The sequence below is a fragment of the Cynocephalus volans genome, chromosome X (assembly GCF_027409185.1).
Source record: "Cynocephalus volans isolate mCynVol1 chromosome X, mCynVol1.pri, whole genome shotgun sequence".
Classification (NCBI taxonomy): Eukaryota; Metazoa; Chordata; class Mammalia; order Dermoptera; family Cynocephalidae; genus Cynocephalus; species Cynocephalus volans.
In genome coordinates this window covers 158,488,689-158,632,867 of record NC_084478.1, presented here as the reverse complement: position 1 = coordinate 158,632,867, position 144,179 = coordinate 158,488,689, and positions in this window count along the sequence as shown.

Here is a 144,179-nt window from a genome sequence, read left to right as displayed (position 1 = left end):
ATTCCACTTCACATCAGGGAAGCCAGCTGAGCAAGAGGATATCAATGTTCTGGTAAACCTAATCAAGGCAGAAGTCCTTACTTAAAAAGAAACGGAATGGGCTCATTCTTTAATTGTTCTTTTTTTCTGTGGTCATTTACTTCAAATTTTATTTTGTCACAGATAATAATCGTTTTTTGTTTCTTACTTAAAAGTCACTGAAATTTTCAGTATCTGTATTTACACAAGAGCAATCAATGTTCTATAAAGTCTATCTGTGCAGTTTAAAATGACATGTGCCCATCTTCACTGATTAATGATGAGTTAAAATGTTAAGGCCATTTAGATTAAATGACAATGAAACTATAGCAGTATTCCCTCCATTTATTAGGTGATAGTTTAATGCATATTTATATTCACAGATGGAAAGGGGAGTCTCAGTCCAAATGCACCCACTACGATAGACTTTTGATTTTACATAAATATATCTATATGCGTAAATACATATATATACATATATAATCTAATATTGCAAAGTATGGGGTAACACAAGACATTTTTTCCTGGGCTGATAGCTGTGCAAAGCATTTAACAGGCAGTTTTCCAAGCCTTCCATCATGAAAAACCACTCAGAATATTTCCTGATACTTCATTTGTTTGATTATATGGACTAAGTTCTTACAAGGGATAATTTTTCAGACACACTGGTTGAAATATTGCTCCACCTACAGAAAGAACTTAATGTGTGAGTGTGCTTGTGTGTGAGAGAGTGAGTAAGAGGACAAAAAGACACTAGAGGAAAGGACAGTATTTTAAATATTCCGTCAATGCCTCTTCCTCTAAAAGAAACAATAAAACAAAACATAACTATATATGAGAAAATTACCAATGATTCATCCACAATCCAGAATATAGTGCTGTGAATATTACAGCATCTGTGTGTGCATGTATGTGTGTGTGTACATGTGTGTACGTGTGTGTAGCTCACAGTTGTACAAGGAATGCAACAACTATATTGCTTTCTGTTAAAATATTACAAATATAAATAATATCCTGTCTAAATTAATACCCTGTTCATCCCCTTTCTGATTTTCTTTCGTTCCCACTCCCCATAAAGTTAAGCGCTAGTATGAATTTAAAAGGCATCTTTCCAATCTTGATTTTTTACATAAATAGTCATAGAAAAGATACAATACTGTTTTTCCTTCTTAAAATTTTTATATGAATAGCATGAATTACAAATGCTTCTTCGACTAACTTTTTAAACTTCTTAATATTGTTTAAATATTTAAACAATATTTATTAATTATGCAACAATTTATTCACCTAGTTTCATATTGATGGGCATTCAGTCTATGCTGTGGATTGAATAGCTCCTCAAAACTCAATGATGCTTGATCTGAATTGTAACGGTGTTAAGAGGGTGGGAAATCAGAGCACGGCAGTGTTGAAAGGGGGTTCTTGAAGAAGTGATTGGATCATGACGACTATGCCATTCATGGATTAATCCATTCGTGGAGAGGTGGGTTGATGGTTTAGTTGGAGTGGCACTGATGGCTTTGTAAGGAATGAAAGTGAGCACATTAAAGTCTCTTGACATTTTCTCACCATGTGATACCCTGTGTCGCCACGGGACTCTGTACAGCATCCCCGCCAGGAAGGCCCTCACCAGATGTGTTCCCTGGACCTTGGACTTTCCAGCTTCCAAAACTGTAAGAAATAAATTTAATTTATAAATTACCCAGTTTCAGGTATTCTGTTACAAGCGACAGAAAATGGACTAATATAATCTATTACCATTTTTTAACTATGAGAAACAATTGTAAAATAAATAGTGCTGTCTACATTTCCCTACCTATGTGGTAGAGGTTCCCTAATAAGGAATTTCTGAATTATGTGGTGTGAACATTTTCAATGCTTCAAAATATCGATGGCTAAATTGCTCTCCAGACTGGTATACCAACTTATAGTTCAATCAACTGCATATGAGAATACCATTTCCCCACACCCTTACCAAATTGGACACTATCATATATTTTATTGTTATTTTGGACACTTCTTTATTATTTGACTTATTATAATAATCATTTAAGGGATTAGAATTCACATGTTTCAAATAAAATTTATTAAGGGTGAAAAAATGCTCTTACCACTTGACTCAGTAATTTCATTCCTAAGAACCCATCTTAAGAGAATACTGAACAGTCAAAAGGTTCAGGTTGAAATGTGGGAGTTATGTATATAATAAAAATAACACTGGAAGGGAGAGAGAAGAAGAAAGATACAGAAAAGAGCAAAAATATAAATTAAAAAAGGATTTAGATAAGGGATTTCTAGTGGGTCTTGTTCTGACATCTTGGGTGGCAGCTGACTGTCTCATGGTGCCATCTATTTGGTCCTAAGTTCTTGAGAAATCTATCTACTTTAGAACATTGTTTACCTCTGGGGGCTCTTGAGAGAGCCTTAGTCTCAAATCTCCAGTTGAGATGGACTTACATTCAAAGTGTCTCTTGTACCTCTTGAGTTGAAAGACAAACCCAGGGTTGGAATTCCTGGAATTTGGCAAAAATGTTGGTGGTAAGGAGGATAAAGTAAGGGCCCTTTAGATAGGGTTCAAGATTAGCCTTTGGAGAAGTTTCCTCAGAGAACTGCATCTCTAATGTCTAAGTTGTAGAGTGGTTTGGATGGAAAAACTAGAGGAGAAGCAGCCTTAACTTGTGGTTGACAAATATGGGTATAATTCATAATTCACTTGCAGTATTTTAGAATGTCTGAATCTACCAGTTTAGATTTGTTGTGAACCCCGGGAGAGTAGGTAATGCTCTTTCCTTTCCTTGCAGTACAATTTTTCAGTGCGGCCAAACATAACACGTTTATTAACAGACACCACTATATATTGTTTATCTGTACCATATAAAATAAGAAAAAAATATTTAAATAAATATGCTGAGTAATTACTGTTTCATTATTTTATCTTACTTAGAAATAATCTGGGTATTTTAATATGTATTTTTCATTCAGCTTAATTTCGTATAAATTTAAAATTTTAAGTTACTAAAAAAGATATTGGAAAACTGTTTTTAAGCTGACATATTATTAAACACAATTACTGCTGAAATAGTTTGTCAGAATAATGACTCAATTTTCTTAAACACAAATTTACATTTTTCATAATCATAAATATGTATTAAATATAATACTAATTTGTTTGATCAGTAAGCCATAATTTTAGGAAGAACATGCCAAATCTAATAAAAATGTATGCTTGTGTTATATTTAATGTTGATAACTCAGAAGACATAGCTGTTTTTGTTAAACCAAAAATATTAGACTACTCCAGTTTGCCAGTGATTTAGCTAAATTATGTGAACTTTAATTTTTAAAACTAAGTTAGTTTATATAAGAATACTCTTTTTTTACATGGAAGTATTAGAAGCTCAGTTTCATTAATTTCTTGGAATTTTAAGAATACTTATGTTATATGTCTCATTTATCTTTAAACCAATTAAAATAAAATTATTTTAAGGGCTTTTATAAATTCCTTTTTTAATACAATTTGGAGGTAGAATCATATTTTCTATATATAACATATAGATAGATATGGACATATAGATATGTGCTTGTGTGTATGTATACACACACATATACAGACAGACATAAATAGAAATTTTACAGGTTTAATTCTAAAACTTGAGCTATGTGTCAGGCATTAACTGAGAAATACAAAACTCACTTGTTTATGTTGACGTTCTGGCTCTCATATTTACTTGGACTGTGTTTCTGGCAGAAGGGACAAGTTGAGGTCATCTGCTCAATATGAAGACTAACATGTTTCTACCAATATTTCTGAGGAATACTAAGATTCTTTTCCCCGATATGTAATCTTAAAGAGGATGCAGACTAAATTTTGGGTGAGGGAACACTAAGCCTATGTGTAGGTGCCTCTGAAGCTCATATGAGAGGATAAAATGTCCAATCTGTTCTAGTTAGCTTTTCAGCCTTATGTGGTTGCTTTCCTTTTTGGGTCTCTGAGGCCCTCAAGAGCCCCCAGTAGGGGAAGGAAGACCTAAAGCTCTAGTGACTATACAGAATAGAGGGGCTGGAATAGGAAAGGAAAGATATGGCAGGAGTAGATAGAGGAGTAAGTAAGGCAGGAATATTAAAGAGAGATATGTCTAAGAATTTGAGGGAACTGAAGGGAAGGTGGAAAGTTGTGAATAAGAGGAAGGAGGATCAATGAAAGAAAGGAATAGGGGCGATGAGACGGGACAGGTCTTAGATGAGCCAGTTTGGAGAGATCCCAAGTTTCTCAAGGAGGCAACAAATGTTCTAAATTGTCCTTTGTGAAATTTTGCTATTTTTGGAAATATTGAACCAAATGTGTGCCAAAATGGCAGAGCACAGGTAGGTGTACGTGGGGTGCCCAATGAAGTGAGAATTACCCAAGAAGGACACAAAGAGTCTGAGAAGCTGGAATAAATAACTGGATAAAGAGAGCAGAGCCCAAGTCATGACCCTAGAAAATTGTCAAATAAAAACAATTTTGTATTTAGAGAAGGAGAGACTTAATTCAAAATAGCTATTGTAATAGGGAGAATGCTCCAATCTCAGAAATCTGAAAGTATCTCAAAATCAAACACAGAAAAGTGTATCTTTTGTAGGAGAAAGGTTTATCTTTTTTAAAGTTTATCTTTTATAGGTAAGCAGTAACTAAGGAGAACTCAGGAAAATGAGGGAGAGTGAGCAGACTGCACTTTTAGTACAATTTGACACACAAAAAAAATGTATCTTGCTTTGGTCAGATGATTTTTCAGGATAAGCTGATAAGGGGCTGTGTTGTGCATTTTAATGCTTGCTCAGGATTGGGAGTGAGCCAAAGTTCAGGGGCCTGTGGACAGGAGAAAAGCCTGACTACAAAGAAATAATCAAGTATGAACACTAGATCAATAATAAATTTGTGTTGTTTTGAACCACTATGCTTGTGGTAATTTTCTACAACACTAACCAGAAGATAATGCATGCATATGTGGGGCGGGGGCGAGGCTGAAAATAAAATATCTAAGTATCCATCAAAAGCAGTTAGGCAAATAGCAGAAAATTCAATCCACTGAAAGTAGAAATTAAATAATAATTATAAAGCAATAAATATAGAATATTCAGAATAAGACAAATATATGAATTTGGTGCCAATACTTTTGAAAATTTGGATAAAGTGGACAAAAAACGGAATAAAACTTTCACAAAACTTGTTGAGCCAGACACAAGAAGAAATAGGAAATCTGAATTTCTATAAAAACGTTGGATTTGTTATTAAAAATATTTTCACAAATGAAAGCTCAATCTCATATGGCTTCATTTGTGAATTATTTTAAATGCTTAGAGAAGAAATATAAAACTATGTTGCACGAAAGTTCTAGAGGATATAGGCAAAGGAAATATTTACCAATTCTTTTTATAAGTCCTGAATAACTTTTATACCAACATCTGTCAAGGATATTACCAGAATATAAATTAAATGTCATTATATTTTATGAATATTGATTCAAATATCTTAAAGAAAATATTTGCAGATTATTCATTGTGATAAATAAGATAATATATAGTGACCTGTGGTTTTTATTCCATAAATATAAGTATTATTAACCTTTGCAAAATCTATCAGTTTAATTTGCCATATTAACAGAATAAAAAGAGAAAAAAATTCTTCATAGATGAAGAAATAATATTTGATAAGACAAAATAATTCATTACAAAAATTCTTACAAAACTAGTAATAGAAGGGAATTTCCTCAATGTGAAAAGAATGTCTACAAAAAAAAAAAACACACATACACAAGCTTCATACTTACTTACTGTGTAAAGCTTTCATCATGATATTTGGACTAATGCAAAAGGGTAATTATTATCAGTTCTAACATTTTACTGAAGGTCTTCACCAATGCAGAAAGCAAGGAAAAGAAAAAAGCATCATAACCACTGAAAAGGAAGAAATGAAGCTCTCATTTTTTGCAGATGATATGATTATGTATATAGAAAATCCAGTAGAATTTTATTTTCATTCGAATTCTTAAAATTAATAAGAAAATCTGGAAATGATTCTAGCTACAAGGTCAATAGTTACACTAAAGCAATTGTACTTCCATACGTTAGTGTCAAATAATTAGAAAAATAATTTTATTTTTTTATTTTTTATTTTATTTATTTATTTATTTATTTGCATTCAGGAGATTTATTGTATAACATGATACATAGTTAACAACAGTGTACTGTGTACTGAAAAATTGCTTAAAGATTAGATTTTAAATGTTCTCACCACAAACAAAAAAAAACAATAAGTATGTGAGGTGATATATATGTTAATTAACTTGATTTAGCCATTCCACAATGTATGCATGTATCAAAACATCATGCTGCACCATGAAGTATGTACTTTTTATCTGTCAACTAAAAAGAAACCTTTAATTGCTTCATTCTTCTTTCCATTACTTTGTTTTTTTTGTTGTTGTTATTGTTTTTTTATATTTATTTATTTTTTATTTTGTCGATATACATTGTGGCTGATTATTGTTGCCCATCACCAAAACCTCCCCCCCTCCCCCCACCGATGTCCCCTCTGTTTGCTTGTCGTATCAACTTCAAGTAATTGTGGTTGTTATGGAACTCTCATACATTGTTGGTGGGACTGCAAAATGGTGCAGCCTCTATGGAAAATGGTATGGAGGTTCCTCAAACAATTGCAGATAGATCTACCATACGACCCAGCTATCCCACTGCTGGGAATATACCCAGAGGAATGGAAATCATCAAGTCGAAGGTATACCTGTTCCCCAATGTTCATCGCAGCCCTCTTTACAATAGCCAAGAGTTGGAGCCAGCCCAAATGTCCATCATCGGATGAGTGGATACGGAAAATGTGGTACATCTACACAATGGAATACTACTCAGCTATAAAAATGAATGAAATACTGCCATTTGCAACAACATGGATGGACCTTGAGAGAATTATATGAAGTGAAACAAGTCAGGCACAGAAAGAGAAATACCACATGTTCTCACTTATTGGTGGGAGCTAAAAATTAATATATAAATTCACACACACACACACACACACACAAAAAATAAAAACCGGGGGGGGGAGAAGAAAAATAATTTTAAATAGCAATGTTATTAAGGATAAAATTTAAAATTAAATATCTACTGATGAATTTAATGAAAATATGCAAGTATTTAAACTGCAAACTACAAAATACTGTTGAGATAAATTGACAAAGACCAAATAAATTGAAGGATATACCATTTCTCATAGATTAAAACATTCAATGTTGTAAGTTCTCCCAAACTTTAATAAAATTTCAATAAAAATCCTCACAAGTTTGTGTGTGTGTGTGTGTGTGTGTGTGTGTGTGTGTGTGTGTGTGTGTGTGTTTGCGTGCATGTGATAATACTGCAACATATATGGAAATGCAGTGGGGCAAGATTACTCAAGAATATCAAAATATCATGAAGAAAGTTAAACATGGAATATACATATATATATATATATATCCACAATAATTTGGATAGTGAGGTATTTGTGCAATGATAGAAAAATAACCCAATAAAAGCTTACAATTTGACCAATGCATATACTTGTATGTTAACTTGATTTATGACAATGATGCCAGTACAGTATAGTAGGAAAAGGTTGGTGTTCTCAGTAAATGGTGCTGGGCCATTTATGAATCTGTGTATAAAAAGTACCTCATTTGATATGAAAAATAAATTTGAAGTCTATCATAAGTCTAAAAGTGAAAGTTAAAACAATAAAGCCTTTGAGAGAAAGTATAAGAGAATATCTTTGTGATCTGTAGTAGGTAAAGATTTCTTCCACAGAACACACAAAAAACATTTTCCATACAGAAGAAAATATTGATACAATGTACCTTACTAAAATTAAGAACTTCTGTACTACAAAATTCATGTATAAAAGAGTGAAAATGCAATATAATTTGAAGTTGGATAGTGTTATGCCTCTGGATTTATTTATTTATTTTGCTCAGGATTGCTTTGGCTATTCAGGGTCTTTTGTTGTTCCATATGAATGCTTGGATTGCTTTTTCTATTTCTGTTAAGAATGTCATTGGTTTGATGGGGATTGCACTGAATCTGTAGATTGCTTTGGGTAGAATGGACATTTTCACGTTAATTCTTCCCATCCAGGATCATGATATGTCTTTCCACCTTTTTGTGTCCTCTTTAGTTAGTTTCAGTAGTGAATTGTAGTTCTTGTTGTAGAGATCTTTCACCTTCTTGCTTAAATTGGCACCTAAGTACTTTAGTAGTGGTGACTGTTGTAAATAGGCTTGCTATCTTGATTTCATTTTCTGCTTGTTTGTTACTGGAGTATAAAAACATTATTGATTTTGGGTGTTGATTTTGTATCCTGAAACAATACTGAAATTGTTAATCTGTTCTAAGAGTTTTTTGGTAAAGTCTATAGGTTTTTCTCTATATAAGATCATGTAGTCTGCAAACAAAGACAGCTTGACTTCGTCCTCTCCAATCTGAATGTCCTTTATTTCTGTGTCTTGCCAGATTGCTCTGGCTGGTACTTCCAAAATTATCTTAAGTAGGATTGGTGAGAGTAGGCATCCTTGTCTTGTTCCTTTCAGCTTTTCCCCATTAAGGATGAGATGTATTGTAACCAAAACAGCATGGTACTGGCATAAAAACAGACTCTCAGATCGATGGAACAGAATAGAAACCCCGGGAATCAACCCACATACTTACAGCCAACTGCTCTTTGACAAAGGAAGCAAGAACATACATTGGTGAAAAGACTGCCTCTTCAATAAATGGTACTGTGATAATCGGACATCCATGTGCAGAAAAATGAAACTGGACCTGTACCTCTCACTATATACCAAAATCAACTGAAAATAGATTAAAGACAAATATAAGTCCCAAAACCATAAAATTACAAAAGGAAAACACGGGGGAAACATTCTAGGTAGTAGGAATGAGCAAAGCCTTTATGAATAAGACCCCAAAAAGCACAAGCAACAAAAGAAAAAGTAAATAAATGGGATTATATCAAGCTAAAAAGCTTCTGCACAGCAAAGGAAATAATCAACAGAGTGGAAAGACAACCTACAGAATGGGAGAAAATATTTGCAAGCTATTTATATGAGAAGGGATTAATATCCAAAATATACAAAAACTCAAACAACTATACAGTTAAAAAACCCAAATAATCCCAATAAAAAAATGGGCAAAGGAGATGAACAGACATTTTTCAAAGACATACAAATGGACAACAAGTACAAGAAAAAATGCTCAGTATCACTAGTCATCAGAGAAATGCAAATCAAAACCACATTGAGATATCATCTCATCCCAGTTCGACTGCCCATTAAGAAAAAGGCCAAGAATAACAAATGCTGGTGAGAACGTGGGGAAAGGGGAACTCTTCTGAACTGTTGGTGGGACTGTAAATTAGCACAGCCATTATGGAAAACAGCATGGAGTTTCCTCAAGCAACTAAAGATAGAACTACCATATGATCCAGCAATCCCACTACTGGGAATATATCGAAAGAAATAGAAATCATCATGTTGAAGGGATACCTGCACTCCCACGTTCATCGCACCTCTATTTACAATAGCCAAAATATGGAACCAACCTGAGTGTCCATAAACAGATGACTGGATAAAGAAAATGTTGTACATATACACAGTGGAATACTAGTCAGCCATAAAAAGAATGAAATTCTGCCATTTGCAGCAACATGGATGAGTCTAGAGAAAATTAAGTTAAGTGAAATAAGCCAGATAAAGAAACAAAAATACCACATGTTTTCAATCATAACTGGCTGCTAGGAAGGAAGGGAAAGAGGGAGGGAGGGAGGAAGGAAGGAATGAAAGAAAGAAAGAAAGATAGAAAAGACCACAATAAATAATACGTTGAACTTTCAGAAGGAGAGAACAAACCTAAGGGTACTAAGAGATGGGGGGAGGCTGGGAGGGGGTTTGGGAATTGATAAGTAGGGTAAAGGGTATTAAAAGGAAAAACCCACGATTCATGAGAATGAATATGCTAATAATAAATCAAAAAAAATAAATAAATAAGAGTGAAAAAGCAAACTACAAAGTGGATAAAGTATTTGCAGCATACATATCCAACAAAGGACCTGAATCCAAAATATACAAAATACTACAAATAATAAAATGCAGATAATCAAATTTAAAAATGAATAAAAAATGAACCAAATAGAAAAATGAATTAAACAGGTATGACACAAAAGAGGATATCCAGGTGGACAATAAACATCAGGCTTTAACATGATGCCTAACTATTACTCAGAGACATGTATATAAGAACCTCACTATGATACCAGTATAAATCAGAGTGGCTAAAATTAAACACAAAACAAAACAAAACAAGAAACAGGCAATTTCAAGTAGGGGTGAGGAGAAAATAGCAGCAGATATTCTCATGCATTGCTGGCAAAAGTGGAAATTGGTACAATCACTCCGAAACATTGATTTGAGACTATATACTAAGGCAGCATATATGAAAATTCTGCGATCTAGCAATACCGCTCCTAGGTGTATACCCAAAAGAAAAGAGTGTGCATTTTCACCAAAAGACATGTGCAAGCATGTCTGTAGCAGCATTCTTTGTAAGAGCCCAAATTCTGATACTTTCCAAATGCACATCAGTACAATATGTAAATAAATTATAGTATAATGACAAAATGGAATAGTATACAGCAATGGAAATGAAGAAACCACAGAAACATGTAACAGCGTGTTGAGCAATGGAAGCCGTACGAAAAAGATAAATACTTTATATTTCCATATGGTGCCCACTGATATCCAGAGACCACTACTGGGTTAACCAAAAGCGCTGAATATCAGAGGATGTCAAGTAGCCTCCTGAAGATGTTATGAACCTCTCCACATTTATTAGCTCCCTGCTTCCTGCACTTGAACTACACTGCTTTTCTTTTTCTGAAAGTTGTGAAGTTCCAAGTCCTTCACACATGCTATTCTTTTGCCTGGAACACTTTTTTCCCTGCTTGCCTTCTACCTATCCTTCATATCTTAACACATCTCATTTCTTAAAGAAAGTCCTCAAGAACTCTCAATCTAAATCAGGTAAGCCCTGCTATTCTCTCCTGACATCTTCCGGTGTTTCTTTGTAGCACTTATCTTAGTTTTTAATTTTTAATTTTTATAATTATTTGTGTAATTTCTGTCACCTCCACCAGACTGTGAGTATCATCAGGGAAGGACCACTTATGTCCTATATACTTTTCTTCCTCAGAGCTTATCTTAGTGTCTGATGCATAGTGGATTCTAAATATATTTTTTAAATGAATGCTAGACTTACTGAAAGGATACAAGAGGGAAGGTATTAAAGTGTAGAGGCTTTGGCACCACAAAGGGCAAGGTTAAAATATTTTCTCCATTTACTAGCTGTGTAACTTTGTGCAAATTCTTTTAACTCTGAACTTCTATTTCCTCATTTACACAATAGGGAAAATTGACTTTTTTTAGTAGTCTACGCAATTCCTATGCTGCATTCCATGTCCGGCTTAAGTTCCAGTCCATCTGGAATCTTTACCTTTATCATTCATCTTTGATATTTATTCATCTTTAACTTTTATGACCACCTGAAGCACTGCAGTTTGTACCAAATAATCCAGAATGTAATTTTACATTGGCTTTGCCATAACATAGTCTAAAATCAACAAGAGTACAAACTATACCTTCCAAATATTTAAAGATGCCAAGCCCTGCACTAAGCATCCACTTATTTGCAGTAAATACACTGTAACACTGCTTATTGGAAGGTTATTTACAGAAACCACAGAATCTCTTAATTTGAGAAAAGGAAACGATTTTAGCATCTATTTCACTTTCTCATTACACAGATGAGGCAACTGGGTATTAGAAAGGGAACAGGACTCGCCCTGCGTTTTACCACTAGTCAGCCACAGAGCAAATACTTCCAGACTACTTTAACATACTGCCTCTGAGTCGCTTCAACACCTCTGGACTAAACCAGCATCCATCACCAAATTAATCACTAATCAGTAAAAGAAAAAAGAGAAATCCTGCACATAATGTAAATGCCATTTTCGAAAGTAGTAGCAAGATCACTTTGGCAACATCATAGAAGGTTCAACTTACATTGTGCCTTTGAGGACAGGTGTTCAACAGGGACCAGATGTAGTTTCCAGAGGGACCAAAAGAATGATAATTTTACATTTCATTAGGAATTGGACAGCATTAATTTCATCAAAAAGAAACTATGAACTTATTAAAAGTAACCATTTACACATTTTTGTTATGTATATATTAGTATTGATGTGAAATTCATATAACATAAATTCATAAATTAACCACTTTCAATTTAACAATTGAATACAATTTAGTACATTCATAACTTTGTGCAACCACCATCTCTATGTAGTTTCAAAACATTTTCATCATTCCAAAAGGAAACTTCGTATCTACTAAGCAGTTACTCCTCACACACATTTTAATGTAGTAATTTCAAATATGTGATTGGTGCTTATACTATATATTTAGGAGGAGTTAAAATTATTGACATTTTTGAAATGGTCGCAACAGTATCTCTTTTAATGTTTCCGTTAACTACAGACTTTTTAAAGAACTATTTTATACCCATATTTAGAGTTCAGTTTCAATTGAACATGATAACTAATCAATGAGTAACTAAATAAAAGAGTTGCCCATTTAACATTTAGTTTCTCATAATTAAAGCATGATAAATTCAAATATTTTTTGAGTTTTCCAGTCTAAAGTGCTTTAGAAAACAATCAGAGTATATAACACCCTCCCCCTTACACTCACCCTCTCCCTTACACACACCCTCCCAACCCCTAGGTGGGTAGCTTTCATTTTTCTGTGGAGCTAGGAGGTTTGGTTGGAAAAAGAAGGCTCAATTGGCTTTAGCTGGCGAAGTGTCTCCTTTCCTCAACTGGGAAGGCTTTTGATCTGGCAGCTCTAAAAATTCCATCAGGGGAGGGCTTTGCACTGAACTAGCTTATTAATTGGTATGCTGCATCTCAGTTTTCCAAAAGTGATAGTGTCCTCTGGTGTTGTATGAATAGCAACAGAATTCCTTACTTACTCCAGAAGGGATACAGTGCAAAGTGAAAAATACAGTCCCATTTATTTACGTTTACCCCCTCTCTACTAATCTAATCAGCCTGTGGAATAATACCACCACATGGCCAGATTCTGTTCTAGTAGAGACTAACAGAAGCAGTGCAGATTGTTAATTCTTCATTCCTCCCCTCACTTCTTCTTGCTGATTTCTATTTCCATTTAATTTCTTCCAGCTAGTCTCTCTCTAAACTGCTTCAGTTTTTGAGCAAATGCATATTTACTGTGGGGTGTATTTGGTGCACCAAATCAATGTCTTATGTTTTAAAGCCTTACAGAAATGTAGCTAAATTTAATCTCCTTTCTCTGGGAGTAGGGCACAGAGAGTGGGGGACCTGAGAATGTATTTATATCTGGTGTAATTTAGATTTACCTTTACTCTTGGAACTTAGTTGCTTAATGTATATTACTTCTAAAGGATCTCAGGAACTGCATAATAAATGAGATTTAATGCATGTCTGAATATTTGTCAAGCTAAAGAGAAATCATTTCATAGAATCATAGAATCTTAGCACTGGTAGAGATCTTTGGATGTATTAAATACAATCCTTTCATTTTATTTTTGAAGAAACTGTAAAGCCTAGTATGGAAGGGAATCAGTCAAGGTCGTACAGCAAGTTAGTGTCAGAACTGAACAAACATTCTCTCTTTTGGAAAATTAGAATTGTCTAGAGAGCCTGAGTTATCTATAGGGAGCATAACTGACATAATGATGGTATAAAATACTTGTGAAGCACTTACTATGGGTCAGGCACTCTTTTAAGCATTTTACATAAATTAACATACTTTCTCTTCACCACAAACCAATAAAAAGAAGGTACATCACCTCCATTTTACAAATGAGGAAATGAAGCATATAAAATTTAAGTGACTTGACTGAAGCCACACAGATAGGAATAGAAGATTCAGGATTTCAACCCAGGTGTTCTGAACTCCATAGACCTGACTGTTAGCTACTGAGGAAAACTCCCTAGAAACTTGAGCAGGCTTGTGGTGGCCCACATACAAACAGGCAAATCAGTCTGTAGAGAGAAAAGAAGGCTGATATGGAGAGAAGAACAGAGAATAGATGTCATGTGGCCTCAAAGTAAAGGAACATGGTGAGAAGACAGAGAGAGGAGGAATAGACAGGAAAAGAAAAGGAGAGAAATGGCTTGGTCATTTTCTATTTTCTGTGAATTCTAGCTTTGTTTCCTGCAATTATTTCTGTGTGATTCCCCCATGTTCTTTGTGTTCTTATAATAAATCTGCTTTTTCTTTGATCTTCCATACTAGTTCTTTCCAAATGAAGGATCTTTGAGACAGATAGAAATTGAAGTCTGCTGTTTCACACTAAGGACAATTTTCATATATCTTTAAGAGGACTGAGAGCAAAAATGATGCCAGTTACATTCTTTTGCTCCATTCTATCCTTTCCACCTTTCACTCTCAGGCCTCTTGTACTACTGCTTTGAGACCACTCCTCATGAATCCAAAACCTTATGTTTGTCGTAGCACTCCTCTTCCAGACTTCACCATAACTCCCTCTCAACACCATTTTTTATCTTCTCACCTTCATTGTGTGTTAGGTTAATCTTTGTTCCTTCCTTCTCTTATGTCTTATCTCATTGTTAAGTCCTTCAAATGAAACTAACAAAATAACTACTGAAGAAGAAAAATACTTCCTATATGCATATACCAGATTCAATGCCATATATTTTTTTGTAAAAGGCCTGCTGTAGACTGAATGCTTGTATAACCACAAAACTTGTATGTTTAAATCCCAACTCCCAATTTGATGTTTTTTTGGAGATGAGGACATTGGGAGTTGATTATATCTTAGGGTCATAGCCCTCATGAGTAGGATTAGTGCCCCTACAGAAAAATCCCCCAAGAGCTCCCTCTCCCCTTCTGCCACAAAGGAACATATTGAGAATTACCCCTTCCACCATGTAAGAAGACAGTCATCTGTGAACCAGGAAGGGGTCCTCACCAGATATCACCCATGCCAGCACTTTGATCTTGTACTTCCCAGCCTCCAGAAATATGAGAAATAAATTTATGTTGTTGACAAGTCTATGGTAGTTTAATATAGCATCCCAAACAGACTAAGATAAGGTCTTATGTTCATATGCGGATAGCAACTCAGACTTCATAAAGCAGTTTCACATAAGCTATTTCATTAGATACTCACAATAGATTAAGAAGGTAAGTAGGGGAGGTAGAATTCTTTCATTTTAAAGTTGGAACATTTTTAATTTTATCCACTTAATTGCAAGCACTTTTTGAGAAGAGAACTACTTTTTACCCATTCTATCTAATTTTTCTAATCCCCAAAGTGACTAGAACTTAGTGAGCACTTTGCATATAAAAAATAAAGTGGAAGTAAATGAATGAACAAATGAGTAATGGAAGAACAAAGGAATGACATTATTAAGTGATTTATTCACATTTTGTTGATATTACAGAGCAAAACCAATTTTAGAACCATGGTGTCTGAGTCCTCGTATAGGTCTTTTTTTCCGTTATACCAATGTACCAACGCTCAGCATGAATCTTACTTATGCGCCTCTAAAAAATAGGAACTTCCAATACTATCTTAGCTTCACTAATTGCAAGGGACTATCTCCATCCTAATATTTCAAAGACATTTTCCCCAACACTACATTTATTTTAATGCAAATGTGCAGATAAGCATAACAAAGATATATGAAAGCATAGAGGAGGTATAAATAAAAATAACTGGACATTTAAAAAAAAAAAACAGAATTTATATATCTAAATGAGTGCTATGGTTACAAGTAGTGTCCCTGGGAGAATGCACACACAATCCAATGATGGTGCCATTGCTCAAAATGCCTTTGGAACTCTTCTATGGAAAATGACTTCTGAGCCAGATTGAAGAAATCACACAAGAAATTATATTTTATAAGTTTATATCCACAGTTGATAGAAAAACAAGTCCCTTTAAGACATAGCACCCTAAGGAATATCAGGTATTATTCCAATTATACATACTTATTAAAAACCCACCATACCTTTTCTCTTAATAGTAAAACATATGCTGAAAACTTAATTAATATCTTCCATAGGTGGAAATCATTGTCAGAGCTACCAAATGTTATCTAAATTAGGAATGGCTATTTCAGACACAAACTAAATAATTTTTATCATTTTCAACTTATTGTAGTTCTTGTAAGCATATCAGCTATTTCACAAAACACCAGGACACCAGTTTGAGAGTCACAGGCCTTTAAGTTGACCACCTAGAAATTAAAAGGTTCTGCTGTGCTCTTCCAATCTATTGTGAATAGTTGCTGTAGTTCTAAGATGAAATATCCGAGGAAAGCATCAAGAATTTTGATTTTGATCACATTTTCTGAAATGAATTTTAGTAACATCTATATTGAAAGGAGACTTGGTGGCATATTCCTCTATATATTTTATTTAATATTTCTTTCAGTTCTTTAATTTATTTGAGATTAATTCAAACACTTTGTAAGACTTCAAGAATCTATACCATTACAAAATACAAACAGTGACGATTTGCACATAAAATGTGGGAACAACCAATTGACATGCGAGTACTCAGGGGTAGCTGTAGTATACTGTAAGGAGTGCATTTAAAACTGGAAATCTTGATGAAATGGATAAATTTCTTGACGCATACAAAATTACCAAGAATGAACTAAGAAGACATAGAAAACCTGAACAGAACAATAACAAGCAATGATATTGAAGCAGTAATCAGCAGTCTCCCAACAAAGAAAAGCCCAGGAACAGAGGGTTTCACTGCTAAATTCTACCCAACCTTTAAAGAAGAATTAATACCAATCCTTGTCAAATTATTTCAGAAAATTGAAACAGAGGTCTTTCCCCCAAACTCATTCTACAAACAAAGCATCAAATTAATACCAAAATCAGAAAAAGACACAATTTGGATGCCTTTTGTTTCTTTCTCTTTCCTGATTGCTCTGGCAACTACATCCGACACTATGTTGAACAGGAGTGGTGAGAGTGGGCATCCTTGCCTTATTCTTGTTCATACCAGAAAAGCTTTCAGCACTGGCTGTGTCATATATGGCTTTTATTGTGTTGAGATACATTCTTTCTACACCTAATTAGTTGAGGGTCTTTATCATGAAGGGAAGTTGAGTTTTGCCAAATGCTTTTTCTGTGTCTGTTGAGACAATCATATGGCTTTTGTCCTTGCTTTTGTTGATGTGGTGTATCACATTTATTGATTTGCATATGTTGAACAATCCTCACATCCCTGGGATGAATTCCACTTGATCATGGTGTTTAATCCTTTTGATGTGCTGTTGTATTCTGTTTGCTAATATTGTGTTCAGGATTTTCTGTCTATGTTCATCAAGCATATTAGCCTGTAGCTTTCTTTCCTTGTTGTGTCTTTCTCCAGTTTTGGTATAAGGGTGATGGTTGCCTCATAGAATGAAATTGGGAGAATGGTCTCTGTTTCAATTTTTTGGAATTATTTGAGAAAGATTGGTGATAATTTCTCTTTAAAGGTTTGGTAGAATTCAGTACAAAAATCCTCAACAAGATATTAGCAAACATAATACAGAAGCACATTAAAAAGACTATACACTATGATCAAGGGGGATTCATCCCAGGGATGCAAGGATGGTTCAACATATGCAACTCAATAAATACAATGCATGACATCAAGAAAATCAAGGACAAAACAATATGATTATCTCAATAGATGCAGAAAAAGCATATGATAAAATTCAACTTAGCTTCATGATAAGGACTCTCAACAAATTGCATATAGAAGGAATATATCTCAACAGAATAAAAACCATATATGACAAACTGCCACCAATATCATCTTCTATGGGGAAGCTTTCCCATTAAGAGCAGGAATAAGGCAAGGTTGCCCACTATCACCACTCCTATTTAACATAGTGTTAGAAGTGCTAGCAAGAGCTATTAGGCAAGAGAAAGAAATAAAGTGCATCCAAATTGAAAAAGAGTAAATAAAATTGTCACTCTTTACAGAAGACATCAACCTATATAGAAAACATAAAAACTATCCTAAGTTAATTCAACAAAGTTGCAGGATACAATATCAATACACAAAAATCAGTAACATTTTCATACAACATTAACTAGCAGAAAAAGAAAACAAGAAAGCAAGCTCATTCATCATAGTCATCAGAAGAATAAAATACCTAGGACTATATTAACCAAAGAGGTGAAAAATCTCTAAAATGAGAACTACAAAACACTGTTGAAAGAAATTAAAAAGGAAATCAAAAGATTGAAAGACATTCCATGTTCATGGATTAGAAGAATTAACACTGTGAAAATATCAATACGACCCAAAGAGATCTACATATTCAATGTGATCCCTGTCAATATACCAATGACATTCTTCACAGAAATAGAAAAGAACAATCCTAACATTCATATGGAATAACAAATGACTCCAAACAGCCAAAGCATTTTCTTGGCAAAAGAAAGATAGATAGATAGATAGATAGATAGATAGATAGATAGATAGATAGATAGATAGATAGATAGACAGACAGATAGATAAAATGAAAGCATTACACTACCTGACTTCAAATTAAACTATAAAGGTATAATAACCAAAACAACATGGTATTGGCATAAAAATACACACATAGACAAATGAAACAAAATAGAGAACCCAGAAATCATCCCACGTACTTAACAGCCATCTGATCTTTGACAAAGGCACCAAGAAGATACATTGAGGAATAGACTGCCTCTTCAGTAAGTGGTGCTTGGAAAATTGGGCATCCATGTGTAGAACAATGAAACTTGACCCATGTTTCTAGCCATATACCAAAACTAACTAAAAATGGATTAAAGACTTAAATGTAAAACCTGCATCTATACAACTGTATATCCTGAAGAAAACATAAGGGAAACACTTCAGGATGTAGGACTGGGCAACGACATTACAATTAGCACATCAAAAGCACAAGCAACGAAAGAAAAAATGAACTAATGGGATGATATCAAACTAAAAGCTTCTGCACATCAGAGGAAACAGTACACGGAGTGAAAAGAAAATGTAAAAAATGGGCAAAAATATTTGTAAACTATATATCCAACAAGACATTAATATCTAAAATATCCAAGGAACTCAAACCACTTAAAAGTTAAAAGAAATAATAATCTGATTTAAATATGGGCAAAGGAGCTGAACAGACATTTCTCAAAAGAAGACACACAAATGGCCAACAGACACGTGACAAAATGCTCAACATCACTTAGCATCGCGGAAATGCTAATCAAAACCACATTGAGATATCATCTCACTCCAATTAAACTGGCTATTTTCAAGAAGACAGAAACTAACAAATGCTGGCCAGGATGAGGAGAAAGAGGAACACTTCTACACTGTTGGTGGGACTCTGATTAGTATAACCATTATGGAAAATAATACGGAGTTTCTCAAACAAGTACAGATAGAACTACCGTATGATCCAACATTCTCATTAGTGGGTGTATACCCAAAGCAATGAAAATCATCAGGCCAAAGGAATACCTGCATTCCCATGTTTATCACAGCTCTGTTTATAACAGCCCAAGACATGAAAACAACCTAAATGTCCATTATCAGATGGCTGGATAAGGAAAATGTATTATACATACACAATGGAATACTACTCAGCAAAAAAAAAAAAAAAAAAAAAAAGTGAAATTCTGCCATTTGCAGCAACATGCCTGAGCTTGGAGAAAATTATGTTAAGTGGAATAAGCAAGGCATATGAAGAGAAATACTTCATGTCCTCACTCATAAGTGCGAGCTAAAATAATGAAAGAAAGCAAAGAAAGTAAAATAAAAAGAAAGGAAAGAAGGAAGGGAGAGAGAGAGAGAGAAACAAACAAACAACAATCACAATAATAAGTTGAACTTTCAAAGAAGAGAAGAGAATTGTGGTTACTAGTGGTGGGAAAGGGGAAGAAGGGGAGGTTAATGAGAAATTGGTTGAAGGACACAAAGAATGATTAAGTTTTGTAATGATGAATGTGCCAATTATCCTGAATTGAACATCATATATTGTACACAGGTATTGATAGTCAACTCTGTATCCAACAAATGTGTATAATCAATTATATTGCAATACAAAGAAATAAAATAAAATGAAACCATTCAGGTGGACTATGACATGCTTAATAACTATAAGAACATGGGGCAATCCCTTTCTTTCTCTGAGTCTTTTTTCTAATTTACAAAAAGAGAATTGTAATATTTACCTTGCAGATTTTGTTTGAGAGCACAGCATGATATACCTTTTGTAAAGTGCTTACCACAATGCCTAGCACATATTATGTGGTCTACAAACAGTAGCTACTGCTGTTAACATTATTATTATTTAAAGGTACTGTTTTATCCAGGATATGCTGAAGTAAAAGACAGCCCCTCAAATCTCAGTTGCTCAATATGGATGCATTTTTCATGCTTCGGTCCAATGATCAGCTCCAATAAGTGACTTAGAGATCTAGGTTATGACCATTTTGCACTATTGCCATCATAATGTGCTTTGTTTCCACGTTCCTAGAGTCCTGAGAGAGACATCCTAGAGAAAAGACATTTACTCTCACCTGCATTACAGTAGAAATATCATGTCACTTCTGCTCACATTTCCACTATCCAGAACTCAGTCACATGCCCACCCAACTACATGGGAGAATGAACAATATGCTCTTCCTATACAACCAGAAAGAGGCAATGGAGGGCTTGCAATATAGCATGTTCTTTGCCACAGATACTTTCTTTATATCAATAATGAAACAGATGTCGTTACTATAGCAACAACAGTTGTTTGGTATGTGATTCCCATTGACAAGCTTACCTGATTTTCCTTCTCCATTGGATCGAGTGATAGTTTTGTCATCTTGGAGACAGCACTCAGTTGGTTTCACAGCTATATTTCCCTTGTGAATATTCTTACTACCTGTTGAGCTGATTTTGTCTAAAAATAAAATAATCTTGCTGTATAGGGTATCTCTAATAATACCTTTCCAATCAGCAGCTCAACATGGCTGAATGAGGCTTCACGAACTGAATATTCATTTTGGTGCTGCAGTTGCCCAGTGTGGATAGAGCCTAGGGGTGGATGAGTCTGCCCATTGCACAGTCAGACTTGTGCTGCTAGGGCTCCAAAGCTCAAATCAGTGCACATGACAGGTTCATCTGGGCTTCTTTGTGTTCCAATTAAGTCTTCCACTTCCAAGACAAAGTTCTAAAAGATATCCTTAGCATTTCTAACCAGAAATAATTAATAGAAGGTCAGTTTGTTGTAATGAGAAAAAATAAGTGTCATGGTGCTGCTTCACTTGCTATGGCAACAGCTGATACCAGGGAAGAATAATTCACTGTAAAATTAATTAGGACCATTTCCATTCAAAGAAACAATTTATCAAGAACTCCCACCAAATAGTGAATCCTGACAAATTAGCAATCACTATAAAAAGCACTCCACTCAGATGGAACTGAAGCTCACTTTGAATTTGACTACATATATAGAAAACATAGAGAATGACTGACTAACTCTATTCAAGTATAATTGCAATGTTCAAAAGGACTATCCCAATTCATATACTCTTTTAAGCATCACTGTTTTAAAAGCACTGGTTGCTCACCACGGTGTGTAAATAAATATATTGATCATATAAACCTACAATTTACTTAGCTGTACCATTTACTCAGGAAAACCATTCAGGTTTGCCCTTCTAATAAGTCAGCTAATCAGCAAATGATATGTTCATTTTGGTGTGATACTACCAGTATATATCAAGGGACATAAGAAATACAGCAGTATAAGTGTTAAGTTATGTTAACTCATGTTTTATTTCCTAAATATCTCTTATTTCTGGTCACTCCTCTCAATCTCTATAGCCACTGTCCTAGCTATTATCGTATTTTATGTGGGCAACAGCAATAGCTGCATGGTCAGATTTATATAGCCCCCTTTAGTCCATTGTGATCAGAGCATAAAAATAATTTGGGGTATGTTGCTCCTCGTCTTAAAATCCACCAATAATTGTCCTTATATTTAGAATATATCAAGATTTCCTATCATGACCTTAAAAGACCTGTTGGGTCTGGCCCCATCTGATTTTCCCAGCATCACCTACTACTTGAACAAAACCACCAAGGTGAAATATATTTTGACTATAAAGGAATATGATCAATTGCTTAACAATCCTATCAGAATGTATCCATCCAAGTGTGTTCTCTCCTTCTGAGCATGCCCCTGGGAAAGCTTTGCACTCATTTAATCTATATAGCTTTTGACCAAAACATTTTTGGAGTGTCCCTTTGGAAAGTTCTATCAGAGCTAATTCTCTAGCCATATAAGAAGTTTCATTACATTATAGTATCACATCATTTTGGGTCCTAAAGTATTATTATCTGGCTTAGCTGACAATTTAATTCATTGAACACAGGCTCCAAGTGTATTTCGGCTGCTGCAAATAATCTAATTCCCAGTTAAGAATGACATATGTCTGGCATGGAGAATATTCAATAGAATGTAAGTTAATATCCAAAAGGTATTCCAGAAATGGTCTAGGCACTGCCAATACCGGTGAAAGAAGTCTGAACATTCAAGGGAACTACCTTTTGAAGAGGAAATGGGTCACTTGGGCACATAATTTCTCATCTTTTCTACAAGCACTCAGTTATTACTTTATTGCAAGGCCTTCTATGTCACCTTCATTTTGACTCCCTCCAGAGTTTAGGAACAAAATCATAAAGGGAGTTGAGGTAACAGGTACTCCTCCCAAATATCACCCTGTAGTCATCTCTCAGCATTGGCTAGTGCAATGACTTTCCAACTCCAATCCTGAAGAATACAAATAAATATAGAAAATCTGGGTTTCTATGTTATCATCAAAACTGGTGCCCATGCTCCATCTCTCCAGTGAAGAAACAGTGTGCAGCGAAGACCTTTGAGTGCAAAGACTTTCTACTAAGCACTTTTCAGATCACAGATAAAACACAGCTCCTGCTCAGTAAGTTCTAGCAGAATATTTGTATAGTATTAAAGTAGGTAACTCTTAGAGGGCCTGGGCTGCTTATCAAGGACTCCCCAAGAGTATTATTAAGTGGATCATTCACAGCAGCAATAATGTCACACAAGCAAGATGGTATGCACAGTTACCAATGTGTCTTTGACAGCTCCTAGACATTCTTCACAGCATCCTCTGTGTGACTTCTGAGCTGTTAACAAGCTCTACTGCTACATTCATGTACGTAGCTTTTAGCTCTGCTCGTTTCTCAGTCAGAGTCAGCAGACACACATGTGCCTTTCCTGCTCATTATGTCACCTCCAAAAAATAACATGATCCTAGAAAAGAAAGATACATTAGGCAGGCAGCAGTTTAAGGGTGATTTCATTGACTAAGAATACATTCTACTGCGTCAGAACAAGTAATGCTGATCTCTGAAGTAACGTCTTCAGGTTTTTCACACTGGGTTTAGAAGTTCCCCTCAAAAGCCTGGGCAAAATTAGGTAGTCAGAAACCATTAGTATTAATTGAGTGACTCAGCAAATAAATAAGACCAGTAAGTGCTGCCTTGAAGAGAATTTATAGTCTCCAGGAAGCAGCTGAGTAAAAATATTTATAAAAGATCAAAGATCAACATTAATATTAAAGGAGAACAGCTAGTTTTCCTTTGGGGAATGTCTGCCTTAGTCTGCTCCAGCAGCCATAACAAAATACCATGAACTATACTGCTTCAACAACAACAATTTATTTTATCACAGTTATGGGAGGCTGAAGGTCTAAGATCAGGATGTCATCAGGGTTAGTTTCTGCTAAAGCGTCTCTTCCCATCTTGTACATGGCTGCCTTCTCCCTGTGTCTTTGTATAGCCTTCGAGTGGTTGATGTGATGCCAAAAAGAGAAAGAGAGTGTGAAAGAGGTCTCCTTTGTCTTGTATACACTAATCCTCTTGGGTCAGGACCCCACCTTTATGGCCTTATTTAACCTTAATCACTTCCTTACTGGTCCTATTTCCAAATACAGTCATATTGAAGGTTAGGGCTTCAACATATAAATTTGAGTGGGGAGGGGCAAGTCAGTCCATAGCAGGTTCTTTGAAATGTCCTGGGTAAGTTGGTCTAGGTTACTGTTTTTGAACATCAAATTCAGTAGGCTCGATTATCTCAGTAAGAGTAACCTCATTGGCTTCAACTATTAATGTAAGAGATAAAGAGGAAGTCAAACAAAAAGCAAGAGAAAGAAGTTCATAAATCTTAGGCTGAATGATGAGAGTCTACTTTTATGTATTAATCTATTCATTTGTAAAGAGAGGCAAAGGCCATTGGACTCCCACTTCAGTTTCAACCAAGGCCATTCTGATTTTTTTGAACAAAGGATTCTATTACCTAAATAAAAATAGTTTGAAATCTATGGGTCCGTACTAGGAGTTAGAAAAATGCAGCGTGTACTGCCAACTGTCTCTGTAATTAAAATTTTACTGGCAAAGACCTGCACTCATTAGTTTATGCATCATCTATGACTGCTTTTGTTACAAAGGCAGATAGGGTAATTGTGACAAAAACTATTTGTGACCTACAAGCTTAAAATATTTAGTATTTGGCTCTTGACAGGGAAAAAAATGCTGATTCCTAGTTCAGATGATCTACTCTAGAAATACACACACACTCTCCCACTAACTTCAGGTGTTTAAGTCCGTTTTGTGTTGCTATAACAGAAATACCTGAGACTGGTTGATTTCTAAAGAAAAGAGGTTTATTTGGCTTACGATTCTTGGACACCTGCATTTGGCACGGGCCTCAGGCTGCTTCTGATCATGGCAGAAAGTGGCAGGCAGCTGGCAGGTACAAGCAGATCACATGGCAAGAGGAAGCAGAGAGAGAGAAAGAGAGAGAGAGAGAGAGAGGAGGTGCCAGGGTCCCATATACAACAAGCTCTCACGGGAACTAATAGAGCGAGAACTCACTCATTATTCTCCCCTCCCCCAGGGAGAGCATAAATCCATCCATTAGTGATCTGCCCCCATGACTCAATCAGTTTCCAGCACTGCCACACTGGGGATAAAATTTTCACATGAGTTTTCGAGGGGACAACACATCCAAACTCCATCATTCCGCCCTTGGCCCCCCAAAACTCATGTTCCTCTCACATAAAAAATACTATCATTCCATCCCAACAGTCCCCAAAGTCTTAGCTTGCTCCAGCACCAACTTAAAAGTCCAAAGTCCAAAGTCTCATCTGAGACCAAAAGCAAAAGTCCTTCCAGCTGTGAACCTGAAAAGCAAAACCAAATTTATCTACTGCCAAGAAACAACGATGGAACATTCCCATTCCAAAGAGAGGAATAGGCCAGAAGAAAGCAAAAACAGGCCCCCAAACAGGTCCAAAACCTAGCAGGGCAGACATTATGTCTTTAAGCTCCAAAATAATTTTCTCTGACTCCAAGTCCTGCATTCTGGGCATAAATGGGCATCTGGACCCCCAAAGCATCAGGCAGCCTTGTTCCCACAGCTCTGTCAGGCACAACCCATTGGGCTGCAACAGGGCCTGTAGCTTTTCCAGGCCAGTGTTGCATGTTACCAGTGGCTTTGCAGTTCCAGGGTCCTGGAGGAAGCCCCACTGACTTGGCTCTACTAGACATTTCCCTGGTGGTGGCTCTCTGGGGGCTCCGACCCTACTTTTCTGCTTGGCATTGCTCTAGTAGATGGCCTCTGTATGGCTCCACTCCTGTGGCAGGTCTCTGCCTGGCCTTCCAGGTTTTTCCATACATCCTCTGAAATCTGGGTGGAGGCTGCCTAGCCTCCACTGCTCTCATGTCCTGCCAGCCAGTAGACTTAACACAACATGGATGCCACCGAAGTTTCAGGCCTCTACTCTCCAGGGCTGCTGCACAAACCAGACTTGGGGCTGCTCCAGCCAGAGCAGCTGGGATGCAGGGAGCAGGTTCCCAAGGGCAGCTGTGCCGCATGTCTGTCATCCAGGATAATTCAGTCCTTCTAGGCCTCAGGGTCTGATATGGGTGGGGCACCCTCCCAGACTTCTCAAATGCCTGCAGGGCTTTTCTATCATTGTCTCTGCTATTAGCATCTGGCTGCTTCAACAGCCAAGATAATGTCTGTAGCAACCAGTTTATCTGCTTCACCCTTACATTGTTCTCTGCCTCTCTGCTTCTTTAAGTCATGGCCAGGCTGCAAAGTTTCCAAATCTGTATGCTCTGCTTACCTTTTAAATTCTGGCTTTACAGCAGGCCTTTGCCTCCATAACTCAGAGTAGGCTGTTAGAAGTAGCCATGCAGCATCTTTAATGCTTTGCTGCTTAGAAATTTCTTTGGCCAAATGCTCTGGTTCACAACTCTTAAGTTCCAACTTCCACAAAGTCCAAGGGCATGGACACAATGCAGCCAGGTTCCTTGCTATGGTGTAGCAAGGGTTAGCTTTTGTCCAAATCCCAATAAGTCCCTCATTTCTATCTGAGACCTCATCATTTGCATGGCCTTTACTGTCCACATTTCTATCAGCATTCTGCTCACCACCACATAAGTCTCTAAGACATTCCAAACTTTCCCTCGTCTTTTTCTCTTCTTCTAAGTCCTCCAAACCCCTCCAACCTTTGCCCATTACCCAGTTCCAAAGCTGCATCCACATTTTCAGGTATCTGTTTAGCAACACCCCACTCCTCAGTACCAATTTTCTTTTTTAGTCTGTTTTGTGTTGCTCTAACAGAAATACCTGAGACTGGGTGATTTATAAAGAAAAGAGTTTTATTTGGCTTATAATTTTGGGACAGCTGCATCTGGCATGGGCCTCAGGCTGCTTCTACTCATGGTGGAAAGTGGCAGGCAGCTGGCAGGTACAAGCAGATCACATGGCAAAAGTAAGCAAGAGAGAGAGAGAAGGTGCTAGGGTCCTATAAACAATAAGCTCTCACGGGATCTAATACAGCGAGAACTCACTCACTAATCCCCCCTCCCCCAGGAAGAGCATTAATCCATTCATGAGGGATCTGCCCCCATGACTCAATCAGTTTCCAACACTGCCACATTGGAGATCAAATTTCCACATGAGTTTTGGCAGGGACAATACATCCAAACTCCATCATCAGGTCTCATTTCTTCAGGTCTCAGAACTGTTCTTTGACCCCACAGGATAGATCAGATTGTCCTCTAATATGCCTCTACAGTTATTTGTGCTTACTCCTACCTTATTTCCTTAATGCATTATATTGTAAATGCCCTTTTTAAAAACATACTTTTCACATATAAATATAAGTGGCTTGAGTGAAGTGACAATATCAGCCTTGTTCTTCATTATATTCCCAGTACCTAGCATAGTGCCTGAAACTTAAGTGCTTAACAAGTATTTGCTGAGTGAGAAATGTATTGAAGATTAAGGGAAACCAATATTTATTAAGTATTTATGTGCCAGAAGATTTTGAAGCCGTGAGGATACAGTAGTGAACAAAAGAGACAGTAAGCATTGCTCTCATGGAGTTTACAATGTACTGGAGAAATCAAACTACAAACAGGAATAAATAAAATAAAAATAATATAAAGGGACTTTAAAATGTTCATGGAAAAATGGAATTAAAAGATATAAGTGAAAAAGATAAAATTTATTCCTAACATAATCTCCATCAAGTTCAGGACACTTTTGCAAGCAAAGATAACAGTGATTTACTCCATCTTTAAGGAACTTGGAGCCAATATTTATCAAAATTCCAATGGGAGTTTTTTTTTTTTCACAGAAATACATATAAAAGCATAAAATTCACATGGAACCACAAAAAAAATCTCAAATAGACAAAGTAAGTTTGAACAAGAAGAAAAAAGCTGGGGGCACCACACTATATGATTTTAAAATACAAAGGGACTTCAAAACATTTGTGGAAAAATGGAGTTAAAAGATTAAAAATATTCCTACATATTTTATTCTTTTGGTATCTATCATAAATGGTCTTGCTTTCTTGATTTCCTTTTCTGCTTATTCATTGTTGGTGTATAAGAACGCTACTGATTTTTTTGTGTTGATTTTGTATCTTTCAACTTCGCTGAATTTCTTTGAGAAGGCTAGGAGTTTTTTGGTAGAGGTTACAAGTTTTTCCATATTTACGATCACGTCATCTCCAAACAGTGACAATTTAACTTTGTCTTTTCCAAGTTGGATGCCTTTTATTTCTTTCACTTTCCTGATTGCTCTGGCTAATACTTCCAATACTATGTTGAACAGGAGTAGTAAGAGTGGGCATCCTTGATTTTTCCTGTTCTTAAAGGAAATACTTTTTTTCCCCCCATTCAGGATGATGTTGGTGGTGGATTTGTTATATGGCTTTTATTGTGTTGAGATACCTTCATTCTATACCTAATTTAATGAAGATCTTCATCATGAAAGGATGCTGAATTTTGTCAAATGCTTTTTCCGTGTCTATTGAGATAATCATATGGATTTTGTCCTTGCTTTTGTTGATGTGGTGTATCACATTTATTGATTTGCATATGTCAAACCATCCTTGCATGCTGGGATGGGTACCACTTGATCATGGTGTATAATCTTTTTGATGTGCTGTTTTATTTTGTTTACTAACATCTTGCTGTGGATTTTTGTGTCTATGTTCATCAAGTATATTGGCCTTTAGCATTCTCTTTTTGGTGTGTCTTTGTCTGAATTTCATATCAGGATGATGCTGTACTCATAGGGTGAATTTGGGAGAATGGCTTCAGTTTCAGTTTTTTGGAATAGTTTGAAAAGATTTGGTAGGATTCAGCCGTGAAGCCATCTGGTACTGTTCTTTTCTTTATTTGCTGGAGACCAGCTCCAGTTGAGTTTGGGGGTCCTTGAAAGAGGGAGAGGGAGTCGGCGAAAATAACAAACACAGACAGAGACCTCAGTGCATCAGTATTCATATTCTCTCTCTATGGGCTGTCAGCGTTTTGCCACTGGAGCCCAGTAGAGCATGAGACAATGCCTTTTATTTAGATTTTTCTCTGCAGGGGGATTTTGGGGTACTATTTTTATTGTATCAGCAACCTTAAATCAATAGTCCAAAAAGCAAGGAGAAACTTTTTTAGAGATCAGTACGTCTTCGGTGATCAACTCATGCTTCTATTTCCTGGAATCAGGTTATCAGATCGGCCATCCCTTCATTGTCTTGAAGTTATCTTGTGACCTTTTTCTGTTAGCAAGCTGTGGTTAATATCCACCCTGTTAACAGGGTGGGAGCCAAATGTAAAAAGAACAGTGGATATTTGAGCAGCATTATCATGCACATTTTAAGGTTATACATTTGCCGTGGCCCTGTAATCTTGATCTAAATGTCAAAGTGTCATCGCGCACAGCACCATTCCTCACAAAACCAGTTACCTTTACCTCTTAGGTCTAATTTTGCAGGTTTAATAATTTTACACCATATATTTTTATCCCAATACCTAATTTTTAATGATTTATTTAAAACTGGACACCACCAAGTAAAGGGAATTTCTACAGATTAATTCCAAAATACTTAATTTATCCCAATCATATAATTTCCCATTAATACCAGCCATTCTCTTACCATTAATATAATCTCCAGTAAATGATGTTTGCCAAATTACATTAGGCTGCAGCTCATATTTAGTCATGAGTGGTGCTTTTGGAACATATGCTGGTGTGGTCAATTTATCATAAGGGGATAATTTTAAATTGTCCAATTTACTCGGATCCTCTGTGGGAACGTTTAATTCAATGACCGCATAATTATTTGTGTTATATTTATAATCTTTTGGGAATTCAGAGAACTGCCACGCTAACCAAAATATCAAAAGAGAGGGCAAAAGCCACGAAGCTGAGGCAGGAACCCTTACAGTTGTAGCAAGTGCTCGTAACTGCGGTCCTGTCATCAGCTCTCCCTCCGGTGGCCTTACCAACTCGGAGAGGGCAGCCCAAGCTGACTCCTTTAGGATCCTGCCATGGCGTGGACCACACCATTTGTTATGAGACTGCTGATCACTGGTTCAATCTTGTTGCTTGTTATTGGTCTCTTCAGGTTTTATATTTCTTTTTGGTTCAGTCCTGGTAGTTTGTGTGTGTCCAGAAATTTATCCATTTCCTCCAGGTTTTAAATTTGCTGGCTTATACTTTTTCATAAAAAATATATAATGATTCTTTGTATTTCTGTTGTACAAGTTGTACTATCTCCTTTTTCATTTCTGATTTTTGATATTTGTGGCTTCTCTCTTATTGATTTTAGACTGGACAATGGCTTGTCTAATTGTTTATCCTCTGAAAACAACAACTTTCAGTTTCAATTATTTTTTGTATTATACTTTTGGTCTCTATTCATTTAGTTCCACTCTGATCTTAATTATTTCTTTCTGTCTACTAAACTTGGGAATAGATTGTTCTTGTTTTTCTAGTTCTTTGAGATTTATGTTGGCCTGTTTATTTGAAGTCTTTCTGTTCTTTCAATGTGAGCACCTATTGCAATGAACTTCCCTCTTAGTTCTTCTTTTCCAGTATCCCATAGGTTTTGGTAAGTTGTGCTTGTATTTGCATTCATTTCAAGGAATTTTTTATTTCCTGCTTTATTTCTTCTTTGGTCCACTGGTCATTCAGGAGCATGTTGTTTAATTTTAATGAATGTGTATAATGTCCATAGTTTTGTCTAAACTTAAACAATGAGGTGGAAGATGTTTGCAATGAAAAGTATGAAACAGTGTTAAGAGAAATTATAAAGGACTCCAAAAGATGGGAAGGCATTCCATGTTCATGGATTGGAAGAATTAGCACTGTGAAAATGTCCATACTACTCAAAGTGATCTAAAGATTTAATGCAGTCCCCATCAATATACCAATGACATTCTTCACAGAAATAATAGAAAAAAAAAATCCTAACATTCATATGTAACAACAAAAGACCCCAAAGCCCCAAAGCAATACTGAGCAAAAAGCATAAAACCGTAGGCAATACACTAATCAACTTCAAACTAAACTACAAAGCTATAGAAACCAAAAGATCATGGTACGAGCATAGAACCAGACACAAGGACAAATGGAACAGAATAGAGGACCCAGAGATCAACCCACATTCTTACAGCCAACTTATCTTTGACAAAGGCACAAAGAACATGTGTTGGGGAAAGCACAACCTCTTCAGTAAATTGTGCTGGAAAAATTGGATATCCATATATAGAAGAATGAAACTAGACCCATATCTCTTGCCATATACCAAAATCAACTCAAAATAGACTAAATACTTTAGTATAAGACCTGAAACTATAAAATTCTTAGAAGAAAACATAGGATAAACATGTCAGAATGTGGCTTTAGGCAAAGAAATTATGAATAAGACCCCAAAAGCACAATGAACAACAACAACAAAAATGGACAAATGGGATTATATCAAACTAAAAAGCTTCTGCCCATCAACGAAAACAATTAACAGAGCAAAAAGACAGCCTACAGAATAGGAGAAAATATTTGCAAAATATACATCCAACCAGTGATTAATATACTGAATATACAAGGAACACAAACAACTTCACAAACAAAGAATCCAATTTAAAAATTGGCAAAGGGTATAAGTATGTAGTTTGATTCCCTAGTTTTCTATTTTGTTCCATTGATTTGTGCATCTGTTTTTATGCCAGGGCCATGCTGGTCTAGTTACAATAGGGTTACAGTAGTTTTGTAATATAATTTGAAGTCAGGTAATGTTATGTCACCAGCTTTTTTATTTTTTTTGCTCAGGATTGCTTGGCTATTTGGGGTCATTTGTTGTTCCATATAAATTTTCTATTTCTTTGAAGAATGTCATTGGTATTTTAATGGTGATTGCATTGAATCTGTAGATCGCTTTAGGTAGAATGGACATTTCATGATGTTAGTTTTTCCCATCCATGAGCATGGTATGTCTTCCCACCTCTTTGTGTCCTCTTTAACTTATTTCAGCAGTGTTTTGTAGTTCTCATTGTAGAGATCTTTCATCTCCTTGGTTAAATTGATTCCTACGTAAGTTTTGTTGTTGTTGTTGTTGTTGTTTTCTTCTTGGTGATATTGTAAATGGGCTTGCTTCTTGGTTATTTTTCAGCAAGTTTGTTACTGGAGTATAAAAAAACTACTGATCTGGGGGTGTTGATTTTGTATCCTACAACATTACTGAAGTTGCTAATCAGCTCTAAGAGTTTTTTGGTAAAGTATTTAGGTTTTCCTATGTATAAAATTATGTCATCTACAAATAGAGACAGTTTGAGCTTGTCCCTTCCAATTTAAATGCCCTTTTTTTCTCTCTCTTCCTGATTTCTCTGGCTACTACGTCCAATACTATGTTAAATAGGAGTGGTGAGAGTGGGCATCCTTGTCTTATTCCTGTCCTTAATGTCAGGATGATATTGGCAATTGGCTCTTATAAGTATACCTGTCACCATGTACCAAATCAAATCATAACAGATTAAAGACTTAAGTATAAGACCTGAACTATAGAACTTCCAGAAAAAATACAGGGGAAACAACCCAGGAATTAGGACTGGGCAAAGACTTTATGAATAAGACCCCAAAAGCACAAGCAACAAAAGAAAAAATAAACAAATATGATTATGTCAAACTAAAAAGCTTTTGCATAGCAAAGGAAATAATCAACTAAGCAGAAAGACAACCTACAGAATGGGAGAAAATATTTGCAAAATATGCATCCAACAAGAAAGTAATATTGAGAATATATAAAAAACTCAAACAAATATATAGTAAAAACAATAAACAAACAAACAAAAACAAATAAACCAATAAAAAAATGGGCAAAATAGTTGAATACACATTTTTCAAAGGAAAGCATACAGATGGCCAAAAGGTATATGAAAAAATGGACAGCATCACTAGTCATCAGTGAAATGTGAATCAAAACCACATGGCGATATCATCTCACCTCAGTTAGACTGGCCATTATGAAAAAGAACAAGAATAATAAATGCTGGTGAGGATGTGGGGAAAGGGGAATTCTTCTGCCTGTTAGTGGTACTGTAAATTAGCACATCCATTATGGAAAACAGTATGGAGGTTCCTCAAACAACTACAGGTAGAACTACTATAGGATGCAGTAATCCAACTACTGGAATCATTGTGTTGAAGGGATACCTGCACTCCCATGTTCACTGCAGCTATATTTACAATAGCTAATATATTTAACCAACCTAAATGTCCATCAACAGATGACTGGATAAGGAAAATGTGGCATATATACACAATAGAATACTACTCAGTCATAAAAAAGAATGAGATTCTGTCCTTTGCCACAACATGGATGAGTCTGGAGAAAATTTTGTTGAGTGATATAAGCCAGGCACACACATGTTCTAACTCACAACTGGGTGCTAAAAAAAAGGAAATAAAGAAAGGAAGACAGTTAAACAGAAGGAAAAGGAAGGAAGGAAGGAAGGAAGGAAGGAAGGAAGGAAGGAAGGAAGGAAGGAAGGAAGGAAGGAAGGAAGAAAAGACCACAACAATTCATTTAACTTTCAGAAGGAGAGAACAAATATAAGGACACCAGAGATGAGAGGTAGTGATGAAGAGGATGGGGAGTTATAGGTTGGGTAAAAGGCATAAAAAATTATGATTTGTATTAATGAATATGATAATAATAAAAATAAATAAATAAGATTTTAAAAAATTGCAAAGGGGCTGAAAAAACATTTTTCAAAGGAAGATATACAAATTGCCAACAGGTACATGAAAACATGCTCAACATCTCTAATCATGAGGGAAATGCAAATCAAAACCACATGGATATATCATCTCACCCCAGTTTGAGTATTACCCAAAAGAGAGAGAACAACAAATGCTGGTGAGAATATGGAGAAAGAGGAGCTCTTTTCCACTGTTGGCAGGATGGAAAATTAGTACAGCCATTATGGGAAAAGATGGAGGTTTCTCAAAAAACTGCAGATAAAACTACCATATGACCTAGCAATCCCAGGTCTGGGTATATACCCAAAGGAATGGAAATCATCATGTTGAAGGGATATCTGCACTCTCATGTTCATCGCAGATCTATTTTCAGTAGCCTAGATATGGAACCAACCTATGTGTACATCAACAGATGACTGGATAAGGAAAATGTTGTATATATTCACAATGGAATACTAGTCAGCCATTAAAAAGAATGAAATTTTGCCTTTCACAGCAACATGGATGATCTTGGAGACAATTATGTTAAGTGAAAGAAACCAGGTATAGAAAGAAAAATACTGCATATTCTCATTCATAAATGGGAGCTATGGGAAAGACAGATGAAAGAAAGAAAGAAAGAAAGAAAGAAAGAAAGAAAGAAAGAAAGAGAGAAAGAAAGAGAGAAAGAGAGAAAGAAAGAGAGGGGGGAGGGAGGAAGGGAGGGGGAAGGAAGGAAGGAAGGAAGGAAGGAAGAAAAGAAAGAAAGAAAGAAAGAAAGAAACAAACAAACAAACAAACAAACAAACAAACAAACAAAGAAACAAAGAAACAAAGAGAAAGAAACAAAGAAAGAAAGAGAGAAAGAGAGAGAAAGAAAGAAAGGCCACAATAAGATGTTGAACTTTCAGAAGGAGAGAACAGACCTATAGTTTCAAGACATGGGAAAAGGGTACAGGGAGCAGAGTGTGGAAGCAACTGGGTAAGGGAAACAAAGAATAACTAAGATCTGTAATGATGAGCATGGTAATAATTAAATTGATTTGATCATCACATACTGTACACAAATGAATATCAGTATGTATAATCAATTATATTTCAATTCAAAAAAGTTTTTAAATTAAAAAAATAAAATTTAAAATATTTTTAAAAGATAATAATAAAAAATGTAGGGCTGGCCAGTTAGCTAGGTTGGATAAAGCATGGTGCTAATAACCTCAAGGTCCAGGATTCTATCCCTGTACATGCCATCCACCAAAGAAAAAAATGAATAAATAAAAGTAAACTTTATTTCTCAACATAAGCTCCATCAAGTTAAAGAAACTTTTTAAGGTAATTACATCGGCTACTTACTACATCCGTAGATAGCTGAGGGTCCTGGGAATTTAACCATGTCAACAGTCTTTTTTACATCATTAAGAAAGATGGGTGCCCTTTAAAGATTTTTTAAGATCATGAAACAAACAAACAAACAAAAAGTCAAATGTAGCCACATCAGAACTGGAGGGTGGATGCCTCATAATTTCCCATCAAGACTCTTGCAAAATTGCTCTTGTTTAATGAGAGGAATGAATGAGCAGGAATACTGTCACGGTGGAGAAGGACTCTCTGGTAAAGATTTCCCAGGCATTTTTCTGCTAAAACTTTGGCTAACTTTCTCCAAACACTCTCATTAATAAGAAGATGTTATGGTTCTTTGTCCCTCCAGAAAGTCAACAAGAAAAATACCTTGAGCATCTCACAAAACTGTTGCCATGACCTTTGCTCTTTACTGGTCCAGTTTTGCTTTGACTTGAGCACTTCCACCTCTTGGTAGACATTGCTTTGATCATACTTTGTCTTCACAGTTGTACTGGTAAAGCCATGTTGCATCTCCTGTTACAATTCTTTGAAGAAATGCTTCAGGATCTTGATCCCACTTGTTTAAAATTTCCGTTGAGATCTCTGCTCCTGTCTGCAGCTGATCTGGGTACAGCAGTTTGGACATTCATCAAGCAGAAAGTTTGATTAGCTGTAATTTTTCAGTCAAAATTGAGTAATCTGAGACATCTATGGTGTTTGCTATTGTTTCTGCTGTTAGTCATTGGTCTTCTTCAATTAGGGCACAGAGAAGATAATTTTTTTTCCCCACAGATTGATGTGAATGGTCTGCTGCTGCAGGTTTTGTCTTCAATATTGACTCTTCTTAAAAGAGGTTATTCTTGGTGGGGGGGGGAAGAAGATATAACAACCACAATACTTGAAGTTGATACGACAAGCAATCAGAAAGGACATTGTTGGGGGGGTAGGGAGGAGTGGGAGGAGGGAGGGAGGTTTTGGTGATGGGCAACAATAATCAACCACAATGTATATGGACAAAATAAAAGTAAAAAAAAAAAAAAAAAAGAAGAAGTTATTCTTCTGTAATCCATTGATTTCCTTGGGACACGTCCCCTGAAACTTCATCAGGCATCAGTGATTTCACCATGCTTCCACCCAAGTTTCACCATAAATAGATGTTTGCTCTTGCTTCAATTTCAGCAGAATTCATGTTCCTCCACTAGGGCCTTTTATCAAATTGATATCCTATCCTTCTTAGTGCCTCAAACTCGATTCTGTTCACATATGTTATAACAAGTTAGTGTGAGTTTATTTTGGTGCAAAAAAGTTTTGCAATCCATGCATAGTTTTTTTCATAATGTACATTTTCCAAGAATTCTTTGAAGACCCTCTTTTATGTTTGAGAATGGTAATTACTCAGGAGTAAACAATAAAGCCGGCAGGCTACATGTGAAATGTTGGTTATAGAGCCAGGGGATTAAACTAAACTTTATATAATGCGTCCCCAAAAGATATCAACTGGGAAGGTAAGTATGAAATAAAAACCTGAATTTAGTGATTAACATAGCAAATAATATTTTAAATAGGAATTGGCCCTCTGAGTATGAGAGAGAAGAGAATTTCTGGCAAAAAGAAATAACTGGGAAACATCCTCCAGGTGAAAGAGACCTTGGCACATATACAGGACTGAAAGGCACCCAGAAAGGAAGGAGTTATATGATGCTATAACTCTTTAAAAAAGAAGAGGAATAAAAAGACTCAAATCTTTCTAGTGCAACTTCTTTCAAAGAAAAAGAAAATGGATCACAGAGAAAATAGTAACAGCATCAAGGGAAGACCTGAGTACTAGCACTCAACATCTGGATCAGCTGGGTTTCAGCATAAGTTGAACTGTTTTTCAAAGACTGTTGCTTATCATTTTCTTCTGTTTAAGATTTTATAAATTCTGTAGAAAAGAGAGCATTAGAAAATGGGGAGAAATTGATAAACAGCAGTTTCTACTTATAGATTATCAACACTCACTTTCCCATACTAACTCCCTTAAGGCAGCTCAGCAGTATGGTTTGAGAGCCTAATAGAGTGTTGGGGAGAGAAAATGAAGTATTCATTACTGTATTCTTGATTTGTATAATTTACGTGTTACAGAGAAGGTTCAGAAAAGAATTCTCCCTCAAGAAGTTTCTCCTCTAAGAAAAGAGAGAACAGTCCCTAGGTTTTATTTTTTATAGAAAGAAAGTAACAAACAAAGAAACAAACAGCAATCACCATAATACATTGAACTTTTAGAAGGAGAGAACAGAACTATGGTTCCTAGAAGTGGGAAAGGTGGGATGGAGGGGAGCTAACAAGAAATTGGTTAATGGACACAAAGAATGACTATGTTTTGTAATGATGAATATGTTAATTATCCTGATTTGAACATCACACATTGTAAACAAGTATTGATAGTCAACTCTATACACCAAAAATATATATAATAAGTTGTGATTCAATAAAAATAAATAAATAAAAAGGGAGAAGATGTGTACACAGATAATGAAAGAACATGCTCTGATTGGAAGAGGTGATGTGATCAACTGTGAAGTATGTGGACTCTATAATCAGTGCCTGGTTTCAAATCTTGAATGCTGACACTTTTTGTATGACTTTGTCATTTACATATCCAGTGTTTACTTCAGTTTTTCAAATGTAAAATGGGAAAAATGGTATATTCTTCATTAATTTACATATGGTCTTAGAAGAGTACCTGGCATGTGGTGAGCACAATATTAGTGTTTTCTCTTAAATTATCATTGACTATATTAATTTGGAAATGTTTATTAAATACCCAGATAGAGACAAAAATTAGACAGTTGGCACTCCAGGGAAAGGTGTAGGGTGGAGATATAATTTTGGTTGTCATATGCAAATTGATGTCATTTAAAGCAATGGGAATGAGTACACATGGATAAAAGGACACATCTAAGGACTGAAATCTAGAGCATTCTAGTATTTATAGGTCTTAAAAATGAAGAGAAATCAGCAAAGAAGATTGAGTAAAAAGGTTCCCTGTTATAGGCTGTATTGTGTCTGGTCAACATTTATAAGTTGAAGCCCTAACCACCAGTACCTGAGAATTATACTGTATTTGGAGATACAGTCTTTAAAGAGGTAAGGAAGGTAAAAATGAGGTCACATGGGTGGGCCCTTGATACAGTTTGGATTTTATTGTTCCCCGCAAAACTCACGTGGAAATCTGTTCCCCAATGTGGCAGTGTTGGGAACTATATAGATCATGGGGGTGGATCCCCCATGAATGGATTAAGCCTCTTCCTGCCTCTTCCTGGGTGGGGGGGGAATTAATGAGTGAGTTCTCAGTCTATTAGTTCCCATGAGAGCTGGTTGTTTAAAAAACCCTGGCACCTTCTCTCTCTCTCTCTCTCTCTCTCTCTCTCTCTCTCTCTCTCTCTTGCTTCCTATTGCCATGTTGCCATGTGATCTGCTTGTACCCGCTGGCTGTCTGCTGCTTTCTGCCATGAGTAGAAGCAGCCTGAGGCCTGTGCCAGATGCAGCTGTCCCAGAATTGTAAGCCAAATAAACCTCTTTTCCTTATAAATTACCCAGTCTCGGGTATTTCTGTTATAGCAACACAAAACAGACTAATACAGCCCCAAATCGATCTAACTGACATCTTTAAAAGAGGAAGAATTTGAACAAACACAAACAACAGGGATGCACGTGTACAGAGGCAAGGTCATATGAGGCCACAACAAGAAGGTAGCAATTTGCAAGTCAAGGGGGAAGGCATTAGAAGGGATCAGACCTAGCAAACTAATACAATTCCATATAGCAAATAAAAAACAAGACATGTTTAGAGTCTCAAAAGCCAAAAGAAAGGAGCTTTAGGAATAGTATGATCAGCTAAGTGATGTATTTCTGATAGGTTTGAGTAACTTAGAGAAAGAAATGTTGGGATATGGCAATGTGGAAGTTATCACTTAGAATTCCAATTAGAATCTTTTAAGGAAAATAGCAGAAGTGAAGATTTTGTGGCAATGACAATAGACAACCCATGTTAAGTTTTGCTATGACAGGTAGTCAAGAAGTGGAATTGTAACTGGAGATGGATGTGAAACCATGGGAGGGATTTTACATTAGGTAGCAGGCATGAGAGCACTTGTGCATGTGCATACCGAAAGGAGGGGTTAGATGTTGCAAGGAAAATACAGTAGTTTATTCAGGCCCCCTAGCCTCAGGTCCAGTTGGGTGTGGTGCAGCACATTCTTTGTAAACAAGTTGTGTGGGGGTGGAATTAGTTCACATGTGCACCCATGTACCTTTTGGTTTGTTGCTATTTTTAGTGTGTTCTTCAGTGTGTGAAGCAGTGGCTCAGCAGAGCTCATATCTAAAATAGAGCATGTTTACTTTGCTGGCAGCTGTTCAGTTTTTCTTTGGACTGCTTAGCTCTGAGATGTGTGTGTTCTGAATAAAGACTATTCTTTCTTTACCAAGGTTCTAAGGACATTTTCCTGTTACCTAGCTCATAGACCTGCATGTGAATGAATTGTGAATGGGCTTGAGGGATCTGCGAGCTCCAGACCTTAGGCCTAGCTCTACAATTGGCATAATCGGCAGGATTCTGAGCAGGTACGGGAGCCAAAAGTCCTTGGGAGAAGGAGGAAATGTGGCTACTTTTGAACAGGTTGTGCCCTGTGGCCACTTTCCACTTGATCAAGATCAGGTTGCTGCTCACTATACTGCAAGGCAGCATAGACCAGGCACTACAGTGGAAAACCCCTTGGGAGGGGGGAGGAAATGTGGCTATCCTTGGGCATGTGATGCCCAGTGGTCACTTTTCTGCTGACCGGACCCTGGCTACTGCTCACTATGCTGCAAACTGATCGAGATCTGAAGAAGAAAGCAGAGTTGTTGGAAGCATGGATAATTGTCCTGGAGGATGATGTGCAACAATGGGCCATCTCTGCTTCTCACAACAGGGAAGATGACGAATCCTGTGCTGATCGAGATTTGTGGCAGAAAGCAGAGTTATTGGAAGCATGGATAAATGTCCTGGAGGATGACATGCAGCAACTGGCCACTCCTGCTTCTCACACTGGGGAGGATGACAAACCCACTGGTGAGCTGGGAGAAACCGTGTGTCTCCAGGCACTACATGCCATACATCAGAAAGTGAAACACGAGTAGCCTATGGGACCAGGTGGACAACAAGTGGGCAATCCACAGGTGACCCAATTCACCACCTATGTCCTGTATACCCAGGTTGAATTGGTTGACTTGGGGAGACAGTTCCAGCAGAAACAGAGGGAGCCCCTGGATGCTTGGCTGCTATGGTTATGGGACCTAGGGGTGGATAGTGTGGTATACTCTGGTGAGGAGATGGAAAAATTGGCCTCCATTACTATACACCCGTCCCTGAGGCAGCAGATACAGAATAGCCACAGGTAAGAGCAAGGGCCAGGTAATCACTCCTTAATGGAATGGGTGAATGCAGCTGCCAGAACCATGTGGGCAAATACTGGAGAACTGCCCAAGATTGTTAGTAAATGGAAAACGTATGCTGAGTTAGTTCAAATAATTCGAGAGCTGGGATGTGGTAGTCCATGTTTAATGTGAACACTTGTGGCCCAGGCGATGAAAATTTTACTGGCAAAATGAGAGACATAGTGCTGCAAAATGCCTCATCGATGACCTTTGGGTCACTGATGGCCATACTGGCCCCATACATTGCTTGTCTTATACATGAGGTAACAACCATGATAGACAGCTCAGGTGAGGTAGAGGATAGGAGACAAACAGAAGGGGTCCAAAAGGTGGCTTAGACCAAACCCCCAAGAAATACACAGGATTTTATCCCAAAGGGATCAAGCAAGACTAGCCATAAACAGATGTGGCTCAACTTGCAGCAGGGGTTGATAGCAAGAAAATTGACCAACCCCCAATGCAGTCCTGTTTGCCCTGTGGCAGCAATTGTGTCCTGAACAGTGTTTCACTAAATGTCCGGAAACAGGTAGCAAGGTACGCTCAGTGTATTTAAAGGATTTTTTGGTTGCTCCTGAGGAGGCAGATGAACTGTTCCATACTGATTAGGGAGCAGGCCAAGGTGCTCGTCTTTTGGGGGCAGGTGAGGACCACAGGCCTCATGTTGAATTGGCAATATATTGGTCAAGGATGAATGTGCAGCATGTTTTGGCATTGGTGGATACAGGTGCAGAATGTAGCCTGATATATGGCGATCCAGATAAGTTTCCAGGGGCCACAGTTTGTATAGATGGCTATGGAGGAAGATTATTGAAGTCAGAGCTGTGTCCTTGTCATTGGGCATAGGAAGATTACCTCCTCATGTGTCTACTATTGTGTATACATATCTCCCGTAAATGAATACATCTTGGGTATGGATGTACCTTATGGTTTGTTTGCACCTGCAACAACAGTTGAAGAGTTTTGGCTGTGAATTCACAGTAAAGGCTGTGTTATGAGGATATACTGAATATGATCCACAGGTGTTACCCAAGCCAAGATGTGTAGTTAATGTAAAGCATTATCGCCTACCAGGAGGATGTGCAAAGATAGGAGCCACTATATTGGAGTTAGAGAAATTTGGCATTATTCATCTGGCTTATAGCCCATTTAATACTCTGGTATGGCCAGTGAGAAAACCTGATGGTACCTGAAGAATGACTGTAGACGATCAAGAACTAAACAAAGTAGTTCCTCCTTTGCATGCAGCTGTGCCTTCAGTTCACAACTTAATGGATCAGCTGATGACTCAGCTGAGAATTTATCATTATGTATTGGACCTTGCAAATGCTTTATTCTCTGTTCCAATCTCAGCTGATAGCCAAGATCAGTTTGCCTTCAGCTGGGAAGGAAAGCGGTGGACCTTTCAAGTATTGACCCAAGGTTATCTGCATAGCCCAACCATCTGTCATGGTTTGGTGGCTGGGGACCTAACAAAGTGGGCTAGGCCCAGCACGGTTACAATGTTTCACTACATTGATGACGTGTTACTAACCTTCGATTCTCTTGCAGGTTTACCCTAGGCAGCTCCAATGCTGCTAAGTCATTTGGAACAATGTGGGTGGGCCGTGAACACAGGCAAAGTGCAAGGACCTGGGCTGCCAGTCAAATTCGTTGGAGTGGTCCAGTCGGGTAAGACGAGAGTCATCCCAGATGCTATTACAGACAAGATACAGGAATACCCTTGACCCACAACTATAGTTCAGCCACAGACATATTTGGGACTTCTGGGGTATTGGAGAGTTTTATACCCCATATGGCCCAAATGGCATGCCCACTGTATGCATTAACAAAGAAAGGAGCACTCTGAGATTGGACTGAGGAAGTAGAACAGTCTTACTGAGCTACAAAAAGGGCAATACAGCATGTACAGGCTTTACAAGTGGCTGATCCCACTAAGCCTTTTGAATTAGATGTACATATAACCCAAGAGGGGTTAGGATGGGGTTTGAGGCAGAGTTAAGACCGATTCTGAACAACTGTAGGATTCTGGTCTCAGCTCCGGAAGGGCACTGAAGTGAATTATACTCTAGTACAAAAGCAGTGAGCAGTTGTATATTCTGCTTTGATGGCCACTGAAGCTATCACAGGAACTTCCAAAGTTCTAGTAAGGATGACATACCCCATAATAGGTTGGCTGCACATGTGGACAACCAACCCTAAAATGGGTGCAGCTCAGACTCCCACTCAGTCTAAATGGGAAGCACATACAGAACAGAGAAGTACTGTGTCAATGAATCCTCTGTCCAAAGATTTTCAAACTGTGCTAGGCCCAGTAGAGGTTGTGGAGGAAACTTTGACACAACCCTTACCCATGGAGGCGGAGGCTACAACTCTCCATGAGGGACAGGAACCTACCACAGAGCAAGCATGTTATATAGATGGCTCTAGCATGAGACCCTCAGCATCATGGACAGCTGTTGCTATCCAGCCCTTAACGATACCATGTGATATGAAAACGGCACAAGGCAAAGCAGTCAATGGGCTGAACTGAGAGCAGGATGGATAGTGACAAAAAAATAAGCCTGGGCCATTAACCATCTGTACTGACAGCTGGGCTGTGTACAAAGGTTTAATCCTTTGGATCTCTACTTGGAAATATCAATGGTGGATGGTAGGCCACCGACCCCTGTGGCGACAAGCCATGTGGCAAGAGTTATGGGAATTGGGACGTGAGAAAGAAGTAACTCTTTTCCATGTCACAGGACACTTCCCCTTAGCCAGTCCAGGAAATGATGAAGCCGATGCCTTGGCTAATGTAAGATAGCTGGAGAGAGCCCCAGCCACTGATATAGCCCACTGGTTACATTGATGAATTCAATATGCTGGCAACAAAACCATGTGGATGGCAGCTCAAAGATGGGCTTTGCCTATAAAATGGGAAGATGTGGTGAATGCACGTCATGTTTGTCCAGTTTGTGCTCAAGAGAGTCCACACCTCCTGCAGGAACCCCATACAGATGGACAAATAACTTGAGGAAGGGTGCCCTTGACTCAATGGCAAGTTGACTTTGTCAGACCCCTGCCAAGGTCAGAGAATTTCAGATACATATTCACAGCTGTTGCTACAGCTACTGGTCTTTTGTGTGTATGGCCTTGTAAGGCCCCAGACCAGGTAAACACTGTGAAGGCATTGAATAGCCTTATGGCCATGTATGGCTGGCCTGTAGTCATAGAGGATGATAATGGAACCCACTTTACTGGGCATGGGGTTCAGAGGTGGGCCTCCCAGTTGTCTATTCAGTGGAAGTTACATGTGCCATATCATCCCCAGGCAGCGGGAATGATTGAATAATACAATGGTCTTTTTAAAAAGGGACTAAGACTATCTGCTCAACCCCCATCCCTGAAGGGGTGGACACAGTGGTTATGGCTGACAGGATTCTAAATGAGAGACCCCCCATGGGCAGACCCTCTCCAGTGGAAGCTCTGTTGCATAGGGCTGCAGCACCTATACACCTGCACGTCACTACTAAAGATAAGATTTTGAAGCCAGGATATGGCCAGAATAGAAATACTCTCTTACCAGCCCCAACCTGTTCACAACAGGGACAGACAGTACAATGGGAATGGCCTTGGAGAATAGAAGTCCCCCATATATGCTGGGTAGATTTAATAGGGCCTTGGGGGAAAGGATTAGAGGAAGACTTGCAAGTTTCACCTTGGGTGACAAGTACTTGGCCTCCTTGAGTAAAGGTAACATGGCCTGGAACAGATAAGCACTCTATTCCAAAGGGTACATTTTTATTATCATTATGGCCAATTATGAGTTCCCCTATACCGTTACATGTAGAATCTACAGATCCAACAGTGTTAGCAGATAAGGTATGGTATCATAAACCAGTTAAGATAACTATCCCTGCAACCATCCTTTCTCAGGATGGCAAACTGGCATGTAACTTACCAGAGGGGTGAGAATTTCCCCTGTTGGTACCAATAACTCTTCTGTCTTTTTGCACATAGTGTTCTGGCTGTAGGCACAACACCAGAGTTGACTGGGTACATATATACATTGGTGTGATCACCTACTGAATATGCATTGAACTTCTTATCAGTATGACTGCAGGATTCCCATAGAAAATCATACCAATGATGACTAACTGAACATGAGCAGCTAATAGGTGAAAGGACAAAACTACAGGACAAGCCTTACGGACAAGCCTTAAGGCATACTGAACAGACAATAGGTTATATAAATGTAAGGGTTATTTATCCTTGCTACAGGAACATCGTGGAAGATTCTGAATGCATAGATTGTACAATGAGGAACCCTGACAGGGTGGAGTATGACGAAAATAGAGTAGTTTAGTCAGGCCCCTCACCTCAGGTCTGTTGGGGTTGGTGCAGCACATTCTTTGTAAACAAGTTGTATGGGAGTGGAGTTAGTGTGCATGCATGCTCACGCATCTTTTGGCTTATTCCTATTTTTAATGTGTTCTTCAGTGTGGAAGCAGCAGCTGGGCAGAGCTCGCACCTAAAAATAGAGCATGTTTACTTTGCTGGCAGCTGCTCAGTTTCTCTTTGGACTGCCTAGTTCTTAGATGTGTGTGTGTGCTGAATAAAGACTATTCTTTCTTCACCAAGGCTCCAAGGAATTTTTCCCACCTGAATATGAATCGTTTGTGAATGGGCTCGAGCGGTCTGTGAACTCCAGACCCTAGCCCTAGTTCTAGAGATGTGCAGAATGAGGATTAAGGCAGCAGTAAGTTGGTTTCTGGCTTGAGCCAACAAATACATAGATGGTTATGACAGATATTGAGATAGGGCACATTGGATTAGGAACACGTTTGTGAATTAGGTGGTCACAGCTCCTTCCGTGGCTTTTAAAAATACTCACCATTAAGCTGTACTCTACTTATGTGTCTTTTAAGTGAAAGAGAGGTAGGAATAAGGCAAAGATTGCTTTTTCATGTTAATATATGTCCATGAATGATTGAAGCCAGGAAATATGGGACAAATTATAATGAAATGCAAAACTCTTTAAGGACTGTTTTGGAGATTAGACACCAGTGCAGCAAATGTCCGTAATTTATTGATTTATTTATTTATTTTTATGTAAAAATGGGTATACCATAAAGATGACATCCTGTGCACAGGTAAGAAATTTTAAGACCTCTTCCAGTACTCATCCTTCATAAGTACAAGAAACTTAAGCCTCCCATATTTGCACACACAGTGGTGTGTCTTTATGAAAAGAGCTTGGAACAGGGTAAGTAAAGAACCAGTAATATTTGCCTTCTTCATCTTTATTCCTGAATTACACCATCACACTAACTAATGCCCATGTCCTGCTTTTTCCCACCATGGTTTGGGGACAAGTCCCCTGGTGTCTAGACAGGACTCTGTCCTAAAACCTAGTTTAAAAAAGGTGAAGAAAATTTAAAATGTGAATATAGTTTTATCTTGTAATTCCACTTGTAAGAATCTACACCAATAGTCATTTAAAATGTATAAATTTGCCTACAATATATTTATAAATATAATCTCCATTATATTAAAACATTAAGAATTCAATTTTTTCATCAAGATAGAAAAGATTAAATAAATAAGGGAATAGTATATATCTACTAAAATGGTGGCGTTAAAGATTTCATGGACCTGAAAATAATCTTACAAATAAATTTATAACGTTAAGTAAAACACTGCAGAACACAGAAGTTAAAAAATCAAAATCATCTGTACAGCAGAAATCCAAATCTATTTCTTTATATATAATTTTATTGGCATATAATTATATGTGTGTGTAAACACATGTATATTTATGCACATATAGTGGAAATGAGTAAACACAAATATCAAAAGTGGTTAACTCTGCACAGTAAGATGTCTTTAAGTTTTAATTTTCTTCTGTTTATCTTGCCACCGTGAAAATGTTTCATTTATATTCTAAATATAAAAAATAAACAGCAAATAAAAATGATGGCCATCTTAAAGGATGCTAGTAAATGAGGAAGAGCTATTATTTAGTAATTGGAAAACACTGACACTTTGATTAGACATCTGAGTTAAATAGCCCCCTCCAGACTTTCCCAGCGCTCTACTATTTCATAATAGAAAGTTATGTTAGTAAATAAACTTGGCCAGATGGTTATTTCTCTGATTCACAAAGAAATCCCTAGAGGAGAAGCCCAGAGGGAAAATTGTCCTCCTAATCCAGATGGTTGGTAGCATCACTGTAGATCCCAGTATTCATATCTTCTGAAATAATTACAGTATTGGACAGATGAGTAAGACATCTGAAATTCAAGTGTTTTCCAAATTAGAGTCAGTTATATAAACAATCTATAGGCATGCAGATTATAGAAATATTCCGAGCTTGTGTCATATTAGGAAAAATAAGTTTTCACACATATTAAGTAAAACACCTTTACAACTAAATATGGTAGTATATTTTAAATGCCTAGCACAGATCCTGTCCAAAGCAGGCACCAGATAAATATTACTTTTCTTGACACTCTGTCTCCTCACTTCCTGTATGTGACAGAAGGATCAGAAATCACCCCAATTGACATAAAGCGCTGTTAGTAATGGTGTATCTCCCAAGTTCCTATAACACAAAATATTGTGTCTATAGTTAATAATACTGTATTATAAACTTAAAATTTTAGGTGAGTAAGATCTAATGTTAAGTGTTATTACCACAATTAAAAACAGCAAAAACCCAAAAAACAATACACAAATGAAAAGACAATAAAAACCTTGAAGATACATGTATTCATTTTGTAAACTACCAAATTCCAAAAGAAACAGAAAATCAGGGTCTTGGAATTTCTATCTCCATCATGTCAAATTCCAAAGGAACATTTCTTTGTTATTAAGCTGCATTCATAAGAGCCCATCGTTAGACAAAAACATGTAGATCTAGTCCATAGCTATTCGTTAAGGAACACCAACAGGAAAGGGCAGGCCTATTTACCAGATCTGAGCTACAGTATGGATGGCCAGTGTTATATAGTGAGAGAGAGCTATTGCATACAAAAGTTATGGACTTTGCTCCAAAATAATTTCCAGATGGATGAAGGAAGCAATGTAATATATAACAGCGATGTGCAAAAAAACCTGAATTATTCCTAATATTAAACTCAGGCAGAATGGGAATGTTTTCTTATATTGAGTCTTTCTACTCAGGAAAATAGTTAGGTTTCTAACTTCAAGTCTGGCCTTATTTATACCTAAGTGTTATTATTTTGGGAGGGGAAGACTGGTCTCTGTACACTTCTATTTAAAGTAAATCTTCTTAGATGTTTGGAACTTTTTTGTTATTATAAATGAGAGCTCAATGGTAACCCTCTATAAACAACAAAACCACTAATTTTTGAGCTGTTGTAACTAGCTGCTTACCAGATTTTCACTAACTCCAACAGTTTTTCAGATCCTCTCAGGTATTACAAGTAGAGCAATATTAACTGAAAAATATGATCATACAGTGAATTTTCCCCATATATATATGAATATGTATATATGCATATTTCCCCAAATATATATATATATTTTTTTTATTACAATGAGAGTTTCCAAAATAACAATGAGCATGATAACAGCACTTTCTTATCTTTGACTTTAAGAGGAATGCCTCTGATAAGCTGTAAAATACTATATCAGTTATTGATTTCAGGCAGATAAGTGCTATAAAAAAGAATCAGCTTGTATTACTAGTATATAGAGAAGAGTAAAGAATGAATTTTCATTTTATAAAATGTTTACTATAATGATATGCTTTTTCTCTGTTGGCAAAGAAATGTGTAAGAAATGACGCAAAAAGATGCTGTATCTTGCTCAGTTACATCATATCAGAGCATACATGATATCAATATGTCTCATTATTGGTGATGTTTGCCTTGATTACATGGTTAAAGTGTTGCCTGCTAGGTTTTTACACTTTACTTGCTATTTTTTTCCTTGTAGTTAATAAATATCTTGCAGGTAGATACATTGAGACTATGCAAATACTATCCTATTTTCCATCATATTTCCATTTACTAATTTTAGTATTCATCGCTGATTCTCGCATGCAACAATTACTGCTACGGTGCTATGCTAATTTTTGACAATGTATTTTAAAAGCTTCATATATAATTCTTAATTCGGAACAGTCACAGTATAGTGTCAGTATACTTTCACTATTTTTGAAATTAATTAATTAATGCAGCCATTCCATAATAACTATTTAGTGCCACTTATATGCCAGGCACTATGCTAGATATTGGTGATTTAGCTGTGAAGAAAACATATAATATCTTTGCCATCAATGACCATTCAGAATAGCAGGAAAAATAAGTAGATTCAAGTGCAATTGAATGTTGGAATAAAAATAGCAATAAAACTTTTGGAGAAAAATCACCAACCATTTGTGAAAGCAAAGTTTTTTTTTTTTTAATTTTTTTCACGATCACTTGTCTATTTAGGTTCTCTACTTCTTCCTCGGTTTTGTTAACGTATATTTTCCTAGAACAGTTTTAATTTTGTTAGTCTTTTCAAATGTACTAGCATAGAATTGTGCGGAGTATTTTCACAGAGTTAATACATGAGTATGGTTGCAAAAATAGACTCGGGAGCCAGCCTGCCTGGATTTGAATACCAGTGATGCCATTTACTTGTTTTATGATTTACTTGTAAAACTGGGAATTGTAATAGAATCTTTTACATAAATTCCCTGTAAGAATAATGCAATTAACTACATGTAAAGCATCTGACACATATTACTCAATAACCCTTATTCTTCATATTTGTGTTCTTACTACTATTTGCCTTTTATCATTTCTAGTTTTTTGTATTATGGTTTTCCTCTTGCCAGATTCATTTATATTATTTTATCTTCAAAGAATCAGCATTCAAATACAATTAAATAGGCTAGTTAGCTCAGTTGGTTAGAGTGTCTCCTTGTAATAGCAAGGTCAAGGGTTCGGATCCCAGTGCTAGCCAGCTGCCAAAAAAATTTTAAAAATAAAAATAAAAAAAGAACAAAAACAAATTCAATTATTCTTCATTATTTGTATGTTAATTTATTAATTTAAATTTTATTTTATTTTTAGATAAAAAGTAAAATTTACCTGTGTGAAAATTACAGATGTTAAGGTACAATTTCATTAAATTTGCAAAATTTATACATCCAAGCAATAGTCACCTTAATCAGGATATATCCACATCACCAGAAATTTTCCTCTTGTTCCCTTCTGGTAAATCTTACAGGCAACCACTCCTTTAATTTATTTTATTATTTCTTCATTCTGTTTTATCCTGGAACTTCATTTGGATTGAATAATGCAGCATCTATTTTTTTCTTTGCATGTGTGCTTCAGGTTTCTTTTGCATAACATTCATTCTTTTTTTGAGGTTTACCAGTGTTGGCTTGTATAGCTGTAGTTTATTTATTTTAATTGTTTAATGATATTTTATTGTATGGATATACCACAATTTGTTTTTGCATTCTCCTGCTGTTTACAATTTGGGGCTCTTGTAAATAAAATGCTATCAAGTCTTATGTATAAGTCTTTTGATGACCATATACTTTCATTTCCTAGTGGAAAGAGAAATTGCTGGGTCACCTAGTTGGTGTATTTTTTGGGGGGGGGGCATATACTTAAGGGTTTATTTGTTTATATTTTAAATTTATTTTTAATTAAAAAAATACAAACTGTATATATTCCCACTATATACCATGATCTTTTGATATGTGTGTATATTGTGGAATGAGTAAATCAATCGAATAAACATATCCATCACCTCACATACTTATTTTTTACAGTGAGGACATTTAAAATCTCTTCTCTTAGCAATTTTCAAGTATGCAGCACATTATTATTAACTGTAGTCACCATGCTGTACAATAGCTTTCCTTAACTAATTCCTCCTGTCTAACTGAGACTCTGCACCCTTTGACCAACATCTTCCCAATCCACCTCCCTCAGCTCCTAGTAACCACTACTTTAGTGTCTGCTTCTATGAGTTCAACTTTTTTAGATTCCATGTATAAGTGAGATAATATAGTATTTGGCTTTCTGTTCCTGGCTTATTTGAACTTCACATTATGTCTTCCAGGTTCATTCATTCATTCATGTTGTCACAAATGATAGGATTTCCTTTCTTTTTAAATCTGAGTAGTATTCTGCTGTGTATACCACATTTTCTTTATCCATTCATTAGTTCATGGGTATTTAGGTTAATTCCACATTTTTGGCTACTGTGAATAATGCTGCAATGATCATTGGAGTGCAGATATCTCTTGGGCATAGTGATGTAATTTCCTTTGGATATATACCCAGAAGTGGAATTGCTGGATCATATGGTAGTTTTATTTTCAATTTGGGGGGAAGCTTTCATAGTCTTTTCAATGTTTGCAGGAATTTGTTTCCACCAACAGTGAACAAGGGTTTCTTTTTCTCCACATCCTTGTCAACGCATGTTATCTTTTGTCTTTTTTATGATAACCATTGTAACAAGTGTTAGGTGATATTTCATTTTGGTTTTACTTTGCATTTTAGTGATGATTAGTGATGTTGAGCATTTTTTCATCTACCTGTTCACCATTTTTATGTCTTCTTTTGAGAAATGTCTATTCGAGTCCTTTGCCCATTTTTAAAACGGCTTGTTTCATTCTTTGCTATTGACTCATTTGAATTTCTTATATATTTTGGACATTAACTCTTTATCAGACGTATGGTTTACAAATATTTTCTCCTACTTTGTAGGTTGTCTCATCACTCTGCTTATTGTTTCCTTTGTTATGAAGAACCTTTTTAGTTTGATTTAATTCCATTTGTCTGTTTTTGGTTTTGTTACATGTGCTTATGACATACTATCCAAAAAATCTTTGCCAGGACCAATGTCAAAAGGTTTTCTTCTATACTTTCTTCTAGTTAAAACAATCTGAAAAAGACATCAAGAAAGTATTTTATTTACAGTAGCATCAAAAATACTTGTGAATAAACTTAACTAAGATGGTGAAAGATCTACTCATTAAAAACTACAAAATATTGGTGAAATACACTGAAGGAGACATAAATAAATTGAAATACATCTTGTGCTTATGTATTGGAATAATTAACATTGTGAAAATGTCCTTATTACCCAAAGCAACCTACAGACTCAACGTAATCCTTATCAAAATTCCAATGACACTTTTTGTAGAAGTAGAGAAAAATAATCTTAAAATTCAAATAATATCACAGAAGACCCCAAATGGCCAAAGCAATCTTGAGCAAAAACAACAAAGCTAGAAGCATAATACCTAATCTCAAAATCAAATACAAAGTTATACAAATAAAAACAGCATGGTACTGGCACAAAGACAGATGTACAAGAGTATTTTAACAAGTTCATGGAAAGATTTGTGTTATCTTATAAATCTATTTTTCCACTAACTTTTGAAGTACCCTTGTATATAGACCAGTGGAACAGAATAGACAGCCTGGAAATCACTCCATGCATTTATGGTCAACCAGTCTTTGACAAAGTCGCCAAGAGCACACAATGGGGAAAAGATAGTCTCTTCAACAAATAGTTTGAGAAAGCTGGATATTCACATGAAGAAGAAGGAAATTGGATCTTTATCTCTTCCCATATACCAAAATCAACTCAAAATGGTTTAACAGCTTAAACTTAAGACCTAAAACTGTAAAACTACATTGGCTTGGCATATGTTTAATTTTATACAAACTTATGTAAAATTTTGCCAAAATTATTGTACTGTGTTATACTCCCACCAGCAATGCATGAGTTTCAGTTTCTACATATTCTTGGTAATATTTGGAATTCACAGTCTTTTGTTTTAAATTTTAGACTTGATAATGTGTGTAAAATGGCATCATTTTAAATTTAATTTGTTTTCCCTAATGAATAATGATTTTGAGCATCTTTTTGTGTTCTTATTGTTTGTTCTTTATGTATTTCCTCAAATATTTTGCCAAATATTTGAGTTGTTTTTCTTTTATTTTGGGTTTTTTTTTCCTTTTACAAATTTGAGGTACATGTTATTTTTCATAAATATATGTTTATGTACAAGTATATATGTATATGTAGATAGAAAGATCCATTGATAGATATAGTATCTGTACCTCTCTCTAAATATATACTATATAGAGAGATATAGAAAAGCAACAAACCTTCCCTCCCTCTCTCTTTACAGAAGGGTACTTCAAAAAGTTCATGGAAAGATTTGTATTATCTTTTAAATCTATTTTCCCAGAACTTTTTGAAGTACCCTCCTATATAGTAACATACTGTATATCTTCCAATTTTTGATCATGTTGGATATTTCCACTTATGGATGTCTACTTTAATTTTTACAGCAGTGCTTTGAAGTTTTCTGTTTAGAGGTCTTTCTCATCATTTGTTAAATCTTTTCCTAGTTGTTTTTTTTTTTTAATGCTATTATGATTTGGGTTTTAAAATTTTTACTTTCCAGTTGTTCGAGGCTAGTATAGACAAATACAATTGATTTTTTTTCTATATTAACCTTGTATCTGAAGACCTTGATATTTTCACTTGTTACTTTTAGTGGTTATTTAATAGATTTATTAGAATTTTCTGCATAAACAATTATGCTATCTGTGAATACATATACTTTAACCACCTTACTTACAACTTTCATTTTTTAACTTGATTGATTGCACTAAGGACCCTCTTCAATGCTAAATAGAAGTGATAAGAACAAATATGATTACCTTGCTCCCAGATTTGCAATTTACTAGCGGTGCAACTTGCAAGTCACTTAACTTCATTGTGCCTCAGTTTTCTCATCTTTAAAATCAACACAATAATCATACTTACCTCAAATGGTTATTATAAATGTTAAATTACTTACTATATGGAAAACACTTAAAAGAGCACTTGGCATATCACATTAGTACTACATAAATGTTAGCTGTTGTTATTTCCTTTATTACTTGTTTTATAATAAAATTTTAATGCTATGAATGTTTCTTAGATTTAAATTTTGGTTGGATCATATATGCTTTCATATTTGGTGCTCTTGCTGTGATTACTTTTTTAAAAGGGTACAATTGCTGTTTCATTTTTGTCTTCAAATCATACACTATTTAGATATGTGATTTAAAATGTTCAGGTGTTTGAATTACTGTGATTTAAATTTGTATTGACTTGTAGCTTTATTACATTGCAGTGCATTTTGGTCAAATGTTGAATTTTTCTATTTATGAATTTCATCCTGTTTTTAGATAATTTATTATACATACATGTGGGGTACAATGTTGATTTTCAATAATTGTGTAGAATGTGTGATGGTTAGATCAGGATAGTAGCTTATTCATCATTACAATCGTTCTTTGTGTCCGCTGACCAATTCCTCATTAGCCCCCCTCCCTCTCCCCTTCCCTCCCTTTTTCCACCTCTAGTTTTCTAAAAGTTCAGTGTATTTCTGTGATTTTTTCTTTCTTTCTTTCTTTCTCTTTGTCTCACTTTATTTTTCATTTGTTTATTTATGGATTCAGTTCCCAGTTATGAGAGAGAACATGCAGTATTTCTCTTTCTGTGCCTGGGTTCTTTCACTTAGAATGATTTTCTCCAGGCTCATTCATGTTTCTGTACATGACAGAATTTCATTCTTTTTTGTTTGTTTGTTTGAGTAGTATTCCAACTAAAAAGCTTCTGCACAACAACGAAAACAATCAACAGTATGAAAAGACATCCTACAGATTGGGAGAAAATATTTGCAAACTACGCATCCAACAAGTGATTAATATCCAGAATATACAAAGAGCTCAGACAACTTTACAGAAAAAAAAAAAAATCCAATTAAAAAATGGGCAAAGGAGCTGAATAGACATTTATCAAAGGAAGACATACAAATGGCCAACAGGTATATGAAAAAGTGCTCAACATCACTAATCATCAGGGAAATCCAAATCAAAACTACTTTGAGATATCACCTCACCCCAATCAGAATGGCCATTATCAAAGACACAGGGAATAAAAAATGCTGGCAAGAATGTGGAAAAAGAGAAACCCTCCTGCACTATTGGTGGGACTGTAAATTAGTACAGCCATTATGGAGAATAGTATGGAGGTTCCTCAAACAACTACAGATAGAACTTCCATATGGCCCAGCAATCCCACTACTGGGGATATATCCATCGGTTTGCAAAACATCAGGTCGAAGGGATACTTGCACTCCCATGTTTATTGCAGCTCTACTTATACTAGGTGATGGAACCAACCTAAATATCCATCGATGGGTGACTGGATAAGGAAGTTGCAGTATATATACACAATGGAATACCACTCAGCCAAGTTGCAGTATATATACACAATGGAATAACACTCAGCCACAAAAAAGAATGAATTTCATACTTTATGAAGATTTTGTATGTGCTCCAATATGTGATCAATTTAAAAATATTTTTGGCCTTTGTTAATGTTATGTGGTATTTTATAAGTTAAATTTATTGTTAGTTTATATTCACATATTACCAAGAATCATGTTGCACATTTATACCTAACTTCAAAAAAAAAATACACCCATTTGGGTTTTTTGTTTCTTTGTTTGTTTGTTGGCATTGGAGCTCACTACCAGCCCTTTTTAAACTATTATTTTCCAGTTTTTGAGCTCATATATTTGTTTGGTCTTTGGGTCATGTGCAACACATCTTCGTGTTTTTGTTTTTGTTTTTTTCTCTTTCTCCAGAGGGTATATGAGGAGCATGATTTCTGAACACTCTCTCTATATGTATATATATGATATTCTATTTCCCTCAATTATGGAACGCTACTTAATTGTATTTTTAATTCTCAAATTATAAGGTTTTCTCTCTAAACTACACACACAAAAAAAGTCCTATCTTTTATTTAAAGTTGTTGAGGTGGACCCTAAGACTAGCCCAATTTATGTCCAACTATAAGCAACTTATTTTCTTCCTCAGACGTTTCAATTTTAACTTTAGGTCAATTTGTTTAATTATCAATCTTTTTGCATTGATTTTTCCAGAAACTTGATTAAACATTTCAATCTATGTACTCTGTTTTTGTTATTGTTTTTGTTTTGCATGTGTGTGTGTGCGTCTGTGTGGGTGGCTTTAGAAAATTTTTCATTTAGATTGTGATTTTTTATTTATTTCTTGCCTTTTTATTGATTCTTTCCCATTTGACCTGGTCTTTCATTAATTAAAAGAGCTTGTCTATATAATGTATCTCTGTCTTCTGCTTTACATGTCTATTATCTTCTCTATCATTTTTTCTATCTGTCTGTTTCTTCTGCATTCAGGCTTGAGACACTTATATAAGGCAATAAAGAATAAAATGTATCAATCATGTAAACACAGCAATGTGTAAACACAGGCTTGATTATTTTTAAAAAAAAAACGTTTCCTGTGTAATCAAGGGATTGTGGCCTAATGCACCGGATGTATAGAACCTATGATTCTAACCAAGGATCAGTCATTGCTGGAGGGAAGAGGTGTCTTTCTATCTTTTATTAAGGAAATTTAGCAGACTATTTCATGAAGTAATACTTGGTTAGGTTTTGTGGCTGTTTTTGTTCGAAGTATTTGTCCATCTTCCTTATACTTGGTGAAAATTTCTGTAAAATGTGATCATTTTTTGCCTATCAATCTTATTTTTTAGCGTTGTATTCAATTCTTATGCAATTTTAAAGATTTTTTGTCCGCATTTGAATAAGGAGATGTGAGAAGCTGCTCCTCAGCTATCTTTGAATTCTTGCATGCGCCATCAAATTCCCTTTTCGATTTTTTTTTTTTTTTTTTTTTTTTTTTTTTTTTTTGCTGCTGGCAGGTACAGGGTTCTAAACTCTTGACCTTGGTGTCAGTTCTTCGTTTTATTTTTTTTAAACTTATCTTTCATTTACATGATTTAGTGAAATGTGAATATGTCTAGATATTGCTCTCCAAAATATTCTCCTCTATCACTTACACTCTGAAATATGAATACAAAATTTCTATCCATTTTGCTTCAGAATTTTCTCAGACCCATGCTTTGGTTGTTCATTTTCTCTCTTGCTCTGTTTTAAGTTTCATGAAGAAAAGGATTGTGTTTTTTTAATTGCTATATCCCCATCACCTAGCACCATTCCTGACACACAGTAACTGTTGAATAAATTTTGCTGAATGAATAAAAGTACGTGAGATTTAGCAGCATCCATCACTTCAACAGTTCTGATTTTGTATGCCGCTAAACGTTAAAGAAATTTCTTTGATGGTGTAATATATCAAAGACTCCTATGATAGACGTGATAGAGTACATCAACATCCAGCTCTTCTTTTCTTTGTGGCATATAAACTATTATACTTTTCAATGCCCTTTCAGTTCATCAGGGTCATACAACTAGTTCTGGACAATGGGCTGTGAGAAGTGATGTGTCTTGCTCCTGGCACAAAGCATAAAAGATCAAGTGTACAATTGTTGCTATCTTTCCCTGCTTCACTGACCAGTGACAGTACAGATCATTGAGGTTCTATCTGCCTGGACCTCCAATTCTATCCAACATTTATTGGATACATAGCAATACTGAGAAAATTAAAAAAAAAAAACACTGGTGTATTCATCTAGTGAAATATGAGAGTTGTATGTTACTGCAATATAAACCTGGTCCATCTTAATAATGTAGCTTACTTCCATATTTTGGAAGACTAATGCAAATTTGCTACTTTGGTTATGTTCTATTAGACATTTCCATGGAAACAGGTGCAAAGGAGAGTTAACAACTATGAGCATATCATATATTTTCCAGAAATTCCTTGAAATAAAATTTTTATGAGTATGTGGGAGCCGACCTTATATGCCCTTGCATATCTGAATCTATATTTTGGTTTTATTTGCACATAAACAACTATTTCCCTAGTTATATGAATAAAACTCTTGAGCCTCATTTCCCAGTCCCAAAATTCTGCTTGTTTCTCTGTTTCATTCCACTTAGTGAGATGAAGGAGGCTGAATCCAACATAGATCTGGGGACAAAGGTAGGAAGCATGCTTTTTTGTCCTCTATTGTATAATTTAAAAATTCTTTCTTTAACATTAAAATATTTTGAGCAGTGTATGTCAAATTGTCTTTTCTTTAATTTTTCCTGATACTTAATGAATTGTTTTGATCTACAAACTTAAGGCTTCTTTCTCTCAGAAAATCTTTTTTTTCCTATTATACAATTGATTATTACATGTGTTCTGTTATTTTTCTTACATTCCTACTTTATTCATTCTGGGTCTCCCTGGTTTACCTGTATTGTTTCCAATTTTTATGTGTTTTTAATTTTTCTACTATATTTGTAAAATTTATTGAGATTGTGCTCTTCTTTTTTATTTTGTATTTACAGTATTCAACTTTATGTTTGCTCTCTGCCTTCATTTTAGTTTTAAATCGTGCAGTGTTATGTTCTGTCTCATTAAATCTCTATTGGTTTCAGATTGACCTATTTTTATGATTGTCATCTTTTTACATTTAAATGGTTTCTGAAACACTTTTATAACTTATTCGTAAATATTTAAGTTGTTCCGTTGTTTCTTTCATTGCTCCTCGTTCATACATATGCTTTTTTCCTACTTCGGAGTGGTTCCTTTCTTTGAACATGTCTCTGATGTTTGTTTCACTTTTTTTTTGTTCTTATTGTTGAAAATCTATCTTTACCCATTTTGGTTTATAATCAAGTAAAAGGTGTAATTAAATGTACCAAAAATTGTCACTAAATCCTGCCTGAATCCATTAGGAATGTATATAGAGAACAAGCTCCATCCTATTGGCCTTCTGTTCGTTATCATTTCTATATAACAGGAGGAAGCTAGGGCCTTCTGATCATTAAACCTGAATTTCAGAAAAAAATATTTTCCCCTCCGTTTTCTGTAGGTAACTTATTGTACCTTGCTCTCACCTTTCTGGGTTAAGAAGTGCATTATATAACAGCTGGAAGAGAGGCTTTTGAATGTTTTCATCACAAAGAAATGATAAATGCATGAGGGGATGGATACATTAACTGCACTAATCTGATCATTATACAACATATGTATGTATCAAAACATCAGATTGTACCCCATAAGTATGCACAATTGCAATGTGTCAATTAAAATAATTTTAAAACCTTTCTAAAAGGGAAATAATTATAAGAGCCGTTGAAGTAAGAAGTTAATCTCATTATGCCTAATTGTACTGCATGCCATTCTAAATAACAGATTTTTATTAGCATCTTTTGTAAAGTGAACTGAAACTTATATTATGATAAGAGTGAAGATGGTGTCTTGCATATTCCTATACCTAACATTCTTAGATGCTAATTGGAATACCACTAGTAAAGAGTAAGCAAAACTAATTTAAGTAAAATCTGTGAGTATATGTGCCTTTTTTAAACTTTGTTCAGAGGAAGATGTCATTTTATCTGATTAGGAAACTAATAAAGTGTTTTTCCTGAAAAGACGTGTTAATTGGTGACAATTCTCAGAAAGTGCTCTAAAACTTAACAACTTGAAAACCGACATTACACTGTATCATCAAGTATTTTTAAACAGGCTATAGATTACCAACATAAGGATTACAGGGACCAAAAAATGTTGAAATGACATGAGTAATAATAATATAAAATATATTTTGGAAAACATTTTTTCTTCAGAAACTTTCAAAAGTATTGGCATTTAATTATCATTAAATTGCAAAGTTACCTAAAAAATTGTTAAAGTACAATGTAATAGTTATTTTACATTGTAAAAATGCATTACAGATGTTACTACCAAAAAGTTAAGGTAAAATATATTGATTATATTTTTTGATAATCAGATGAGTAATACAAAATACAAAATAAATATGATTTATATCTTATTTGGACTTTTATGCAACCCTCAGTTGGATAGGATTCTATTTTTAACACAAGATTTTAACACAAGATTCACCCTACAATATCCAGAATACTCACAAGTATTTCCTTATGTTTTTCAGAAAACATTGTAAATTTCATCCCCCACTAGTGGAGCATGTTATGTTGAAAATTGATACTAGAATGCATGCTAATACAGTAGCTATTTCTTAAGACGTAACTGGCAAGGAAGAGCTGGGAATTCATTCATATATTACTTGACTTAGGTTTGTCAAAGGAATATACCTTTCATTCACTTAGATTTGAATAATAAAAAAAATCTTCAAAGTGCAAAAATATTTGACACTTTACTCTAGCTGGTTTTATTCTTGTTCTCCCTTTCATTAAAATTTATCCTTAATCTCACAGTTTAATTTTAATCATGAAAGAACCACAGGGGAATGAGGCATTACAAAGAAAAAGAAAATATGGCGATGTTTTCAAATATTAAGATAGGTGGCTACCTGCATAGGGAGAATCTATAGTGGGAAACTGCAAAAAAATAAAATGGCAATATCTGCTCATGTGAATAAATTCTGTTTTTCATCTATGTGCAGATCATCGTTATACATAAGTTCTGGAATTGTAACATTTTAAAGAAATGTCCATTATGCAAAGAAGTGATGTAACGGGCCAAGTTAGACATGGATTCAAATCATAACCCCACTTTATAGAGTGTATGGTCCTGGTTGTTACTTTTTCTACCTAAGTCTTAGATTCCTCATCCACATCATGTTAGCAATAATATTATCATAAGTTTGTTGTAGAAGATTAGATGTTATAGTAACAGAATACCCAATTAACACTTAGTACAGTATCTAGGACATAGTGCTCAATAAATGGTAGGAATTATTGTAAGGAAAGGGAAAATTGTTCTCATTTTCCTCTAAAACTTGCAATAGCATTGAGATCCTATACTTGTGTAATGAGAGAGGGGATTTAGAGGAAGCTCTGAGGTTTCCTCTAAAGCTAAAGATGAGAACTTTTAAGCATTTTCCCAGAATAACTTCACAATGAAACCACATATTGGATTTCATCCAAATTGGATAAACGATAGACTTTATTCTCTAGTCAAATAATATAGCAAGAATTTAAGTGAATAAAAAAAAATGGTTTATTGGAACAGGAATAATATTATCCAAGTAACTTCAAAACTCCATCAGTCTATGAGACCCAGTTAAGAGGAACATTGAATTATGCAAACCAAAGAACCTTGTGTTGCTTATAGAGGATTTTTTCAAATAGCCACATGCAATTTTCATTTTAAAATTTTAAGCAATTTTCCAGAAAGTAGACTGTAGTTTTTATATTCCAAAATCATAACTTTGACTTATTTTTAAAAACAAACTTTAGTGTAGAAAAAATACATTTCAATGTTTTTATTGCAATAAGTTCTTAAAGTTTAATAATTTAAGTTACAAGTATAACTTAAGACTTCATGCCTCAAAATTAAACTTTTAAAACTTTGCCAACAAGTTTACTTATTTTGTTTTGTCCACCTTAAAAGATTGCTTGGATCCATCCTCTTTGTTCTCACCTCCACTGCTACCACCTTAATAATCCAAATCATCACCTTCTCTCATTTTCATAATTGCAATAAGTTTCTAACTGGTTTTCCTGTTTTAGCCTTGTCACCTTACAGTCGAATCTCCATAGTGCTGTCATTATGAGCCTTATTAGGTATAAATGAAAACAAATTAATTACATGTCAAATATCTTCAATAGCTTCCCATCAGAGTTAGAAAAAATTCTATATCCCTTACCATGGCCTAAATACCCTAAGTGACAAGAGTTCTCCTGATACTACTACTTTATTTCCTTCCACTTGGCCCTTTGAACAAGCTAAGCAATTTCATGGCTTTACAGACTTGCAGAATGCTATTTCTTTTAACTCAAAAGCTCTTTTAATTTATCATATATGCAACAATAGTTAATGAGCATCTGATACATATCAGGTATTATTGTATTTCAGAACAAAGACCGTAGGGTGGGAGAATACCTGGTGCTTTTGAAGAATAACTAGGAGGTCAGTGTAGCTGTAGAAGATTGAGAAAGAGGGAGAATAGTATGAAAAGTAGTCAGAAAAGCAAGTAGTAAAGATAGGGAGGTACTATGTTATGCAGGTCCTCAAAAGGTCATTATAAGAATTTTGGCTTTCATTCTGAGTGAATAGTGGAACCATTGGAAGATTTTGAGAAGAGGAATGGCATAAAGTTATGAATTTTAAAAGTCTCAGTCTGACTTCTCTGTACTGAATGGACTACATGGAGACAAGTCTGGAAGCAGAAAAACAAATTACTAGTTTTTAGATAGTGCAGTAATTCAGGCAGAACGTAATGGTGGCTTAGACCAGGGTAGGGGCAGTGAGGGTGGTGAGAAGTGGTCAGATTTCGGATATATTTTGAAAGTAGAGACAACAGGATTTCTACTCATATAGGATGTGGAGTGTAAGAGGAAAAAAAATGATTCAAGGATGACTTGAACACTTTTGGTCTGAGCAGCTTGAAGGATGGAATCATCAACTCACAATGGTACGACCGTAGAAGGAGTAGGTTTTGGATGAAGGAAGATAGCAAATTCACTTTTGGATGTTTTCAGTTTGAGATGTCTCTTGGGGATCTAAGAGGATATATCAGATTAACAGTTGGATAGACATTTCTGAGGTTCAGAAAAACAGATTTGGGCTGGAGGTATGAATTTAGGAGATATAAGCATTTTGACAGCATCTAAAGTCATGGAAACTAATAAGGTTCACCAAAGGATTGAATAGAGAAAAAGAAGAAAGAGAAGCAAGAAATTAACTTTGTGGTACTTCATTGTTACAGTGGAAAAGAGGAGCTAGAAAAAGGAATTGCAAAGAAGATATTAGTGAAGTGGGGGGAAAAAAAAAAAGAAAGTGCAGAGTTCTGAAAGTTAAGTGCAGAATGTTTATCCAAGCATGGGAAAGAGAGCAAAAGAGCAATAGTGTCAAATGATGGTGATAGATTAAGCAAGACAAAGATAAAGAATTGAATGTTGGATATAGCAGTCTAAAGGTAATTGGTAACCTTTACAAACAGTTTTGGTAAATTGTGAAAGAAAAGGTTGATTGGAGTGGGTTTAAAAGAGATTGGCAACAAAAGAAATTAGAGACAACAGATATAAGCAATATCTCTGTAATTTTTTCAATAAATGAGAACAAAAAACTGGAGTAAAGACTGATGGAAAAACGTGATCAATTGATATATTTATTTTAATATGTGAGAATGAGCAAAACTTTAGGCTGTTAGGGGAAAGAAGGGACATTTATTGATGGAGAAAAAGGTGGAAATAATAGCTGGAAAGATGTACTTCAGGGGTGAGAATGAGTAGGATTGTTACACATGAGACAAAACTGGTTTTAGGTAGAAGTAGGGATAATTAATCTACAGAAACAGACTGAAAGAGGAATATATGCAAGTTGGAAGGTGGAGTGGTCGTAAGAGAACGTGGAAGTTTTCTTCTGATCATTTTTTTAATGTCTCAATGGAGTTGCGAGTAAAGACATCAGCTACAGCAAGGATGAGTGGGAGTTTGTTGGAGATTTTTCTACTATTATTAGCATATTCATTATTATAAATTGTGATATTTCTTTATGCCCTTTGCCGGACCTGTCAACTTCCAGACACCCTCCCTTCCTTCCCCCCATCTCTAGTATCCTTAGGTCTGTTCTCCCCTTCTGAAAGTTCAATGTATTACTGTGGTCTTTCTTTTTTTTTCTTCCTTCCTTCCTTCCTTCCTTCCTTCCTTCCTTCCTTCCTTCCTTCCTTCCTTCCTTCCTTCCTTCCTTCCTTCTTTCCTTCCTTCCTTCCTTCCTTCTTTCTTAGCACACAGTTATGAGTAAGGACAGGCAGTATTTCTCTTTCTGTATCTGGCTTATTACACTTAACATAATTTTCTCCACGATCATACATGTTGTTGCTAATGGCAGAATTTCATTCTTTTTTATGGCTGAGTAGTTTTCCATTGTGAGAGAGGAATCTTCAATCGCTTGAAAAGACTACAGTGTCATCAGAGAAAAGGAAAATTCAAAGAAGAGATTGAGAGTGCTATGGTCTGAATTTTTGTTCCCTCCAAAGCTCAGGTAGAAATTTGATCCTCACTCTGTGTTAGAGGATGGGAAATTTAATTATGGTATTTGAAAGGTAGAGACTTTAAGAGGTAATAGGGTCATGAGGACTGTGCCCTTATTAATGGATTACCCATTCATGGATTAATGGGCTAATGGATTAATGTGTTGTTATAGGAGGAGACTGGTGGCTTTATAAGGAAATAAGGAAACATGTTAATACATTCTTGCTCAGCCCTTCCTATGTCACCATGGAATTCTATAGAGAGTATCCAACAAGTGAATGTCCTTTGCAGATGTGCCCCCTGGACCGTGGACTTCCTAGCCTCCAAAACTGTGAGAAATAATGTTTCTCTTATAAATTACCCCATTTCAGGTATTCAGTTATAAGCAACAGAAAACTGATAAATACATAGTTGATACAGCATTTTGGTTCTGATGGGCCATCAGTTGCAGAATGCACAGTTTCAGAAGTTAAGGATTAGTTAGCAACAAAGACAAAATAGAAAGCATATAAAGCTTTAGTGAGAATTAAACTGTAAAAGATTAGGGTGGATAGAAGCCTAGGGTTTCTTACAGTGATTGATGTAAACAGAGATAAAGGGCTCAATGAGATTGAATAAATTCAAGACAGGTATGAGTTTCAAATTCATGTGACAGGACGCTTTTGAAGTTCAGGTATCTTTTTTCTCTATTTCTTAATTCTATCCCAAAAAACATTGTCCAAGTTTCTATACCTATTATGACTCTCTTCCAATAGCACTCATTAATATTTATTTTTTTTATTTATTCAACAGCTATTTATTAAATATCCACTCTATACCAGATGTTGTAATTTGCCAGCTGCTTAACGAAACTAAAGGAGAAATCTGATATTGAGCAATTATAACTGTAATATTTATTGACTCTTTCTTCAGAGCGAGATACCAGGCTAGGTGAAAGGACGAGTCAACACCAGTTGACGATCCACCAGAGAGGGCTCGTTTATTAGGCAGCACACACACATATATATAGGGCTTTAAGGGAAGGCTGATTGGCTTAAAATACAATCCCTACTTAGCATACCACATGGGGCTTGGGGTGGGTGTGTCAGAGAAGGATCAGGGTGTGATCCCTTGGGGCATTTGGGTTCTTACATTCCTCCCTTTTTCTTGTTTTAGGAAAGGGGACGTTGAAGTCATCGAGCTACTTCCTGCTGAACTGGGGCATTGTGGGGGGGGCAAAGTGAGGAAGGTACATAAATACCCATTATGAAACCCCAAAGGAGGGTGGAGAAACAAGTAATTTCAAAAGGGGGAAAGTCCATAAACGTTCCTTGAAGCCACAAGTCGAATATGCACCAGTTCCATTGTTCGTAGTTGGAGACTGGAGGGAGCAGCCAGGCGTTGGTGGTGAGGGCGTGTAGGAATGCGAATCCTCTGTAAGGTGGTGTCTCTTCAGCATTGGCTGAGGCGCTCACAAGATGAGGCGGGGGGTTCATCGGTACCTAGAAGCTGGTAGTTTCTAAGCAAAAGCTGGTTAAAGGCCTGATTAGAGATTTTTCCCACTTGGGTTTGAAGAAACCTAATGATGCAAGGCAAGAAAAGGCAGGTTATGAGGATAAGGATTAGAGGTCCCAAAATGGGCCAAATCCAAGTTAGGACAGGGCTTAAGATAAAGGAGGAAAAGGGGTTAGAACTAGATGTGGTTCATAGGCTGGAAGCTAAGTCGGTGAGTTTGATGATGTTTGTTTACCGGATTCATTGATATAATAACAGCATTCTTCCCCAAGGAAGATCCAAGTACCTCCTTTTTCTGCGGTGAGGAGGTCTAGTGCTCTACGGTTTTGGAGGGTGACCTGAGCTAAAGAGGTAATTTGTCTCTGTAGAGAGGAAAGAGATTAGGCAGTGGAGGTCAGAGCCCCTTCAAGTTTAGCATTTAGTCTTCGACCGCCCATAAACTGTGCCCTAAGGCTCCTCCCAACAGGCCGGTTCTGACCACTGATGTTGTTAGAGAAATAACAACCATGATCGGGAGGAAGGCGGCCCTTTTTTGCCTTGAGGGGGGATGAAGAAGATGGAACAGTTTTGAACTGGTGTACAGAGTGAGTTGAGGGACGATGGTGACAAGAAGGCATGGGGCAGTAAGATTAGGCAGGATGGAGGTAGAGAGGGTTCCATTGCACCAGAAGAAAGAGCCTGGTGGGGCAACGGTGTGGTTATAAATGGTTGAGGAAGGGAAGCGTTTAAGGGGATGGCCGCCAGAGCGGTCGCATGAGAGAAAACAATTTCCAGGACAGAGAGAGAAAGATGAGTGTTTCAGAAATGATCTGTTGCCAGGTGTAAATGGGTGACCCTGGGGAGCTAGCAGAGGAGCCTGAAAGCTCCCTGGGTGAAATGAAAAGAACAGGAGAAGGCCAAGGAGAAGGTTCATGTCTCCGGAATTGGGGGTAAGGCTGAGGTCTGGGATAGGCAGAGTTTGAAAGCATCGGTAGGATGAGGGATACACTTAAAAGAATGGTGTGTTAAGTTCTTTTGCAGCTTGTTATTGGAGTTCTCGGTGGCCGAGGGCAGATCCTGAGTGTAAGGCTTCAGCCTGGAAATATGAATCCATGGAGTAACATGATTACCTGGCAGGGCAAGTTTAGCAGCAGTCGGAGTGCAAAGGATGACAGGACATGGGCCTTCCCACTTAGGGGTTAGGGGTGTTTTGGGTTCCGGGGAAGTGTCCTGGGCTGAGTGAAAGGTTATTTTTGGAAAGTGACGGATCTGGAAGTAGCCAGTCCTGGTACTTCCATAATTCAGTGCAAAGGTGGGAGAGCAAGGGTAAGGCCATGGTGGGTGGTATGGGTCCTTCAGTTGCTGTGATCCCCGGGGGTAGGAGGGGCCTACCATACATGCAAAGGGGGAAAGATTGGAAGGCCTTTTTGGGAGAGCCATGGTCTTGAGTAGAGCAAGAGGTAGAAGACGGACCCAATCAAGGTGTAATTCCAGAGACAATTTAGTTAGTATGTCCTTTAAGGTTCTGTTGGTTCTCTCTACCTTTCCAGATGCCTGAGGTCGGTAAGGGCAATGTAAGTGCCAGGGGAGAGAGAGTGACTGGGAGAGTTTCTGTGGATGATTTGGGAAAGGAGAGTCTGGGCTATGGATGATGGGAATGCCTCTACCCATCCTGAAAATGTATCAACAAACACCAAGAGGTATTTGAGACGCCGGACGGAAGGCATGTGTGTAAAATCGACTTGCCAGTTGGCCGCGGGTTTGAGACCTCTGGCCTGGTGGGAGGGGTATGGCCCAGGTTTGAGAGGGGTGTTAGGATTGGTACACTTGCAGGTTGTGCATGAGGAGGAGATTTTTTGCAGGAGGGCTTTGTCAGATGGGGTGATTGAGAAGAAGGCTTGTAAAAACTGGGATAAAGCTTGGGGGCTAGAGTGAAACAGGTCATGGAGCAAACAAAAGAGAGAGGACTTATCACCATTGGGCGGTTGAGGCTGGGAGGGTGTCTGTGAACCTTGGGAGCCATATGGAAGAATGGGAAGTTGGTTTTGTGTCTGTGGGTGCATTGCCGCAGTGCATGCGGCGAGGTCAGCCTTACAATTCCCGCGAGTGATTGGGGAATCGTCCCTCTGGTGGGATGTGCAATGAATGACTCCTAATTTACAAGGTAAATGGGATGCCTCAATTAATGTGGAGATTAAAGCTGAGTTGGTGATTGTGTTACCCTTGGTGTTAAGCAGACCGCGTTCTTTCCATATGGCGGCATGAGAGAGAAGTATATGAAAGACATATTTGGAGTCAGTGTATAAGTTAAGAGTTTTTCCTTCAGATAGAATGCAGGCTCGCATGGCGGCGATAAGTTTGGCCTGCTGGTTGGTAGTACCCTTGGGTAAAGGTTGGGTTTCTATAACCGAATCAAGGGAGACTATGGCATAACCTGCGTAATGAGTGTTTTCTTCCTTGAATGAGGACCCATCCGTGAACCATGCGAGATCAGTGTGAGACAGGGGCCCCTCAGTGATGGAAGAGCGGTAAGGTATGAAATTTTGAAGGCTTTCTACGCAGCTGTGCAAAGGGGTGTTGGGGGAATCTGGTATAGGCAGTAGGGTGGCCGGATTTAGGGGTGGGCAGGTAGTGAAGGATAGGGTGCAGGATTTTCCAGAAACGAGGCTAGGAGGGTTAGGATTCTGGAAGGTGGGAGGGATTGGAGAGCCTTATAGGTAAGGAGGTCTTTTAGGTGATGTGGTGAGAGAATTCTGTCCTAGAACGCCCAGAGCTTGTCCCGTATTTTCATGAACATAGAGGAAAAAGGGTTTAGTTAGATCAGGGAGATGAAGTGCAGGGATTCTTAGGAGGGCCTGACAAAGCTTGAGAAAAGGGCGCTGAGGTGAGGAGAGTAAAGGTTCTTCAGGAGGACCCTTACTCATATTATAGAGAGGTCGGGCTAGTAAAGAGAAGTTGGGGATCCATGCTCTGAAATATCCGGCTAGACCCAAGAAAGATAGGATTTCTGTTTTGGTTTTGGGGATGGGCAGGTCAGTAAGAAGCTGTTTCCTGTCCAGGGTGATTTCCTTCTTTCCCGGGGAGAGGAGAAAACCAAGGTAGGTTACAGATGGCAAGGAGATTTGGGCCTTGGCGGGGACACTCGATATCCCCTACCTGCTAGGAAGTTAAGCAAATGGGCAGTGTCAGCTTGGGATTGTTCCCATGAAGGACTGCATAGAAGGAGATCGTCCACATACTGTAATAAGTTGGACTCTGGATGGTTTAAGTGAAAAGATTTGAGGTCTTGTGCTAGGGTCTGCCCGAAAATATGAGGGCTATCCCGAAATCCCTGTGGCAGGACCGTCCAAGTGAGTTGTTTGGAGTGGCGGGAGTGGGGGTCAGTCCATGTGAAGGCAAAAATGTCCTGAGTATCGGTTTCCAGGGGTATGGAAAAGAAGGCATCCCATAAGTCCAGAACCGAGAAATGGGTAGAGGTTGCTGGGACCTTGGAAAGAAGAGTATATGGATTTGATACAAGGGGATAGATAGGAGTGACAGCGGCGTTAACAAGGCAGAGATCTTGGACGAGACAAAAGGTGCCGTTAGGTTTTTTTACAGCGAGTATGGGAGTATTGAAAGGGGAGCGAGTGGGACGGAGATACCCCTTTTCTAATAGGTCCTGAATGATGGGGCTTAACCCGAGGAGGGCTGTTGTGGTTAATGGATACTGAGCCTGACAAATATATTTGGAGGGATCTTTTAGTTTTATGTGTACAGGGGAACACTGGGCCAAAGCGGGGCTGGCAGTGTCCCAAACAGTGGGGTTAACAGGGTGTGTTAGCATGGGTAAGGACTTCTTTGGAGGGGTGGAATTAGTAGGATCTTGGGCTTGAACTAGCGCTAGGAGGAGGGAAACGGGGGAAGAGGAAGAGGACAGGGGCAAAGTAATGGAGACTTGAAGCTGTGATAGAATGTCCCGACCCAACAAGGGGACGGGGCATTGTGGCATGACTAGAAAGGAATGGGAGAAAACGGATTGAGTGCCTTGAAGGCAGCAGGTTAAAAGAGGGGTTTTATGGGGAAAGATATGTTTACCTCCTACCCCGGCTATAGGAGAGCTGCTGGAGGTGGTAGGGCCTTTATATTCCCTTAAGACCGAAAAGGTGGCTCCAGTGAAATATATTGGGTGGCTATCCACAACCATGGATACCCTGGGCTCTTGCTTTGTTATAGAGATGGTTGGGAAGGGCCCAAGGCTCCTTCAGTCCTCCTCAGCGAGGCCCACCATAGGTGGTGTCCATGGTTCGGGGGACTGTGGGGCAGTTGGTCCCTCACCCCTTCAGGCAAGGGGGCAATCAGATCCCCAATGTCCCTTCTTTTTGCATTTTGGACAAGGAGTGGTGGGTGGCCTGGGGGTGGGGCAAGCCTTGGCCCAATGCCCTTCCTTTCCACATTTAAAGCAGGCTCCAGGTGGAGGCTTAGAGGCGGAGGCTGTGGGAGGGCACCCAGGGGGTTTGATAAGCTGGGCCAACATCTGGAAGTTGGCGTGGTCGGCCTTTTGTTTTCGACGTTCTTTTTCCTCCTCCCGATTGTGAAAAAACTTGAAGGCCACTGACAGGATTTCGGTCTGAGGGGTTGCAGGACCCTGCTCTAATTTTTTAAGTTTAGTTTTAATGTCGGGGTAGGATTGGGCCAGGAAATAGGTCATAAGGACATGCCGTCCATCTTCTGAGTTGGGGTCTAAGTTAGTGTATTGTTGAAAGGCCTGAGTTAATCTATTGAGGAACTCGGAGGGAGTTTCCTCCTTTTTTTGGACAATTTCTTGAATTTTTTGGAAATTGACGACCTTGCGAGCCGATTTTTTGAGGCCAATTATTAAGCAAGAGGCAAAACGGTCTCGAGCCTGGAGTCCCTGGGCTGTGTTATAATCCCAATTAGGTTCCTGTTCTGGGACTGCTTGGGGGGCTGGCGGGTGATCCGGATTGGTACGATGGGTGTCAGTGGCATGGGTTTGGGCTGACTCCCAGACCCTGCGGCGTTCCTCAGGGAGGAGGGTATTGGCTAGGAGCATGAAGATGTAATGATGTGTGAGGCTGTAGGCCTGCAGGATCCATTGGAATTCTTTAATGCAGGTGGTAGGGTCGTAGAGAAAGAGCCTAGTCTTTTTTCTAATTCTGTAAGGTCAGCTAGGGAAAAGGGAGCATGGACCCTAACTATTCCTTCAGCCCCAGCTACCTCACGTAGTGGGATGATTGTTAAAGGGGTGGGGGGTGGTCCTCGGGAACGGGTGAAAGGGGGCTTAGTGGGTCAGGAGTAGGGGAGGGTAAAGACGGAGGAGTGGATGGTGCAGGAGGTGCAGAAGGTGACGCGGATGATGGGGGAGGAGGAGTGACGCCGGAGGCACTGGGAGAGGAGGAGGTTGGTAGGGTGGGGGTTCATCAGCAGGGTCGAAGGTGGAAGAATCGAGGGGTGACTGTGAAGAGGGTTTACAGGCTAAAAGGACTTGAGAGGGAGCACGAGAGGAGCAGAGGGCGGGGTTCTGAGCCAAGAGGTGAAAAGCCTCGATGTAGGGGATCTCCTTCCATTTTTTTAGGCACTGGCAGTAGTTAAAGAGTTCTCATAGAATGTTAGGATCTAGTGTGCCCTCAGGGGGCCATGTGTTTTGATTATCTAAAGGATAATAAGGCCAATCTTGTATGCAGAGTTTGGTGAGGAGTTTGGGCTTAATATCCAGCCTGAGGGAAAGGTTGGTGAGGTTTTTCAGAAGGCATTGAAGTGGAGAGTCCCCTAGGGAGGAGGAGGAAGTGCCCATTGTGGTCTCTTAATGGGAATTTAGACAGAAATCGGACAGAGATTTAGTGATAGGACAGATCCTTCGGCCGGTTGGGAAAGGCGGGATCCTAGAGGGCGTCCCCAGTAGGTCACGTCAGTCCCGGCAGGTTCAGGTACGAACCAGGAGGAGAGAAGGGAGGTGTGGGTAGTCACCTAGACCTCCACTTCTCTAGGGCAAAAGCCCGGTGCCTGAAAGAACCTAGCGCCAGGATTTTCTGGTCGGGTCCCGGACCTGGGAAGTGGAGAGAAGAGAGTGGTGGAAGGAGAGAACAGAATGGGGCTTTTAACCTCCAAAAATGAAAGTAAAAGTTTACCAGGGCTTTGGAACCTGTTATAGTTTGGGAATTTATGGTGGTCGTGAAGACCATGGTGGGGTGGGGTCTCCCTGTGGTAGCCTGAAAAAGGGCTGGTGCCCTTTAGGAAAGGGGGCTTACCTAATGATGAACTGGTGGTGAGTGAAAAGAATGGACGAGGGTGGACCGTCAATGGTGAGCGGTGGAAGGGAGGCCAGTCCTGGTGGGACAGAGTTCCCGGGTTTCGGCACTAAATGAAAGGACGAGTGGACACCAGTTGACCATCCACCGGAGAGCGCTCGTTTATTAGGCAGCACACACACATATATATAGGGCTTTAAGGGAAGGCTGATTGGCTTAAAATACAATCCCTACTTAGCATACCGCATGGGGCTTGGGGTGGGTGTGGCCGAGAAGGATCAGGGTGTGATCCCTTGGGGCATTTGGGTTCTTACACTAGGAACTGTGTATGATGATGAAGCTAGACACATACTCTAAACTAATATGGCCAATAAATAGTTATTTTCAATTGTGATGCATCCTCTGAAGAAGTAGAGAGCAATATGGCAGTGTATAACCAAAAAAACCCCTAAATTATGTCTGTAAAATCAGGAAGCATTTCCCAGAGGAAGCAACAGTGAAACTGAAATCTAAGAGAGAAACAGCAATTAGTAAGGTGAAAAGTGTTATGGAAGGTTTCCATCATATAGAAGATCATGTTCAAGTGCCTCAGAAGGAGACAGAAAGATAGGTACAGTCAAACAGCTAAAGGATTTTAATTTGCTTCAAATGTAGAATTTAGAATGAATAAAGTGGTTGGAAATAAAACTGAAGAGGTTGACAAGAGTAAGTTCAGGGCTGGGTCAATTATAAGCCATGTTAAGGAGTTTGAATTTCATTGTTAAGGCAATGGGAAGGTATTTGGGGATTTTAATCTTTGTTTTAGAAAAATCACTCAGGATGCCCCATGAAGAATTGATTTGAGGAGGGATCAGAAACTAGATAGGAACCTGTTTCAGTGGTGCAAATGAGAGATCAGTGGTAGCTTGGACCAGAGTGGTGGCAATGGTATGAAAAAAAGTGATTTTTTTTACTCCTTTCTGGCTATGGGAGATTGAACATGTTTAAATGAAAATGGAAAGAATCCCGGTAGGAGGGAGAAGTTGAAAATATGAGAAAGAGAGAGCATGATCAATAAAGGAGACTACCAAAAAGGCAGGATAGAATGGGTCCAAAGCAGCATAACATGATCATCCTTAGATAGCAGGAGTGATGCATATTTTATCGTAACAAAGGGAAAAATGGGTGGGTATTGTGTGGTTTAATTGTTTCTCCCCAAAGTTTGTATGTTGCAGTCCTAATCCCTAGGAGCTCAGAATGTGACCTTGTCAGAGATAAGATATTTACATAGGTAACCAAATAAAGTGAGGTCATTAGGGTGGACTCTAATTCAATATGACTGGTGTCCTTATACAAACAAGATATTTGGTCAGAAAGCTTCTCCGAAAAGAAAAGTGATAAAAGAGACATAAGGAGAAGATTACCATCTACAAGCCAAGGTGATAGATCTGGGACAGATGCTTGCTTCATAGCCCTCAGAAAAAAACAACCCTTCCAACACTTTGATTTTGGTTTTTTTAGCCTCCAAAACTGAGAGAATACATTTCTGTTGTTTAACCACCAAGTTTGTGGTACCTTTTTATGGCAGCCCTAGTAAACTAACACAGGTACTGAAACACATGTTGTGTTTGAGGGAAAGTTTAGAGTGTCATTTATGTCTTATAGATTCTAATTTCCCTGTAAAGAGACAAGATCTGTTAAGAGTAAAAGGGGCTGTGGGGCTGGGTGGGGTGTGAGAAAATAGAAATTTGAGGAGAAGATGCTTTATGAAGGTATTGACAAAAAGTGGCTAACACAATTAATTGTAGGGGTATATTCTTGAAAAAAATCAAACTCTTGTATATAAAGTGGAGTAAAAGTCTTCTCTCCTATAACTTTAATTTTGATACTCATATATAACCATTTTTAAATAATTTGATATGGGGCCGGCCCCATGGCGCACTCGGGAGAGTGCAGCACTTGGGAGAACAGTGGCGCTCCTGCCGCAGGTTCGGATCCTATATAGGAATGGCCGGTGCGCTCACTGGCTGAGTGCAGTGCGGACGACACCAAGCCAAGGGTTGCGATCCCCTTACCGGTCACAAAAAGACAAAAAATAATAATAAATAATAATTTGATATATGTGTATATCCCTATAGCATTTTTATTTTTGTGTATATATAATCATGCAACCCAGAAATGAACTGTACTCACTTTGCCCATTGATATTTACATCAAGTTGGTTTATTAGTCCCCAACCTACAATCTATACAAAATATTTTGCTTATCTTTGCAAATTCCAAAAGGCATATATAGCAATTCGAATTTTTGGTTCCTGATTCTTCTCACCTTTTGAGCTCCTTTTTTTGCAACTGTTCTCCCTGTTGTAACCTGATATTTATTTACAGTTTCTGTCCTTACTGTTTTGCATGAACATTCTTGTGCATGCTTTTGTAAGTAATACCAAAGGATATATTTCTAGAAATTAAAGAGCTGGGTCAAAGATTAAGGGAAATTTTACTTTGATATCTGGCCAAATTACTGTCCAAAATCATTGCACAAATATACTGCTATATAACAGGTTTCTGAGAGTGTACTTTCCTCACATACACACCAGTACTAGATATTGTTACTATTTTTTAAAAAACAAAACCAAAGAAGCCAAAAAAAAAAATTGCTGCAGTTGTTTAAATTACATTTTCCTTATTACTAGTAAATGCTAGAATTTTTAAATTAGTATATTAGTTGTTTACATTTGTGTGTGTGTGTGAATTCTTGATCGGCATATTTCTCCGTTTTTAAAAATGGATTGCATTTTTAAAAATTTTGCTAATTTTTACTTTTAATTTTGCTGATTAATGTCATTAATGTGTGTAACCATGTTTGGCTTATAAAGCCTGTATATAAGTATATAATGGGATATATATAATCCTATATTTACAACTGCAAATATAGAGCCATCCTTCATTTTCCTTATTCGAAGAGACAAAGGGAAAAAATATTTAAATAATTTATTATACAAACTTTTAGAGATGTAGATGAAATAGTCAAAGGTCTGTGTTTAACATTAAATTCATTATCTGCATGCACATATATTACAGCTTAATAATAACACATATATAACAATACACTAACTTGAAATAGTTTATTTTCCATTTTCACATTTTTATTAAACATTTTTAATTATGCTCTTTTTATTAATTTTCAACATAAATGAGTCATTTTCAGAGACATCTATCACAAAATCCAAAGCACATTATATTTACCTCTTTCTAAGTTATTTGAGACATGGCTATTTTACAATTCATGTAAAACATTGTTACTGTAAATTTTATCTTAATTTCCTAAATATCCATTTGCAAAAGATTAGGTTTCTTGTCTGTTTAGACCTGTAGTTATATTCCAAGATCTTCATAATGCAACACCTTCGTATATTTGTTTTTCATTTTTACACTTTATCTTGTTTAATTTGAAATTATCTCAAACTTACAAAAAAGTGGCAACTATGTTTTAAAAATTATTTTTTCCCTGAATTATGAGAGTAAGTCATCAACATGATGTCTTATCAACACTGAATTCTTAATGAACATTTCCTATGAATAAAACCATTCTGTTGTGTAATCACAATATAACATCTAAATCAGGAAGTACACATGGATACGTTACTACCATCTAACTCTCAGACTGCATTTGAAAGTTGTCGCAATAATATATTTCATAGTAAAAGTATACACGTCAGAACTATGCTTTGCATTTGGTTGTCTTGCCTCTTTAATATCCTCCATACCGGGAAAATTCTTTAGTCTTCTTTTAAGTTTAATGACATTGAGACATTTGTGGACTACAGATCAAGCACTTGGTTCAATGTCTCTCAGTTTAGATTTGTCTATTGTTTTTTCATGACTACATCCATGTTATGCATCTTTGGTGGGGCAGAAATGAGGTGGTGTTTTTCCCATTGCATCCTATCAGGCGGCACAAAATTTCAATTTGTCCTATAAGGACATTGACTATGATCACTTGATTAAAATTAGACTCGATTAAAATTAAAATTAAATTAAAACTTGATCTGGTTTCTGCCAGAGTTATCCACTCAGAAATTACTTTTTTCTCGTTTTTAAATAAGAAGTATTTTATGAGAATTTACTTAGTGACAAGGTAAATGATCTGTTCCTCATCAAAATTCGTATGTTATATTACGCATTATTTTTTTTTACACCTGAAGTATTCGTGCATTTATATCCATATGGGCTTATGCTTTTCTGTTTTATTTAATTAGATATAATTTGTCACTATCATTATTTATTTAGATGTACAAATTATTGCAGACTTAGTCAGCAGGAGCTCCTTTAATCTGACTTCATATATATATGTGTATACACACACACATACACATACATATATACATATATACATATATGCATACATATATACACACACACATATATACATACATATATTTATATATCCATACACACACACACACACACACACACACACACACACACACACACACACACATATGCTTCTTTGTTTGAACACTCCCTTGCTTTCTGGTACTATAAGATGTCTCCCTAGCCTTATACTTTTCCTACCCCAACTCTAGAATCAGCCATTTCTCCAAACAGCCTTGATTCCTTTAACTAAGTAGTGGTATTGAAGAAACCAAGAACTGGTCCCTGGGTGCACTCATTGCAATTGCAGCATTGCTGTGCCCAGGGCTTTTCAGTGGGCAGAGCTGGTGAATACATGTTTCTATATGTTTCTATAGTCAATTCTATATTACCTATTAACAATCATAACTTCATATGTGTACCTTCAATTCTTATCCAACACCATAAAGCTCTCTCTGTATATTTTTTTATCAAATTTCTAATTCTCTTCATTGACAGTGAGTAACCTGGTTCTGATCACCTTTAATATATTTAACTATGTGTTTAAACCCTCTTTATGTAAAAAGTCTTCTATTGCAGCAGCTCCTACATTAAAGTGGATGTGCTTTGTACCACTTCAGATTCCATTCCCCACATAGGGCACTGCCATCCTCCCCTTTTTGTGTGTAGGTGCATTTCTAATCCTGCTTTTGTTACAAAACCCCGCATTGACTACTGCACTATATGAGAGTTCTCCTCACCCTGCTGAGGCTCTGACACAGTGTTGATACCGCAGCACTCTGTGCCATAGCAAGATGGAACCATCCTCATTGCACTTGTGCTGCAGCATCCGGTGCTGAGCTGCTCTCCTACACAAAAATGCCTGCCCACCCCATTTGGGCCCTGACACCCTGTATTAGCTTGTTGTCTGTTGCTTTTAATGGAATCTGAAACTGGTTAATTTATAAAGAAATGAGGTGCATCTAGTGACGGCTTTCTTCTGGGAACTTTCTATAGGATTCCATGGTGACCAGAGTGTCAAACGGTGAGAATGTGCTGAGCAAGAGAGAGCTAATCTTCTCACTTGATCTCCTTAGAAAGCTGTCAGAACCACACCCATTAATCTATAACTGGATCAATCCATTCACAAGGGCATAGTCCTCACAGTCTAATCACCTCTTAAAAGCCTCACCTTTCCAATACCATATTCAGATTTCCCACCCTCTTAGTGCTGTTACAATAGGGGTCAAGATTCAATAAGTTTTGGTGGGACATTCGACCCACAGCACGTCCTTTATAAGGCCTCTCCCTATTCATGTGGATGCCTTCCTCACTCTGCTCTGGTTCTGACTTGTCAAATTGGGACTCTACTGCTGGAATACCCTCTTCATTGTGCTTGGGCTCTAGACCCCTACGCAGAGCTTCCTAGCATACAGATGCCTTTCTCACTTTTTATAGGTTCTGACAATCCCAAGTAAGCCACTGCCCTCCTGCCTGTACTCTGGTCACCCTGTTCCAAGTCACCACAGTTTCCCAGCCCCTCCTCTTACTATGCACAGTAAACTTAATGACTTTGGACTGAATTGATTAAAAATAAAAAGGGAAAAGGAAGAGGAAGGAGAAGAGAAGGAGGAAGAACACAATTTAGCTTTGTAATGTGATTATTAAAGATTTATTTACAACTATATCTAACACTTTTCATAGTAAAATCATAACAATTAAGTCTATGTTATTTCCCCATTTTATTTTTTGCCAAATTTTGCTAGGTATATCTATAATTACTTAAAACTAAGGTGTAATAAGATCAATCAATTTTGTACATTTCCAAAATGGTATTCTGTGTTTTAAAAATAAAAGACTGTGAAAGCACCCATTTTAGGAGAGAGCTTTGCTAGCCTTAAATATAAGGGTTATACTTTTCTGAGAGGTAATGTTTTCTATAAACAAAACAAAGCTTGTCATATAGCTGGGAATATACAATATGCTGCAAATATTTTCATCTACACTGTAATTTGTATTTTAGCTTTTCTTATAGGATCTTTCATCCTACAGAAGTCTTTAATTTGCATGTAGTCAAATTCCCTATAGTTTTTGCATTTCGTGTTCTGCTTAAGAACATCATCTTCAATTAGTTAACTCCTAACCACACACTATATTTTAAATGTCATTTTGAAAATATACCATATTTTCTTCTAGTACAGCTGTAATTTTCTCTTTTAGATTCTTTTATTCTTTAATCACTTCAAATTATTTTTTTTTGCATGGTGGTGACAGAATGGTTTCTTTTCTTGTTCTCCAAATCAGTCATCTCAACTGGGGACATGTGGCAGTATCTGAAGAAATTTGGGGTTGTACAACACGAAGGCTGAGTGCTAATGGCATCTAGTCAGGGGAGACCAGGGATGCTGCTAAACATTCTACAATGCACAGAACAGCTTCTCACAACATAGGATTATCCAGCTCAAAATGACAACAGTGCTAAGGTTGAGTAACTGTGTTCTAAGTGGGTGCCATTGGAGAAAAATAACTAGCTTTTAGGCACAGCACCTCAATCCCTTGCTGGAGTGGCTAATACACTATGAGCTACAGTGATTGGCAGAAAAAGGAAAAAAAAGGATTCAGCACTTTGATTTTAGCACTTTATGATCTAACATGAGTACTGAATAGCTCATGTTTGTGTGTTTTGGGAAAGTTTCCTATTGAAAGTTGAAAACACATATACATGTCCCCACACACATACACATAATCATGTGGGGCTGTGTAGGATGCTTGGCTTCCTGGTATGCAAATGCATCCATTTGTAGTCATTCCATAAGACTCCTTCATAACACATCACATCACTGCTGCTGGCTCTATACTATTTTCCCCTATCAGCATGAGTGATGGGAAGTTGCATGGTACTGTTCAAGTAGCGTTTGTTCTTTTTTTATTGCTATTGTAAATAACTAGTTTTCCAACATCATATTCTAAGTCATAAAATAGAGAATAGAAATAATTTTGACTCCAAGGCAAGATAAGATAAAAACACTACTCCAGAATAAGCCTTTCACTGCTGTATGGACAAAGCGGATATAATAGACTATAGACATTTTATCTTCTTCTGAGGTGATCTTGTCCTTAATTTTGGTCCTACATCAAAATCTATTGTTGCTACTGATCTTTCTTAAGTACATATTCTAGTAAATTCAGAAAACTTAGAAGAATTTACTGTTAACCTCATATCATACCCTATGCCTATGACCCATAAGACATTTTAGTTTTTTTAACAGAAGGAAACATAATATTAAAAATGAGGTATAAAAGTTAGGGATCTTCACTTATCCTACAAAAAAAAGGAACAATTAAAAACTCTTAAAATAAGGTTGGCTGTTAGCCATACACCAGAATGACCTTAAAATATTATGTAAAATATAGTCTGAACTTTAGAAAAAATTAAAACTAAAATGCGGATTGGCCTACCTAGAGAAAATACATTGTAGCCATTGCTTTTTAATGTCAAAATTTAGCAATTTTTCTGAAGCTGGACTTCTCTTTTAAATTATAAAAATGTAATTTGTTATGAAGATTGGTGAAGACACCTACATTGCAGCAAATTTGGGGCAACTATTGACAAAGATTCTCTTCTTGTCCAAAGTTGAGTCAGGCTGTTCTGAGCCCTCTGCTTGACTAGGTCCAACTGTTAGGCTTCCATTGTCTTTGCATTGCCCAGTTTTAGGAAGAATTCTAGTCAAGTCAGTTTAGCCAGAATCCCCCACACTTGATATCTTATCACCTTCCTCATTCCTCACCATACCCCAGATGATATTTGAACATCCTGGCCAGCCTTCAGCAGAAATCCCATTAGGCTACTTTAGCAAGAATCACCCTATCCTTGTGAATTTCTATCCACAGATTCCCTCACTCTTTTCCTTGTATATAAGTCCCACTTTTCCTCGTCATATTTGAAGTCAAGTACAATTTCTTTCCTACTGCCAAAACTCAGTGTAGTAGCCCCTATACCTATCATGATAGTCCCCCTGAAAAACTATTCTAACAAGTGTCAGAATATTTTTTCCATTAACACTATGTATTTCTGAGATTATACTACTGATACTGAAAGACATCACATTGTTATGCCTAAAGCCTTGTATGCCTGTGGGCTTTGCCTTTGTCAAACTGGTGTCAGCACTGAGAGCTTGCATGAGATACTCTCTGGATTTAAGGAGATGGAGAAGGTACATATGAGACCCTCTAGGCTTCCAGACCTATTCTGGCTGCCTGACCATTATGACGGATGGCTATTCCACATATGGATAATAGCTATTCTCTGGATATAAACTTGCTTTTGCAATATGCCTAATACATTGGTATGCTGTAAGTATTTAAAAACAGGTTCTCCAAAAAACAAACAAACAAACACCAAAACTACAAAACAAAAATAACAACAAAGAAAACATCAAAACATTACAATAAAAACACCCTGATTTGTTGTGTTTGCTGATTTTCATAGTATAAATACTGCAAACATGGCTGGTATCACATTACCTACTTGAAGAACCTGAAGCAGAGTTGAGAAGAGATGTGCACAATCAGATCACATAAGCTAGTACACACTGGCTCCAGCATGCTGTTGGATGAATCTTTCTTTGTCTTTAGTAAGAACATCTGCAGCAGTTACCTACTCAAATACATGGTACAGAGAATAATATATTGAAGAATGTTAATGTATATAATCTTCTCCCTAGTCATCCTAAGACATACGTTTGTTCTTAAGTTTTGGAAAGGGGGTCAGAATTAGTGCAAAAAATATAAAGAGAAAGAAAGAATTTTTTATTCAAATTCTAACAATCAAAATAGAAAGCAAATAGGCTGGAATGCCAGCTTTTGTTAAGAAACAAAACTTTTGGGCCGAGCCCGTGGCGCACTCAGGAGAGTGCGGTGCTGGGAGTGTAGCGACGCTCCCGCCACGGGTTCGGATCCTATATGGGAATGGCCGGTGCGCTCACTGACTGAGTGCCAGTCACAAAAAAAAAAAAAAAAAAAAAGAAACAAAACTTTTCTGAATTTTTTGTCTCTTTATCATCCAGGAGCATCAGGCCTAACTAAACAGATTATAAAGTTTTCTATGTGCCAGGGTAGGGCAAAGAAAGACATGACATGAAGGAAGTGGAAACCTCAAAGCCCTTTCCCTCCTATTAGGAAATTGTAGGAGAAAAGGAGAGAATAATTAGGACAAAGAGATTAGTCATCAGGGTCTTTACCTCATATCTACAGTACCACTTCTAAGGAAAGGGGTGGGCTTTAAAAATATATAGATATCTTTAAAAGAATACCAGGGTCAGATAAACTTAACGACATGTTCTTCTCTGAGAATCAATTGTTCTGCAGACTGGCATCACCTTAATCTGTAGGGAGGTTGAAACAGAAAAAAAAATAAAATAAAAGTTGTGGTACCATGTGGTTAGGAAGTAGTTGCTATGTGATGCAGAAGGCAAGTAGAATTTCTCAATTCCCCTATATAGTGTAACAGAGATAAATAAGAATCCTTTTTAGAGTTTGCAAGAGGAGGCCAGGAAAGTGGGGGCAAAATGGCCCTATAACTGCATAATGCAGGACTGACTTACTGGGCCAGAGTCCAAACCCTCACTTATGGGTCAAAGTCACTTGTAGAAACAGAGATGCAGACCAGGTATGAAAGTAGAAATGGATATTGAGAGCCAAAATGCCAGGCCATGAGCTATGAACTCATGAGCCACAGATTTTAGAATTGAGTGACAACAGGATGCTACATGGTCTGGCAAGCAAGGAGCACGATTTAAGGTATACAGAGAAGCCAATGTACAATATGAGACCCTGCCTATGAGGCTTACCTCTTCCTTGCAGTCTCCAAGTTAGGTGAGCTTTCCTTTCCTATACATCTAAAATTCATCTTAGAGAGATGTGAGGCTGGGTGGGGTGGAGAGAAAGGGGTTAGATTAACTGCAGACTGGTTGATGCCATTCAAGTAGAAACAGTATGACTTAAAAAGACATTATCATGCTACTTAGTAGAGGTTGGTATTGTGTGCACATGTAGGGGGGTGCTCATGAAGAAAGTCAGAAAAGTTACATATGGAAAAGTTACATTGTTTTGCCCACCTGGGCATAGCAATATTGTGATTCCCTCTACATATAATTACCTTTTTAAGGAGACTGGGGAGGTGGAATACAGCAATTCTGGATTTCTATGGACCAGAAGAAATCCTTTCAACAGGTGTGCTTCTCCAAAGAAGAGGTAACAGAAAAAGCTGGACTGAGGTTACAAAGACTGGAGTCATGGCTGAGGTGCCAAAGGCTTGAAGCACTCAGTGCCTCAGGAAATGTAGGAGGACTTCTAATCTCTGCAATTTACTTTGGGAGAAGTAGAGTACTATGCAAAATTCCTTAAATGCTCTAATCAAATCATCATGTTCACATAACCAAAGCATTTGCCACAGGAAGGCAAAGTTCTGATTTAAAAGTGCTGTCCCCCTGAAATCATCATGTTCTAGTTCTCTGGTCTCTGGAATTTTTTTTTTTTTTCTTATTCTTCTTACCTGTCATTTCATTTTGCCCTCTCCTCTCATCCACTAAGCCCAGTGAGTGGTCACCACTACTTATATCATATGATACTTATCGTGTTGAGATCTGCAAACAGAAAGGCACTGCTATCACAGCATTAAACAAAGAGAAAGGAAATTTCTTGCTGAGAAAGAATAATGGACTGGCTAGAATCCCAAAGTAGCTTGAGATCAGAGGGACAAAGGGGACGGGGGCAGGGGGGGCAGGGATAAAGAGACAGAAAGATATCAAGGCAGAGAGAAAGTCTAGTGCTACTAAGAGAACAAATGCTGAAGAAAAGATTAAGTAGCTAGTACCAGAAGGCGGCAAAAATTTAAGTGCCTGTTTACTTGTATGTCTTTTTTGAAGAAATTTTTGTTCAAGTCCTTTGCACATTTTTAAAATCAGGTTATGTGTTTGTTTAGTTGGTTGCTCTTTTGTTCTGCTATTGAGTTTTAGGAATTTCTCATTTATTTTGGAAATTAACTCTTGTCAGATATATAGTTTGTAAATATTTTCAGTTCTATAAGTTTCCTGTTCATTCTGTTGATTGTTTCCTTTGCTCTGCAGAAGATTTTTAGTTTATTGTCATTCTACTTGTATTCTTTTGCTCTTGTTGCCTGTACTTTTGGCGTCATATCCCACAAAAATCATTGTCAAGACCAAAGTCAAAAAGCTTTTCCTTTGTTTTCTTCCAGGAGCTTTATAGTTTTTGGCTCTACACTTACGTTTCTAATCCTTCTTCAGTAGATGTTTCTGTATGGTGCAGAATAAGGGTCCAATTTCATTTTTTGCTTGTGCATATCCAGTTTTCCCAACCCCATTTGTTAAGGAGACTATCCTTTTCTGATTGTGTATTCTTGGCACCCTTGTAGATCAGTTGACAGTATATGTGTGAGTTTACTCCTAAGCTGTCTATTCTGTTCCTTTGGTCTATGTGTCTGTCCTCAAATGGCCAACAGGTTTATGAAAAGATGCTCATAGAGCTAGGGCTAGGTCTCACAGACCCCTCAAGCCCATTCACAAACCTTTCACATGCAGGTCTATGAGCTAGGTAACAGGAAAAAGGTCCTCAGAGCCGTAGGTGAAGAAAGAATAGTCTTTGTTTCTAGACGTGAGCTCTGCAGACCAGCAGTTCAAAGCCACTGCCTCACACACTGAAGAGCACACAAAAATAGCAACAAGCTAAAAATACATGGGCATGCATGGCACTAACTCTACTCCCATACAACTTGTTTAAAAAGGATGTGCCGCACCACATCCAGCTGGACCTGAGGTGAGGGGGCCTGACTAAACTACTCTATTTTCCTCACAATGCTCAATATCATGAATTATCAGAAAAATTTAAATCAAAACTATAACAAGGTATCACCTCACATTTGATAGAATGGCTATTATCAAAAAAATTTAAAAAATAAAAGTTGGCAAGTATGTGGAGAAAAAGAATCACTGTTGGTTCGAATGCAAAATGCTACAGAAACTAAGGAACTTACTATTGATATTCCTCAAAAAATTAATAATAGAACTACAATATGATCCAGAAATTCTAAGTCTGGGTAAATATCCAAAAACATTAAAATCAGGATCTTGAATACATACCTGCACTCCCATGTTCACTGCACATTAATCACGTTAGTCAGGATATGGAAACAACCACAAACAACCCAGGTGACCATCAACAGATGAATGGATGAAGAAAGTGTGGCTTATACACACAAGGGGACATTATTCATTGTTAAAAAAAGAAAATCTTGCCATTTGCAACATGGATGAACCTGAAGGACGTTATGCAAAGTGAAATAAGCTAGTCACAGAAGGACCAATACTGCAGGATTCCACTCACATGAAGTCTATATAATAGTCATACAGATCAGAAAGTAGAATGGTAGTTGCAGGGGGATGGGAGGGTTGTGAAAATAGGGAGTTGTTGTTCAACAAATATAAAATTTTAGTTATGCTAGATGAATAAGTTCTAGAGATCTGCTGTACAGTACAGTGTCTATAGTTAACTATACCCTATTGTGCACTTCAAAAATTTTTAGATGAGTAGATCTCATGTTAAATGTGCTTACCACAAAAAAATGAAAACATAAAACACACAAAACAGTAAGATAGAAACTTTGGTAAATGTTTCATATGTCTATCACTTGGATTATAGTAATGGTATGACAGATATATGCATATGTACAAACTCATCAAATTGCACACATTAAATAGGTGTAGTTTTTCTATGTCAATTATACCTCAATAAAACTGTTAAAAATGCCTGTTTGCCCTCTTCGATACTTCTCTGCATGTGCCCATGTATCAGCATTACCCCAGCTGCTTCTTTCTGAGATTTTGAAATGTTCCGTTTTTCCTTGCCAAGAGTACTAACCCAACTTTTTTTCTTTAATCCATTGCTCTCATCCCTTGCTTCAACCAATAGGTCCCAATAGTCCCATTTGCATCTGTTCCCTTTTGATGGTCCAGATGTCCCCCTCAGACATACACACACACATTTTGGCTTCTATCCAAAGGTCAGCTCATTAGTTCCCCATGGTTTTAGCTTTGTTGGGTATACAACTGAGAATAAGTTATCCATGCTCCTTTCAGGCTTTTATCATCTAGCAAGGCAAATCATTTATGTGATCATCAAGAACAAATTCTAGTATAATCTTCCCCAGTGTCTATGAGAGAACCTAGAGTTGTATTACATACCAACCCATCATTAGAAAAATAATAATAAATAGTGAGCATTTGTGTACTAAGCATGAAGTAGTGGGCTAGTGCCCATACATAAACAAATGAATAACACGAAGCATCTACTTTCACAGAACTGTCAGTTTAGTTGGACAAACATATATGTAAGCAGATACTTTCAGTAAAATGTAGTAATTACAATGATAGAGAAAAGTCCAGAACATTGGGAAGAAAGGGTTCCAGAAGGTCAGAGAGTACTTTCTGAAAAAAGCGATGTTGTAGTTGAGTTTTAAGTGATGCATAGGTGGGTTTCCACCACAGGGCCTTAATACACTTGGTTCTTTTTTTAAAAAATTCTAGTAGTCACATTTAAAAGATAAAATAAATAGGTTAAATTAATTTTAGTAATATATTTTATTTAACTGAGTATATCCAAAATATATGAAATCAATATATAATGTGAGATATTTTGCATTCCTGTTTGTGTGTGCATGTGTGTGTTTTCAAAGCCTCAGTGTGCATTTAAGAGCTAAACCCATACTAATTTAGACTGAACCCATTTCAGACTGACCCAATTTCAAGTGCTCAATAGTCACATGGGGCCAGAGGTCGCCATATTGGGCAGCACAATGCCAAACTCTCATTGTATAGATGGGAAAATAATGAACCCAAAGAAGTTGTTGAAAGCCCAAGGTCACACAGCTAGCTTTTTTTTTTTTTTTTTTTTTTCTACTCTGCTAATTCAAGCAGCCAAAGAGCATGAGCATAAAGAACTCACACTGGGCCGTCTGTTTCATATTCAGAGGTGCATTTTGTACAGCCTTTAACTTTGGCCCGTTGTGAAATTCTCCTGCAGCTTCCTGGCTGACTCTTCCTTTGTGGCACTATTTCCAGTGTGACCCATGACCCTGGATACCAGTACCCTATCCTGGATGGCTTGGCCATCTGTCTGACAGGTGGTTACTTCTTTGGGTGGCTTCATGTTAGCAAGGAAAAAGCAAATCCTTTGGCACTATCACTCAGGATTTGTAGAAACAATAATTTGCTGAAAAGAATATGCTCTGGGGAACTGATAGGGTTTTCTATGCCAGGCTTTGGTTTAAGAAACAAGAAGTATTGATTGCAGACAATTGGGTTACCACTCCAGGAATTTAGATCATTCCATAAATTTTAGGCAGAAAGCTGGTATTCAAAAACACTCACACCTGTTATCTTCTCTAAGGGGCATGGTGCATTTGCTAAAGTGAAAATAATTATTGGCCTTGAAATGACTGTTTGGACTCCTTTACTGCAGTTATTACTCAGGATCTTTATGGCATCAACCTAGGTGGATGTAGCCATCTATTATTTAAAGCAAATAAAAATAAAAGACTAAGAATAAGAGCATAGGGCTCTACCTATTGGTTTCAAACCTATTTTAGCATCACCACATTCACAAATATTATTTGTACAATGAGCTTGGGAAAATGAATGAGGCTGGTTTCTAGGATGGGGAAGGACACTGCTGAAAGAATCAATATATTGGATATACTGGTAACCCTTTTGAGACAGCCAGGTATTCTATGGGAAACTCTGCTTCAAATACATATTAATAAGTTGGTTGATTATTTCATTCAGTAAACAAATATTTATTATGTGTCTACCATTTGCCAGGCACTGTTGTAAGCACTGGAGACACTACAGTGAGTAAGTCAGAGAAAGTGTCAACTCTCATTGACCTAAGATTCTAGCAATAAAGAGTTTGGCAATGGTTTGACAAAATAAATAAAATAATTTCAATTATCAATAAATACTATGAAGCTTATAAAAAATAATGGAAAAAACAGTGATTTGAGCTTGGGTGGGGTCAGGAAACTATTTTAGAAATGGGGAATCCTCTCTGAGTAGGAAAATTTTAGCTCCAAAGACCTAGAGGAGAAATATGGTACAATAAGAAAATGAAAGGGCTCTGTGGCCCCCTAATATTAGGAACAAGACAAGGATATCTGCTTTCATGACTTCTATTTAACATTGTACTAGCAGTTCCACACAGGGCAATCAGGCAAGAAAAAGTACGAAAAGGCATCCATACTGAAAAGGAAAAGGTAAAACTGTATCTATTTGAAGGTGACATTATTTTGTATGTAGAATACTAAAGAGTCCACAAAAAGCTATTATAACCGATAAACAAGTTCTGGAAGTTTCCTGTATAGAAGATCAATATACAAAAAATAGTATTTCCATGAACCATTGATGAATAATCCCAAAATGAAATTAATAAATCAATTCAATTTACAATAGAATAAAAAACACTCTGGAATAAATGAAACAAGAGAAACACAAAAATTTTACTATAAGCCACTAAATATTGCTGAAAGAAATGAAAGAATACTTAAATAAGTGAAAAGACATCACATCAACATGTTCAATATTCCTCAAATTGATGTATTGACTTAATGCACTTCTAATCAAGATCCCATCTGAATTTTTTGCAAGTGTTGTCAAGCTTATCTTAAAATTCATATGTAAATTCAAGGGACCTAGAAAAGCCAAAACAGTCCTGAAAAGGAAGAGCAAAGTTGAATGACTCACACTTTCCTATGTCAAAACTTACTACGAAGCAACAGTATTCAAGATAGACTGGTTCTGACATAAGATTAAACATATTACTTAGTGGAATAGAATTGAGATTCCAGAAATAAACTGATATATACATATGGTCAATTAAATTTAGAATAGAATGCCAAGACCATTTGATGGGGAAATAATCATTTTTTCAACAAATAATTCTTGGACAACTGGATATCCACATGAAAATGAATGAAGTTAAACCCCAGAATATACTTGGGGATCATGCGAGTATTACCTAGAAAAGAATAATGTTTCCCATTGACTGGTGAGCCAAAGGAAAGGTGATTTTATAAGGCTTCCTATACCAGAGTTTGCTGTGCAGATTAATGAGTATTTCTATAGAAGTGAATGTTCTGTCTAAGAGGGACACCTGTAGTGGTAACAGACCTTAGCAGAGAGAAATTGTGGATATTAGAAATGTCTACAGGCTAAAGACAATGTTAGAGAGGAACCAGAGAGAGATTCATTTGCCCTTTCTCTGGCTACCATCTATCTTTCCTTCTATGTCCAGTCCTCACCCAGGAAGACTGACCTTGATGCACTACCTGTAAAGGCTCCCTTGCCCTCTGACTTACAATTGGGTTTCCCAAAGTGGGTCCACAGCAAGATATCTGAAGAAAAGAGGAAATTAGGTTATTTGTTTCCTGGCTCTTTCCCTCTGAGGCATCTCAGCTTGGCATATCCTTTGATCAAATGTCCCTGCTCCTCTTATTTTGACCTTGTCTGCATTGCAGTCTCCTTCTGGGTACTGGTGACCACTCCCTCCTCTCATCCCATCAAGCCTAGAGGTAGTAACATCATTAGAGGTAGTTACTGTCACTGACCCCAGGCTATTTTATTCTCCTCTGCTATGGCCCATCTATGTTCCACCCACAAGTTTGTAAATAAACAAAATAAACATTTTCAAATTTTCCAGATTTGAATGTACCATCTCTAAACTGATGGGATCCTGATGGATATAGCTCTCATTAAGAAAACTTCAGATGAGGATCTCCAGAAATGGTGGATGCCTAAAGAACCCATGGAATCACCCTACCAAAAGGCAGACTCAAGTCCAGAGAACGGTAGAGTCAGATCACTAGGACAGTATTAGTCATGCAGAGACATTCCAACTGCTTTATCCCTCCTCACTCCCCTTGCTCCAACCCTAAGGATATGAACCTTAGTTAAAAAGTTGGGGGAAGAGGATCAGAAATACAAGATGGATAACATTTCCCTGTTACTGACTCCAGAGGAGGGAAGGAGCTTTAACTTTATATCAAATTTGGAGTTTAATTTATTACATAGGACTGAATATTTTAATTTGTTCTCAGAGGACCTTTCATTACATAAGCATGATCCGAAAAGACATGAGGGCTACGGCATTTTATTTATTTATTTTTTTTCCAGAGGTAGGGGAAGAATTAACCAAACTGAATAAATATAAGGGTTATAAGGGTTCAATAAAAGCAAAAAGTAAAATAAAATAAATAAATGTATTTTATGATTACATTGTGCTTGTTCAAGGTGATGGTTACATAAAGCTATACTTACTTCTCAAATGTAATAAGAGCTTCAAATCCTCTCTAAGCTGTAATACCATGTTTTTGTTTTACAAAATGTTAACAATACTGAACCACTTCACTGCTTACTAGATAAAGACACTTTTCAGATTGCCAAGTAGTTATTACTTTTAAGTATGGTCTAATATATTAGAAGGAACATAAACAGGACTTTCTTACCATGATAATTCACTTCTATTGTTGGAGCCCACTGAGCCACAAAAACCTGATAAAAGTTGCCCTAGTTCTATTTCCAAGTCAGAAATAGTTAGGTTGGCTATAACCTTGCCCGTGGTTCCCCCAAGGTTATAGCACTGGGGAATGGGTTTAGAACATACAGTGAAGAGTCAAAATCAAGAAAAAGAAGATATCGCATACCACATTGCAGTGGTAGAGTAAGAGTTGTATAGGAGAAGAAGTTGTGAAATTTGTGGCTTGGAAAGTTCAACTTAGGAAAGCGTAAATGTGTGCCTGGTCCAGGAACTGGTGTTATAAATAGGCAGAATTATCCCCTTTTAAATGAAATGTTTACTAATGCTTACTATATGTGGCAGACTAATCAATCACAATGACATTTTTTACCCATGATATATGAATTAATAAACTTTTTTTTCTCATGTTATAGGAGTTTGGATAAACATTGACTTGTTTCATCATTTATATCTTTTTGCCTTATGTACTCCACAGAGTCTTCGAGGCAGCTGGCTTCACAGTTTTCCATATGCAAGAGGCTTCATGAGCTGAAGACCTCTTTTAGGACTAAGAATAAACAGACTCTTCATTATAAGACAGGCATGCACTGCTAAGATCCTTACTTAGTGATTACAGTTAATATAATTGGTTAGTCAGAGGTTGCTAAAGTGAAGCAAAATGATGGCATACAGATGTGTAGGTACTTCTTTATAGGCTTTTAACTAGGCTTCTCTTTGCAATTCTCTTTTTTGACATATTTTGGTTTTGAATTCTTGTGTTTTCTCTGTATCCTAAGCTCTGGTCACTATTGATTTCTAGTTGATTTCATGTAAAATATGAATTTGAGTTCATTGATATATATATATATATATATTTTTTTTTTTTTTTTTTTTTTTGTCTTTTTCGTGACCAGCACTCAGCCAGTGAGCGCACTGGTCATTCCTATATGGGATCCGAACCCGCGGCGGGAGAGTCCCCGCGCTCCCAGCGCAGCACTCTACCAAGTGCGCCACGGGCTTGGCCCGAGTTCATTGATATTTTAATTGTCCACTTTGCAAGCACGAATCTCCTGTATATAGCGTGACCTTTAGGCAACAGCAATTCTCAAGGTAGTCACTCAAGCACTCTGGTAATCAGTCAGTCAGTCAAAAATATACTCTTGCAAACTCCCATGTTCTTTCATAAATATGTACTTCTAACTGAAAAAAATGGCTATATTTATTTGTATTGTTTGTTAATTATAATTAATAGCACTTTTTAAAATTTTATTTTGTCAATATATGGTGTAGTTGGTTTTCGTGTCCTTTTACTGGTTCCTCCCTCTCCTGTTCCTCTCCCCTCTCCCACCCATCAACATCATATCTGTTCAATAGCATTTTTATTTACTCTTTCCAATGCTATATATTGTGTAGCTTAATTATTAGCACTGATACAGAATAAAATGGGCTACAAAGCTGACATTTATCTTTATTGGATATCAAGTATATATGCACATATATATATAAGCATATACACGTACATATCAAGTATATTCATATGTATATACACACACATTTGTATAATTTTTATTTGGGGTGGCTGGCCAGTACAAGGATCAAACCTAGACCTTGGTTTTATCAGCACCACACTCTCACCAGCTGAGATAACTGGCCAGCCCTGTATCTTTTAAAACAAGTATATTTCAATCAACTTCCTTGAAATATTATTTCGATAAAATGAATCCACTGATTTTAAGTGTACAATTTGATGGGTGTTAACAAATGTATGTAGTCATGTGGCCACTACCACAAGAAAGATATATTCCCATTTTCCCCCTAAATTCCCTCCTGTTTTTTACAGTCATTCTTCTTTTCCCAATTCCAGGCCCTGGTAACCATTGATCTGCTTTCTGTAATTATAGTTTTGCCTTTTCTAGAATTTCATATCAGAGAAGTTGTACAGTAGGTAGAGTGTTGTGAAGGGCTTCTTTCACTTATATTATTTTTGACATTCATAGTTATGACTGTATGTATCAGTAGTTCATTCCGTTTTATTTCTGAATTGTATTTTATCGTATAATACAAAACTGGTTTATCTATTCATTAACTGATGAACATTTGGGTTATTTCTAGTCTGTGGCTTACCTGTTCATTTTCTATTGTTTGAATAACAAGTTTTCTATTATTTTAATAAGAAGATTTTAATTTGAATGAAGGCCGATGCATCATTTTAAAAATTTTTCTTACTTTGTATATATTTATTAGAAAATATTTTATTCAAGGTCATAAAGATTTTTATCCTATATTTTTCCTAAAAGTTTTGTAGTTCTAATTATTATATTAACTTTAATTTAAGTTTGTAAATGGCTGAAGGCATTCATACATACATATGTATTATGTATCTGTATTTGTGTATATTCACACACACATGTATATGCATACATAGGCATGTATAATACACATAGAAACATGCACACATGAAAGTATATATATATATATACACACACATACATATATCCTATTTTTCAGCTACTTTTTCTGAGAAAATATTCTGTCTTTATTTAGTTATCTTAGCATCTTTATTGAAAATCAATTGACCATATATGTGTGACTGTATATCTGAAATCTCATCGGTCCATCTGTATGTTGATCCTACACTATTTGCATTACTGTAATTTTTACAGGAGGTTGTGAAATCAGACTAGGTGAGTTCTCCATCTTCTTTATTTTCCAAATTGTTTTGGTTATTTTAGATCTTTGTATTTCAACAATTATCCTATAATGAGCTTCTCAAATTACAAAAACAAAAGCCAACAGATTCTGTTCAGCATTGCAATCAGTCTATAGGTCAAACTGTAGAAGAGCTGACAATAGAGACAAAATCTGAATGACACACTGGAGACAGCGAATACCTGCTAGTTACAAAGTAATGTAAGAATAAAGTAGATTTGGGGATGTACAGAGTTTTATGTGGAGGAACATCTGGATAATAAAGGATGTCCTGGAAGAAACAAGCTCCTTAAAGAACATAAACAGTGATGTAGGGCACTGCTGGTTTAGTTCTGATTGCCTTTTATTCTGAAATTAATATTAATATTATTTTTTAAATATATATATTTAAACATTTAAAAATAAAATAAAAATTTTAAAATTAAAAATAAACATTTAAAACATTTAAAAATAAAATACATTTATAAACATGTAAATATATATATATATATATTCAACATTGTGCATGCTGATCAGGGATATATATATGTGTGTATATATATATATGTTCATATATATCTACATATATATATATGCATGATGTTGTAGGAAGTGTCTCTGTAAAGAGGGATTAGTTTTATTCTAGGATAGGCTGAATGACACCAGTTTGTGCCATGGTAATTTGGCCAAGGAGATGCTGGGAGATAAGGAGGAAAGTTGAATCAGATTGGTGATTTTGATTCACAGAGTTATGGTAGTTCACAGATCCTCATTGAAAGGGCTTACCTTTTCCATGTCAAGGGAGTCAGGAGCTGCAAATTAAGACTATACTAAGACCAACACTTCTGACATTATTGTGATTTATTACCAATAGAAAGTATGGAATTCATTGGCCTAATCATATTCAAATTAGAGTTTGATTTCAATCAATCACACTGGATTGTACGGATAAATTGCTCCTTGGTATGATTTGGTCATAATTAGGGGTAGATAAATGATTAGAGGGCCACATGCTGCACCTCCAGTGTGTGATTTGGCCCTAATTGGCAATCTCTGCAGGGCATCTGGGACTGAACAGTCATGTAAACTTAAGTCTCCTTCCATCATTAGAATTTTTAAGAAAGAAACATTTGGAGACATTTTGCAAGCCAATATAAAGATTACAGGCTCTCCTGGCCACTGGCATTCTAAATGGATGCAAGTTGTGCCCTTTTGTGCAATAAATTCATCTTGTTCAAAACTCCCAAGTGAAAAACTAACACTGTTGGGTTGTAGATACTTTTTAAATAATGTATCCCTAGCTGCAATAATCTGTGAAACCTTCCAAATTTGTATCTGTACATTTCAGTACTCGCAAAATAGGGTGCTATACCCAAATGTTAGCCTTATTTAAGAAAGTCCGTGTTTTAAAGATTAAAAATGGTTTATTCCTAAAAGCTCCCTTAGGCCAAGCAATACTGTTCGGAAAAAATATTCAAAAATCCTACTGCTAGAAAGACCTTAAAAGAAAGCAATTCCCTTTTCCCCCCTTACTTTTCATTCATTTATTCATTCTTTTATAACAAAAGTAATAGTTACAAAATATTTGTTACATGCTAAGCTTTGTGATACGTTTTTTATGTTTAACCATTACAATTTCATGAGAAATATATTATTACATTTATTTTTACAGATGAAGAAATGCAGTTTCAAAAAGGTTAAGAAACGTACCCAAGGTCATAGAGCTAGTAAGTAGCAGAAGCATTTAAACATTGTTCCATACAATAACAATTATGTCTTTATGGCACATGACTACTTTGCTCTTAGTACTAAAGAGGAACTTACAAGAAGTAATACAGGATACATAGAGATTTACCCAATGTAGCCATCCTCTACCAGTTTCTCTGCCCCAGAAGGATGACTTGCATTGACAACACCTATGAGGTCCCACATCTCCTGGATTCCTGTTGAGTTAGGCCTTTGGAGAGCAGCAGCAAGAGATCTGAAGGAAAAGAGTTGGTTAAGGATATTAATTTCCCTAGAAACCCTCCTACAGGGAGTCATCTTGATTAGCTGTATGCAAAACCAAAGGTTACTCTGGCCCCCCAACCCACAAGGCAATTCTACAAGACCTTTTGTTTTCCAGCTCTGATAATTGCTTCCTCTCCTCACTACTCCCTCAAGGTTTCCCTGTTTACACACTTCAGTAAAGTAGCCCTTTGGGATGACTGTCCCAATTTGAATATCCCATCTCTTCCCTATTGAAACCTTCCTAAACTCCTTCACCTTTCTTTCGGGTACCATACGCTGTAAACTGTGATATTCTACCTTTCTTCTGACATTTACTTATTCTAAGCTCTTTTTGCTGTTTTTCTTCAAGTTAGAGGCTAAACCATTGCAGCCAATGCATTGTACATGACTTTTAGGGGCATGAGGAGGCCACAGACCAGTGTCCAGTGTGGGAAGCTACTTGCCAAAAACTTGCTCCTTCTACAGAAATGTATTTCTTTACAACATTGCCGATTTCATGGGTGCCTGTAGATAGTCTAGGGATTCTGCATCTCTCTCCACAGGTGGTAAGTACAAAGGAAGACTGATCATGTGTTCTTTCTTTTCTTTTTTTTTTTTTTTCTCTTTCATTACCCCTGATTCAGAAGATGAGTCTTATGTAGGTTTTTTTTTTTTTTTTTGTCTTTTTCGTGACCGGCACTCAGCCAGTGAGTGCACCGGCCATTCCTATATAGGATCCGAACCCGTGGCGGGAGCGTCACTGCGCTCCCAGCGCCGCACTCTCCCAGCGCCGCACTCTCCCCAGTGCGCCACGGGCTTGGCCCTTATGTAGGTTTCATTAGCAGCATGTGCTTGCTTCTGAATTGAGGGCAAACAGGAGATTGGCATCACTCCCAAGTTCCACGGGAGTGGCTAACGTGTTCATCCTGGGGTAGTCTCTATCCTGCTTTTTCCTTTCCATCTTCATCATTTGGAAGGAGATGGGAAGCGGAAACAGAGAGGCTCTATCCCTGCTCCTTGACTCTCGACTCCTTCTTATGGATGAGTCACTGAGCAGTCTAGCAGAGGTAGCACAAACTCAATTCCACTAATCCCGTGGGCATCTATGAAAGCCTTATGGTAGCACGCATGGTATAGAGATAACTGTGTCAATTGAGGGGACTTGTGTGCCCTCCAGATTTTGTAAACTTCATTCCTTTTGCCAAAAGTAGAAGGATGGGACGCACTCATCACTTTCCAAACCATGATTTATGTCTACTTAGTTATATGAATTTCTCCTGTTCAAATGACTAAAAAACAAGCATCATTTAGATGTACACAGGGATATGTAATGAAAGCTGGAGACTATGTTAGCCTTTCCTAGAGTCCTTTTGTTACTGGGTATGCTGCTAGCTCAGCTCCGTACCCTGGTTCCCTCCCTGTTATCCCATTTGTAGGTCTCCACTTCAACCATTGGATACCTCTGATTATGAGCTTTTCACCTTGTTCTCCTTTTTGTCATTAACACCCACCCCCCCATCATGATATTCATTCACATGAGAACCCATCCACCTGAGAATTACTTTTCCTTACAGAAAGCCCATGTTTTGGTAATTGGTGGAGCTGCCTTGGATTTAAATTTTAATAGATCTGGTTTGAATTACTGCATTGCAAGTAGTTTTTAACAGGTCAGCTATTATCTCTGAATCTTATCTCAGTTTCCTCACAGGCAATATGGGAGCTTATCACACCTTCCTAAGAGTCATTAAAATAAGCCTGAAAAGCATGATGCAAATGTAAAGAATTACTATTTTTCTCTCATTACTAAAAAAAATAAATAAATTATCTTTTTTTTTTTTCCCCTGTAATTTGCTTGTTATTTCTCTCTCTTCAGCCGGACTCTAGATGTCTTGAAGGCAGAAACTATATAAACTTTAGTTCACCACTGTCTACCCATCTTCAAACCTGGAGCTGATCCAGATCAGGTGCTCCCTAAATATTTGAGTGAAACAAACAAACAAACAAACAAAATACCAAGGACAGTAACTGCATTTTCATAGCAAACAGCAAAATCCTTTATTTCATGTTTGTTGAACTCGATGCCAAGTGGTACTTGAGCAAACACAGCCTTAGTTCATCCTAACTCAAAGACCTTTGCTTTCCTTTAAGAACATTTCATGAATATCCCAGTAACTTAGCCCAGGAGATAGGCAGAAAAAGGCGTGAATCAAGGGTAAAACTGTGCTTGCAGAAGGATGATAATAATAGGCTCCATTCCTTTAACTGCCCCTCTCTACTATCAGTGGATAGAAATGCATCAGAAGAAAATATCTACTCTATTCCTGCTACAACTAAGCTATTATGTTTAGAAAATTCAATCTGGCAGTCCCAACCTGCAGCTGATTTTTGTATGGTGTTCTAAGATATACTTATCTAGAAATTAGCTATTGTACGGCTTCCTACGGCTTGCCAGGTAAGATTGTAGTAGAGGACAAATGGAGGACATTGGCACAAGCTTCTTACATTACGCAGGCTATTAAAACAAATGGAGACAGAATTCTAGTGCTCAATGCTTACTGAAATGATTTTACCAGCAAGAAAATTCTAGATGAAACAGAGTGAAAGCCAAACTTGTCATAAAAGAAAGTAAACAGATGCTTCACATTTTGAGCAATGCATTATACTGGTGGCACTTTTTGGTTCATCTCTCTGTCTTACATACCACCCCACTTAGTATTTTCCTTAAGTTTAGTTGCTTGGCTGACTTTGTCAGATTGGTTAGCTTGTTGATGAAAAGATTTCAGTGAAAGTACCCATAGAGTGAGCCGATGGAGTTTGGTACGTAGTAGGCATTTGATACACTTTTATTCAGTGGAGGAGCAATAATGAACATTAATCTTCAGAAACCTGCTTCATTAGCACCCAAAATAATGACTGTATCCTCGGCGGACTTATACTAACCAAGGTCACAGAGAGTGCAATCTAAATCAGAATGACAATTGATTTCTTTGTCATGGTATATGACACTTTCTTCTCTCTCAAAGCTTTCCTCTCTTTGATTAACACATATTTTAGGAGCACCTGTGGAGAAATCAAACCAAATTCAGAAGGTTGCTTGGTGAACATGGCATCAGAAACGGAGTAGCTAAACAGCTACATCAGGCATGAGCCTATCACTGCAATACAAATACAACTAGCACTAGTAGCCTTCTTGGACCCAAGGCAACCTCTCTCCTGGACTAAGCTTGAATAGGCACTGGGAATTTTTTCTTGATAACTGTATTACTTATTTACCACTACATAACAAACTATATAAACTAAGTAGCTTAAAACCATATGCAATTATTATTTCACAGTTTTCATAAGTTAGGAGTCTGGGCATGACATAACGAGGTCCTCTATCAGGGTCTCATAGAGTGTCATCCATGTATCAGCTATATTCTTTTTTAGAATTTGGGGTCCTCTTTGAAGAACATGTAATTTTGTCTAATTCAGTTTCCTGAGGCTGTAGGAGTGTGCTCCCCTTTTCTTACGGATTCTCAGCTTCTATATGCTTCCCACAGTTCCTTACCCTGTGGCCTTCTAATAGGCTGTCTCACAACATGACAGCCTACTTTTTCAAAGCTGACAGAAGAACCTGTCCTCCAATCTTCTAAGACACTGTCTTATATAAAGTGATAATCATAGGAATGACTATCCTCTCAACTTCAACAAATAACTTAATAAAGCTATGCAAATACCCCATCATATACACAGGCCCCACCCACACTCAAGGGTAAAAGAATATACAGGGTATGTACACCAGGAAGCTAGAATCTTGGGGATCCACTTACTGTTCTTCCAACCACAGTAGTTCTCATTTTTTATGCGGTAGCGTTAGGTGCAGTGGTTCTTCCTTCTGGCTGCAGAATAGATTCATATGAAAATTTTTCCATTTACAGATGCTCAGACTCCATCCTTAGAATTCAGATCCAGTGTATATGGAGACAGGGCTAAGGCATTTGTATCTCTAAATTCCATAGGTGATTCAGAGTTCAAAATTTACTTGTTGGCTAACCTTGGGAAAGTCACTTAATCACTCTAACCCTTGGTTGACTTGTCTGTAAAATGGGGCTGATAAAAAGAGTAACTTCATCTCTAGTTGTGCTGTGGATTGATGTCCCCCCAAAACTTAGTCCCCACTATGACAGTGTAAAGATGGTGGGAAATCCTATTGTGATAATTGAAAGGTGGGACCTTGAAGAGGTGGTTAGATTATAGGACCAGGCCTAGTGAGTGGATTAATAATGGTGATCCTGGTGTGGTTCTGAGGGCTTTAATAGGAGAGCATGTGAGAGTCTCTCTGCTCAGCCATTTTCTTCCGTGTGAGACCCTTGCATTGCTGTAAAGCCACCACCAAAAAGACCCTCACCAGAGGTGTTCCCTGGACTTTGATTTTCCAGCCTCTGAAACTATAAGCAATAAATATTGTTTCTTTATAAATTACCCAGTTTCAGATATTTTGTTATAAGCAACATAAGTAGACGTTTACAAGTTGTCACACAAAGTTTAATTAATCCTCTGCATGAAAGATGGTTAACATATGCCTGGCATATAACAGGTGTTCAATTAATGCAGCTATTATTATTTGATTCTATGGCCAATACATCCTTCTTCTGATGGACAGTGAGCACTGGCAAGCCTTACTAGTTATGTATTCTGTTTTTCGGAAGTCTCTGCAGACTGTCGATCTCTTCTATTATAGGTTGCTTTAGAGTTTTACAGTGTAGCTCACAGAGAGCAATCTTATTTACAAATCCTAGGTATGAAGGCAAATAATTTTTGCATTCAAGTCATGTGTACTATGAGGTCTGCCATTCTAATAATGTTACCATGCTTTGGCAGCCCAGAAACGTTAAGTCAGGCAAGGCTGATGGCCTCTAGCTGTTTTTCACCTATTTGTTTACAACTTATAGACCTGACTTCTTTTTTCATCTAAGCCTAGTATGAGGCTAGAGATTATTTCTATGGACAGTGGAAGAAATTTCCTCCTAACACATGAATTTATTTTCTTTCTAATGTCACTCTCTCCAGATTGAAGACCAAAAGAAAAACTGGCCTGATTTATCAACAATATAAAATCTTGTTATATTGAAACCATGCAGAAAGCTGTTGCACTCAGATCAATAATCTGCTCAAATGTAAGGCAAAAGTTCTCACCCTGTGAAAGTCAATTTTCAAACACTTAACAAAGTATAAATTCCTTTTGAAGGCATTACATAACACTTATTGACTGACAGAGTTTTTGACTGTGTGACTAAACCTCATACTAGAAAAAATAAAATAAAAAATCTATTTCAGTACCTATATTCCAGAGGTCCTTCTTGGCTAGACCAAGTCTAGACCAAGTAGGAGTCTCACTATAGATGTTGGAAGTGTGAGAGGTAAATCAGCATAGTGGAAATGGCACTGTACTAAGATTCCAGGTATCTGAGACTTCAGTTCTAGTTTCAGCTTGGTTACCTCCTTGCTTTGTCAAGTTAGGAGAAATTTCTTAACCTTACATAACTTCAGTTACTTGTTTTACAAAATGGGAAAAATACTTCCTGCTCATGTGGTTCAGCAGATTATTGTGAGATTCAAATGATAGCAGATCTGCAAAGTAATTTGTGGATTGTAACATACTAGATAAATGTTGCCATGGATGAAGATCTGAAAAAGGACCACAGCAATCACAATGACTTTAGAAAGCTTTTGATAAATGTGATAAATACCAAGCAGCCAGTTTATCCCCATCAAGCCAAAGTGATGGTAGAGGTAGCTGGGATCATTTTGACCATGAACACCACACATAAACACATTCTCTTTTTGTTTGAAGATGTTTAAATTCTCTAAAAATGAGAATTTGCCATCATGTGGGAAGAGTTAATAGATGATATTTTTGGGACTGGTAGAAACCTTGATGTGCTCCTCCTGAGGAAATGTGTATGCTATGTGTTCATCAAATATTTTAATTTTTATTTCATAGAACACAGAGGACAACACTTTCCAGGATTCCCCCCACTCCCCCGCTCCCCACATCTAGAAGGACCATGTGACTGACTTTTGGGCAATAAAATGTGTTTGGCAGTGATATACACCACTTCCATTTCTGGCTTCTAAAGTCCTCTGCAAAATTTTTCATGCTTTTGCTCTCTACCACCTCTCACTGCTCGTGACTGGAAGTGAAAGTCTCTGACTTGGTAGAGTCAGGAGTTATCATGTGCTCCTGCACACCAGGAATAGCCTTGGACTTGTATGGAGGAAGAAATAAATATTTGTTATTTAAGACACTCAGTTTTTTAGATTATTTATTAATCCGGCTAACATTTATTACTCTGATTAACATAAATCCTCAGACTTCATAGTGCTTACTACTGTTTTGTTGCCCTATCTTTGACAACAATTCAGACATACTTTGTTAATAATATTTTCACCATAGTAAATCCCAAGGTTAATTGAGCTTCTGGAAAAAATATAGTTCATATCATCTATTAATGTGTTCAATCACATCACATTCCCAGAGAGCAGAAAATCATAGAACTCCATATGTGGAAATTTATAGTCATCTAGTTACTTATTGCCCCCTCAAAACACACACACACACACACACACACACACACACACACACACACACACACACACGTCGATATGGGGGTGTAGCTGCCTAGGAGAAGAATAAGACTGCTTAAGAAATGGTGTAAGAGAACTTCCATTGAAATACTGAGGTAACCAGGTTCTACTAAATTTGCAGAGAGGCCAGCTCCACCTATTGTGAGACTTTGAAAAAATCTCTTAATTTTTCTGAGCTTCAGTTACTGATTTCTAAAATGAGGGCCCTGTTCCCTTCACAGGTGGTTGTGAGGGTTAATTGAGATAATGTACATAGGAATAAAAAATTATGAATGCACATATCAATGTGAAGTATTAATTATTAACCAATAGTTGTCTTTATATAATTTCATGTAAGTTTGTTTGATTATATCCATGGTCAAAAGTGGTGTAAATTCTGTATCTGATGCAGACACCAACTCATATTATGAACAACTCTCTTTTGTTCATAAGAAAATTGTATGGTATACACAAAAATTGACTGAATTCAGAATGCTTTGGTTTCATCTGCAGCATCACTTGTTACTTGCTGCAAGACCTTAGACAAATTGTCCTGTCTGTGCCACAGTTTCATTACATGCAAACTGAATGAAATAACAGTTCCTATCTCATAGGGTTGTGGTAAGGATTAAATTTGCTGAAATGCTTCATGTGTGTAGAATATTGTCTGGTAAGCATTAAATACATAGCATAGCAAAGCACACTCATATTATGTTATATTTAGTTTGGGTTTATTTTTTCTCCATTACCCTCCAAATTCTGAACAAAAAAAAATGGCCTGCCATATCACTAAGTGCAAAACTTGCTCTATTTGTCATAATGTGAAGAGCTCCTCCCTACCTTGCAATTGAATTTTCATTGACTTTACAGGAGTCACAATTCAGTACAGCTCTTCAAATCATACTATAATTCTCTTTGTCCTCTAAAATGTATCCTAATAAATTGTGAGATGCTTTCACATTGCAAAGTGATTCTGAAGGACAGCTGCAGTACCCTGTAATATTGCAGCTATTAACATTGACCTGAAGTGCATCTCAGGAAAGCACTGCTTTCCCAGTGTTAACACCTGCTGTCACCTACAGAGCATTCATGTCTGAGTCCACAAAACATGTGTTGCTGCTGCCTCTGCACCTGGCAAAAGCTCAGCACTCTCCTCTCTTTTTCCAGACATGTACATTCAGGTACCTAAGAATTCATAGGACCCAAGATGCCAGGAATACACTCACATCACTACATGTTCTCTTTTAAATGTCTCTGTAACAATAACAATGACCTTTTTCTGTTCTCATAATATGGAAAAAAATGAAGATATGTTCTCTTTTAAATGTCTCTGTAACAATAACAATGACCTTTTTCTGTTCTCATAATATGGAAAAAAATGAAGATAATAGAGTAATTCATATTTCTAGTATGAGAAAAGTCACTAGAGAAAAAGGTTGATTTGAAACTCTTACATTACAAACAAACAAACAAAAACCAAAACCACAATTTCCAGGTGAGAAAGGCCATTTTTATTCTGCATTTTAAAATTGATAGATATGGTTAACGGAATCATGTCCCCTCAAAGATGTTTATGTCCTAATTCCTGGAACCTGTGACTGTTACCTTACATGGCAAAAGGGGCTTTACAGACGTGATTAAGTTAAGGGTCCTGTTGTGAGGAAATTATCCTGGATTATCCAGATGGGCCTGATTTAATCAAAGTGTCCATATTAGAGGAGCATAGAGAAACACAAGAAAGTCAGACAGGCAATATGATGAGGGAAGCAGAGATTGGAGTTATGTAGCCACAAGCCAAGGAATGCTGGCAGCTTCTAGAAGCTGGAAGAGACAAGAACCAGATTTTCTCCTGGTGCCCTCAGAAGGAACATGCCCTGCCCAACACCTTAATTTCAGCCTTATAAGATCAATTTCTAACTTCTGACCTCCAGAACTGTAAGGAAATGATTGGCTGTTGTTTTAAGCCACTAAATGTGTGGTCATTTGTTACAATGGCAATAGGAAAATGAATACAATAGATAATATTTAAATGAAAGAAATACACAATGCAAAAATAAAGGAAAACATCAGGGTATGTGCAGGAAAAAAAAAGCTTGTCCTTATTCTCCATTTCCAACTTCTCTCATCCCATTGTCAGTTGAACCACTTCATTCAGACTTTGGCTCATAGCAATGCCCAAAACTAGCTCTTATCAACGTGAGCAATAATTTTTACCTTTCCAATAGTCAGTATTTTAGCCTCATTTTACTTGCTTCATTAGCAGTAATTTATATTGTTGATGACTTTTGCTCTTAACACTTTCTTTGCTTTGCTTCCAAGACATCACACTTTCTTCTTTTTTCCCCTTTCTTCCTCTTTGCTTCTGCTCAATTTTTGCTGCTTCCCCTTTATTTCCCTGATCTGTATATGTTGGAGTGATCTAGGACTCAGGGCTTACACTGGTTTTCTTTTCTATCCATACTAATTCCCTAGATGATCTCCTTGAATGTTACCTATTTGAAGAATTTTTATTTTATGTCTCTGGCAATGCTGCTACCATGAACTTCAGATGCACCAATTCAACTGCTTATTCACAATCTCTACTTGAATGTTGTGATGGACTATATTTTACAAAAAAAAATGGTAGCAGCAGTATTTCCATTATTATGCACTCTACTAGAACTTTACCATGCCACCATCCAAAGGTAGTGCCTATTTCTTCTCCACTTGAACCTGAATAAGCTTTTGTGATTGCCTCCACAACAGAATGTGGGCTAATTGACACCAACTTCCAAAGTTATGCCATAAAAGGCAATCCATTATTTGCCTTTCTCTCTCTCTTTATGTTTGCCTTTGAACCCAGCCACCATGATGTGAGGAAGCCCAGGCTACTTGAACAAGTCACCTGCAAGTCATCTGGCCAGCAGTCACAGGCAGCATCCCGACAGCTAGTATAAACTGCCAGACATGTGAGTAAGTGAAGTGTCAGATCATTCTAGCTCGTCATTCTTGAGCCACTCCAGTTAACAGAGTGGAACAGAGATAGGCTGTGCTCACCAAATCCTATCAAATAACAAGCTTCTGAGCGAAAAAGTGTTACTGTTTTGTTATGCCAGTAATTTATAAGGAAATTTGTTGCCCAAAAGTAAATAAATGGAAGAAGCAGATTTTAAGCATCTCAAACTTAACTTGTATCAAACTGAATTCATATTTTGCTTTACACCCCACATATGCCTGGCTTTTCATAATCTTTTCCATCTTAGTGATAACTCCACCTGTCCAGTTGCTCAGGCAAAAATCATTGGAGTTACTGCTTACTCCATTGTCTTTTCCATCCCACATTCAAACTGTAAGCAAAAATTGTCAGCACTAACTTCTGTATGTATTCAATATTTAACATCTTCTCATTTTCTTTTCTGATACAACCTGATCCAAACCACCGTTATCTCTCACCTCATCTCAGATTCCCAAATGATTACATCTTTGTTCCTCTATTGTGTCATCTCAGTGCTGCAAACAGAATGATCATTTCAAAAGTTAGGTCACATCCTGTCACTGTTCTGTTCAAAGTCCTCCAATGGCTACACACTTTACTAATAATAAAAGCCACAGTCCTTCTAGTAAATGACTAGGCCCTGCATTATTTGCAATCCTCTTTCTGTCATCTACTTCCTTGACCTCATCTCCCACTACATTAAACTTTCATCGCCCTTCCTCACACACATAGACCTGGTTGATGTTCTCCTAATGCTCTAAAAACACTCCCTCCTCAAGGCCTTTCTACATGCTCTTTCCCATCCCTGGGCATCTCTATTCACCTCAGGTCTCTGCTCATTTATCATTGTACTGGTGGCAACTATATAGAAAAATAACAACTCCCCACCCTTACCCCAGTACTCTCTCTGTTCACTTTACCCTCATTTAGTATTTAGACTTTGTATTATTTGCTACTAAATCCCTAGTGTACTACATCCCTAGCTACTACATGTTCTTTTCCTTGCTCTCTTCTAAGCTGCTTGTATTCATGGCATTAACTATCTGTCACTTCTTATGTGCCTTCTTATCACCAAAGCACAAATTTATCCTCCAAGCACAATTTTCAATCGAGTCTTCCCTGACCATCAATTTCTCTGCCCTCTGAATGAGGACTCTGGGCTCTGCATGATGTGGGTAACTAAAACAACACCATTTGCCAAATATATCTCCTCAGTACAAGTCACCAAGCGTCACATGGTGATTTATATTTTAATTACCTTATCTTAGACTGTCAGCCCAATGGGGCGACATTTTTTCAACTCCTTTGTCTAAGAATTGTCCTATAATTCTTTTTGTAATTTAGTAAATATTAAATCACAATGAGACTCTTCATGACATAAATATTATCAGATGTAGGAACTTCAGTATACTTATCCAAAAAACAAGAAAAAATATACAACCCTGGCCCTGAAAAGCTAGTAGGGTTTTTGTGATGATCAAAGGAACTAATGCAGTTGAAATTACTGTGGAAACTTCAAAGTCATGTAAATGTAAACAGAGATAATAATAATCATAAAAGTGTGCATAATCATTACATATTCATGTATAACCAGGCAAGGATGAGTGACCATCAAAACATTAAAGAGATTTTGTTTTTATTTTAGGGGAATAGTTCTTTTGATGTATCCTGAGACTCATCTGTGTTTCAGCTGCTAAACCTAAACTGGTAAGGACTCTGCTAGAAGCCGCAGTTTACTTAATGATTTTGTTTTTAACTAAGATAACCGGAGGGCTATTACAGGTTATTAACAGATACACTTTGTTTTTGACAGAATAGAGAGTGTGCTTAATATAAATTTTCAATCACAAAAGAATGGAATAGCCCATTACCTCAGGAGAACTTCATTTCAGGTTGTGCCTAAACAAAGAATAATTGGACAGTCTGTGTCAGTGAATAAACATGTCTCACATAATTGTGTGATTAATCAGAATATGTCAATGGTGAAGAAGTGTTCTGGAATTGGTTCACTCAAGACTCAAGTATCATTAGAGTTTACACCGTCTTGACTATCTTTGGAATTCTCTCACAAACTGTTGTGTTAATAATTGTCACTCTCAGTTTTCTTTTAGAACTGGGACTCTGGTGCTAGACTTGCTGGGTTGGAATCATGGCTCTTCCATTTAATGTCTGTGTCTTTGGGCAAGCTGTTTAACTTCTCTGTGTCTCAATTTCTCCACCTGTACAATGGGGATATTAATTGAATCTACCTCGTAGGGGTGTTGTGAGAATTAAATGAGTTAATACCTTTGAGGTGCTTAGCAGATATGCAGTAGGTAATCAAAAATATTTGTCGATAAATGAATGAATCAAATCTGTAATGTTTCCATTTTGTTTTTTGTTGGTTTTTTGATGTTTGCTTTGTTTTTTCATTAAAAACTATCTGATATGAGCTTTTGCATATTTGTCAGTTTGTGCAAGTGTTTATCTAGAGTATATACCTAGGAGTGGAATTGTAGGCTCAAATGTTATGTTTATCTCCATTTTATTTTTTTTACCAGATAATGCCAGCAAGTTTTCTAAAGCTGTTGTAACAATCTAAACCCCTCCTAGCACTGTGAGTTTGCTTTGTATCACCTCCTTGGTAATCTTTTCTGATCTCATAATTTTTTTTTGTTTTTTACAATTTTGTGTGTGTGAAAAGGTGTCTGATTATGGTTTTTAATTTGTATTTTTTGATAGCTAATGATATTGAACATTTTGTAAAAATAAAAGTATTTGCTGACATTTACCATGAAATACCTACTTGTGTCTTTTACACATTTAAAAAAATTTACATTTAGCAAAAATTTCATTTTTATTTGATATTTAATTTTTATTGAATTTCAACACTGTATCTTGTTGATACAGTGATTAAAAAAAACAGAAGAAAAAAGTGCCTTATGTAGCTTACATTCATGTGGGTGAGAATGACAATAATTAATATAAATAGATATATTATAGTTACCCCAAATTAGATAAATAAATAGCATGTTCATTCAATGGGCTAGTATATACTTGCAAAAATACAGCTACATACATCAAGAATCTTAAAAATACTATTTACTGAAAAAATAAAGTCTAGAGAATGTATGCAATTCTATTCTATTATATAAACATTAAAAATAGGTAAAATAAATCAATATGTAACTTTTTGGAATAGGTAGTACATATGTGCTCAAAATATAGTTAGCAAGGGACTGCTTAACAAAAACTCAGGATAGTGTTTACTTTTGTATTAAAAGGAAGAGGATGAAATTGAGAAGGAAGGCACAAGTGTTATGAATACACTGCTAATGCTCTATTTCTTTTTTATTTTACAGAAAATATAATTTTATTAATATTATTTTTTACATTTTAGGATGTTGTTGTGGAGCAGTTGGGAGGGAGGGAGAGAGGGGAAAGGGGAAGGAAATGGATGGAGGAAGGAGGAAGGGTGGGATTGAGGCCTGTGGCACCCCCCTCATTCTTACAGGGGAGACCAGGGGGCTTCCAGGGGTGGCTTGGTCATTGTCTGGCTGGGTCCAGATATCAGGGAGTGCGGCAAAAGCCCTCGCCCCCCACCATCACAGCTCGGGAATCTGGGGCACTTCCTGCGATGGCTTGGTAGTCGCCGCTGGGCTGGCTGTTGGTGTTGGGGGAGTGTGGCCAAGGCCCAAGGCTCCCCACTGCCCTGGTTCTGGAGAACCCGGGGCACTTCCTGAGGCAGCCCAGTGATCACTGCTGGGCTGGCTGCAGGTATTGGGGGTGGGGGGGGCCAAAGCCCTGTCCCCCACCTTTGGGATTGGTTATGGGTGTTGGGGGCATTGCTGAGGCCCTCATCCCTCCCCCATTTCTGGCTTGGTGGCCCATGGGACTTCTGGTCCTTCTAGGTGTTATAGGTGTTCTTTGGTGAAATGAGACCTTTACTACTTAATATGAAACTTTATCTCTGGTTGCAAGTACTTTGTTTTTTCTTTCAGTTCTGTGTTGGATTATTTGCTGTTCCCACTATTTAAACTCTTCACTGGAACTAACTTGTTGTCCTTTGCTTACTTCTAAAATGGGGGAACTTCCTGTGGGGACCAGTACTTGAGCTCTGTGGTTGAGCTAGATTGCTGCTTTGCTGCTGATTCCCTAGGGAAGGCTTTTTGTGCAGTTTAGGTTTTAATGGTTGACTTTATAGGTACTTCTGGCTCTCGAGAGATCTGAAACACTGCTCCGGGCTTGAGTCTTTTCATCAAACTGCACCCCATGCAATTCTATATTCCTGAGCAGTCTCCTCTGAGTGGGCCTTCACTGATTAGGGTGCAGATCAGCTGTCCCTGCTGTGCCCCAGTGTTCTCCCAGTAGGCCCGTCTCCCCCACCACCTGTGCTGCAAACACTTCCCATGGGATGGGCTGTGGGCTGGTCCCTTGTGATGACTCACAGGCCTCTGAGTGGATCCTTTTTTTCAGTTATTGTGGCTCCTCACTCCTATGTCAGTCCACAGGAATCCTTTTAGTGGTCTTGCTGGCCTGGGGTCCGCCAAGGCCCTCTTCTCCCCTGCAGCCCCCAAGCAACTCCATACAAAGGGCACAGCTGCAGCTTTTGCTGACCCCTGCTCCATGCGCTTAGCAGCTCCAGGTTGGACATGGCCGGGACTCAACATGGTGAGAGTGTTTTTTCCTTTCTCTCATCGTGGCTTCTCCCAACTTCATGCACTCCGTAGGTCTCTCCTCCTCTTCCCCTGAGCTCTAGAAACCCCAGCTTGCTGTCGTTGCTTTTTTATAGTTATAAATTGGTTGCTTTTGGGGGTAAGAGTGACACTGGGGACTGTCTAGTCCACCATCTTGACCAGAAGTTTAGTGCTCTATTTCTGAAGTTGAGTAGTGGGTGCATAGGTGTCCATGTATTTGGGTTATTTTGAAATTGTATATACACCGTGTGCATCTTTTATGTCTTTGATATACTTCATAAGCACAAAAATAATAAAATCTTTAACTTATAATTAAAAATAAATCACTACACAGTGGGAAATATGTGACTTGTTTTAAAAATGGGTGTTGGCATAGTGAATTAATATTAAAACAAAATCAATATATACTTTTACCTTATACAAAACACCAGAGTAGGTTTTAGATGGATCAAAATCCAAGCCCTAAGAGTTATAACTTTTAAGTTATTAGATTTAGGCTTTTTGTGCTCACAGGATTCAGTTGGTACAAGAGGGAATCAGTAACTACAGACGTGTTTAAGGTCCAAATAGAGAAGCTTGCCATCCTAAAAGGTAACATGGTGGATCTGCCAGAGAGCAGGCTGGCCAGTTATTTTGTAGAAACAGGAAGTTATACTTCGTGAAGAGGAAACGCATTAGTGCCTGAATCAGGTATATGTTCACAATGTATTTTAAACTTAGAAACATTCTGCTATGCTGGACCCTTTCTTTTAGCCAAATAGAGGTAACAAATGAAAGATAGCCATACTGAGTGACTACTGAGATTCTCTCTCTCTTGACCAGGCCGAAAAATAATATGTAAAACTGGTTGTTATTTTGAATGCTTTTCCTTAAGGAATTCTGAGTTTCCTGTAACTAGATAAGATAATCTATTAATTTACGTCAGCAGAAGGAAATTTAAATAAGTTTGCGTGGAATTATCTCAGTGAAAATAAGGAACTTTAAGGTATATTATTCTTTATGTATAACATTACCATGAATTATGCACCTGCACTGAGAGCAAACTCTTAAATTCCATGGTTATTTTTACAAGGGGGATGTATTATATACTTATACATTCGTATTACTCAGCATAAAGGAAATATTTTCCTAGACATGAATCAAGAGGCAGTGCCTGAGGTAATAGGAAATGTGAACTTAAGCAAATACAGTTTGATTACAGATGTGACAAGTCAAAGTGTTCATAACCTTTAATTCCTATTAAAACAACTATTCTGCAGTCATTCTTTACATTTTCCAAAAGCTTTCTGATTAATCTGAAAATGTTAAAATTCTTTTGCAAAGTCAGTACTGGGCTTTATTTATCACAAGCAATTCAAGTTTCAAATGTTCCCTCATGGGCTCATTAAATTCATCTACAACTGCTTTCTGAATCTTTTTGTTGAAATATGCACACCACTTCAAAGTAAAGTAAAACTAGCAAAAATATCAAAGTATAGACTGGTGGTAAAGTCCAGTTTTCTATAATTCAATGGAGGTCAAGAAACATTGCTTTCTTTCAAGAAAACTTCGTGACTTCATAAATGTAGTGATATAATGTAAGATAACCAAACCATGCAGGCATGCTGAGCAGCAGGATTTTCCAGGTATGCATTGGGCAATTTCCTCAGTAAAATTTCTGAAAGATGAAGCTTCAGAAGATTGCCAAAAGTGAATGTTGTGTTATTTTGGGCAGTGGCCACTTGAAGTGGTAAGACTATTGCTCAGTAGTAAAGATGAATAATGTTTCATTTCTCCCATTCCACACAAGATTGTGTTCTATGGAATATGAGAAGTAGTATGGATTACACCAGGGTCAACAAAATTTTTCTGTAAAGGTCCGGATAGTAACTATGTTTGTCAATATGAGCCATAAGGTTTCTGTCACAACTACTCAACTCTGCCAGTGTAACAGAAAAGCAGCCATAGAAAATATGTAAGTGATAGATTTGGCTATGATTCAATAAAACAATATTTAATAAAACAAGTGGCTGGCTGGATTTGGCCGATGGGCCTTAGCATACCAACCCCTAAACTAAAACATTAGAGTAGAATGAATTCATACTCGGAGTATCTAGACTCAGGAAAAGGTATAGTACACTAAAAATGACAATTAGCAGTAAAAATCACTAATGATTGTGGTCACGTACCATGAATGGAAAATAATTTTTTACAAATCAGTATGATTCACACTCTTAAATATGGAATTCAGACACCCAACTAAGTACAATGTTTAAAAATTTAGTATCTACTATTTATGATATACAAGAAAAGAAAAACAAGCTCTAATATCCTGGGTCAAAGCTTGGCAGCCATCTGAATATGTAGTGCCTATTACTAAGTGTTCATGATAAAAAGCTGCAGAGATTGAGAGGGCACCGGTCAAAACAAAGAACCACACAAGACTAAGGCTAATTAAATCATAAAGAAAAGTAAAAATTATGCAGAAGCTGATTATGTAGTGGTAAATGTATTCTACTAAGATTTAGAAAAAGAGTTCCAACATATGGATGGTTTATGCTTTATTACAAGCTCTATTTAGAAAGATAAACCATGATCCTTATCCTTTGTTATTTGTGAAAAGATCATATTTCAAAGCACACAAGGGGACCTCAAAGTGTTGTATTGTTCAGCCTTATATCTACAGTCATGGTTTGGGTAATAGCTAGCTTGTATTGAGTGCCTACTGTGTGCCAGATGTTCTCCACATAATATCTCAAGTATTTACATCCTTTGAATCACAACTCTGCTGCTTAACTACCTTTGTGACTCTAGGCAATGCACTTAATCTCTCTGGACTGCTATTTCTAAAGGGGGTCATCTGGTGTCAGCCACTTCATAGAAAGCTGGGTAAAGTGGATGGAGAAAAATATATCATCTCCTTTTGAAAGATTTGTTATCAGCAACTTAGAAGCCACACAAACCATCCAAGAATAATATATACAGGGAAAATACGTTCAAGTGAAAAAACACGTTGAAATACTGAGCAAACTCGGCACTAAATCTATGTTTTCTGTGGAAGGTCATTTGATCTAGACCAGTCTTGGGGACCTGACTCCTATTGACCACAATGGCTACCAGAGAGTATGAGGAGAAAGAGAAAGGAAGACAAATTACATTTTTTTCTTCCTCTGCTTGGCATGACTGTTATGCCAAGCAGCAGAAGAAAAAGATGCAATTTGGCCACATCAAAAAATGCAGTGGCCACATCACTTCACGTAACTTTTAAAATCTTTCACTGTCTTCTGGGCCTAAGTGCTCACGATGTGCTAGTGAATGCCATTCAAGGACTTGGCTCCCTCAATATCTCTTCCCTAACATCAAACACGTATCACCTTTACTTTGTATTCACCTCGCTTGTCTTACAATGAAAAGCATGTGAACTGCACCACAGTATTGGATGTTTTAGACACTTAGACAATTATTCTCCACTTGGACATTAGCTCTAGTTTCCTGTACTGCTATTCTTTTTTTCAATTGGCTGGTAAAAAGATCCAAACCTTTGATCTTGGTGTTATAACACCACAGTATATCCAACAGAGCTAACCTGCCAGCCCCTATATTGCTAGTTTTATATTTCCAGCATTAAGTTCACAGGGCAGGGACCATGCCTTTGCTTCTGGGTTCCTGGTGCTTACCTCTCTACTTGGCAAACAGTTGGCACTCAAGCTTTTGACATTGTATTAGGCACTAGAAACACAGAGTGGAGCAAAACTAAATATAATCCTTGCCATAATGGATAACCCTTCCAGTGCAACAGGGAGATGGACATCAACCAAATAATCATACAGATGAATTTAAAACTGCAGTGTAGTAAGTATCATGAGACATGGATGTTGAGGATGTAAAATAAGATTTATCTGACCTTCAGGAGTTTTTAATCTAGGGAAAGTCAACAGGCAATCATGAGACACAGTAATAAGTGCAAGGTTGGAGAAAGCTGGGGTACTGTGAGATCCTAGATGAAAGGCAGCAAACCCTCTGGAAGTCAGTGAAGGCTATCAGAGCAGTAATGCTTTGGCTGACTTTTGAAAATATGAGCAGAAATGATATATGTGGAATTGGGGGAAGGGGTTTCAGGCAGAGGGGTAGAACATGGGCAAAAATGTGGAGATTGGAAACCACATGATACGGGTGGGGAATTGCAATCATTTCAGAGTTGCCAATGAATGACCTATGAAGTGGAGCTGAAAAGATGCTGCTAGAGAGGAAGTCCAAGACCTGATTATGAAGGAATATCTCTATATCCTGAGGTTCTATAAAGAATGAGAAAATAGAAAAGGCTTTTAAATGAAGGAGTAATATGGTCAGATTAGAAATTTTAGATAAATTATTAGGACAGTTTTATGAAAGTGGAATGGAAAGTGTCCCAAACAAAAAACAATGAGGGCTGCTCAAGTGACAGATGTAGTAGAAATATGGAGGATGGACAATATATGACAACATAAACTATAAATAGAGGTCAAATTTACAAGATTTTGTGTTTGGGGGAGAGGAAGAAGAAGAAAAGGAAGAGCAGGAGGAGGAAGAAGAAGAAATCAAAGAAGAAATGAGGAGAAGGAGGAAGAAAAAGAAAAGAGGAAGAAGAATAGGAGGGAGTTAAAGGCGAACAGGAAGAGGATAAGGGTAAATGAGAGACAGATTATGAAGAACAGGATGGCTGGAGGTGTCCCTAAGAAAGAGAATATTGAATGATGTTCCAGAAGAGGTACAATGCAGCAAATATCAGCTCAGACATTGAAAAGAGATCACCTTGATTTACAGCTCAGCTATGCCAATTATTTCCTGTGTGAAGCTGGGCAAGACATTTAATCCTCCTTTGTCTCAGTTTCCTCATGTTTCCTCAAGGTACATGAGATACAATAGTGCCTATTTCATTGCTTTGCTATTGAGATAAAATAAGTTAATACATATGAAGTTCTCAGAACGATGGCTCTCAAGAAGTAATCTATAAAATATGGACTGTTACTCTTTTAAGAAAATATACTTCTTTGGGTTTAGATATGTTGACATTTAGATGATTGAGATATCCATGTGACAATGTCCACAGCTATTTTTGCTCACCGCCATATCCCTGCATACCTAGCTAAGTGCCTGATTCATAGTCGAAATTTAAGGTATATTTGTTAATAAATAGGTAAATGAGTGAATGCATAAGAGATATAACAGGAAGTTAGATATGCATCTGAAATTCATGGGAAGATAGTGATGGAAGTAATAGATTTGGTAATAGGAAGCTAGAGATGGGTGGTAATAGATGTGGTAATGTGGGCCACTGGTTGAGATTAGCCAGGAAGTTCATTTAGAATGAAGAGATCACAGTATAAAAGATTGTGTCCTAGAACATGGTAGCATTTAAAGGTCAGGAATAGCAGGAAAAAAAGAGACTATAAAGAGGATCAGCAGAGATCAGATGAGAACCAGGTGACTGTGATATCTAGCAGCTGAAGGAGAATTTTCATGATAGATCCAAAAATCAGTGCTGCAACATCTTTCAATAAGTTAGACTATAAATTTTCAATCCATGCTTTGTTTTCTACCCCCTAGCAGATTTTATTCCACACTCCTCTATGCTACTACATGTTCTTATGTAGTAGAATACATAATATTCTTACTTCATACATATGCTTACTCCCTCCTCATAAACTACATTGTGTTTCTAACTTACCTCACTGGATTTTGAGCCACTTGGGGAATAATACCTAATCTTATTCATCTTTATGTCCCTAGTATAAAGCACAGTGCTTGGAATATAATAGAGGGCTGTTTAAATGCATCTTGAATGACCTATGTTGATTTTATGTCAATAAACTAACTTGTCTCAGAGATAAAATTTTCTAAATGAAAAATAAATAGCACTGGTATTCCTCAAAACTGAATGGATGAAAGGAGGAGTTAAAAACTAAGAGGACAAGGGCAGAGCCCGTGGCCCACTCGGGAGAGTGCAGGGCTGGGAGGGCGGCGACGCTCCCGCCGCCGCTCCCGCCGCCGCTCCCGCCGCCGCTCCCGCCGCCGCTCCCGCCGCCGCTCCCGCCGCCGCTCCCGCCGCCGCTCCCGCCGCCGCTCCCGCCGCCGCTGCCGCGGGTTCGGATCCTATATAGGAATGGCCGGTGCACTCACTGGCTGAGTGCCGGTCACGAAAAAGACAAAAAAAAAAAAAAAAGAAAAAAGCTAAGAGGACATATATCATGTTCTATCTTGACTTTTTATTCTCACTTGCTCATCCTACTGGGCCTTGGGACTTGGGGGAAGCATTCTCCAGTTGTAAAAAGCTTCAGAAGTGTTCACTTTAAAAATCATTAAACTTGTGGAACCTAGCATGTGAACAACTTATATGAACTTGACAGACACTTCATCAAGAAACATTTAATAGGTACACTTACCAGTGACCTTTCAGACTCACAGAAGGTAATATTTCTCCCCTGGGTGACAAAAGTATACCCCAAGAATAGCTTACCCACTGGCGGTTTCTGGTCATATCACCATTTTTCACATTCTCTGCTAGAATAAGATATCCCTGTGGTTAAAAATCATGTCTTGTTCATTTTTCCTTCCATCACCTAACACAGTAATTGGCAGCTAGTAGGTTCTTGATAAATGTTAATTTAATTAATTATTAGCTTTAAGCCCTTATTGTGAATGTGAACTCAATGCAAAAGTAAGAAATAGTTTAATTATTATATGTCAGCCTTAGATAAGAACATTCCCTTCTCGGTGGTATAGGAGAGAACAAAATCATAAGGTTGTCCACTTCAATTTCATGAAAAAAGCCATGTTCACTCAAGTGTTTGCATGGGCTCATAGCAAGATGAAGCAAACAAAAGAACTATTGGAAAGAATGTGTTTCTGAAAATATGTAGAAATATCAATGCAACAGTCTTAGAAGGTATCCTACAACTAATTCTCCTTGACCAATAACCTCTGCTTAGGCTGAATAGTAGAGGCGTGGGATTGCAGAAATGACTCAAATGGTTTCAAAACTAAGCTTCATTGATTTTATTTTTAAAATTCATCATAATGAATATAAGTAATGACTAACCTGTACGAACCCTAGACGAGCTTGGGCTAATTTTAGCTGAGTTTATAAAAAATAATTCAGTCCCATAATAATCAGTATTTGAATCTAAATGACACTGGTTGAATAAGGAAGACGAATAACTTACTTTTAAAATTTTTATTTTACAAATTAATATACAGTAAAATATATTTTGGTATACAGTTGTATAAATTTAATCACATAAATTTGTGCAACCACCTCTATAATCAGGATACAGAACAGTTCCCTCAGCTCCAAAACACCCTTGTGCTACCTCGTTGCAGTTACACCTTCCCCTTACCCCAACCTCTGGCAACCATTAATCTGTTTATAGCTTCCATCTGTTAAAGAATGTCGTATGACGTTACTTCAAAAAGTCTGTGTAAAAATACAATTGAAAGATAATATGAGTCTTTCCATGAACTTTTTCAGTACTCTACTATATAGTTGAAATCACATGCATTTATCCTTTTGAGATTGGCTTTGTTCACCCAGGGTGATTCCTTTGATATTTATTTAAATTAGTGTATTGTATGTGTGTATGTATAGCTTTTTGTGTTTTGTTTTGTTTTTTGCTGCTGTGTATTATTCCATTGTATGCATGTACTTCAATTTATTTATTCACTCAACTTTCAAGGCTTTTTATGTTATTTCTAGTTTTGAGAGATGAAAAATAGAACTTCCATAAATATTTTTGTGCAGGAGTTTGAGCAGAAATGAATTTTTGTTTCTTTAGGGTAAATATCTTGCAGTGGAATTTCTAGATTATATGATAAGTACACATTCAACTTTATATGACATGCAAAACTGTTTTCCTGAATTGCTACACCATTTTGCCTACCAACAGTGAATGAAAAGTCCAGTTTCTCCACATCCTTACTAGAAGTTGGTATTACCACAATTTTTATTTTTAAGCATTCTAATGTGTATGTAGAACTGTCTCATCATGGTTTTAGTTTGCATTTCTCTAATGATTAATGTTGAACATATTTTCAATGGTTTATATGCCAGCTATACTTCTTTTGTGAATTGACCCTTCACGTTTTTTGCCTATTTGTTAATTTTGTTCTTACTGTTTAGTTTAGTGATTTCATTACATATTCTGGATGCAAGTCCTTTGTCACATACATGAAACATTTTTTAAAGCTTGCCTTTTCATTCTCTTAACAGTGTCTTTCTCAGAACAAAAGTGTTTTTAATTTTTGTTGAAATCTAATTTTGCATTTTTTTTTTTTTTTTTTTTTTTGTATTTAAGGATTGTGCTTGTGGTGTCATGCCTAAGAACTCTTTGCTCAACAATAGTCATGAAAATTTTCTCTATTTCCTTCTGAAGAGTTTATAGTTTTACATTTTATGTTTAAATCTATTAACATTTATATATAAAGTACAAAGTTCATTATTTGCATATGAATGTCCAATTTTATCAACACTTTTTTGAAAAGCATCCTTTCTCCATTGAAATGTTTTTGTACTTTTATAGAAATCAATTGACATATTTCTTTGGATCTATTCTGAATACATAATTCTGTTCCTTTGATCTGTGTGTCTTTCCCTTATTCATATCACCGTGTCTTGGTTATTGTAGCTTTATAATAAATCTTACAACATGGTAGTGTACATCCTCCAACTCTATTCTTCACTTAGAAAGTATTTGGCTCTTCTATTTCCCTTGTCTTTCCATATAAAGCTATTTTCAGGAGCTCAGCTTAGCTAGAGAGAGTTGAGTTGCCAGATATCATAGTAGTTGATTGAAACAAGAAGACAGAATGAAAGTAACAGTCCAGATTTTAATCACTTGCTACTGTAGTGTAAGCAAGAGGCTAAACCAGAGAAAGCACTCACTTCTCCCTGTTCTATTTTCCTACATGGAAGGGCATGCTGTCTAGAAGGTCAGGTAATTCAGTACAGACCTGATGGTGTGTAGAGGAGGGGGTGGGGAGAGAGAGAGAGAGAGAGAGAAACTTGCAGTTATATCCAGGAGCGGGGGAAGTGATAGGAGTGCAAAAGTACTGAGTCAGAGTGGAGAAAAGACCTATCTTCAAGATTTCCTCCTCCTTCTCTAGAAGAGGGGGTCTTGCTAGAGGAACATGAGGAGGGCCTTGGATAAAGAGGCCTCTGAATGAAAGTGCTTGAGCTAGGGATGCAGATATTCTTAAGCACACATCCAGCCCGAGGAGGTGGGGTGAGTTTGTGATTCTAACCCCCTTCAGAAACTTCAATGCATCTATGCACCAAATCTGCTGTGGGAGAATAGTTTCCCCTGTGAGGTTTGCCAGGTAAAGCTTTTGATTTTTTGTTTATTTGTTTGTTTTTCCTTTAGAAATATAGGATAGTGCTTTATTCTTTTTTAATTGGTTCTGAATATTCATGAGATAAAAAGCTGATTGTCACCCCTCTTGCCCAATATGTGAAGGCCAGATTCATACTAGCAGCATACCCATTACCACAAATTGAGTTTGTACCCTGTGTTCCCCACCCAATTATCCCCATCCTTCTTCCCCCTCTCCCCTCACCCCCACTCCACTTTGTAGCCCAAGGTATGTTTTCCCTCTGCAAGACCAATGCACCACTGTGGTCTTTCCTTCCTTCTTTCTCTCTTACCTCCCACTTATGAGTGAGTATGTGCGGTATTTATCCCTCTGTGCTTTGCGTATTTCACTCAACATAAGTTTCTCCAGGCTCATCCATGTTGTTGCAAATGGGAGAATTTCATTCTTTTTTATGGCAGAGTAGTATTCCATGGTATATATATACCACAGTTTCCTTATCCAATCATCCATTGATGGACATTTAGGTTAGTTCCATGTCTTGGCTATTGTAAACAGAGCTGCAATCAACATGGGACTGAATGTATACCTTTGACATGATGATTTCCATTCCTCTGGGTATATACCCAGAAGAGGGATTGCTGGATCATATGGAAGATCTACCTGTAGTTGTTTGAGAAACCTCCATACTGTTTTCCATAGTGGTTGTACTAATTTACAGTCCCACCAACAATGTAAGAGTGTTCCCTTCTCTCCACATCCTCATCAGCATTTGTTAGTCTCTGGCTTTTTTAAGGTATCTCAATGTAGTTTTAGTTTGTATTTCCCTGATGACTAGTGATGTTGAGCATTTTTTCATGTACCCGTTGGCCATTTGTATGTCTTCCTTTGTAATTGCCTATGGCCAGGCCTGAAAAGTCACGTATAGGATTTTGACCTGGAATCATACTCCTACGTTATGAATTAGTTTATTGCAGTAGCTCAGTACCGAAAAAATGGTGATTGCACCATACTAATGGTAAGTCAGAATAATGTGAAGTTGAATGTTCTAAAGATGCTTTATAGGCAGAGGCAACACAACTTTAAGAATAGTTGAATACAGGTAGGTAGGGATGCTGAGTCAATGAAGAGAATCAAAGACAACTGTTTGGAGGGAGGAAAAAGCATCTGGGAGTATGGTAGTATACATTGATGAGTGGGGAAGATTAAAGAAGAAGGAGGTTTGGGGGGAAATTGACTTATATTTTTGATCATTTAATGATAAAATATCTATTACAAAACTAATTGGAAACGCCAAAGAAGCAGTTAGCTATTTGGGCCTAGATTTCCCGGGGAAAAATCAGGGATAGAGATACATTTAGGAAGTATTTATCTCATAAAGAGTATTGGAGATGGAGTTTGAGAAGTCATTGGCTGACAGCCAGTACATAAATTTTGGAGCTGGATGATCTTCTTTGGCATTTCCAAATAGTTTTGTAATCTATGTAGAGGATTTAGAGACTGAAAACCCAGGACAGAGCCCCAGGGGAATTTAGAATTCAGGAAGACTAGGAGGAGCCAGCAAAAGAAACCAAGAAGTGGCCAGTTAGGTAGAGGGAACCCACAGTATTGTGATGTTCCAGAAGTCAAAAAGACAATATTTTTACAAGGAAATCGAGATCAACCGTCAAATACTGCTTAGAAATTAAATATGCTAAGAACAGAGAAGTGACAATGGAATTTGGCAATATAGAGGAAACTGGTAACTTACCAAAAGCAGAATCAGTGGAGTAGAAATATTAACGCACAGTTAGAGGATTGAAAAAAGATGTGAGGTGAAGGGGTGGAGACAAGAGATTACAGACAACTCTCCAAGAGGTTTACTGTGAAATAAAACAGAAATGAGGGAATCCTTGGAAGGGGTTGTGAGCTCTAGAGAAAGTTTTTGTTGTTGCTGTTAATCAAAGAGTAAGGAATAGGACATGATTATGCTTGTATTGCTGATGGCAGTGATCAACAGAACGGGAGAATTTCATAATGCATGTAAAGAGAAGAAAGGTGGAGACAGAGGGCACAGAGAGGAGAGAGAGAGAATATTAGCTAAAACAGAAATAAGATCTTTGAAAAATTAATACGGGATAGACTGGAGTGCACAACTGGTGAGTTTGTTCCTTGACAGGAACAGGGACACTGTCTCCATTGTAGCAGATAAGAGGGAAGACAGACAAAATAGGTACAAAAAGCAGAGGTAGCTTGTAGGTTTGCTGGGGGGTGATAGGATCGTTCTCATCTATGGGCTTCTATTTCCTCAGTAAAATATGAAGTCAGAGTTAATGGCTTGACTCAGTGGTGTGTCATAAAGGATTTGAAGAAAGATAGTGTCAAAAAGTTGGCTTGGAGAGTAATAAAATAAACCCAGGAGGGAAGTGCAGTAGGATGGTCAGCCAGTGCTGGGTGCCCATTTGAATAATGTGCATATAATCCCCAACATGTTCCTTCCAGGACTATGCATTTTTTTTAACATTCAAATGGACTCATACTAAGCAAATATTTGTAATTTACTTTTTTTACTCAATATATTTTAGACAGTTATTTTTTCAAAGACATTATATATAGATTTACAACCTTCATTTACTAGCAACATTGTATTTTGTATTATGGATGTAGGCAAGTAAGGTGGAAAAGATTTGAGATGAAAGTGATTACTCAGGAGATGTGGTTCATTTGGGAATAAAAAAAACAATTCCTTTATTCAATATTTCAGAAAATTTATATAATGAATGCATACTATGTGCTCCTTAGCCACTAGTTGGCTCCTGAATGTGAAAAAATTGCTTTACATTAAAAATAATCAGGACTACATGGGACCACATTGAAACGAGCGAAGAAAATTACAATCTTTGTACATGTTTGTACTGTCTAATTTTCATTAGATTTGTCCCCTCCTGAGACACCCTCAGAATCTTTTTTTTTTTTTTTTTCATTTTTCAAATGATGTCTCTTTTTCACTTTTTAAAATTTTTCTTTAAAGTTGCTGGATAGGCTCAAGGAACTGTCCAGTGGTCGTGAGCAAAGAGCTACTTGAGTCAAAGATCTGAAATCTCACATCCAGATATTTTGTATACTTGTCCCATTTTATGCTCACGCCTGCTGAGGAGCTGCACCTGTGATGTGAAGTGATTCTGGACTGCTGGCTAGCTTGCTCGCCTCTTGGTCTCTGTTTGCCTCTGTTGGCCTCTGTTGAGATGAGCTTTCCCTTCTTGATGAAGCTTCCTATTGTCCCCCACAAAAAAAAACGTTATGGCTCATTGCTTTACTGAAAAGCTGTCGCTCTGTCCTTGACTCTCTGTCCTTGTCTCTCCATTCTCTCCCTGTCTCTCTGTCATTCTCTCCCTGTATCTCCTATGCCTAATAAACACATCTGCCTCTGAGTGATAGGCAAAATAAGATAACTCACCATGTTCTCACTCATAACTGGCTGTTAGGAAGGAGGGAGGATGGGAAAGAAGGAGGGAAGAAGAAAGAAAGTAAGGAAAGAAAGAAAGAAAAGACTACAACAATACGTTGAACTTTCAGAAGGAGAGAAAAACCTTGGGATAGTAGAGATGGGGGGTGGGAGGGTAGGGGGTTTGGGAAGTGATAGGTTGGGCAAAGGGCATAAAGAAATATCACAATTTGTAAGAACGAATATGCTAATAACAAATTTTTTTAAAAAGATATCTCACCAAGGTTAGCAGCACAGCCCTCCTTTTACCAGAAAATTATTTTTAAAAAAGTCAGTGTCTAAATATAGCATTAAAATTAGGAAGCATGATTTACAATTCTTGACTCACTACATCACTTTCTTGCTCTGGGGACTGCAGGGAACTGCTTGACCTCTTGGTTTCCTTTGGTTCAATGAAGGCAGTAATTCTCGCCTTGCCTCCAGATGTAGTTGAGTAATTAAGGGTTGTAGAGTCTTTTGAAATTCAAAAAGTAAGCTGCAAAGGCTAGTCACTGGCAGTATTCACCTAAGTTTTTGAAATAATTTACACACAAAAATAAATACATATAGAATAGGAAACCATGAAAGTTAACACAAATTCACCCACAAATTCACAAGGAGATCCTGAAGTGGAGGTAGGAAGACCTGACTTTTGTCCCCTTTTCCTCTCCTGGACTTTGTTTTGTGCACTCATTTTTAGACTCCCTCTCTGACAACTCACCTAAGTTATTAATTAGTGAGGTATACTTGAAAAGGAACAGGCTTTGCAACCTGAGAGACCTAGTTACACACCTGATTCCACCTCTTTCAAACTGAGATATAGGGCAAATAACTTGCTAAATGTCCCAACTTCCCGTGCTTCAGTTTCCTTATTTTTACGATGACAATAGCCCTTACAACACAGAGCTGTCAATAAGAATTAAATGCATGCTAGTGTGCAAGAATATGTTGATGCTAGGACATCGAGTTTCAAGGAATGTTCATTCTGTTCCACCCTTCGGAATAGTGATAGGAAGAGGAGTCATATGACAAAGCTTCAGGGTCAGTTGCTCTATCGACTGTCAGATGACTCCCAAGAGCCAAGCAGAGCAGACGGGGATTAGAGCCAAGCTTAGAACAAGTCTCATGTGAGTATTCCTACTATGACTTTCAACCTCACAAAACGAAGTCTCTAACACCAGATCATATTCACTTATTCTGCAACCAGAAACAATAACAAGTATATCTAAAGCCAAGGAGAGAACTATATACCATTTAAAATGTAGATATTCTCTTTGTTAAGCACCAGAAACTAAAAGTAAACTTAGGGTTCCCCGCGGGACATAGCATCAAAGAAGAACATAGTTTCTGAGAAGGCCATTTGTCCCAGGAAAGAAAAAAAAGCATGTAAGTAGACAACAATTTCCAAGACACCAAAACCACAAACAATGATGATGCACAATTTTTTCTGAAATTACTTGATTGAGGTATACTTGACATACATAAAGTTGCACATACTTAATGTATACAACTTGATGAGTTTGAAGATAAGTATACATACATGAAACCATCACCAAAACCGATGATATAAACATATCCACACCTCCAAAAGTTTCCTCCTACCCTCCTTACTTATTATTATTGGTATTTTTTTTTTTGGATAATTTAACATAAGCTCTACCATCTTAGCAAAATTTTAAGTATACAATACAGAGTTGTTAACTATAAGCACTATGCTGTGCAGTAGATCCCCAGAACTTATTTATCTTGCATAACTGAAATTCTGTACCCTCCGGCCATTTACCTCACCATTTCCTCTACCCTCCAGCTCCTGGCAACCACCATTCTACTCTCTGCTTCTATGAATTTAACTATTTAAATTCCTAATATATGTTTAATCATGTAATATTTGTCCTTATATGTTTGGCTTAATTTACTTAGCATTATGTCTTAAAGGGTCATCCATGTTATCACAAAGGACAGAACTTTCTTCCTTTTTTAAGGCCTAATAATACTTAATTGTATGTATATACCACATTTTCATTATCCATGTGTCTGATAATGGACACTTGGGTTGTTTTCATATACTGGCTACTGTGACTAATGCTGCAATGAATGTGGGAGTGCTGCTATCTCTTTGAAATCCTGATTTCAGTTCTTTTGGATATATACCCAAAAGTGAGATTGCTAGATAATATTAGTTCAATTTATGATTTTTTGAGGAATCTACATACTGTTTTCCACAGTGGCTATAGCAATTTACATTCCCACCAACAGTGTACAAAGGTTCCTTTTTCTCCTCATCTTTGCCAACACTTCTACTTTTCTTGATAATAGCCACCCTAACAGATGTGAGGTGATATCTCATTGTGCTTTTGATTTGCATTTTCTTAATGATTAGTGACATTGAACATCTTTTCATATATCTGTTGGCTACTTGTTTTTCTTCTTTGAAGAAATGTCTATTCATACCAGCCAGAGCAATCAGGCAAGACAAAGAAATAAAGGGCATGCAGATTGGAAAAGACAAACCAAACTGTTCCTGTTTGCAGGTGATATGATCCTACGTATAGAAACACCTAAAGATTCTAAAAAAAAAGAAAAAGAAAAAACACTCAGAGCTGAAAAACTATTTCAGTAAAGTTGCAGAATAAAAAATCAACACACAAAAGTGAGTAGCCTTTTCATATCCCAATAACGAACCAGCAGAAAAAAAAATCAAGAAAGCAAGCCCATTTACAATAGTCACACACACAAAAAAATGAAACACCTAGGAATCAATTTAACCAAGGAGATGAATGAGAACTACAAATCACTGCTGAAAGAAATTCAAGATGACACAAACAGATGTAAAGACATTTTATGCTCTTGGATTGGAAGAATTAACATTGTGAAAATATCCATACTATAGAAAGTGATCTACATGTTCAGTGAAATCCCCATCAAAATACCAATGACATTCTTCACAGAAATAGATAAAACAACCCTGTGAAGATTAATTCTAGGTGTCAACTTGATTAGATGAAGGAATGCTGAGAAACCTGGTAAAGCTATCTTTTCAGGTGTGTCCATCAGGGTGTTTCCAGCAGAGATTAGCATGATAGCCTGGGTGGACAGGGTGGGAAGACCCACCCTCAATGTGGGTGGGAACCATCCAATCCACTGTGGGACCGGAGAGAACAAAAAGAGAAAAAAGACGAAGTTCTCTCCCTATCCACTGGAGCTGGGATACAGTCTTCTGTCCTGTCCATGGACATCAGAGCTTGAGACTCTTCAGCTTTTGGGTTCTAGAACTTACGCTAAAGACACCATCAGCTTCCCTGGTTTTGAGCACTTCGGACTTGGACTGAGCCATGCTAATGGCATCCAGTATGCAGACAGCCTGTCATGGGACTTTTCTTCACAATCGCATGAGCTAACTCCCCTAATAAATTCCCTCTCATATATTTATAATATATACTGTTAATTCTGTCTCTCTGAAGAACCCTGAATAATTAAAACCCTAACATTCATATGGAGCAACAGAAGACCCCCAAATAGCCAAAGCAATCCTGAGCAAAATAATTAAATAAAGCTGGAAGCATAACACTACCTAACTTCAAATTATACTACAAAACTATGGTAATCAAAACAGCATGGTGCTGCCATAAAAGGACCAAGGGAACAGAATAGAGAACCCAGAAATCAATCCACATATTTACAGCCAACTGATCTTTGATGAAGGCAGAAAGAACATACATTGGGGAAAAGACTGCCTCTTCAATAAATAATGCTGGTAAAACTAGACATCCATATGTAGAAGAATGAAACTACATCAGCACCTCTCACCGTATACCAAAATCAACACAAAGTGGATTAAATACTTAAATTTAAGACCTGAAACTATAAAAACTACTAAAATAAAACATAGAGGAAACAATTCAGGATGTGGGACTGGGCAAAGACTTTATGAATAACACCCCCAAAGCACAGGCAACAAAAGAAAAAAATAAACGCATGAGATTATATAAAGCATTATATAATTTTGTGTGTGTGTTGCTGTATTTTGTTAGCTAGTATTTTATTGAGGATTTTTGCATCTACATTCATCAAGGATATCAGCCTGTAGTTTTCTTTTTTTGTTGTATTTTTACCTGGTTTTGGTATCAGGGTGATGTTTGCTTCATCGAATGAGTTTGGAAGGATTGCCTGTGTTTCAATCTTTTGGAATAGTTTGTAGAGAATTGGTATCAATTTCTCTTTGAAGGTTTGTTAGAACTCTGCAGTGAACTAATATGGTCCTGGGCTTTTCTTTGTTGGGAACCTTCTGATAACAGCTTCAATATCTTTTATTCTTATTGGCCTGTTCAGATTTTCTACATCTTCTTGGCTCATTTTACATTAAGAGTTGTTATTGAAAAGTGTTCATTTACTCCTAGCATTTTATTGATTTTTGTTTGGATATCTTAAGTGTCTTTTGTTCCTTTCTTTCTGATTTACTGTTTGTCTTCTGTATTTGTTAGTTTCTTAGGTTGTAGATAAACTTTTTTTCTCTCTTCATTGTTGGCATTTTTATTTTACTAGTGGGTTTTGATTTTTTTGAGTTTTTATGTCAGTGGTAGTTATTTTTCAGGGAGCAAACCCAGTACTCCCTTCAGAACTTCTTGTAAGGGTGGCCATGTGGTAGTAAACTCCTGCAGTTTTTGTTTGTCTGAGAAATATAGTATTTGCCCTTCATTTCAGAAGGATAGCCTTGCAAGGTAGAATATTCTTGGCTGGTAATCTCTGTCTTTTAGCATTTGAATATATCATCACATTCCTTTCTGGCTTTTAGGATTTGTGATGAAAGTTTGATGTTAGTCTAATAGGGACTCCCTTATAGGTAAATTGATGCTTCTCTCTTGCAGCTTTTAAGAGTCTCCCTTTGTCTTTGAGTTTTGCCAATTTGACTATAACATGTCTTAGAGAAGACCTTTTTGGGTTGAATACATTTAGGGATGTTTGAGCTTCCTGAATCTGAAGATCTGTGTCTTTTCCTATACCTGGAAGTTTTCTGCCAGTATTTTGTTGAATATGTTTTCAGTGTAATCTCCTTTTCCCTCCCCTTCTGGAATACCCATTACTCAGATATTTGAGTGCTTAATGTTGTCTGATATCTCTCTTAGATTTTGTTCATTGTTTTTAATTCTTTTTTAATTTTTATTTTTTGTCTGCCTGTATTATTTCAAACAGCCCATCTTCAAGGTCAGAAGTTCTCTCTTCTGCTTCCGCAAGCTTGCTGGTTAAAATCTCTGTTGTATTTTTTATTTCATTGAATGAATTCTTCAGCTCAGTAATCTCTGCTACACTCTTTTTCAGGACCTTGATTTCCTTATATATGTCTTCTTTCAGGTCCTGTATACTTTTCCTCATTTCATCGTGTTGTCTAGCTGAGTTCTCTTGTATCTCATTTAATTTCCTTAGAATTATCACTCAAAATACTTTGTCAGACATTTCAAGGGCTTCTTGTTCTATAGGATCTAGAGCTTGAGAGTTATTACACTTTGGTGGTATACTTTCTTGATTTTTCATATTTCTGGTATCTTTTCTTTGATGTTTAGTCATTTTGGCATGGGATTTCATGATCCACTGGTTCGACACTATTGTCTGGTTAGGATCCTACTAGTACTGCCAAGTTGGCACTGCTGCCTCAGTGTCTGCTCAGTTGCCCACTGGAGCCTCAGGCACATGGTTGCTTCGGGTCTCAGGCCTTTCCCAGAGGTGCCTCTCTGGTCAGCATGCACTTGGCTGGGCTGGGGATAGGGTCTGATAGCGGCGAAGCTTACCTGCTCAGTCGTGCACTGGTGCTATATGGTGTGTGGTCTCCATGGATCTCAGGCCTCTCCTGTGGTGTACCTGTCTGTTTGGCGTGCACTTGGCCAGGCTGTGGATGGGCTCCTGTGGCAGTGAGGCCTACTTGCTCGGTCCTTACATTCATTCTTTTCATGTGGTTATCTAGTTTTCCTGACACCATTTGCTGAAGAGACTGTCCCTTTCCCATTGCATATTCTTGGCACCGTGTCAAATATCTGTTCACCACATATGAAAGACTTTATTTCTGGACTCTCTATTTTGTTGCATTGCACTGTATGTCTGCTTTTATCCCAGTACCATGAAGTTTTGTTTACTATAGCTTAGTAATATAAATTGAAATCAGGAAGCGTTATGCTTCCAGCTTTTTTCTTGCTCAAAATTGCTTTTGCTATTTGTGGTCTTTTGCAGTTTCATATGAATTGAGATTTTTTTTTTCTATTTTTGTAGAAAATGTCATTGGGATTTTGATGGAGATTGCATTGAATTTGTACATCACTTTGTATAACATGAACATTTTAACAATATTAATTTTGTCAGCTTTAATTTCTTTCATCAGTATTTTATAGTTTTCAGTGTACAAGATTTTACCCCCTTGCTTAAGTTTACTGTTAAGTATTTTATTGTTTTTGCTGCTATTTAATTTTTAGTATACAGGGCTTAGTGTGTTTAACTATCTCTCAACATATAATCTGAATCTTCTAAGAGAAGGGTATGATTGACTGAGACTTTGTAATGTGCTTCTGTGCTAAGATTAGGGCCATGCTGAAGAAAGTATTTTGATAATGTCACATGGAGAAGAGAAATATCTCATGTTATAATCACATTATATAAGAAGGATATAACATCAACCAAAAATAAGCACAGATTCCTTTGGTCATTTGCAAGAGAACTAATAGAATATGACAACTTTTATGGAAAGATCATTTGTAGCTGTTACAGGTTACTATAGCAACAACTTCCATACTAAAAAATGTCTAAAAATTTTCAATCCTGGAATCCAATGGTAATGCTTATTACAGTTGTATATTATTTTATAGGCTCCTGTGAATTTCATTTTCTTCACCAGATTTTGGCATGAGAACCCATATTATTTCTTTCTTTCTTCCTCTGGTAGCCCTCATGGTGCTGAATATTATAATGTCTCTAATTATGGTACAAAACATCATTTTTGAGAACATATTAAGAGTTATAGTTATAAAAGGTTTTTAAGAATCATACATATGAAACAGAATGGTTGCTAAATCTAGTATTTCTTTGGAAGGATACTTAATGACCAGAATAAAAAAATGAGGTAACAAAAAATCAAAGACTCTATTACATGAATTTTTAAAAGAAATTATCCGATGACCCAACAGGTTTGAGTATGGACACTTAGGGTTTCATTGAAACATCTGGGAATAACAGGCCGGATCAGTCAGGAAAAAAAAAAAAAAAGTTGATAATTGGCTAAAATACATAAAATATTTGTTTTGTTTTTAAGTTATACATGATGTATATAGAAATTATTCAACAAATCAAAAAATAAATAATACAATGAAAAACACAGATTTTACTCAAAAATAACCCTTTTCTTCACTTTAGTGTAGTGCCTTCTGATATTTTATATATGATATATATAATGCATATTATTATACATAATATATAATTATATATATAGTACCAGAAGGCAGTACACTAAAATGAAGTGTAAAGATATTCACATATATTTTTCTATTATCATTCATATTACTAATAACAGAATGAACAACAATGTTTTGTGTATTGAATTTTACAATAAGAAAATACTTTATAAATATACTATAAACATGATTATTACTACTATTTATTTAACTTGTCTCCATTGCTACCCTTTTAGGTAGCTTTACTTTTTTGGAATAATACAAATACTTTTCTGGGTAAACATAATTCTACCCAAATTTTTGAATGTATGTTTGAATATATCCTTCTTACTGGTTTCTACAAAACTAATAATTGATCTACAAATATGTGGTAAATGTCTATTGATAAAATTATGAAAAATTTAAACTACCATCTTACAAACTGAATTATGTACCCACAAAATTCGTATGTTGTAACATTAACCCTTAATGTGACTGTATTTGGAGATAGGGTGTTTAGGGAGTTAATTAATTTTAAATGAGTTTTTTTTTTTAAGAAACTCTAATTAATATTAATTTTTTACATTCTAGGATGTTGTTGCAGAGCTGTTGGGTGGGAGGGGGAGAGGGAAAAGGAAGGAAATCAGATGGAAGAAGGAGGAAGGAGGAGGAGTGGGATTGAGGCTTGTGGTAGCCCCAACATTCCCACAGGGGAGATGAGGGGGGCTTCCACTGGTGGCTTGGTCATTGCCGGTCTGGGTGCAGATGTCAGGGGGATGTGGTAAAAGCCCTCTCCTTTGAGGAATTCTCTAAGGCATACATGTAACTGATGAGTGGATAAACAAACTCTCACTGGTCACACGTCAGAAGTGACATGAACGCACAGGACAAAGAGTTATTGAAAAGTTTGCCAACAGTAGTATGAAAAGATGGCCATTTGCAAGCTATGAACAGAAGCGTCAGGAGAAACCAAACCTGACAGAAACTTGACCTCAGACTTCTGGCCTCCAAAACTGTGAAAAAATAAAGATATGTTATTTAAGTCAGCCAGTCTATGGCATTTTTAAATGGTAGCCTGAACAGACTAAAACAACCATTTGCGTGGAATAAGAATACAGTTTTAGCTGTACCTTTACTGATATATTTGGCTTTCTATTTTAGTAAGAAAAATTATGTATTCATTATAATCTGCATTTTCTTGATTACTACTGAATTTAAGTATTTGAAAATAAAAGATTTACATTTATTTTTATGTAAATCGGCTTTAGCTATTCTTTGTTCATTTACTACCTGAGTCTTAGAACTTTTCTAAGACTTTGTCTTTAATTAAGAGTTTTTTATCCTTGTAATATCTTTACAAAGATTTACTTAGTTTTCTCTTTTTATCTATATCTACATCTATATCTATATCTATCTTTGTATAAAGAAGATGCTCTTTATGATCTGTAGAAAGTTATATCTGATACGTAAAGATATACCTGAGAAAGATATGCAACTATGTATTTTATAATTTTATAATTTCATTTTATATATAAAAACTCTCAGTAAAAGAGTATCAACTTATTAAAGAGTATTAGCTGCTGGAATTTAGTTATGGTTTAGTTTAAAAAATGAGGAATATGTTTCTATTAAAATTTATTGACTAGTCCTTCTCATATGGCTTGGACATTGCTACCTTTATCATGTCACAAACTGGAACATATGCTATATTTATCCTCTGAGCTATTAATTGTTTGACATAACTAGATTTTTAGGTATCAATTTGTTAATTTAATTTAGCCATTTAATGTCATCTTTATCCTTACTACTCATCTTTCTCAAATTCATACTTCCTATTGTTGTCCATTAATTCTTTATTTTTTAAAGTAAATTCTAACTGACTTTTGGTTTAATTTTAGAGTAATTTGACCCACTGGGCAAATAAAATAAAAATAGAGAAGAAAACTGCATTTTCAATAACAGGGAAACAGCCCAAAACCTCCAACATAAACTATGGAAAATATCTGCCACATAGAGTGAAAGGGAGACCAAAATGAAGGTACATATTGAGAACCAACCGACAATCAAGTGAAGTACAGAAAGTTAGAAGGTTAGTGAGAACATATTGCAAGGCCCATGCAATAATACTTTTATTGAATGAACGTGATTTAGTAAGGACTGTGGGCTATGAAAGGTGTGTGAGATACCACGTAGAAATTGTCCCAGGAAGAGAAAACTTTTGAAAATTTGTTTTCTGTGACCTGAAATAAATTTAAAACAATAGGTCAGACTTCTGGCTTCTTGTAATGTAACCCAGATGGCCTTTATTTTGGATTGTATTAACTTTATAAATCAATTTTGTGAGGCTTGCTACGCTTTTATGAGGACTATTGCGTTAAATCTAAGAGCAACCCAGTCTCTCCATTTACTTATTCTCTCTCAGGTTTTGTAGGGGCATAAAATGATTTTGAAAAGGCAGCCAAAAACCAGAATATACAAAAAATTTGAGGCCATGATAAATTTCGGATTTCATAAAAAATATTTTGGGTAGTTATTTTAAGGGATTTGAGTAGATGAATGCATAATTTTACTTATATCTTAAGAACTTCAATCTAACTTTTCTGTGGATAATGGATTAGGAGTGAGAATGATGTGGATTGTGAGCAGGAAGACTAGTTAGTAGTTCAGATGAGAGATTATGAGGGTATATTATTCTGCTTCTGTTGCTTATAACAGAAATAACTGAAACTGTGTAATTTGTAAGGGAACAATATTTATTGTTTATAGTTTCTGGAAGTCCGAAGTTCAGAGAACACATCTGGTGAGGGCCTTGGTGTTAACTCTACACAGTGAGGCAGGGTCTTACATGGCAGAAGGCATTGCTAGAGAGAGAGAAAGCTTCTCACATGTGCTGCTTTTCAAGGCCTCAGAACCACTCCCATGACTGTCGTTAAACCACCAAATGGATTAATCCATTCAATAGAGCATGCTCCTCACAATCTAGTCTTCTCTTCAAGGCTCCACCTCTCAATTATCATAATAGGATTTCTCACCCTCAACACTGGTACAGTGGGGATTAAGCTTCAGTGACTTTGGGGAGACATTCAATTCACAGCAGAAAGGATTCATACATTTTTTATTAATTCAACAACTATCTATTAAGTAGCTATCATGTGTTTGTGACTGTTTTAGGCATTATGAATGCAGTGGAAAACACAATAGGTATAAAATTCCTGATCTAATTGAGCTTATATTCTAGTAGAAACAATAGAAAATAAATATCAAGTAACAAGTTGTGATGAGAGCTATGCAAAACCCGGTAAAAGCATAGAGTGATGGGTGGTGTCATTACCAATGGAGTAGACGTTCCTGAATAGGGTATAATTGAACCTCTATGAATTAAGGGAACAAATCACAGAACAATTTGAGGAAGATAGGAAACAGCAATGCAAGAGCCCTGAGGCTGGCGATATTCACCTTACAGATAAGTGATAAATTGGTTGTGGGTGACAGTAAAAACCCACTTGCCCTCAAATTATGTAGATGTTATTCCAATGTCCCCTGATAGTTAATGTTGCTGAGGAAAATTTGAAGGCCACTTGAAGTAACTCTTTTATTTCCACTATTTCATACTGAGAATTTTTTTTTTTTTTTATACTGAGAATTTTTAAAACCATTTTTCAAAAGTTTGTTACTGTGTTTCCCTGTAGGATCCTTTGCACTAACTTTCCATGGAAAACAGTGAGGTCTTTGATTCTGCATGTTTACTTTTTTTTTTTTATTAGCTTTAGATCATTTTAATCAATTTTACTTTTGTTAAATTATTTTACAACTGCTATATTTTCCTTATTAAAAACACCTAAAACTGGTTGCTGGGATTCCACTCTCTGTTTTAAATAATTATTGAATTCTCATTCATAATTTTTATATTTCCACATTATTTGCATTTCAAGGTTTCCCGTATCAAACATTTAATTTTTTTTATGTCAATTTCATTCTTAACTACCTCCAATGCTATTGAAATTTTAGTTTCGTTGAGATTCTTATATTGCCTGTTTCTATTTCCATCTCAGCATATTGTGTTCTTATCTGACCCTTCTTTCCTCAGCCTTTTCTCTTTTTCTTGGCTTGTATCCCTGTTCATGAAGGCCCTTTCTTTTTGCATCCTGTTAGTAACACCATTCTTTACCTTACATAGTGCTTAGCAAGATTTCACTAAGAATAATTTTGAAGAATCATTGTTCCAACTCCAGTCTTTTGACCATTTCTCTGCTGCTGTCTTCTCCTACAGGCTTCATTTTTTACTTACAATTATCTTTTCATTTAGCTTATTTTCATGATTGATTCCAATCTGGTACTTATCCCTTTATACCCTCATAAACCCTAGCTTGATAGAACATTTACAAACAGCTATAATTTATGTTGGATCTTTTTATTTCTTCATTCATGGTTGCCTGGATGCTGGAGACACCATGATAAATGAGACAGATACCCTGTTGCCAAAGTGATAAATATGCAAACATGTAATTTCAACTCATTGTTATAAGGACCATTGCAGAGAAGTGTACAAAATGTGTTAGAGCGTAAGATGAGCACCTAACTTCCTAGAGTAATCATGGGGAAACAGCAGAGTGTGGGTCATTTCAAGCAAAGGGAACAGCATGTGCAAAAGCCTTGTGATATCAATGGAGAATAGAACTAATCTTCGTGTGGATGGAATTTAAAGATGATGGCAAAAGGTGAAATTAGAAAGTAGGTTGAATAGAGATAGGAATAACTTTTTAGGTCAATAGTAATGAGTTTTTATTCTACCTTGGAGAAAATAAGTGTGATGATAGTGCTGGAACTGAGGGAAAGAGAGAGATTAAGGTGCTTAAGTAGGTAGTGGCACAATCAAATATGTGTTTTAGAAAAAATGGATAAATGAATGAATGAACAAAGATATCTTTCAGAACGAGATACTCCAAGCCCTATATTCCTACAGAATTTTCTGTAGATAAGGCATTATCATCTCTGATTACTCCCTGTTCTTGCCCCACAATGAACTACATATGTGGCTCAAGTCTTGGAATTCTGTGTCCTTTCAAGGCTCTAACACAAATCACAGACATTTAGAAAAAGTTTCATGCATGGAAATTTAACAGAAAGTGCCCATATGTTACTGTTTTGATGTGGAGAACTGATAATGTCATATAGTAACAAGTCTACTGAAAGCAAATTATGGCAAATTTAAAAAATTAAATATTAAGGAAAGTGTCAGCATCAAATGGCCTTCATCATGCAGTTCTATAGAGGTATCCAGCTGGACTCAACAGAAAGTTGTGACATATTATTACCAACAGTTACTAAGGCATTTTTTGGATGATTGCTTACTACTGAATATTTTAAAAAATAATCTAGATTAAATCTGGGAATTGTAGATTAGGCATCTAAATTTGATATCAGTAAGAGAAGATAAGGAAAATCTCTAAAGAGCACCTTGTCAAATACAACTTTCAAGACCTGATGCTATGTTTTCCAAGAGGGTAAATTGTGTCTAACACAAATAGCTCTTGAAACAAAGCAAAATGAAATTACAGTCCAAAACAACAGTCAGTGATAGAATGTATGTAAAGCATTATACAACATTAGAAAGTGTACTTTGAAAAGCTTTCAAAGAAATGTGGAAATTATAGCTGTTTCTGTCTTTATCATGTTATTCACATCGCAAATTACTGAGAGGCAAAGTACTACATTTTACCCTGAAACAATTAAAATTTAGAAAATGACCCAAAGTAGAAATATTCTTAAATTCCCAAAACAATACTGCTTGCAGTGTCCCCAAACCCTCAGATTACCGATAAGAAAATAAAGATCCAAAGGGGAGAAATGGTTTGCAACATTTCATATATTGCCAACGATAGTTCTCAATATTGTATGCATTTTCCTCTATCCTGAATATTTTCTAGGCACTGTGCTGAGGTACTTTAAAGCATATTATCTCATTGTTAACTCCATCATACATAGTAAATGAAGACTTGAGGGAGGCTAAACTTTTCCAAAGTAACAACTTTTTAAGATGTAGACCTAAGATTCAAACTTGGGTTTGTCTAATTTTAGGGCTTCTGCTTCTGTCCATGATGAAATATCTCTTGCCTAGACCAGACTAACATTATTCCCTCTGTTTTGGTCTCCCCTGTGTTTCTGTTGACTGATTTTAGTTATTTAATTATGAAAAATAAACACAGTAACTATGCTTACACACCTAACCCCCCAAAATCACTTACATAGTATGGGAAATAACACAAATAGAATGTAGTGGAAAAATAAATCGACCAATTCCCTTTTTGGTTGTGAGATAGTTTTGCCAACATGAGTGCTCCTACCTTGTCTTTGAAGACATGGAACGTAGATCTAATATGCTACATTACTGTAATACTCATATAGATACTTAAGTGGCCTAACTGGAGGAAAGATGCAACCATTTTGTTAAATGGACTAAACATGATTTTTTTCCTGCCCATTGAAGCATTATGGACACATTGCATAGCTTTCCAGTTAGCATAAATTGGCTAATTCTTCAGCCTGTTTTTCTTAAACCCTTCTTCTACACTATAGCTAGAATGATCTTTTAAAAATTTTTTTAAAAAAAACTGATCCAATCACCTTAAGAACTGTTCAACACCTCCTTTATATTCTTCACGATATAGTTCAGGTTCCACGTTTCAGTTATATTGCATTAAAAATTACCTCCATACTTAGTGGCTTAAAAACTCACATGATATATGAGAGTCCTTCAAAAAGTTCATGGAAAAATAGAATTAAAAGATAATCCAAATATTTCCCTGAGCTTTTTGAAGTACACTCATATATAGCAGACTTTGTGGGTTGCCTGGGCAATACTTCTGTTGGTGTAACCAACAGAAGACTGGAAAGACTGGAACCAATTGACCTTATTTCTTGTGATCCTTCATCCTTAAGGAAGTTAGACCTGAAACCGGGCCAGACCCAGTGCCACTGGAGCCTGTTTGGCTGTAAATGAGAACCAAAAGAGAAGAGGTGTAATCGAAGAGACATAGATTATTAAATAAGATAGCGATCCTCAAACAACTTGGTTATGCTTCAGAATCATCAGGAGGGCTTGAGTAACTATAGATTGATAAATCATATCTCCAGAGTTTATTATTCAGTGAGTTTGTAGTGGGGCCAAAAGTTTGCATGTCTAACAAGCATCCAGGTGAGTTCAATGCTTCTGGTTTGGGGACAACACTTTAAGAATCTCTGAACTAAAACATGAAGGCTCCATGAGTGAGCATGATGCTGAAAAATTGCAGTTTCCTAAAGAACTGCAGCAGAAATGCTTTACTTTGGCACCCATTGTATCCGCTGAAACAGAGGACTTCAGATTAAACCCTTGAACCCTTTTCTACTCTAATTTACTTATGTGTCTCCAACACCTCTCCTAACATATAGTATTAGGAAATATTTGTTGAGCTGAGCTACATGTTATATCTACCATAATGAGGATTCTACTGCTACTTAAAATTAATAGTTTCCATAATACAGAGGTGTTGGGAAAATATAGGAAAATGGTCAGGGCCCTCAGATGTTCAGAATCTTGTCGAGCATTTGATGTAAATATGCACGTGCACCCAGGTGTCCCTTGGTTATTGTCTGATGAAATTGAGCATGTGCACCCAGGTGTCCTGGGTTATGGACTTAATTATAAAGGACAAGTGGCTCTGATCCACAGCATCCCCCCACCCCTGGGATGCCACTACTGCTACTCGAGGCTGTTGCTGCCAGTGCTTCCAGGACCCTCCAAGAGGCCGCTGCCGCCACTGCCAGACTTGTAAGCTTCTGGGCCTGTAAGCTGCTGCTACCATTGCTGAGGACTGAGCTCATGTCTTCTGCCAGTGGCTCCCAGGATCTTTCCCAATTACCCAGCCTGGTGTGTGAGGGGTCTGGGGACCCAGTCTGTATAATGGGTTTGAAGGGTCTGAGCCCTAGCTCTGACAATATAAATGGAAACTTAGTATAACTAAAACAATGAAACATTTTGGCTTTAGTTATGATTTGCCTTACTGGACAACTGGCGTAGTCACGTAGCTTTACAAGAGGACACTAAAAGGAAGAAGGTGAAAGATGCTAATTAGCAGAAGTAGGGGAAACAATTTGTGTGTGTGCTCACACATGTGTTGTGGTTCAGGAGGATTTGATAAGATAGGATCTTCAAGATACCTACATTGATTGTTAATACTAGATACCTTAAATGGAACCACTCTTCTAAAACATATGGAAGCCAGGAACTTGCTGAAGAGCTTATTCATTATCTCTTGGAAGCTGCTTCCCTGAAAAAACCTAGTGTATTTAAGCAATTTCTGCTGCTGCAGGTATTGGGTAGGGCACATGTTTGCTTCTCCCTTTGCCTAAACTCATTCTATTACAGAAGTGGAGTATGTCATTCCCCTGTTTGCTTGTTGGACTCATTCCGTCATAAAAGGTCAGAAAGCAAAGTAGTTTAGAATGTCAATAGGTGTTTAAAGTATTTAATTTCAGCAAGAATTTCCCCCCCTGATCTTAACTATCAAATACTGAACTTCACAAAAAACTGACTTTTTGGCTGTGTGCTAAAAGGCAGGGCTATTGCCCAGGGCTGTTTCACTCTTATTGATTAGGGCTTGGTAGATTAGGGTGTGGAAGAATTAATTAAATAACCAAGAGCTGTTTGGAAGAACATGCACTTCGTGTACTTAATGACTGGTGATGTGAGTGTGAACAGATAGGGTTTATTGTAATTCAAGTTGCACCTTTGCAGACTATCAGGTTAATTAAATACATCTGGAATTTCTTTTCTCAAGATGTGAAGCTTCAAATTCGAATAATTTGCTTTTTACTACTCACACCCACACTAATGTATGATAAGTAAAAAACTGCATGTTTGTCCATTTTCCCTAGCAAAAACTATTTCTACCTTAATCTTTATTTTTCCTTCTACGATTTGACAAACACACATATATCATTACCAATTTAATTGGGGATACTTATTAATTAGCAGTTCTATTTTTGTTATCCCTAACTTAAAAAAACAATATTTTTCTGTAAAATGGGTTTGAAGATAAAGTAGCAAAGCATAATTTTGTAAATTTTCTGTAACTCATTTGCAATATAGTACTAAAATGGAAAATAATGTTCTCATTTTTATTTTAAGAGAGTTGATATTCTTATTTCATTATTAGTATTCTGACCAGATGATTTCTTTCAGCTATCATTTTAAAAAATGCATAAAGCTAAATTAAAAGTTGCAAAGACTTTGGGGATATAATAAGTAATCATCTGTGAGATGTGATTAAAAACTTTAATCATAACATTTTCACCAACATTTTTGCAAAATACGTAATGAACAACACTCTAATACTAAAATTTGTAATATTCTCCTTTACGTTATTGCCAAAAACAATATTTTACGAAAACATTATGTAGCTGGACAGTACAAGTATGTATGTCAAGTGATTAATATCTATATTAAATATCATCATTAAAGATGAATTGGTTAGGAGACCTGAAATCTGAAAGAACATTCGAAATTGCAAATTTGAGGTGCCCAGTAGGAAACTGGTTCCCTACTCACATGATTACCAAGTCTTTTCTTTGTTTATAAAAGTAAGACCCATTTTGTTACTTTTGCCACATACACCCATATTTTGGAATACTTTACCAAACAAAATACATTAATTCATTAATTATGTCTTTATTAGACTATAACAAGGAAAAGCAAATTGATGAAATACTGAGATAACTGCCATAAATATTTCTGAGCAGCATGAAGTAGCTTGTTAAATATCCATCACTGATAGAACAGTATCAGTAGTGGTGCAAAGGAAAGAGGCCAGGTTTCAGGACCAGAAACATGTGGGTTTAGTTTTTTGTCCTTATACATATATAAATGTGTGATAATATGCAGGTGCCTTACTTCTGAGCCTTTAGTTTTTTCATTTGAAATATGGGAATAGCACTTTGTCATAGGCAGTATATTGTAAAAATTACACCTAGCTGAGACAGGGCAAACAAGCACTAAATGACTGTAAACTATTATCATTATTTTTGATTTAGGCAATCATTTGCTTTCTCTGAGCTTCATTTTATTGTCCTTTATAATTGAATTCATCATACTACCTTGCTGGGTGATTAGGAAGATTAGTAATTGTAGGGAAAGTGAAGATAAATTGTCCGGGTATCTCAAGGGTTTTGAATCTTGCTGAGCATTTGATGTAAATACATAAGTATGCACATGTGCCCAGGTGTTCCTTCGTTATTGTCTAATGCAATTGTGTGTGTTTGCCCAGGTGTCCTGAGTTATTGAACTTAAGTATAAAGGATGAACAGCTCTGATCCACAGTGCCCTCAGGACGCCCCGGGAGGCTACCTGAGCCCACATCTGAATAAAGCCTACTAATTTTTACCCCTGGCTCCCAAGATCTTTTTCCTATTACCTAGCTTGTGGACCTGCAGGGGAGGGTTTTGTGACCCAGTCTGTACAACGTGTTTGTAGGGTCTGTGCGCCCTAACCCTGGCAATACAGTAATACTTTATATAAATAATCTACTTTGTACTTGGCGCAAATTAAGTGCTCATAAATGATAGCAATGACATTGTTTTACTGCTGATATTTTAATTAACCTTAAACTATTTAAGAAACATTTCTTGAATGCCTGTTCCATGTCACGTTCCAGGTGGTGGTGATACCATGGTGAATGTGCCATACTAGGTCTCTGCCTCATGAAAATTAAGATTGAGTGGGGGAAAGACATGGAACAATTGAGTGTAAGTGGAGTGAAACTTATTGCAAGGGAATCTAATCTATTTAAGAGGAGATCAGGGAAAGCTTCTCTGAGATGACATTTATATTGAGTCTCAGAAGATAAAATTAGCTAGGAAAATAAATGGTATACAAAGCTTAGGAATGATAATGGTTAGAACTTAACCTTAGGTGCTCAGGGAGGGCTTCCTGGAAGGAATCAAATGCAAACCTAGACCTGAAGAAAGAGTAGGAGCTAACAGCATGAAGCAGAGTATTGGATGGCCTGTGGAGAAGAGGAAGAAATACCAGATTTATCCTTGAAATGGCCTTTATAGTCCTTACTGACCCAGCCAGCCTCCCTTCCCTCACTAGAGCTGCAGTGAACCATAGGATATGGTTATATATCCTTTGCTAGAGCGACAGTGAACCCTAAGATAGCAGTTACAAAGCAGATTTCAGTCTTGCTATTTAGGCTGGAATCCCAGTTCTCCCATTCACAAGCAGCATAGTTTAGGCAAATTACCTAATGTCTGTGTGCCCCAGGTAATTCAGCTGTCAATGAGGATGATAAAGTAATACCTATCTCATATGGTTTAGGAGTAAGAAATTTAATATATTCAAAGGGTTTAGATTACAGCCTACTGTATACTAAATATTCGATAAATGTTACTGCCTTTTGATTGTGTGTCCCCCAAACCTTGACCCCCACCGTGACTGTGTTAAGAGGGTGGGAAATTCTATAATGGTAATTGAAAGGTAGGGCTATGAAGAGATTGTAGGACCATGCCATAGTGAATAGATTAAAAACGGTGGTCACGGGTGTGGTTTTGAAGGCTTTAAACGGAGAGTGAATGAGGAGGTTAGTCTTTCTCTGCTCCACCACTTTTGCAATATGACACTCTGCTGTCACTGTCACCACCACCAAGGTTCTCACCAGATGTGTTCCCTGGACTTTGGTCTTCCAGCGTTAGAAACTTTAATCAAAAATTTTTGTTTTCTTATAAATCACCCAGTTCCAAGTATTTTGTTATGAACAACAAAAGGACTAATACATTTACCTATTATTATGATTAATTTATTTTCTCAAACATGCCTTGCTGTCTCCACTTGCTGTTCCCTCTTCCAGGAATGCTCTTTCCTTTCCCCTCTTAATCTACTTATTTCTTATTCGCACTTTAAATCTCAGCTGGTCATTGTAACACAGTGAGAATGCAAATAGTGAGAGGAGAAATTGCTTAGCAGAGAGCATTAAAAAGTGCCAGCATTTGAGGTTTTGGGAAAGGAAGAGAAATCAGCTAAAAAGCCTGAAATGCAGTAGCCTAAGAGGCTGGAAAAATCAAGAGAATGGTGTCATGGGAAAAAATGGAAGAAACACATATAAGTAAGAAATAACTGTTACCAGTGTTAAATATTACTTAGAGTCCACGCTATATATATAAAGTCTAAGTAGGTTATTCATTGGTGTTAGAGACATGGACATTATTGGTGACATTAACGAGAGGAGCTTCATTGGTGTGGTAATGGAAGAGATATTATTGTAAATTAAAGAATGATTAAAAGATGAAGAGAGGGAAAATAACTTCATAAAATATTTTAGTATTTGGCAGAGTTAGACTCCATACTTACCCTTTGATTTTAGAAGTTTCCTGGCTGTCTTCACAAACTAGCTTCCATATAAGCATTAGAATCAGTTTGCCCAGATAAAAAATTATTGGGGAGTGATGTCAGCAGTATGGCAGAATAGGAGTCTCCCACTTGTGTCCCATCATGGCAACAATAATTTGGCAGCTATCCACAGATAAAAGTGCCTTTGTGGGGTTTTGGGGATCCAGGTTGTAAAAGCCCAATTAAGCCCAAGACCAAGAAGGGCCATGTCGAGAAGGCAGGCCCATGCCCAAGTGGCAGAATCACAGACAGTGGTGCAGACAATAAACCTGGAAACAGCCCCATCCCCCTGTGAATTTGGCTCAGCCCTGCTCAGCCTTGGTACTACTAACAGCACCACCTTCCAAAGAAACTGAGAGGAGCCATGCCTACCTGTGCCTTAGGTAACTAGCCTGACTGACTTAGGTGTGTTTGCAAACCCTGAAGCAGCATTATGACCTGGCTTCAGCCCCATTCAGCTGTACTGTGGGGGTAGTCTTGCTCACAAAGGAAATCAGTAGTAAGCCTGGCCATCCATACTCCCAGAGGCATGCCTGCAAACATCAGTCCAGGCTGTGAACTCTGTTCCCTCAGATCAATAAGTAGATCACACTCTGCTTTGATTCCAGCTTATTGTTCTGCGTTCACAAACTCTTCCTATGTCAGAGAGAAGAGAAATTGTTCAGATTCTCCTAATACTTTGTAGGATGAATAACTTGTATCAACACATGGGCATTGTCTTATGCCTTTCAGGCTTCTATAACAAGATACCATAAACTGGGTGGCTTACAAAGAACAGAAATTGATTTCCCACAGTTCTGGAGACTGGAAAGTCAAAGATGAAGGTTTCAGCCAATTAGGAATCTGTTGAAGTTCCTCTTCCAGGTTCACGAATGGGTTTTCTCACTGTGTCTTCATATGGTGGAAGAGACAAGGCATCTCTCTGGGGATACTTTTATAAGGGCACTAATCCCATTTATGAGGGCTCTGCCCTCATGGTCTAATCACCTCTCAAAAGCCACATCCCCTAACCTAATCACATTGATAAGTAGGTTTGAACATGTGAATTTGGAGGAAAACATACAGACCAAAGAAGAAACCTTGTGTAATATGTTGTAAATTTGTAGGTCTTATTTAAACCTTCCGTTTTAGCTGGCTTTCTCTGACACCACTCTGGTAGGGGAAGTGGGGAGCACTGTCTTCTTATTGCCAGTTGGGGGTAGAAATCCAGGTTGTCCACTTGGCCTCCATTGCTATCTGTGAGGTGGGGTAGTAGTTTCAACTTGCCACTAGGTGTCTACTGGTACCTCCGTGGGTTGGGGAAGTATAGTGCCTCATTATTGCTTCTCATGTGGCCTCCACTAACACCACTGCCGAAGTAGCCTCATTACATCTGAGTGATGTAAATGTACAGTAGGCCTCTTCTGCCAACACCCCTGCAAAGAGTTGTAGGGATGACTTGTTACTGCTAAGTGGGAATATAAGTCCATTCTCTCAATGTGAGCTCCACTGACACTGCAGGAGTAGGGGCTCATCACCTGGCAGGGATGAAAATCCCAACTGCCTACTTGGCCTTCTCTTATACCACAAATATGCATGTGTTGGACCATCTTGTTATAGCCAGATGAGGGTAGAAGCCTCGCATCCCCCTCAGCCTTTGGTGTCGTGGGTGGGTGTGGAAATGGCTTTTTTTGGCAGGGGGGCGGGGGGAGTGATTGTCTAAATTAGAGTGATTATTTTATCCAAGTTTTCTGTCTTGCTAGGCTACCTCTCCCCTAGTTCTTTTGCTACGCAGAGCAGAATTTCGTTTGGGCTCTTTTTGTCTGTGCTTGTTGGCATTTTCAAGTTGCTGGCTCCTTCAGCGGCAAGTCTGGGATACATGATGCATAAAGAAGAAAAAAAGAAAAGAGAAGAAAACTTAGGGAACTCCCCACCATCATTCTTTGCGTGCTGAACCCTCTAGAGAGTCTTACTATTTCTTTCCATCATTCAAAATGTTCTGATGTTTGTTTTATATATAGCATCCAGGGTTTTTAGTTGTATTTAGCAGGAGAAATAGTCAAAATTAAATTTATTTCATTTTCCAGGTAAAAGAGAGAATTTATGTTAGACAACTACTTCAAGTTAATAATTCACATGACAATTGTTTAGATAAAAAAAAATTGTGAAAGTGATTAAGTTAGTTTTAATAGTTGAACCACTGATATTTACATTCACACTTTTGCCAAGATGCCTATTATTCTTGTGTTTTTACTTTTCCTAGTTTTATTTTTTTTTAATTTTAGAGAAAAACTATGTATTAGATTTCTCAGTATCTCATGTGTTGTTTACTGGACCTATCAATGTATTAAGTATTTCAGAAATTCTTGCTGAATAAATACAAAGAGCCTACTTATTCAACCTGAATTGAGGTGAACTTTGTTTTAAACTCTATTTGTTTTTAATTTGGGGGTAATTTTATTAATAATTTTATCTAGATTATTGGTAAACATTTCTTTCTTTTACAACTTGTACATAGCTTGATGCTAATACATGGATTAGAATGCTACCCCAAGGCACCCATGGAGCCACATAGGCGAAAGAACTGTCTGTTTAAGAACTGGCTGTCTAGGCAATTCAGAGTCCCTTTGAAATTCTATAGATTTGCAAATAAGAGCTGGCCGAAAATGTTTGTTTGTTTGTTTGTTTGTTTTGGTGTTTTTTTGGACGTAAAGTTTTGAGAGCCTGCTCTTGGTTCACAGAAACTGTATTCAGCTTCACCCATCACCTTGAAGTCAGTCTTCCAACAGTCAAAGACACTAATAGCATTTTCTTTTCTTCATTGATTTTTCAAACTGAATGAACAGCCTTCTTCTGACTGGCACATGCTATTTGCCATGTTGAAATTCTTCCTAGCCCCCTCTATTACCCTGTGATATACTACTCAAATCCCGAATTGCTCTTCCGGAAATTGCTAGGGCAGCTAATAAAAGGGTTTTGCAGGCTCAGACTGCCACTCTTCCTCGACAGCTATATATTCTTTCACTGTTATGTCAGTTTCCACATACTTTCACTGCTTCACCTGTTGTTTCTAACACCAATCCCTTTCATTTTTCTCAATTATGCTTTACTAGTGTTTTAGTTAAACTTAGAATGGAAATTCATTCAGTGTGACACATTAACATGGCTTAAGCTTGAAAACAGTTTGATTGTATACTTAGAAGTTCACTTCAACTCAGGTTGAATAAGTAGGCTCTACTCTGGTAAATTATACAAAACAGCTCTGTTAGGATCTTTTTTGTGAGTAATAAGGAACAAACTCTATAGAATCACAAAATTATGTTGACAATGGTGGAGCACTATTACGTGGGGCTTTAAACTATTATGACAGGTGGTCCTGTAGGAGGCCTAAGACCAACATTTTGAATATGCTGTTTTCTTGTGTTGGAGGATTAGTTAACCAATTCATAAATTCACTCCCTTTTGCCCCACTGTATTTTAACCATAATTACAAGAAATGTTAATT